Source organism: Pleurodeles waltl, chromosome 3_1 (assembly GCF_031143425.1).
Source record: "Pleurodeles waltl isolate 20211129_DDA chromosome 3_1, aPleWal1.hap1.20221129, whole genome shotgun sequence".
Classification (NCBI taxonomy): domain Eukaryota; kingdom Metazoa; phylum Chordata; class Amphibia; order Caudata; family Salamandridae; genus Pleurodeles; species Pleurodeles waltl.
Window position 1 is genome coordinate 195,638,055 of NC_090440.1, and position 144,179 is coordinate 195,782,233.

A 144,179-nucleotide genomic window follows, 5' to 3' on the forward strand; every position below is an offset into this window, starting at 1 on the left:
TCCTAAATTCGTTCTCCACCGCTGTGAGGCCTGCTCCTTTTACAGGCTAACATCCGGGATACCCTTATATACTGTTTGAGTGGTAGATTCTGGTCAGAAAGGGGTGAATGGGTCACATTTAGTATGGCCAGAATGGTAATACAAAATCCTGTTGACTGGTGAGCTTTGATTTTATATTACTATTTTAGAAATGCCACTTTTAGAAAGTAAGCATTTCTCTGCACTTAAAATACATCTATGCCTTACAGCCTGCCTCCAAACCACGTCTGGGCTGGTTGACAGCTCCCTTGTGCATTTCACCCAGACAACCACAAACACAGGATGCTCAGTCACACTTGCACACATATGCATAATGAATGGGTCTTCCTGGGCTGGAAGGGTGGAGGGGCTTGACACTTACATTTCAAAGGCCAGTGGCCTGCCCTCACACTACAGACTGCCACACTCCCCTACTGGGACCCTGGCAGACAGACCTGTACTGAAAGGGCACTTTCTGGTGGATACAAACTACCTGTGGATTCCTCACCTTATGAATTCGTCCTTGCGCCAGCTTCCGAAGGAAAGTCTTCTTCCCAGCTCTCCACGTCGACGAGGACGTCACAATTGCACGGCTCCAAGCGACTCCGTCTGACGTCACCCTGCCAGTAAGAGGTCCTCGCTGGCGTGCTGACATCAGTTTCCTTTTTTCCGTGCCTTTGACGCTAACCTTTTTTTCCTGGCTCGTTGGATAGAGTTGCTGCTTTAGTAGTTACAATGTCTCCCCCGAGAAAATTGGGTTTCAAGCCTTGTAATGAATGTGGAGGTCGGATGTCGGTCACTGATCTGCATGGGGCCTGCCTTTGGTGTCTTAGCTCTGAGCACGATGTCGAGGGGTGTGGATCGTGCCAGAGCATGACACCTAAGGCACTAAAAGAAAGAGAGGCCAAGCTTTTCTTAGCGAAGGCTAAGAAGAAGGGCCATAAGAGGGCTTCACGCTTCTTCCAAGAGGCACAAGAAGCGTCGTCGTCATGACTCACGGCACCGTCATGACTCACGGCACCGTTCGACACGGAGCCGATCGAGGTCTCCATCTGATAGACGTTGAAGCAATTGGGAGGTGAGCCCTACTGTGACTCCGCAGCCCCAGAGTCCAGAAATATCTCTGACGCCGTCAGTCTATGAGGTGGCTTCTCATAGCCCTCAGTTTTTACCGGCGCCGCAAGAGCCTGATGTGCAGCAGCAGGATCAAGACCAGAGATATCTGCCTTCCCGGCACCAGGAGCGGGTCCGGCGGCAGTTCTAAATGCTATGTATGCTGTTTTCCAGTCTATGGCCCTTGCTGGTGCACCGGCGGGTCCCACGGGGCCATTAGCATTTTCGTTGGACTCCCCGGCTCCATATAAGATGAGGCCGTTTATGCCGTTTTGCCCGGTTGAGGGTGGTGGGTCGACGCAGATGATGTCTCCACAAGTTATGGCGTCACCATCTAGATCCGTGGCGCCGTTGCCATCACCGCGTCAGCCGACGCCGATGCTATCCCCTGGCCAGCCGGCTCCATTACCTGAGTGCCAGCCGACTCCGAAGAAGGCGCCGTTGGAGTCCGTGTCGGCGCCGGGTCCGAGTGTTTCCCGGATCCATCCATCCTCTTCTGTGCCCGGTCGGGATTCGGAAGCGGTGTCTTCAGCGTCAGTGGATTAGATGTTGACACCGAGGCTAGAATCCCACTTGAGATCTCGAAGGAAGGCCTTGCGTCTCCTTGAAGAGGAAGAATATCGGCAGTTGGAAGAGGGTGAGCTTGTAGAGCCTTCGGATGAATACCAAGGATTGGGGTCAGCCAGTGGGCTGGATACTTCCCCGGAATGGGACATTTCATCTCCAGGGGAGTTTATGCAGGAGGCAGCAACATTTTATTCGGTCGTTAGAAAGGCAGCAGACTATTAAGACCAGCCTTTATCTGCAGCAGAGGTGAAGACAAATCTGCTAACTGAGGGGCTGCATCCCTCTACGTCCTCCGCTGATCCTTTGCTGCCCTTCAACGAGGCATTGTTGGAGCCTATTATGGACTTGTGGAGGAAACCAGTTTCGTCTCCGGCTGTGAATAGAGCTGTAGCAAGGAGGCATAGGGGAGCACCCGGGGATCCTGGGTTCCTTTCACGTCATCCAACCCCGGAGAGCTTAGTGGTTCAAGCGTCTTGCTCCACAAAGTCTGCTCCTGGTTCATTTCCTGTAGTCCCGTCTGATAGAGAGTTCAAACGAATGGAACAGTCTCCGAAAAAGATCTTTTTGTCCTGCAGCATGGCGCTCAATGCTGCAAATGCTACCTGTGTACTGGGCAGGTATGTCCACGCCCTTATGAACTCAGCCAAGGCTATGGTCGGGGATCTGCCACGGGATGCACAGAGGCCTTTTGGAACACTCTTTTCGGACGCACAGGCTGCGGCACAGCAGATTATACAATCTGGCCTTGATACAACGGGCTCAGTTGCCAGGGCAATGGGGACATCTGTTTCTACAAGGAGGCACACTTGGCTGAGGTCCTCCGGATTCTCCTCGGATTAACAGACCACCTTACTAGACTTGCCCTTAGATGGGGAAAGTCTGTTTGGGGAGAAAGCAGACTCTGCCCTTGAACGTTTTAAGGAGAGCCGGGCTACAGCAAAGTCATTAGGCTTACAGGCTACCCCTGCTGCCCCTTATAGGCCTTTTTGAGGGTTCAGAGGGTTTGGTCGTGGGGCAGTTTTTCGGAGGCCCCAGTATTAGGCCCAACAACCTGCCAATCCACCCTATCGATCCTTTAAAGGGCGAGGGAGGGTTAGAGCTAGAGAGGCAGCCCAGCAGCACCCTTCATCTTCATCCTCTTCCTCTGGTGGACAACAGCAGGGGAAGCAGCCCTAGTTTTCCCCACTTTATCGAACATGCCTCTCCTGTAGGGGGAAGGCGCGAGTGGAAGTTGATAACAACAGACTCCTGGGTGTTGAATATTGTGGAAAAAAGATATGCTCTCCCCTTTCAGGAGTTCCCTCCTCCCTTCCCCCTTGTTCCTCGTTTTGTTCAGAAGACCATCTCCTGTTGTTGCAACAGGAGGTTCTGGCCATGTTATCAAAGGGTGCGGTAGAGTTGGTTCCAGAGCAGGAAAGGGGTCAGGGTTGTTATTCATGATATTTCCTGATCCCCAAGAAGGACGGTCGCCTGAGACCGATCCTAGACCTGAGGATTTTGAATTGGTTCCTCCAGTAGGAGAGATTCAAAATGCTGACTCTAATGCAAGTACTTATGGCGTTGAACAAAGAGGATTGGATGGTGTCGGTCGACTTGCAGGATGCGTATTTTCATATCCCTATATTCAAGTTGCACAGGAAGTATCTCCAGTTTGTGGTGGGGTCGCAACACTACCAGTTTGCGGTCCTTCTGTTTGGGCTTACTTCAGCACCTCAAGTATTCACGAAGGTGATGGCAGTGGTTGCAGCACATCTCAGGTGGAAAGGAATAGCGGTATTCCCTTACCTGGACAATTGGTTGATCAACGCCAAGTCTCCAGAGCTGGTGCTACATCACCTGCAGGTGACAACCCAGTTGTTATTCGATCTGGGGTTTTCGGTAAACGTGCCCAAGTCTCACCTGGAGCCCTCTCAATGCCTCCTGTTCATAGGGGCAGTACTGGACACAACATTGTATCGTGCCTATCCCCCGCCTCAGCGGATTCGGGACATTCAGGTGCTGATTCCAATGTTTCGAAATGGAGCGGTTATTCCAGTCCCCAAGGTCATACGCCTGCTTGGTCTGTTTGCTTCTTGCATTCTGTTGGTCACTCATGCGTACTGGCATATGAAGGCTCTTCGGTGGTGCCTCCGCAGGCAGTGGTTTCAGCACAAAGGAGATCTCGAGGATTCAATAAGGATCTCCAGAGACACTGCAGTGGATCTCCAATGGTGAGCAGTGGACGGCAACCTTTCCCAAGGAAGGCTGTTCTCACTACCACCTCCAGTGGCCACAGTTGTAACGGATGCCTCCACTCTAGGGTGGGGTGCTCATCTGGGAGATCTGGAGATCAAGGGTCATTGGTCTCCGGTGGAACAGATGTTTCATATAAATCTGTTGGAACTGCGGGTGATACGCCTGGCTCTCAAGGCCTTCCTCCCTTCCCTTCATGGTCAGTCGGTTCAAGTCCTCACGGACAACACTACCGCGATGTGGTACATAAACAAGCAGGGACGAGTAGGGTCGTACCTTCTCTGTAGAAGAAGCTCTGCGGCTCTGGTCCTGGGCTCAGGACCATCAAATTTGCTTGATAGCAAATCCTTTGGCCGGGGTTCTGAACGTACGTGCGGCCAGTCTCAGTTGGCACTTCTCAGCCGATGACGAGTGGCGTCTCCATCCAGACCTGGTCCGGTACATCTTCGGGATGTGGGGATCTCTGCAGGTAGATCTATTCGCCACTCAGGAGAACGCGCACTGCCCGTCATTCTGCAGTCTCCAGTATCCGATGCAAGGAGCGTTGGGGGACGCATTTCAAATACCCTGGGACGGCCAGTAGCTTTACGCGTTCCCCCCCCATACCCTTGATTCCTCAGGTCCTGAGGAAGATTCGCCAAGACAGGGCCCAAGTCATCTTGGTGGCACCGGATTGGCCAAGAAGGGTGTGGTACACAGACCTTCTGCAACTCTCAAAGTGCCCTCCGCTCCGTCTCCTGCTCAGGGCAGACCCCCTCTCGCAGTCGGAGGGGCAGATTCTACACCCCCACCTCCAGAGCCTGCACCTTTCATGCCTGGAGATTGAACGGGGCAACCTGAGTTCCTTTTCTCTCCCACCGGATGTAGTGGATGTTATTCTATTGTCCGGGCGACATTTCACTAAATCCATTTATGCCGGTAGGTGGGCTAAATTTGTGATTTGGTGTGGAGAGAACCAGAAAGATCCCTTGAATGCCCACCTTTCAGATGTTTTGTTATTTGCTCTTGATTTAGCAAAGAAAGGCTGTGCAGTGGCTACAGTTAAAGGTTATTTGGCTGCTCTATCGGCTTTTATTTGCCTCCCGGACCAGCCCTCTTTATTTAAATCTACGATTGTAAATAGATTTATTAAGGGCTTGCTTAATAAGTTTCCTCCCACAGCCTTTCATATGCCTCAGTGGGATTTAAATCTTGTTTTAACATTTCTGATGGGTTCACCGTTCAAGCCCATGCATTCATGTCCTTTAAGGTATTTGGTCCTTAAGACTGTTTTCCTAATCGCTATAACCTCTGCTAGGAGGGTTGGGGAGCTTCAAGCCCTTTCTGTAAAGCCCCCCTTTACCTTATTTTTCCCTGATAAAGTGGTACTGAAAACCAGGGCGGCTTTCCTGCCAAAAGTTGTCACTCCTTTTCATATAGGGCAAACTATTACCCTTCCCTTTTTCTACCCTCCTCCCCACCCCTCTAAAGAGGAAGAGAGACTCCATCGATTGGACCCTAGAAGGGCTCTCAGTTTTTATATGGAGAGGACGAAAGACTTTTGCCTCGAAGATCAGCTGTTTGTGGGGTATGTCGGTTAACAGAAGGGCAGAGCAGTCCATAAAAGAACAATCTCCAGGTGGGTCATTCTTTGTATAAAAGTTTGCTACTTACTGGCAAAGAAAGTTCCTCCTGAGGGTATCAGGGCCCACTCCACCAGGACTAAGTCGGCCACTTCGGCCCTGGCAAGGGGGGGACCCGGTGGTGGACATTTACAAGGCGGAAACTTGGGCGTCCCTCCATACCTTTGCAAAGCATTACTGCTTGGATTCTGAGGTTCGGAGGGATGGCCATTTTACACGATCTGTCTTACAGGATTTCTTGGTGTAATCAGACGGGCACCCACCTCCGAGTGCGGTACTGCTTTGGGACTCTATTCATGAGGTGAGGAATCCACAGGTAGTTTGTATCCATCTGAAGAACAAGTTACTTACCTTCGGTAACGCTTTTTCTGGTGGATACAATAGCTATCTGTGGATTCCTCGCAGTCCCACCCGCCTCCCCGTTGCCTGTCTGATTGCACTAAGATAAGTGGTTGTATAGATATATGTATATATTGATATTTTTTCCTGTATATATAAATGATGGTTTTTGATTATGTTGCATCATGAAGGTTTTATGCAAATATGTATTTATTGGAGTTGTTGTGGAAGTTAGTTCTCACCTGTTTGCCTCAAAGGCACGTAAAAAATGGGTGAAACTGACGTCAGCACGCCGGCGAGGACCTCTTATTGGCACGGTGACGTCAGACTGAGTCGCGTGGAGCCGTGCAATTGTGACGTCCTCGTCGACGTGGAGAGCTGGGAAGAAGACTTTCCTTTGGAAGCTGGCGCAAGGACGAATTCATAAGGTTTGGAATCCACAGGTAGCTATTGTATCCACCAGAAAAAGCGTTACCGAAGGTAAGTAACTTGTTCTTGTGCACTTCAAAACCACTCTTTGAAGTCTCCCCCACTTCAAAGGCACTTTTGGGTATATAAATGGGGTCCCTGACCCTACCAACTCAGACACTTCCTGGGACATATACTCTGAACCAGATCCTGCAACTTGCCAAGAGGAGCTGCCTGGCTGCCCAAAGGACTCACCTGGACTGCTTTCCTGTGAAGGAGTGCTGCCTTGCTGTTGTCCTGCTGCCTTGCTGGCCTCTCGCTCTGCTGAGAAGTGCTCCCCAAGGTCTTTGATTGAGCTTGCCTCCCCTTTCCTGAAGTCTGAGGGCCAAAAAGACTTCTTCTCTTCAAAGGAACTCCTTCTTCAGCAAAAATCAACGCACAGCCTGCTGGAATCGACGCACAGCCTGCCTAGTGGTGAAAGAATCACTGCATCACCGCTCCGGAATGAAGGAGCCCAGCTCCCCGAGTGAAGATCGACGCAGCGCCAGCGTTGCGACCGGAACTTTGACGCACAGCCCACCGGATGGATACATCGGAGAGCCTTTCGACACAGCCCGACTTCTTGCAGGAGGAATTGAAGCAGTGCCGGCTGTGCAACAGAAACTCTGCCGTATCACCCACCAGACCGACGCAGCACCAGTGACTTCATCCAGCATGCCCAGGATATCCAAACATCGTCCTTGGGCGTCAAAGGACCCCACATCGCAAAGAGGATTCAATCCTGCGCACCGTAATTCGACGCATAGTCCTTGCCGCATGGAAGAGAATCAACGCATCGTCTGTGTGCACCCGGAAATCCGACGCACATCCTTGGTTTTTCACGCATCTCCTCCTCTGGGGTCCCGTGTGTGTAATTCGTACGCATACCAGGTACTTTGTGCACACAAAAGACAATTGTTGCATTTAAAGACTTTAGACTCTTCTTATCATTGCAAAAGTGATATTGCAACTTGTACTTATCAAATCTTGATTTTCTTGACCTTAATTCATTCAGATAAATATCTTATATTTTTCTAAACCTGTGTGGTGTATTTTTGTGGTGTTTTCACTGTGTTATTGCATGATTTATTGCACAAATACTTTACACATTTCCTTCTAAGTTAAGAGGATGAACACAGCATAGTTTGGATTGTGTGTGACTTACCCTGACTAGGATTGTGGTTCCTACTTGGAAAAGGGTGTATCCTCCACCAAATAGAGACCCCATTACTAACACAGCTCCAAAATCTAACGCCACCCCAAGGGTGGCATTAGCAGGGCCCAACAAGGAGAAATGCCTTCATTTCTCCTCGTTTTTTGCTCTTTCTATGTGTGCTGCATTTTGCAGCACACATAGAAGGAGCAAATCGTCATTTAAGATTGTTTTTGTGCAGGAAGGTGCTCCTTCCTGCACAAAAACAAACTCCCCCTCAACGCAGCCATCCTTGCACAATGGTGCAAGTGTTGCTGCATTTGCACACGGCTGCAAATTCAGTGCTGGTGAATTAAATACGGCGCACCTCTGCATTGTGAAAATGATGGTGCGTGATGCTGCCAAATTTGGCACAGCGACACGCTCTGTCATTTTCCCTTTTAATGTGGCCCTCAGTGTCACAAATTGTAAAATGCCTCCAGAAGCATCTAGCATAAAATTCCACGGAAGATACATATGGCAATGCTGCCCACTCTCGGTTTGATAAAGATTGAAAAACTTTAAAAATGGTTAAAGGTCAAGCCTCTACATTATTACCTAAGGGGAAAATAATGTTAATATAAAATCATATAAAAAACATACAGCAGTATCTTCTCTTACCAAAAAAACGTTTTGAAGAGATGCTAAGCATTATTCAGTAAGTAGAATCTCTCCTATTTTTGGCATAAAATAAACATTTGTATTCATATTTTTTATTGTTCTTTGGATGTAGAATTCCTGACTTTTTTTGGTCTGAATACCTTTTTTCTATGTATGTGACCATGGACCCGCCTTGTCAGATTACTCAATACAGTGTTGACAAGTTAATTCTGAAACAAATAATAGTAAAACCATTTTCTAATAGAATCAAGTCTATCAAGCTTTCTAGAGTGCCTGTTCCTGATTGTATTCCAACATGTATCTATGGGAGAAATCCTAAATTGTGGGCACAATATTTGTGGCCACTTTATAGATGGATTGTGCAGAATGGAGTGATCTCCGACTCATGGAAAGTTTCCATAAATAAACCTCTTTATAAACAAGCATTGGCAAAGACAATATGTCTTGCTCATGTGAGAACTATTGGCTTTGCCAATGTCTTTTTGCTACAATGTGCAGCAGTGTGGCTGCTGTTCAGCATGGCTAAAAGTTAGTGGCGTAGAGTGGAGCGGAATACAGTGGAGGGGCACATAGTGGAGTGGCATAGATGAGAGTGCCAAAGAGTGGAGTGGCATAGAGTTGAACGGCACAGAGTAGAGTGGAGTGGCCTAGAGTGCTGTAGAGTTGCAGTGTGTGGAGTGGTGCAGAGTGGCATAGGCTATAGTGGAGCAGAGTGAGGTGGAGTGGAGTGGCTGAGAATGGCATAGAGTGGCGTAGATCAGATTGGTATAGAGTGGAGTGGCACAGAGTAGATTAGCATAGAGTGGGGTGGAATAGAGTGGCCTGGAGTGGTGTAGAGTGGTGTGAAGTTGCATAGAGTGGGGTACAGTATAGTTTTGTAGAGTGGTGTAAAGTTGCATAGAGTGGGGTACAGTAGAGTTGCGTAGAGTGTAGTGTGTTAGAGTAGAGTGACATGGAGTAGAGTGGAGTAGAATGGACTGGAGTGAAGTAGAGTGGTGGAGTGGCTTAGAGTGGCATAGAGTAGAGAAGCATAGAATAGTGTAAAGTAGCATAGAGTAAGGTGGCACACAGTGAGGTGAAGTAGAGTTTCATGGTGTAAGTGGCGTAGAGTAGGGTGGTGTACAGTGGAGTGGTGTAGAGGAGAATGACATTGAATCAAGTGGTGTGGCATAGAGTACAGTGGCATATAGTGGAGTGGCATAGAGGGTAGAGCAGAGTGGTGTGGAGTAGAGTACAGTAGAGTTGTAGAGTAATGTAGAGTACAGTGAGATACAATAGAGTGGCATGTCACACAGTGGCATAGAATGGGGTGGAATACAGTGGTGTTAAGCAAAGTGGCATGGAGTATAGTAGAGCGGCATTGAGTGGGTGGCGTAGAGTAGAGTGGAGTGGCATAGAGTGCCATTTTGTGGAATGGAGTGGCATAGAATGGCATGGAACAGAGTAGAGTACAGTGCCAAAGAGTGGAGAAGAGTGGAGAAACTGGCACAGAGTGGCATAGAGTAGAGTGGCAAGAGTGGAGTGGAGTGGGGTAAAGTGGCATAGAAGGAAGCACCAGAGTGTAGAATGGCCTAGAGTAGAGTGGCCCAGAGCAGAGTATAGTGACATAGGGGCAAATACCCTGGTTGCCGTTGGAGAGATGAAATAGGCACTGCACCTAGAGGGTTGTGGACAGGGTATTTTTAGGTTGGAGACATAAAGCTGTGCAATTAAGCTGTAGATGGAGGTGAGGGTGTGGCAGCAGCAGAGGGAGGCAGTGTGGAAGAGGACAAGAGGCCAGCGAAGAATGAAGAAGATGGAAAATCAGATGGGGGAAACTAGAGTGGGGCAGAATAAAAATCTATGGGTGGGGGCTGTATCAGAGGCCTCAATGAGGACAGCTAGCAAGCAAAAAAGGAATATAAAGCGGAGGAACTAGAGTTAGCAAAAAGGCCACGGGTCCCAGTGCCCATCATGAAGTGGACATCTGCCTTTCTTATTATGCAAGTATACATTGTGAACTCTATCAATAAAGGCATGGTGCATTAAGTGTATTCATGTGATAAGAAATGCACAGGTTAACTTTAGTGACATGTCATGAGCCTAATATGAACTCAGGGCTTCAATGGATGAAGCCAACAGGAACGAAGTTGGCAACACATTCAGCAAAAAGTATGGAGTGCCCTTGGAAGGGAAGGTATGATGGCTATCACCCTAGGGCATCTTGGCGCTAGCACAAAGACAAAAAAAAAAAAATCAAAGAGCATAAAAAGGTTTCACAGAAAAACAAAATGTAAGAGAATACAAATGTGTCCAGCAGCTTGAAGAACCATGGGTGTGAGGTAGTTTGGTGAAGCTCCAATAGCTGGTTGTTCTAAAGAGTGGGGGCAAGAAATCTGAATGATGGGACACCCACATGAGCATGACGATGACTAGAAGGTTGAAGGAGCAGCAATGCTTCTGATTTCAGGGATCTGGTCGGGGAGTAGTAAGTGATGAAGAACATCTTCCTGGGACTGGGTTAGAGAAGGCCAGACATAAGGTGTTGTTGTACCTGTTAGGTGCTCAGTGTTGTGTTAGAGCGAGCCCGCGTTCTCAAGCTTGCTATTCTATTTGCCATTGCCTCTGCTTATGCAGTATTCTAATTGGGGAATGTTTATGTTTGTTTTATCCGTGCCTTTACTGAAGCATGAGACATTCCTCGTGCTCATTAACTTTTGATGTATTTGTTACTTATTGAACATGGGCCGTTCAGGCCCGCGCCGCATTGGGTGTTGGTAAGCTCAGTTGCCGCTGAGGGGTCGCTGGTTGTGGGCTCCATGTTCTTCACTACTCGGTCCAAATATACTTCAGCTTCAAAAACTTACCTGAGTGATTCCGAACATTCATCTAACGTTGCAACTGGTGTTTCAGTGATACAAATGTGAAAGCCTCGTTGACCTGATCCCTCTTCTGGTCGAATTGTTCCAAGGGCGTTGGAGAATCTTAACGTTTGACTTTACCAAAGGAGAAAAGGGTGGGTGGGTGGTACAGATTCTCTGTATATGCGCGCTAAGGAAGAAATTTGTTTCCAAAAACCCACATTTTTCACTTCCTTGGCAGGAGAAGGAAACGTACTCGTATTGATTGACAGAAAGCCGGAGTGTCGTCAGCATAGGGCATCGCGTGAAACCCAAAGCTCCCAGCCTGCTCACCTGGGGACTTGACGTGTACATTGAAGAGAACTCGAGACAATCTGAGTTCTTGAAAGATTTCACACTTCATTGGCAAGTGTTCTGAGCGAAAAGTGGCAATAAAACAGATCTGAGGGTTATGTTTCCAAAAGGGCAAGTTATGGTTATATGTGTATGAACTTTTTGGCTGAAGGAAAAGCATCTATAAATATGTGACCGTGACCTAGATAGCTATGGAAGATGCGCTGTGTTTCTGCCGCTAGGTGGCGGAGCGCGCCTTGCTGTGGATCATGGGGTGGTGAGCGGCGGGGAGGAGGGAAGAGTGTTTTGTTTCTCTTCTGCCTGGTGGTGCCTGAAGGCTTTTCAAACTTTCAGGCTGGCCCTTGCGTCATGGAAAGCTCCGGGTGCATTGTGTGACACCACGGGGGCAGGCCAGCTGTGCAGGCGAAGGCAGCGGGGGACACGGGGAGGTCCCGGCAGCAGGAAGAGATGGTGCAGTCTTCGTGCCATGCCGTGCAGGCGACTGACACCAGCTGAAGTCACGGGGTACCCAGGTACAAGGGGGTGCACTCTGCTCACCTCGCACTCTGGGAAAGGAATGCCATGACTGGCTCTGTGGCTTAACCACAACTTTGCCCGCAAGGATTGTGGGCGATACTAGAAGCGACTGTCGTGTCCTTTTGTGACTTTTTTCACGGAGGACTTTGGGGGACACTTGGAGACTTTTCCCCTAGTTTTGGAATGGGACATGATCTGAAGGTAGAGATCACAGCGAGTCCACGGGGAGGCAAGTTGCAGGTCCTCGTGAAAGTGGCAAAACCTGTCCAACCTAAGGGGATCTGAGCAACCGACAGGGATCTCTCCCTCCCCCGGGTCACAGAGGATCGCCGCTCGCCCTCCTCCCAGATCTCCTTCTCTATTCCCCAAAGGGAACTTTTGTTTGCAGTTGAATTCCTGAGGTTTTCCCAGCGTGCCCCTCCCCCACCTCCCTTTGGACAGAAGGTCTCTGGATTGCATATTTTACTGGAGCCCTTTAACCCCCGAGGGAACTCAGTTTCTGTTGTGGCTCCTGTTCTGCTTGTTTTTCAGGACACCAACCTGCGATCTACCAAGTAAAATATATTTATTCCGTTTTTTAGTACATTTTATCACATTTGGTGGACGTTGCGAAGAGTCTGTGGTAAAAACATCCCTGTGCTTTTTTTGTTGTCTTTACTTGGTCATTTTTTTCCGAGGCGTTTCAGTGTTTTTTTTTTTTTCCCCTTCGTGTTGTTGTCGGTTCCAAGTCCATGGAAACAAACCAGTTGCCCAAGCTGCCGGTGGAATGGCAGGTAACAGGTTAAATCCGGGAGCCATGTGATCGCTGTCAAACTTGTGGAAGCAATTTAAGAAGAGATTCGTGAACTAAATCAACCCGCTTTTCCCAGGCGGAATCTGTCTCTTCCTTGGTGAGTTGGCTATATCTCCTCTCCCTTGTTTTCCCAGCGCGTGAGGTGACTTCACTTTCGGGCTTCCTAGTCTGCATGTATTTTGAGGCGAACCTTTGCTCAGCTTTTTAAAATGTGGTCATATGTTGTATATGTATACAATACCTTTGCATCGTGCTCAGGCTCATGAACGATTACATTTTTAAAATTACTGTTGGCGTGTGATTACACGTCTCCAGGAGTGTGGGTACCGAGTTGGACTTTAACTTGCTGATGCATTCTGGGAGGTACAGTTTTTAATTGATTCTGTTGCAGTAAAATATTCGTTTGCGCTGGGCTGTAAAAAGAAAGTCGACGACTGCAAAGGTTATGTCCTAATACTATTTAGTAATTTGCACATTGCAAACAAGGAGCACAGGTTGTTCCATGTCGGTGAACGAAGCGTTATTTTGCTCATTGCATCCTGGCACGTGTACACAGTGCCTGGAATAGGAACGCAGTAGTACAGGTACTCACTATAAAAGTACAGGCATCCTACACGAAGTATCTGTGTCAATTCAATGCACTGCTTTGTAATAGGAAATTCACAGCTATGACTACCAGAATGCAAAAATGGAAACAGCCTTAAGCTGACATAAGAAAACTTAAATTCAACGCACGTAAATAGTACAATGTAGTTACAATGTGTACCCTAGTTGTAAAATCGGCTTTGTATTCGTTGCCCCCCCACACACACCGTGTAATATATATACATTCTGCTAGGAAATCGTCGAACTATTTATAGATAAATAACATTACAGTAAAGATCAGGGCCTAGGAGCTAGAGTTTCAACAGCGTCCCGTTTCTGTAACAACCTACCTTAAAACATAATGTAGCCATGGACACCAATTCACCAAAATGCCAGGGGTAGCGGAAGTGACATCACATGCCATTTCATCTGTACTTTCACTCACACGCATATGTGTACACAAATACACACTCATACACACACTTTCTTTTATGTACGCACACTCTCACCCGAAAGCATGCACACACTTAAAAGTGTTTTTTTTCTTACCTCGGCTACCAAGGAGAGGCAGTTTCCAGCTAACTGTACACTATTTTGTATGACACTAATAGCGAATAATATGCTATTCTCTATTAGTGTAATAAAAAAAACTGATTGAAAACAAGGAAGTGGAGCCCCAAGCAACGTCCATAAGGACGAGCTGACTGTGTTCCTGGCTCTGATTTTACCACCTCCGAGGACAGGGGTCGCAGAGGCTGTGCCAGGGATCGCAAAGGGGCAATGCTCGGGGTCGCAACTGACGTCCATAAATGTAGCACATAACAGCAGCCATTCCCGACAACGTGTGCAACGCACATCCAGCACATCTGCCAAATGGCTGCCCCCTTTTAACTCGCGACACATCAGCCACCTGGAGCACTCTCAACCCGGTTAATGGAAATGTAGAAGTGCAGACACGAACGACCCCATAATACGTTTGCTATCGAGAAGTCCCCGTACTGCGTCCCTGCTGAGAAGTGCTGCCCCCTCCCTTTTAAATGAAAGAAGTGCAGGTCATCCGTACTTGGCCCTTTAAAGCACCGGTCCCACCCAGATAATGGAATGAAAAACTCGAGCTGGAGTCTGTGCAGGGTGCACCTACTTGCAAAAGGCAGGGAGTGGGGTAGACGTGGTAAATAAAAGGGCATCGTTATAGATACTATCAATGTAATTATGTAAAATCATAAGGTATGAGAAGATACAGAACTGGAGAAAAACCAGAATCTCCTGTGTGAAATGAATGGACAGGTGGTCTGGTGCACCCAGTCTGAATGGCCATGCATCATTACGCGTAATCATGGTGAAAGAGCAAAGTCAAAGCTGGAGACTACATGGAACCGAAGGTGTTTCAGGTGTATGGGTAGACGAGATGGACCTTGCTAGCCTGATTTGGACAACATTTTAATCACAAATACTTGCTTCTATATGAAAGCAATGATATTTCAATTACCCATTTTATTGTACTAAGTGTACTGACCTCTGAGAGCTTAAACATTTCAAGCTCATAACCTTTAGAACATATTATTGTCACTGGTCAGCGTTCAGTTCTCTGAGCTAAACACTTTACCAGTATGGTTTGGGCCAAAATGGCAAGTGATAAGCTTTGGAGACCACACCATGTTCTATTTTTACATCTTATAAGACAATTGTAAGAAGTCCTCACAGATTTTGTAAGGTATGTATGTGTTTTAAGATATTTTCTTATTGTTAACTGAACTGTTACAGTTTTGACACTCCATCTTGATAGAACAAGTTGTGATTCTATCAAGCAAACCTCGCTTCTTGTTGCACTATATGTTCAAGATGGTATACTAGGCATAATACAATACAACCTTTGTGCATCATTTTGCTCCCTTTTCACAAGCAAATTATCTTTCCACGTTAGAATCGAAAGATGAATAGGTCTAAGTTTGTACATATTTACACATCTTCACTGAGCAATCTTTTTTCTTCATCGGTAATCTTAATCAGATTTTATTAATGGGGTGTATTGTGTCCAGTTCCACAGGCCTCTTAACTATAGTGTCCAATTCTGGAAACCGCTCTGGAGTCTAATAGCATGTTCTGGAGGCCCCATTCGGAGCACTGGGAGGTCGTACCCTGGAGTACTGTGTCCATTTTCCGAGGTCACACCAGGAGTATTGTGTCCAGTTCTGAATGCCTTGATTTTGCTTTCTGGAGTACTGTATCAGTTTATTGAAGCTGTATTCTAAAGAGAGCAGATGGTTGTCCTGCAGTTCCTACAGGCTTGGAGTTCTCTTCATCCCCACCATGGCTTGCAATTGTGCTCTTTACCCTGGATTGTGTGGCACTGGAGGAGATGTTAGCCACTGGTGAGAAGGATGAGTGCCTCGGGTAAATGGTGTACGCCGCATCCATTTGTGGCCCTTCCAAGTTCAGTGGACTCTGTGCTCTGAGGTCTGTTCGACAGAACTGGAACACTCCACAATCCATAACGACTGGCATCCTGTCTGCATACTTACGGTTCACATTCAACCTTCATAATAACATCAGTAAACGTGCTCAAGGGTTCATCAGGATGTGGAGCAACAGTGCAGTGGCCCTGTGGATCTGTAACCTGCAGTAAGAAGCTGGCACATCTGGAGTCTGCCTTAGTGGACAGGATCCTGTGGCTCCAGCTACTTGCGACCAGTTGCTGACCTCACTTTTTGGCGATTTACAGGTTTATTTGTGAACAGTCCAGGGCAAGCATTAGTCACCCCCACCAGCTGGAGATGGCTTCAGCTTAGTGAGGGACAGGAATCCTAGGGTGTGACAAGAGGATTAGGAAGCACGATGCCTCCGGAGGAGTTTGCTTTGGGCTCCCCACTATGGTGTTAGATGCCTGAAGACTGTCCCTACAAGAGAGATAGACTGGCTGGGGTCAAACCACGCTTGTGGTCCTTGTGCCTCACTATTGTAAAAGGAAAGCCGTCGAGAAATAGGTGCCAGTGGCCAGCAAGCATCTACAGAGAGACACCACGTAGCACAAGATACACTCTTAGCAAATTCATTACTCAGACACAATGCATACACCGTGTTTACTTCTCTTCGAAAGGGAAAGATCAATGGTTCAGCTCAAGATACAGACTCACAGGACCAGAAGCCCACCGCGTGCGCCTCATTGCTGTTGGGTTCCTCCTCTTCTTGCTGTGCAGGCATGCGTTAGTGCCCTCTGAGGATGTGTTGCAGTTAGTTGAGATGCTTAAGTGTGAAGGGTCAGGGGCAACTAATGTTGTCGATGAACTGATACGTGGGATACACAAAATGAGGAAACAGTCAAAAAGGGTGCATAAGCAAAACAATGTGTGAGGGGATCCACTCAGTCTTGCAGGTTAATTTATGCACAGCATACGGATGGTGAGTAACTCTCCCAGTGCCCTACCAGATGGCACAGGAGAGAGAAAAAGAAACTGTCTTACCTGATTCTAAATAAGTGGCAGGCAGGCATGCCCCCCTTCCCAGAAGCACAGTATCACTAAATAACGTATCCGAAATAGTTTAAGATGCAGACCTCACTTTAACTGAGGTCCGCAGATCGTCAGAATCCAGGAAGTGGTGATTCTCCCTTGTGAAAGATTTACGCAAGGTCTCTGGGTCATTTGACCACAGATGTGAATCCTGAGCAAGTAGCTAGTCCTTCTCTTTCCATGCACTGTTCCAGGTCGAGCAGAGCAATATCAGTGTCCTTCATAAAGCCAGGTCCTTTCCTAGAAATGTAGCTTATCTAGTGAGCTCTCCTGCAGTTAAGTGTACTCTGGTCTTTGGAAATTGTGTTTTGAATAATAGCAGAGTGCATCAGTCTTTCTCAGTCTCGCTTTGGCTTGGAGAAAAACAATTCTCTGTATTCATGATGTAAGCAGCAGTCTAATGATGTCTAGTCCTCGGAGAGAGGTGTATTCCTTAGATGGCACAGATACCAAACGTATGCACCCCCTTAGGGGACCACCCTTACGTATAACCGCAAATAATCTTAAAACCATGTCATAACAAGGGAGTTTTCAACCGCTTTGACCAAGACTCTGTGTTCACTAACACTTAACTGAATAGTAAGAATGTGGTGATCATTATTGGTCTCCTAAGTCTTCTATTCTTCTGTGTGCTGTTACTCTCTATCTCCCCAGTCTCCTGGACGTGATCGTCCCTCTTGTTAGTGCTCCTACCCTGGGCTGCTCCTCTCCTTATCTTGCACTGGATTTGGAAGAAGTACTATTGTTGAGTGAGGGTGGCGGCTCTTCTCTGCCCTTAAGAATGTGCAGTGTTCATCCAGGATTAACTGCCTGACACCATCCAAGAGATGAACAGCCAACTTGTGCATGGTTGTTGGAGAAGGCAGTGCAGGGAGTTGGTAAATAAAGATAACCAAGGCTTTGATTTCAGATGAAGTGGGTTCTTCATTCAAACTCCTCTTATGAAACATGCAACTGAAGGCTAGCTGGAGAGGTACTTCTATCAACTGATACAGACCCACCATCTTCGCCTTTTATCATACTCCATGGTCCAAGTGAACCTCCAGTGTGGTTCCTTCTGATGTTCATAATGCCGAGTCCACAGGAGAACCTCAAGAGGGAGGTGCAACTCTCTTCTCTCATAGTCAGGCTCCAAAAAATGTGTTCTTCCCAGACAGAGGGCACCACACCCTCTCCCAGTTTTTGGAGAAGTGATAGGATAGTGTGAGCCCAGAGGTATGGTGAAGAAGGAGTTTTCTTACTTTATGAAAGGGTCTCTACTGGAGCACCAATTAAGGTCCACCTTGAACAGGTTTTCACATCTTCCCATAGTTCAACAAAAAAGAGAACAAGGCCAATATACGTCCTTAAGGCATATCCCTCAGTTACCCCCTGATCGCGGACTACCTCTTTGGCCAGGGTTGTTGTTGAAGCCCCTGGAACTCCCACACATGTGCTGCTTAGAAACTTATGAGATGAAAAGCGAAGTCAGCACCTGGACATCGTCATGGTGGACAAAGACAATAGGAGCATCACTGTCATTATGGAAAGAAAGGGCTGTTGCTTTCCGAGGAAAACAGTAGGATGCGAAGGAGCAGACTTTGGTAGGATTCGAGAACAGACACCATTAGGGAGTGAGGTGCCATCTTGAAGCGGGACGCCTTACAGAGTAGAAAATGGGTGTTGCCAAAACTCAGGATGTCCATAAAGACGACTGGAAAATCTGGAGTGCTAAGGGGCTGATGGTAAACTGATGATGGAAGCAAGACTGTTTAGTACTATCTTGAAGTGGGACGCCTTAAGGAGTAGGAAATGGGTGTGGCCAAAACTTAGGATGTCCATAAGGATGACTGGAAAATGTGGAGTGCTAGGGGGCGAGTGGTAAATCGATGATGGAAGCAAAACTATTTGGATCACATAGAGGCGGGCCAAAAAGCAGCAGAACCTCATTGGTGAATGTGGAGAGCTGTCTAAGTGCTGCTGCAGGGGGCGGAGTTGGAGGCAACCGACCACAGGGAGGTCTAACCCCTTCCCCTTCAGGCATATTCGGAGGGTGGTGCATCCCATGACTGCCATTTTGTTTGGGCTACATTTATAGTCCATTGTAGCCCAGGATCCAATAGTGGGTCCCCTTGGGCTCCCTGCCACCATTTTAGGTTAAGGTGACCTGGTGGCAGTGGGGGCATTTTGGTAGCAATTGTTCCCACACCCCCTTCCCTCTTTTTCTTAAATTAGGGCTTGGCGTTTGCATTTAATGGGTGTTTTTAGGGCTTTGTTATTAAGACCGGTGCACAGGGGTTCCTTTGTGTAAGTTGTAGCTTGAGACGGGTGCTTGGCAGTGGCATGGAATGTTTTGCAGGATTTGACAGAAGTTTGGTTGACGTTGACGGTTAGTGAACCATGTGCAAAGGGAGGGTAAGCAGGAAATTCAAGGTTAATGTCATGAAGTTTGGTTGCTTAGAGGTTTATACATCCAGTCATTGGCAGTAGAAGAAAATGTAAGTTGGAAAAATGTTGAAATGTACTATAATTAAATGAGTTAGTTGCAGGGTGGGGCATTAGGGGTGGGGTGGTTTTTGGTTAGTTTATTTGATATATACTGAGGTTCTAATTTTGTGATGGAGTTGGCCAGGAAAACGTTTGTGATGGTTCAGCTGTTTAAATAAAGCAGCCCTTTTCACACAAGAAAGCTGTCACTCATGTGTGCGTTGCTCCTCTCTCCCAAACAATGGTGGAAAGGACAAGGGACTGCAGAATCTAAATTTGTGTGTCTCAGGTTGCAAATCTAAAGATAAGCGAGGGATCCAGAGATATGATGGAACTATTCAATGTCCTAGAAGGCTTAAACACAGGGGAGAATGTTTTTTTTCATCGGGGAGAGTACTTCTTCAACTTGCAATCAGCCAGAAATAAGGAAGGCCAAGAGCAGTATTAAACATATTACATCACAGAAAAGACCCTGACTGCATGGAATAGCTTTCCAGTAGAACTGGCGAGGCAAAGAAGTAAACTCACTTACCAGAGCCTGGGGCATAATGAGGCGGAACAGTATCGCTGTGCACGACAGAATAAAGCTAAAAATGAAAAGACATGGAAGAGGACAGACTGAAGTGGTCGGCACCACACTCCAAATCTGCTTCAGCAATTTGTGTTTTAATAAAGTAAGGCGATGCTGACAGTGACATAATGGCTGAAGCGGATGGACATCCTGCTCGGCCGAGAGCCTGCTTTCTGTGAATCCGCCCTGCTTGCTCAAGGACTTTTATTTGCTGTTTTTGGCTGCGACCTCTGAAGAGGTTTTGTTTCTTGGCAGAGAGGGATAATTGAATGCCGGACTGGAAGGCCATACCCTGGGCAGGGACGCTGCCACTCTTGCACTGGTAGTAGGGGAACTCCAAAGTGTCCTTCGCCTGCCGAGGAGTTGACAAATGCTTTGTCAACATTTAGTTCTACATTAGATCCACCGGGGAAGTTGGCAACACTTGTTACGTACTACAAACAGTGTGACATGGCCTTCACAGGACTACAAGTTCTGGGGATATAGTTGTGCTCCAGGCACCCCTACCCTCTATCGTAGTCTGAGTGGGCCCACCACTTGGCAGAGTTATCAGTTTCTGCGCTCACGTTGTCTTCAACCATGTTTCGTCCACCAGCCAAGCTAATCGGGCCCCAGAGAATATTCATTCCTGACCCTCCCCACTTCTGTGAGTTGATTGTTCTCTTGACGGTTCCGCCTCTATATTTGTTATCCCTTCCTAAACATTTTTTTTGCTGATTTTCACGAATTGGAACATAAGATGCCCTTTTCTTTGCCTTCACTTTGAAACAAGTCTGCTCCGTATATCCAGTGATAATTTTCAGTTGTCTTGGAATATTTGTCAGTAATCGACACTACACCGAGTCCCACTCTGCCTCCTATCATTCATTACTATTTGAGACAACCTGTCACCCACAAACTGGAGTTCAGGTTTCCCGTCTCGGTTCGGGTGATATTCAAACTGAATATGGGAACACACTACATACAGGCGCGGCCTGTCCTTTAGGGCAGAGGGGCCACCCCCACCTTTTGCCCCTCATGAAGAGTGCCGGTCAGGCTGAACAAAGGTCAGCCTGACAGACACTCTTCATGTTCAGGTCAGGCAGCCAGGAGTGAGACACGTGCGATTTGCATAGACTCCTGGCTGCCTGAGCTGAACTTTGCTGGGCTGAAGAGGTCACAGCTCCTGTGGGCGTGACATCCTCGGCTCAGCAAAGGTGCCTCAAAGCCCTCCCCCAGGTGATGAGGGAAGCGCCACCCATTGACTTCAACCTAGGCACTTCAGGTTTAAGCCCTTAAGCGCCCAAGGTGAGTGTCAATCAGTGACACCTCGTCACAGAGTGGGGTGGGATCAGCAGTCTCACTGACCTCCCACTCTGTGATGAAGTTGGGACTGCTGCCTTCCCTCATTGGCTGACCTAAGGTCAGCCAGCGAGGGAAGACAGAAGTCCAAACCCTCCTCGAACCTCCGAGGCTGAAGGTAAGTGTGTGTGTGAACTTTTTAAATGAATGTTTGGTGCGTGCATGTTTGAATGTTGATGAGTGTTGTTAATGGATGTGCGTGCGTGTGTGTGAAAGAATGAGTGTGAGTGTGCTTCCCGCCCACCCCCTCCCTACCTCCTAAATCTGCCGGCCACCACTGACTACATACCAGTCTAATTAAGTCACAACAAGAACTTTTGAAAGATATCCTTTATTTTGCAGGCTAGACGATTACAAACGCCATAAAATGAGACTGGGCCCCACTATCTCTCGGAATCCTCAAATTGCTTACTCCCACAGTTTGCTCTACCTATAACAGATCCTTGCTCACATCCAAGGCCATATACTTCATCAATCACGTACACAGGGCCATTGGAATTATGCAATAGTGCGGCCGTGCTGTTGTTCGCATAACTATAGATTTGCCGCATTTGCCACATAATCCATCATCTGCTGCATAATTTGCAGATTTTAAGATCAAACCGTTCATGTGTTACTAAGAGTTCAGGGACACGAGCTGCCGAGCAGTGGAAGGCGCTTTGCAAAGATTGACTGGTCACCTTTCTGCTGCTTATTACTATATTTGGGTATTACACTGGTATTAATGAGGTGCCAGGAATGCCCAGACAGTGTTAATAAGCCTTAGACGCCTTAGACGACTCCACTTGCTACCTGTTGAAAAACGGCATAGGTTTAAAACACTGTGCCGTAAGTATAAGGCTTATCACCAGGAGGGCTGCCCTTATCTGAGCTCGGTCTTACAGTCCTATCAGCCGTGCCGCCAGCTCAGATCGGCTAACCTGCAGCTGATCTCAGTACCCCGCTGCCCTCGGGCTCAGTGGGGGGACAAAGTTTTTTCAGCAGTGGCAGCAAGACTATGGAACACTCTTCCACCCCCTATTAGGCGGGAGGAGACATACCTCCGTTTTAGGAAACAACTCAAAACCTGGCTGTTTTCGCATTAGGCAGTAGGATTCCCCGTAGGTTCTCTGTGATCTTTCTTTCGGATCTCGACCCCCTTGGACTTACTGTTTTTCTCCCTAGCGCTTCAATGCTATGGCCTGAATGTGCCCTATAAATACTACAATACAATACAATAAGTGTTAAAATGACAAAATAATGAAGTAATATTATCACAAAATGTGTCTCATTACGCTGCATAATTTGCCTTTTCTTTCTTCATAATTTACTCAAACCTGCCGCATAATTTGGCCCTCGCTTGCCGCATAATTACAGTGGCCCTAGTCATACGTAAATTAGAATTAGCCAGCAAATCCAGAGCTCAAAGAAGCGATTCCACATTATTCCTAGGGACACCCCTCTTCAAAGCAAAAATGTAATTAAACATGAATCACAAAGTAATGACCTATAATTTGGAATGCTCTTTCCGCTTATATTAAAATTAAACTATCACTTCAAATCCTGGCTGAAAAATCAAATACCGAATGTGCCCCAGTCTGTTACACCCTGCAGGTTTATGAACCCTTCACAGTAATTACCTGCTGAATACGGTTTGTATTTTTTTTTTTACATGTATCTATTAATGCATATGATACAATACACTGTTGGGTTTGTAGTTAATGATGTACTTATTACAGGCTTGTCTTACTAATGTATACACGGAGTTGTCTCTATCGGCTCAATAAGCAAATATACATGTCCTACACTGTACTCAGTGTTGTAAAGTACTCTGTCAACCGAGAGGTTCTAGTGACACTATATAAAGAACGTAAACTAAAGATGAGCCTGTATCCGAAAGGCAACAGCTAAACCTGGCCATTTAAGAAGATAAACATTCAAACTATCTCCCCCAATCGAGATAGACCTACACACTTTGCCGTCCTACACGGAGTGCCAGACATCATTCTGGTTTGGTTGTCAATCCCAACTCTGCCTGGAGAAGCAGGAAATACAAGGATAGTGGGGAAGAAGAGTAGATTTCTGTTATTTGAGCCACCGCCACCCCACCCTTTTCCCCATCTTCACTAGTTGATGATATTCCATATCACCCTACAACCTTGGAGTCATAGAAGGCAATTGTGACACTTGTGAGTAATTGGCTTTAAAATATTGCCTGCAACTTTGATACGTAATCCAGCATTGTTATAATGCTCGCATCAGAATGTGTAACTCTATTAACAATTTATAATGTTGCACGTAAGATATATGGGGTAAGAAAAGCCGCCACAACACAGCTGTCCTTCTTAGATTTCTGCAGAAGAGGCTTCCATTCCCTGCTTTGAACACTGTGTACGTCACTATGGTGGATAACTCTGGGCTAGACCATGGTAGGCCAGAGAAATTTGAGTTCTTATCTACTGATTCAGAGTCTCTCTGGAATAATTATTTTCCTTTATTCAATGACTCAAACAAAGTGGACTCACAAAAATCTACTTGTGTGTCAAAGTATGTCAGCACGACCTGGTGTGCATCAAGTCAATGGAGTAGAACCTTCTCTGAAGGACAGTATCCTGCTGATCATGAGCCGCAGACAGAACATTAGGTCCAGGATGAAGAGTCTTGTTCACAGCCCAACCCTATCCCTATGCTCATCCATAAACTGTGTGCTATCTCTAACTGTGACACAGAGATCCTTACTATTACTCTAACCCCTCTCTTCCCCTAAAGACAAGCCTATTCCTAACCTTCCCCTTTCCACAACTGAAGATAATCGTACAGAGCATTAGAACTTTAAGTACCATTTATATTTTCACTCCGTTTTTGGACTTTATTTTTTAAAGCATTTAGTTTTTTCAAATGATTATTTTCTCTAATTTGAAGTTTCAAACCACGCTCTACAAATCCACATAACATAATATATAGTTCTAAAGTTTTTAGGACCAAGACCCACTTTTTAGTATGAAAAACTTGTGTGACTCACCTGGCTTTAAGGACATGAGGCAGGGATTTCATCGTGTGATAGCACATTGTTATTTGCAAACAGCACATTTTCCATTGAAATGGTCACTAAATTTGCACAAACATAGTTTTATAGATAAACCTACATTGTTCACAAATGGTAATGTGTAGAAATTAGGCTGCTACAAATATTTATTATCTGCGCATTACCAATTAAAGTATTCTGATTTGCTCTGATCCTATTAAAATCTTTCTTTCCGTCACACTTTAGAATTACAACTGCTCAATGTGTACAGTTTTATTGTGTGTTAGGAAAAAAATGACATCCTATAGCCTTTCATTTCCTTTCACGCTTCATGTCCCCAGCAAGAATGGCTCATAATTCACTTAGCATCACAGGTGACAGACATGGTGACGATCTGCCGGCAACAGAGCCAAGTGTACGCTCTCGTTGTAGCTTTTAACATTCCCTTACCCCGACTATGTTGTGAATTCCATATACTCGCATTCGCACTTCGCCCTACTAACTCTCACATCTTTTCTGACTCCAAGACCCAATTTCTCTATCTTGTTTCTGCTTAGGCCAGCTGCACCTCCCCCCCCCCCCCCACTCCAGAATTACTCGTCAAGGTTGAGAAAATTATGCGGTAAGAAATTGAAAATTACGTAACGTAATGTGGCAGATTCTGTGTTATGTTGTCATTTTAGCACACATTCTCAATGCCTGAGCATAAGTTTCACCTCATCAGTAAGAGTTTAATAAAAGAATACAGCAATCATCTACTGAACCGTTAATCTTTGCATATGGTATGTTATTAAGTATCTCTTCGTGCATGTACGCTACAAACTAATTTGTTTTGCTGAAATCTGTACATCATGCAGCAGCTGTTGAATTATGTGGAAAGTGTAGCAAATAATTATGGAGAAAACTCAGTAGCTGGTAATGTCGTAATTCTAGTGGCCCGCTCATAATGCACAAAATGCGACCCTATGGAAACTTGATGAGTAAACATGTTGTCTCATATTGATTGTTTTTCCTTGTTGCTTGTTGCATCTATCATCCTCAGACACTTCACATCTATACAAAACTACCTATATTGGTCGACTGTACTATGTATCAATGATTGGATGGTAGGAGCAGTGGTTAAGGATACTGCGAGCAGTGGTTACGTTTGAAACACATCTGTCCCTGATTTAAAAAAAAAAAAAAAAAAAAAATATATATATATATATATATATATATATAGCAGGGACAGATGTTTGCATAACCACTGCTCCTAGTATCCAGTCATTGATACACAGTACAGTTGAACAAGTTTCATTAGGGTCGGCACATTCTATCTATCTATCTATCTATCTATCTATCTATCTATATATTCACTGGAAAAAACAAAGGTTACAGTTAGGTCCTGAATTTACTCGTGCAAAACCATAGAAATTCAGCAGTTAGAGTTATTTTACATAACTATTACTTGCGCCCTAAGGTAACTATAACCTGCGCCCTCGCCATGCACAGTTTTCTCATCACTAATTTTATTGCAGATGTTGCAGTGATAATATCAAAGATTCCATAGAAGCTATCATCAATGATACAATATGTGTAGTAATTAGCTGTGCATGGAGGAGGTGCGAGTTATAGTTACCATAGGGTGCGAGTTATAGTTACTTGAAATAACTCTAACTATAACTGCTGAATTTCTATAGTTTTTTTATGAGTACGTTCAGAACTTAACTGTAATGTTCATGTAACCTTTCTTTTTTTCAGTGAATTTCTATAGTTTTTTAACATAAAGTAATTTTAATTACTATATGTTAATCTAACCACTGCTGTGCACAGCTTCTGGCCTTGCGCTGTGGGGGTTATAACCACCCAACCCCACGCCGAGTACAGCAGGGATTGGCCACAGGGCCTGTCTCTGTCAGGGGATCTGTGAGTGGGCGCATGAATGTCTGAGTGGGTGTGTGAGTGGGCTCATGAGTCTCTGAGTGCATGTATGAGTGAATGAATTCGTGTGTGAATGTTTTTGAAACCATTTTTTTTTTGCTTATTTACATTATTCCTTAATATTCTTGAAAGTTCTCAAATATTCGCTGATATCGCGCATGTTGAAGAAAAATCATTTTAAACCCATATTTTAACACTCAAACACCCCTATATCACACCTTTGGGGTCAAGGTACCTCCACTCTGACTCCTTATGCTACTTTTCGTTTTGTTTCAGGTCCTGGGGACCATGTCTCAGGACATTAAAATGGCAGTGGCAACTTTCTGTTCAGGTTGTGGCCAGCCAATTACAGCGTTTCTATTCGCATGCGCGTTCGCGAATTTTCGTGACCCTTGATATACAAATTTGAATTTTACTTAATTTCTCATAAACTACTGAATGGATTTACACCAAATAACAAAAAGGGCCTTTTGAACACTAAAAGCTACCTTTCTGCCAAATTTGGTCTAATTCAGTCCAGCGGCTCAGGCTGCAGGAGTGTCTAAAGAGTCTATTGGAAATTAACATGGGAAACACAACTTTTTTGAAACCCCTCCCCCTTTATTCTCATGCCCCGCTTGACAGATCACCTCAAAACTTTCCATGCGCAACAAGAATCACTTGTACACATTTTTTGGGGGACGTTTTCGTGAAGATTCGTCAAACAGTGCCAAAGATATAGGGAAGTCAAAAAACACTTTTTCTATGGAAACATGCTTCTAACTATAAATACCTACTGGCAACTGCCAGTAGGTAATATATATATATTTAGGGTCAGATGTGTTTCAGACATAACCACTGCTCGCAGTAACCATTTATTGATTCATAATACAGTTGAACAGTATGGGTGGTTAGGTACAGATGTTATTTATATATATATATATATATATATATATATATATATATATATATATATATATATATATATATATATATATATATGTGTGTGTGTGTAAATGAATGGAACCACTTTAAGGCCAATAAGGGACAAGTAGAATCAACTTTGTCCTCTTTATTTGATTTTAGGCCAACACATTGGGGTATGATTGGGAATCTAGACAACACATATAGCAACGTCCTTGAACAAAGAACCAATTGACCATCCATCACTCATGCCATTCAATACAGAACCCTGGAACAAAACATTTGAAGAAAGGTGTAACTATTGCCATCAGATTGATTATAGGCAGACTAGAATATATTTAGTGTGTTCAAAGATAGAGAACACTGTCTTCCCATGAAGGAAAGAACCACCAGACCTGATAAATGTATTTACTTCATTGATTTATGTTGTACCAGGAATATCCCAAAGAGTTCTTTTGAGGTGGTTGATAAACTGGAGATCGATTGGTTGAATTAAGACAATAGTTTGTGTTCTCTCGAACATCATCTGTACATGGGAGCATTATGAATTCTTGGGTGGTTGAACGAGCCTGGGCTCTCCAAAAAGGATAGTGTCCCAGAAGGGTAGCCCTCACATTCGTCCTCCTTGTAACATACACCACATATAACTATAAGAATGTATGGAGTAGTACTGGTTTGAAAAATATTGAGACAGTGCTGTCCTCGCCATTCAGTGTACTGTGGTGGCCTTGATATTCTTATGGATTAATACAACCCAAATCCTTAGCAATTTAGTGCATATTCTTGAAAGACAGATTTCAACTTTATCTTGTTGGTGCAGTGACCCACTGCCCCTCTGCCACTTAAGGGGCCAAGTTGCCCTCCATTCTGTGAGAGTGGATCTTCAGTATAAACGGTGTGTGGATAAAATGGATGGGGATCTAACACCAAAGTAGTCTCCATGTGAATTTGAACCAACCACCAACCCATGCCTACATCTATATCCTAGTTCACTGGAATTTTTGAGCGTCTTATTCCATGGTATATCTGGGTGAGGTGGAAGTGTTTCCATTCACAGTCAATCTTTAGAAGTGGCCTGTAACGTCTACATAACAATGTTTATATACTGCAGAAGCTTGTTCTATTGGGCTGTGGGACTGGGGAACAGCCGTCTGATTAGAGGGCAGAAGCAGACTCTAATGAAGTCCAAATGCTGGAATGGGGTCAGATGAGATTGCAACAAGTTGATCAAAACATATGGCTCCACTGTATGCCGTATTCATTCTTTGCCTGAATCAAAGAAACTTGAAAAAATCCAACTATCTAGATATGGGAATGCTTATGCCACCTGCCTGAGCAATAAAACGATCAATGGCACCAGTGCCTTATTAAGGCTTACAATGGCAGCAACAGGCTAATCAAGGACACCCTACATTGGAAATACTGATCTCCGCCCTAACATAAAAATGAAAATACTACTGCTGCTGGTGAATTCACCTATGCAGATAAGCATTTTCCAGGTGCTCCCGGGTAAGGAAAGTCCCTAAGTTGAATCAACTAAATTGATTCCCGGTAAGGAAAGACCCTAGGTTAAATCAACTGAATGATCTTCTCTAAAGTCAGTAGTCTTGAATAGGCGATGTATGAATTTGTTCACTGAACTGACGGAACTCTTTGGACAGTTGTTTCAGATCGGAATCCTTCCACTTACTCCTCCAAATACATCATGCTGAATGCTACAATGAGGTACAGAGGATGAATGCCTTCTAGAAGAGCTGAGCAATTGATCAATGTTTTAATGTGAAGTCACAAAGACCCTGGAAGCTGAAGGATTGCAGAGAATGTAAAAAACAATAACTATTTGGTAACACTAAGAATTAAAAGATTTGACACCAAAACAGATGTTCTGCCTTCAGAGATGGAATCACAGCTGGACCAACAGAACAGTGGCATAATCACAGGCATAGGCACATGCCTGTACAAGACAATTCCTTTTTGCAAAGAAACATTAGGACACTTGACTTGCTTTGTGTGCCTCGTGCCCAGGATGTACACATACAAATTAATAGTACTCGGGGTACATCTTCAAGTATTCTGTATATATACCCATTCAAAGATGTCCGCCTGTACGTGCACATATGATCATATGATGGAGAAAAAAGTAAGTAAAAAAAACGTAATAAAAATAAATGAAATAACATAAAATACAAGCAGAGGTGCAGGCAGAGACTGGCCTACCAACCCTGATATGGAGTGCACTTTAGGCAGATATGCACAAGTGCAAGAGAAAAGAGAAAAAATGGCATCACTCACAGTGAAGAGAGCCAATGGATGAAGTGGCCTAAACAATTGCCCTCTACTGTGGGCTGAGGTGGGTGGAGGTACATTGTGAATGACTCCTGAACCAACCAGTAGATGAAGACAGTTGACAGAAAGCCTTTCAATGCCTCTGTATACATCTTTAGTTTTATTATGAGGAGTTTGAGAAATAAGAGGCTGGCAAGACAGTTAATGCTGTCTCTAGGCTGAACCTTCCAACTTCAAGAAAAAAATCATAAATTAAAAAAGCAGACAAGTTCCAGGCAGTGAGTTGGGTGGGATTATTTTTCACATTCACATTGTGCACAAGCAAAATGCAGTCACTGACAATCAATACAGCCTAAAGCTGAAGTGGGCAGACCCCACTGCCCAATGCGGAATGCTGAGGTGAGCACAATTTGAGAGAGACAACAGCAGGCCCATGGATGAAAAGTGCAGACTGAAAGTCTGTATTTACGTATGTATTTTTTATAGTATGTAAAAAAAACACAAAACAAACAAAACGCGTCTGCTAAACCCAGACCGTAAACGGGTCAGAGTTTTGCTTGACCTGGAGCCTGGAATTCGCACCGGTTTCCTAGAGCTGTATTTTCCTGCCATCCAACTCTGCCCAGGTGCCAGCTCGAGTGAGATATTCTAAAACTGACCTCCCAGTCCACCTTCCATTTAACTAATCATAAGGGACCGATGATATGGCATGTTGAATAGTTCGTATCATATAACTTCTTCCTCATTCTTATCACCTGTGTAAATCCATGAAAAAAAAACTTTACAAAAAAAGTTAACAAAAAGGAGAAGAGTGTGTGTCCCAGTTCCCTGTGTAAAACAGGAAGTAGAGCTGATTGGGAGTTTATCTGTGCTGTTAATTTCGGGTAGTTTTTACAAAAGATAGTAAAAAGACTAGCATTGTGGTCTGTCTCCAACTGTATTAAGCTGGGACCGGCACACACGAGGCATTCATGAAGAGCGCGCACGTGCGGTTTTACGCACAACAGGCACATCTCAAGCGCCCGAGCCCCTGCTCCATACTGCACATCCAGTGCGGCCTCCTTTACCGCCCCCCCCCCCTTTTTTAAACTTTCTATAGTTCATATTTCTTTCTCTCCCCTGCTACAATAATGATGTGAATTGGTTCATGGGGGGCGGGGCAAGCTTCAATCACACAGAATTGAGCACTATAGGAAGCAGCGTCGTGACTTATTTACGGACAATGCAGAAGGTATTTTATTCACGTATGCCACTCGTTTACAGGTCGGGTATAAGGCTGGGGGCTGCGACCCCGGATTCCATCACAATTACATTTTGATTCACTGAAATTATACCAAATATACTTAGAGAGGCATTCAGCCAGCCCTCTTAATCCACAGTTTTTCTTTTTCCCACTACAGCACAGCACTGAGCAGTAGGTCTGCTATTCTCTAACTTCACTGTAGGTGATGGTTTTTCTACCCTTTCGCACGAACACACCCACACACAAGTAGTTCTGTTCAGTGCCAGGGACTGCCAGGGTGATATTTTGCATTTTCAGACCAAAAAATATTTTTTGGGTAGCAAGCAGTGACACTTTACCCAGTGCTGTATACTTTAGACAGGAGAAAAATGTAAATGACACAACACCAGACCAAAGAACGAAGATGGCCTGCGAAAAGCGCATGCACATAAGTATATTATATAAGTAATTCTAGTAAAACTAAAAGGTACTCGCTGACGCCAGACCTAAAAAGCATTTAATGGATCACATATAACTTTGGCCCACATGACGAATGTACATGAAATTCACAAAACTAAAATATTGCCATCAAAGTTGTGTGTAGATTACATAACGGTGGATAGGGTGAAATTGTAAGTGGGGTTCCAAAGTTGCACTTTCCATTCAATTTCGCAAATTCAATTTTTGAAGACGGGACTCTGAGCACTAAAACAGTGCCCACGGGGTGCTCTCTCGAGAGGCACTGGACAAAGAGCTTGGCAGGAGGCCGTATCCTGTGGCCCGCATCCTCTGGAAGGGTGTAATGGGCAGATTGTGTGTGTCCAAAGGACACGTCCTGTGCCCTGTGACCATGGGGTACACGGGCTCTTATGGCATGGGCTGGTGCACAGACATGACCAGAGACAATACCCTGTGTTTCTTATTTGCTGTTTTCTGCTTCAGAGCACTGCCCATTGGTGGCTAGGGGCACTGGGCACAAGAAGTGGCTGAAGGCTGACAGCAGAGGACCTGGGTGTACGGTGTGGCACACAGCCCCTTTTATAGCTCTGAGAAAGCTGAAGTTGAGACTTTGGACCAATCTAGAAGATCTAGCACTTGAGTTTTAGCTCCTCGTTTGAGCAGATTGTCCAGAGCCACCATTACCAAATTTTTATTTTGGCCAAGCATTGCATCCGAATTGAAGTTATGACCTGGGTATCATCGTTGACTGATTCCTAGAAGCAATCGCAGGCAGTTTGACCCATTTGGTGGTCAATATACTGCAGTTTTCTGAGGTTGAACTGACCGTTCTGTCCATTCATTACAATGCTCTAGGTGTGATGGTCAGTCCAGCCTAAACACTGCTGTATTGCAAAGGTCTGTCATGCACTAAAAGGCTCCCAGAGGCTGTTCCATACAGAAAGACATGGCAGCGCAACTCACCCTTTGTATGGACAGCATCAGGGGCTCTGACCTTTGCCGAGTGACCTGCCTACCTTGGAATGCTGGGTGATTCAGGCGTGCGAGCCACGCCAGTCCTCTGCCTTGAGGATGCCAGGGGCTGAAGAGCGAGCATTCTCAGCTCAGAGCTTCCCTCATTGTACCGCTGAGCAGTGCCCGTGGAACTCCCTAGAAACTCCCGTGTACTGGGCAGATGTGCAGTCTGTCGGACAGCCTGTGACCTCCTGCGGCTCCCAGAGGCGTTCCGGCAGGAACAAGAGGGACCTTGTTTTCATTACCTCTCTGCACGCCCCCGTCAAAGCCACTTCCCGCCTCCTTGGGCCTGTTTGCTTCTTCCAAGACGTCTGGGGGATATCCAGTTTCTCACACTCTTACGACCTCCTCAGAGTACAGAAATGCATCACCCTCTGCCCGTTGAAGTGCAGGTGAGCGTGGCGAGCGCAGCTGAGTGCACAGGGACGGACTGAAACTGACAAGGGGGGAGTGGACAGAGCAGGGTTAAAGGCGCGAACAGTGTGGCTTAGAGAGCTCAGGCACTCACACTTAACACGTCATGTGTGCAGACTGTAACGGAGCATAGCAAGGCCGCAAAGATCACGACTGAGCCTGTGGGAAGTGTTGCTAGTGGTGTACAGGGCATAGCTGCAGTTGTGTGGTGTGTTCTGAGGTGGGTCTGATTAAATATGGTTCAAGGTGTGTAGTCTGTGGACCGCCAAGAGTGACAGATTCAGGGCTCATTTTTCAGTACTATAATATTGCGAGCTGTTTACAAGGATCTTGATGGTCTATTAGCAAAAAATATATACAACTTGAATACTTTTTGTAGAAGCAAATGAAGATGGAGAGTACAGGTGCAACCGCCAGTGCTCTGTCCATTTCCTACTGGGGATGCCTGATAGAAAAAAAGCCGCTTTCCAGTTAATATTTGGATAAATGGAACAACCTTGTCCAGTGCCACTGAGGTATATCCTTGCTCCTCTGATCTTGCATGAAGCCCTCATGTGGGGGCTCTGAATTCGCCCGGGCTGGCTCATTCTAGGGCCTTCCTCCACCTCTTCTTACAGGACCTTTGCCTCTCCATCGGGAAGCCCTACTGCTCCCTATTTAAGATACACAACCCTTGCGCTTTTCATGAGTTTGGCATCACCACCATTTGAGGCGGCAGAGTTGATGAAGTTGCTGTGGGTGACTGGTTTGTTCTAAGCCGGATATGGCAGGTCTAACTAGACTGCATTCCTCCCCTTTTGATCCAGCAGCTTTAGAACCCTGGATTGTCTTCTCTTGGCAAATGCATTCCAAACTATTTATTGTAATCATTTTCCAACAAACATTTTACCATGGAAGATTGCACAGACGAAGACTAGTGTGTAAGTAGTAGCCACTAGTCTCGCATGAACTTTCACCTAAAAGGTTGACCTGAGCGACTGCATCCATCAGCATAGTTGAGTCCCGGAGCCTGGTTAAGTACCAACATGGAGGTGTTGGGCCTGCTTGGCGCTTGCAGGTAGTCTGACCTAGCACTGACTGGGACTCAGTGTACTGCATAACTGGCAAGGTTTTCAAAGGCCTACCAGTTGTGAATATATCACATATAGAAGTAGGGGCAATAAGTGTGTCATGATTACACAAAGCCATCCTGTAGTGAGGTGAGCAAGAGTTTACAAAAACTTTGCCTCTAACACGTAGAACAGGTATGATTCGGGGTGACCCTGGAGTCTGAGTGAGTGCACAGTTTAGCATTTGTCGTGAGCATTGGTAGCAGAGTTGGGTTATTCTGGAATCCTCAAAGGTGCCTACATAGGCCAAGGAGTGAGTGCATCAAGTAGAGACACTTTCTAACGGAGTAACTGACTGCACATTTATGTAGCACACTGCACTAATGTTTTATGTAATTCAAAGGAATAGCATCAATTGCAGCTGCATTTGGATGGGATGGAGTAAAGGTTTGGCAATATTTTGTTTTAGATGCGAGCTGCTTGGGGACTTAAATGCCTCCCACCCTTTAAGAAAAGGTTCATCCTTGTACCACCACAAATAAAGTTTTTGTGGAAAACTCTACAGGCACCTTTCCCAGTTCATATAGTACTGCCTTTTTGTGAAGAATTTATAATCTAAATCTAATTTTATTGGCCATTTAAGTGAGACTCTGACATAGGAATCACATTTATTAATCCAGAATTAAACCCATTTAGAACATGACCAACACGTTTTTGTTGCCTGGAGCGCAAGCCATCATCATAAGGCCTAGCCTTGAATTAATGGCTGCATCTATGAAATTTGCACAGTTGTCATGGTCCGTTGTAAATTACATGGCTACTAATGGTGTCGTCTTTGTGTGTTGCTGCTTGTCCAATAGAAGGTAGCCTAGAACTGGCAAGTATGGCTAGAAGGCACAAGGATGGGGTGAGTACTATACGGACCGAGTTGGACGTCAAGTTAAGGCCTAAAATGACCCCTGATCACGCTGCGGTGAACATGACGCAGCGACTATGCATGTGGGTGTCTCCAAAAGGGGTATTAGGTTGTAAAAGCCAGGTACATAAATAAATGCATAGCTTTGTGAGCCCTTGTGACACATATGAATTGTCACTTCTAAGATTTAGTGCTAATGGATAGCCATGTTTGAAACACATCCAGTTTATCTTGCAGATATTTCTGATAAGCAGAAGGATTTAGAAATAACCACGTTGTAATAGCCCTGCAAAAAAGGGATTTCTTCAAAGATGTGTTTTGTATGTATGAAGTTCTGCAATTTAGCAGTTGTTACTAAGAATGACTGCATAGCTGGCACGTTTACAGTATGCACATGTGTGACAATTCTGTCTGCAGTGTTTCTTTGTGTGACATTTGTATACCTCAAGTGTGACATTTTCAGTGACATTGTATCGCAAGCAGCTGAACATAAAACCTAGGGAATGCTCAGTGACTTTCCTGCTTTGAATGTTGTTACTCAGATTTTCTTAATGAAACCAGAAAAACTGTAAATAAGGGAATACAACCAAAATGCGCTTACTGGATGGAAAACTGAATTGCAAGTTTATGCTGCATATTAATAACATGTTCAGTTGTAATCCGACATACCTGAGACCCCGTGTTGGGGACTCTGCTAGATAATGAGTGCAAAATGAACCCCTCTTCCTTGCCACTATATAACAACACTCAGCCATCCCTTGGTGACTGGGGACCCCAGCACGTGCACACAATCTGCTAACAGAACTGAGACGAGACCAGCAAAGCCTTAATTTTTCTGACGTTGGGGTCGGACTGTCTCCATTTCATGGATCCTCACTACATATCCTGCTGTCAGCCTCGAAAACTAGACAGTACAAGCCGCAACCCTTTGTGGGAGGAAGACGTGAACCGCTCCCTACAGGTCTTCTGCTAACAGCTGCTCTGTCTGTTGACAGTGCAGATAGGTTCCATCCACAAAGAGGGTCGGGATGGAGGTTGTGATCTCACTCTGAGTGCATTAATGACATTTCCCTAAACTCTAGCCAGGTACTGCTACCTGGTCTCAAATCAAACTGAGGGCCGGGGACACAGAGGTTGTAAGCAAAAGGATAAAAACAAAATTGAAAGTGAGAATAAAAGTGAGCGGAGGGGCCACAGGGAATGAATGGTTAAGAGAAAGAAAGAGCAAAGGGAGGAAAGAAAAGGAAGTGTGTTTGGGGGAGGGGACACAGCCAATCAGATAGTGAGAGTGACAAACAGAGTGAGGGAAGGGTGGTGCCCAACACAGTGAGACTGCAGGGGTGTAGAAAGGTTACCATAGGCCCTAATGCCAGCAAGGAGAAATGACTCGTCCCCCTGCCTGTTGGGTAGTGAAGGACAACCAAAACAGCAGTGTAATGGCCCCCCTCACACCTCTGGGATCCGGTACCACTGCACCTGCTACACTAGTGATGCCTTTCTTGCTTGAGACGGGGAGCTACAGAGAGGGAAAGCCAGGCAGAGGGAAAGATACAGGGAGACATAAAATACCAAAGAAGGCAGACAGATAATTAAGTACAAGCGTGAGAGAAACAATATGGGAAATAAATTATTTTAAAAGTAAAAGACAGAGGCAGACAGCCAGAGAAAGAGGAGAACAAAATGAGGGAAGATGTGAATGGGAGAAAAGAAGGAAGAATGGGAAGAGAACAATACATATAGGCAGAAAGACGTGATAAAAATATGGGAGGTACCAAGTGAGTAATGGTGAACTAATGCACAGTACACACTGTCAGACACCCTCCGGCGTCACCAGACCAGGGTTGCCAATCATGATGGAGCCCTCGGAACTTCTTGTCTTCACTTGTAATGTGCTTAGCTGCGGCTGAAACAGATCTTATTGGTGTCGTAGCCAGCCTGACATTGGTGAGCAAACAGGCTCCTAGGGCCAGAAGTGCTCACTCGGTCAAATTTGAAGCACTTTCCCAATGCTGCACCCCTTACCCTGAGATCCCCAGACTGCAATGCATGTGGGGCTGGACCAACACACCTCCAGGAAGGGCATACACAGACAGCAGGTAATGAAAGCTATCGCCCGTCTTCTCCCAGCGTTAACACTCTCCTATGTGTTACTGACACTATTGCATTGCTGCTAAGAAATATAAGAAAGTAGGGAGATCATGCATGGACCCCCCAGTGCGAGCACACTGAGGATTAAAAAGCTGCTCAGAATAATTGCTTGGCAATCGCAAATGCTTGCGGGGATTCAGTGTGTTTTCCACAATGCACTAAACTGACTCATGAGGCGTGCCACTTGGCATAGCTGTGACTGGCATTCCACCCCTGGTTTGAAGAATTCATGTATCTCCATCTAGAGCTGGGTCTAGGGTAGGCTGTTAGCTGCACAACTTCTGCCGGATGAATGTTGGTCCTGTTCTGTTGATATCCTTGTGCAACGCAGAGGGCACTGAGTGGAATATGCCGAGAATCTGGCAGCCAATAGAGTGTTTGCAAGGCAGACCGGATACGATGCCAAGCATCGAAATGTATAAGAAGACTTACAGCCAAATTCTGAACACCCTGGAGGCTCTGCAGAAGGTATTCATTTGTGTCAAGATACAGTCCATTGTTGTTTTGATGGGAGTGCATGCAGTCCTATGGTGGCCTGAAAGAAAATGTGTCTAAGGAGCCAGAGGAGATAAATAAAATCCTTTTTTTATCTGGTGCATCTGTGGTGTAAACCGGAGGTAAATATCCTGGATGAACCCAAGCAATTCTAAGAACACACGATTATCAGTTTGTCTTGCACACTGTGAGAGTATTTCCATCCACGGGAAAGCACTTTTTTAGCCTGTCGAAGTATCACGTTTAAAAATGGACATCATTGCATACTGATGACATTGCACTCCATGCTTCTACGTGACATCTGTCAGTGGACTCAGATGGCTGTCTGGTGTTGATGCATGCTCATTTCTTTATTCATGAATTGTTGAGGTGTTTTTCAGATGTGTTTGTTTTGTCTGATAACTTGAGATTACATAACTTCAACCTGTTGTTTTCTATGGCAGGTGTCAACAAAGCGGCCAGAGTCGTGGACAACGCCCTCGAGGGTGACACCACCTTTCGAGTGTAAAAGGATTCGGGGCACCTCTGGGTAAGTGAGGGAACAATTGGGAGGCCCTTCTATGCCCAGTGCACTACGCTATTGAGCACAATCTGTACCCCGCAGGGTATCCTGTGTTCTGATGTAATGGTTTTGGCATTTGGTTTGTGCACATTCTGCCATTAGTATGGCCGTGCAGCGCTCTTGGCAGGACTCCTCATGCAATTCTGAGGTTCCTCAGACCTGGGTCCGACTCAGTCTGAAGTGTTAGGGGTACACTGTTCTTGGTCTGGGCTGAGAGAACACCGGCTCTTCCTGGTCCTTCTCGCCACTTAAACGTGACACACAAGCTTTATTTGTAACAATCTTACAAGATAGTATGGGAGTACTTTTCTTGATGAACCAGTCATAGCAATTCCTCCCAAAGACGGCCTCATAGTCAAAGAAAGACTCGTCACCGAACAAGCAGCTGAAGTACAGACAAATGCTTCATCTGTGCTGCATCACTATGTAAAGAGCCCCTGTCAGAACTGTTTCAGTTCATGAATACATCCATGTAAAAATACGGCGGCAACAGGCAACGCTTCAGTTGCATAATGTGGAGAGCGGCAGTAAAAACTTTCCTCAGAAATGCAGGATATGCACGGCAAAGGCTTTGGCCGTGGAAGGTTAGCTCACATGCAAATCAAGTTCAGCATTGGCAGCAACAGTATAGATTTTTCTTCCCCTACACCAACTTCCTTCCTAACCTACAACGTAGGCAAAGCGTGGACCGTAGTAATGCAAGCTTTCCTCAGAGGTCAAGTGGGGTTATTCTGTGCTCTGTGCCAAATGGAGCCACGTGCTTTAGCATTGGGCTTTTCATTTATAATAAAAAAAAAGTCACATTCGCTCCCTATCCGGCAGCATTTCGAGCCACACTATGTTTATACTATTGTTTTCAAATACAGCTTCATACCTAATCACAGTGCGGCTAAGTGGCCATATGAAGGGTCGTGAAACATGGAGCGATATTGTGTTCATGGTTAGCGCCTAGGCCCCGAAAAGCGCGCCTAAACTTTAAAAGCAGACCGAGTTGTAGTGAGGTTCAGGACCTGTGGTCTGCAGAAACTGTCTCAGGGAATGTGGGCCTGACGTCAGACCTGCCAACACTCATCTCAAAGGGCAGCGTTCTGTGCGGAAGGCGTGCGTCTCGCGCACAGCGCACGCCAGGCTGCACCCCAGGTGGGGAAGACACACCCCAGTCTGGGGGAGGCGCCGGACTCCCTGTTACCGAGACAACAGAGCAGAGACACCTGTGAAAAGAGGTAGCTCGGGTCCAATTCATGGCTTACGGTTTCTAGGGAGACCGGCTGCTACCTGGAAAGGCTCCCGGAACAGGTGCGCTCCAGGACGTCTTCCTGACTGCCACTCAGCGTTGGCTGATTGGTCGCTTGACTGGGCGCTGAGTACACACACGCCCTGACACACTGCCTGCTGTTTTGCAAGTGTACGTGGTGTAGAGCACGTTTATATCTCACATTAGTTACTGAGTTTCTCACATTTGCTGCTGTGCAATATGCAAGTCAGTAGGGGTGAGGTGGTCGTTATCCGTCTGTCCTTTGAGCATTAGAAGAAGTATGCCCAATTTTTTCAGAGATGTTTTTATTTAGGAACCTTTTTTTTTTAAGGGGGCGAACATGAAGGTCAGGTGAGACTCTTTACGTGCACTGAAAAAGACTATATAGTGAGGGCTGAACACTTTTACCTCCTCCCAGGACGGGTTTTCTACACTTCTAGTGTTTATGGCAAGCGACCCACTACGTTTGGCTTTATTTTTTTGCCAAGAAGACTAAGCAATGGATGGATTCCTTTAAAGGGAAAAAAGACTGAACTAGTTTCCCGGCCTATGTATTCCTTACTCTCACAGACACAAGCCAGTTGATTTAATGAGAGTGCTGAATCGGTGAGTTAGGTTTCATATGGGGCGTTCCTATCCCAAACTGGAAAACAGCGCCCAAGGAGCCCTTCCTACTGATGCTCACACTCGCTTCACGTACATGCACAGGGCACCACAAGTGAAGGGTCAGGATAAAACAAGTGGACCTGGTGATGGAAGGCTTGTAGCGCAATTCCAAATGCTGTTCAGCTACCACTGTTCGTGAAATATGCTTGTATTTGGTCTCAGTTGCACAAAGCGACACAGATAAGGTCCAGCTGCACCGCCTTACAGTATCTGCCCTCTTTTTGAATAAAGAGGGAATGGTGCAAGAAAAGAGAAGAGCACCAAAATGAAATAAAGAAGATGAAAAATAAACACTCAGGAAACTTTTTGGAGATTGGCTATGGAGGTCCAATGTATATATGTTGGGGACAAGAAAAGGGGCCCTTTGAACACATGATGAGGACAGGATGTTGAGGTTTTATGAATATGTAATGGGTGCAGGAAGTAAAGTCTCTATGAGCAGATGACAGGTGCTGAATGTGGGACCAATGAATGAGAGTAGATGTTGATGCTCTAAGAACACACTAAGAGGAATCTAAACGGTGCAATGGAAAGAGACATATAGCTGTTAACATTTGAAATCTTCAAAGTGGGAAATGTGCGCTGAAAAATAGAAAGGTTTCTCACTCTCCGAATGAGCCTTGAGTTTAGAGACTTTGGGATTTTTGAAACAAGAATGTCCCATGCATGAAGAATGGGTGTATACTCTGATGATGGGCGCCCACCTGAATATGAAATTGGTATCGTTTTTTAATTTAGCCCTGGTGACATGCTAATCTAGCATGTGCACAGAGGCCCAGGCCTGTCAATGTCAATGTGAGATCCTGTGACCTGGATAGGCACACCAAGCGTGTCCTCACAAAGACAGTGAACTACTTTCCCCATCCTGGCAGTATCAAGACAGTGGCAGCAGCATACTTTGTATTGTGATGTATAGTTTGACAGACCTCGTAAGGGCTCGCCGGATACAGCATGTGCAGCAACATACTTAACAGATTATGTTTACTTATGGGGGCTTAGAGCCCACCCATTGCTAACCATTGGTTGGTTTCTTCATCAATCTCCTATCCTTGCTTCTTGCATGTGCATGCTTAATTTCCTCTTCATGTGTTTGTCACTCCCCTGGAGCATGGTCTACGTATTGTATCCTTACCCAGTGCCTTCCACTGCTCGCCCTTCCGCAGGTACTTTTTTCCTGTAGTTGCAGCACTCCATAAGAGCGCATGTATTTGCAGTTCAAGGCCCCACCTTCAACCCTCCATTTTGCTCAGTGTTGGACTTTTCTTTATACAGTGTGAAACTGGAACACTTTTTGTCCCTTCCCCACTGTGTTGTTGCTTGCCCCCTACCACCCTGCATTGTTTTGCTTGCCCCCGTTGTTGCTTATCCCCTTCCACCATACATTGTTGCTTGCCCATGTTGGTGCTTTCCTGCCACCATCCCACTTTTTTTTTTCTTGCCCCATACCACCCCCTGTTATTGCTTGCAACCTCCCAAACTCCTGTCATTGGTCCTGACCTCTTGTCATTGCTCCCGCCCCCTCTATCCTTGCTTCCAACCCTCCCATCCCTCCAGAAAACAGAAAAAAAGCATTGGCAAATCCAATAAGTCTCTGCTATGTGACCTATCACCACTCTTAATGTTTTTAGCTATGTTGCACAGCAACATAGCTGCGGTGCACCATGGCTGGAAGTTTTTTTAATTTTTTTTGTTGTTAAAGCTCTATGATGTGGCTAGCATTTACTAAGTGTAGCATTTTTTTTTATTGCTGGCAGCAGGGCATAGCAGAAGGTTCTACATCCTTGTGTTGCACGCCCTGTCTCCATCTGAAATGCTTCCACCCCACTCTCCTGCAAATAAAGCAATAGGCCACGTACTAGCACATTTTTCTGACAGAGAAAATAGCGTACAAAGGCGAGACCTACTGCCTGTGCCAGTGCTTGTTATTTTACGTCAGTGTCAAGGTAATCCACTGATCCCTCTTGTGTAAAGTTCCGATGTTATGTGAAACCCAGAACCTTGAGCTGACATCCTGTGTGCATGTTGAATGCATATGTACAGTGAGCTTGTGATGCCTGTTTTGTCATTGGGCTCTCTGTCTGTGTGAGTCTGAGTACTGAAGTCAGCGGGACTCAACTTGGCCATAGATTTGGCATGATCCATGTTGGCATGGTCAGCTTTTCCAGACGGTGGAAGTGTATTGCCTGTATTCGTATGGCTGGACGGTGGATATCCAGACACTATAGTGACGTGAAGTGAGACAGGGCGTCTGCTAGAAATTTCATGAGGAATTTGCTAGGAAGTTTGCTAATAAGTTCTTCCTGAGCACTGCCATTTAGCTGGTGGTAGGGGTTAGAAGTGAGGGACTATAGTTTCTTTTCAAGTTTAGGGATATTTCTTTTCAGGCCTGCCTTTTTGTTTGTCCCTGATTACTGCCTCAAGAAGGCTGATGAGGTACAGAGAGCTCACACTTCATTGTGCCCCTGTTTTGGTACTCCTTTATTGGAGCCAAACCCATTACTGTCTGCTGTGAGAAGCATCATTTACACTAAGACTGCGTCTAGAGAGCAGATTGGAAATTACATTTGAAAAGATACCGACCTAAACTGGTTCTCAAGCATTAGACAATGGAACTGCATCCCTTGTCTAGATAAGGTGCACAAATGTGATATCCAAATCACCACCTTCTTTCAGTTCCCTGTTCTTCATGACCAAGGAAGAGAGTGCCACTGAGAGTATTTGAAGGACTCTGTGTGACCAGTGCTGTTGTCTGCCTGACAAACGGCACTGCATATCACCTGAAATCGGCCCCTCCTGCTGGAGGAGCTGAGGGTCTTTCTAGTACCTAGAAGTCTGCCTGCCTAAATAGGAATGGAGTCTACCTAGCCGTTCAGGAAGGGCGACTGTAAGGGGGAGAAGCCTAGTGTGTTCCTGGTTCGTGGAACACCCACCGATAGCAGACTACTTGAGAGTGCCAAGCCAGGAGTGAATCGTACTTTGAGTGTGTGTCCTATTCTTTCTCCATGTTTCAGCTGAGAAGTGCACCCAAAAGACTGCACAAATTCAACAACTATTGTCCAGCTGGTATTCACTGCAACACACGATCTAGTGCTGCCACTGCCGACAGAGGAAGAAGCAGTGTTGCTTTCCAGGTAGAGCCTGTCAGCTTGGAAGGCTGCAGCTGCCTGTGACGTCTCCTCATTCACGGATTGACATGGTGGGGCCTGCAGCAGCCTTGATCTGCATGCCTCAGTAGGACGATACATCTAATACTACATTATCAAAGATGAAAGTCATCCTGAAGCTATCATTGCATACCCAAAGCAAATAGGACATGTAACCTTATAAGCGTGGTATATCTTCACCTTTCATTTGTTTCTCTTCTCATTTTATATTTGTTCCATTTGATTGTTTGCAACTTAATGTTACAGTGCTATGCCATTATTTGCATTCTAGCCATCCGCAGGTAACTCTTGCATGCACTCACTTGACTACGTGGTATTGTAAGTGAACTCTAGCTGCATTGTCTAAAGTTGAATAAAAGTAAATTGAGGGGAAAAACAAAGTTTGGCTCAAAATAGGAAGTATCTCTCAGAAATATGGAAAGTTTGCCCAACTGAGTGACTGTCCACTGGACCCAAGAAGAAAACAGAAAGTTGAGGCACAGTGAATATAGGAAGGAAACAGGAACTTGATGTATTATGCATTGATAGGAGGGCAGGAAGCTGAGGCGTTATCATTATGGGGGAGGAAGGTAATTAATTAGAGGCCCTATGATCATATGAAAGGGACATAAAATAGAGGCCACAGGAATGAAATGCAAGAGATCCGAAACCCTATGCATGTATTTAATGGAAGTTATCAAGGCCATAGGAACATATTGAGGGGGCAGAAAGTGAGGGACATATAGCTATAGGAATCGGAGGAAAGGAGCAGGTAATGGAGATCTTGTAAACACGTGAAGAAGACAGGAGGTGGCGGTCCTATACATATATGAAGGAAAAAGTAATTGGAGGACACGTGCACGTATGAAGAGGATAAGAAGTAGAAGCCCCACGAGCATAAGAAAGAGACATGAAGCGGAGGTCCTTTGAAAAAATTATGTGGAAAGCAAGTAGAGATCTTAACTGTACAGCAATAGATAGAAGACAGGGGCCGTATGAAGATATGTAGGTAGCTGACTAGAATACACAATCTCATTGGTCCTTTTTTTTATCAGCGAGGATCTGCCTTAGATAACAAAGAGAAGCTAAATCAAGTTTAGTGATTCATACGACTCCATCACTTCTATATCCCTGTTTCAGTATATGATATGGAATTAGAATGTAAACAATGTTGACTGGACAGGAAGATCTGTAAAAACAGAATATTGTTGTCTGTGGAAAGTTTATTTCTTCCTCTGTTAGAGGGAAGTGCAAAGATATATGGTGAGTGATATTTTGTAGGGAAGTATATGTGGATCATTGCACCTATGCAGAGTCCTACACTCAATAAATAGATGGAAGTACCAAAAAATAAGTTAAATTTACAAGCATAAACTCAGTTGTAGTTCTCAAATCTATGTCAAATAGTGTGCTTGCGCTTACACAGAGGTCTGGGTCAGTGAATGGTGTGTTATGTAAGATTTCGAGATACTCATACTCTTTTCTTGATAATATCCTTTGTTAGCTTCCTGGAAATGAACATGGCATTGAAGGCGAGAGCACTTTACAGCTTCCAGAGTGAGAACAAGGAAGAGATCAACATCCAGGAGAACGAAGAGCTTCTCATTTTCAGCGAGAATACCCTGGATGGATGGCTTCAGGGCCAGAATAGCCGCGGTGAGACAGGTCTCTTCCCTGCCACCTATGTGGAGATTCTACGTTCCAGGGCCAGCTCTGGTCACCAAGACTATTCAAGGTCTAATTCCAGTCACCCAGATTATTCCAGGTCTAATTCTGGTCATGCAGAAAATTCCAGGGCTAGCTCTAGCCGCACAGATTATTCTAGAGCCAGTTCTAGTCATACAGACTATTCCAATAGCCCATCCAGCTCTCCAGCAACCGAAACCTCTTTCTACCAGCACACCTCCAATACTAGCTTTTCCCACCAGGGCAGCTTTGAAGACGACGATGATGATGACTGGGATGATTGGGATGATGCCACTGTGGTGGATGAACCCAGGAGCACACCAGGCACCAACGGGCACCCCACACATCACCAGCCTTATCTGCATCCCAATGTGAATTACCGAACCAAGCCACCTCTGGAGCGACAAGATAGCATTTCCAGCTCTAAGAGAGGCAGCGTGGTTGGGCGAAACCTTAACCGCTTCTCAAGTTTTGTGCGCTCAGGAGTGGAGGCTTTTATCCTGGGGGATGTGCCTATGATGTCTAAGAACACTGAGACCTACTGCATAGAGATGGGCCCCAAGGGCCCTCAGTGGAAGCCCAGTCCTCAACCATTTGTCTGCTCAGTCGAAGAACCAACCAAACAGACCAAGTTTAAAGGAATTAAGAGCTACATTTCTTATAGGCTGACTCCAGGCCACACCAACACACCTGTGTATCGGCGGTACAAACATTTTGACTGGCTCTATAACCGCCTGCTGCACAAGTTCACTGTGATCTCCATACCCCATCTGCCAGAAAAGCAAGCCACAGGCCGCTTTGAAGAGGACTTTATTGAAAAGCGGAAGCGAAGACTAGTACTCTGGATGGACCACATGACCAGCCACCCAGTGCTGTCCCAGTATGATGGCTTTCAGCACTTCTTGACCTGTTCCGATGACAAGCAGTGGAAGATGGGCAAGCGTCGTGCTGAGAAGGATGAGATGGTGGGAGCCAGCTTCCTGCTGACTTTTCAGATCCCCACTGAGCACCAGGATTTGCAAGATGTGGAGGACCGGGTAGATACTTTCAAAGCTTTTAGCAAGAAGATGGATGACAGTGTCCTGCAGCTCACTAATGTAGCGTCTGAACTGGTACGCAAGCATGTTGGTGGTTTCCGCAAGGAATTCCAGAAACTGGGCAATGCCTTCCAGGCCATTAGTAGCTCTTTTCAGCTGGACCCACCCTATAGCTCGGACACGCTCATTGGTGCCATCTCTCACACAGGCAAGACGTACGAAGTTGTTGGGGAGATGTTTGCAGAGCAGCCGAAAAATGACTTGTACCACATGCTTGACACACTCTCTCTGTACCAAGGACTCCTTTCCAACTTCCCAGATATCATTCACCTCCAGAAAGGTAAGTCTGATCCATCTCTATCGCATTCATACAGCCAAAGATGTGTCAAAATGTATATATAGTCCTGCAGGACACAATTTATAGAGCATAAGCTATATTTACCCATGTAAAGGTGTAGGTGGCCTGAGAGTCCTGGTATGTGTCATATTGCTGTCAGAATTGTAATATATGTAAGTGCATGGAAGGACTGCCAGCTGTAAATCATGAACCTGTAATACTGTTTTCTCTGTTTAGGTAAAACCTCAATCACCTTTCTCCCCCCAAACCTTTCTTTGTGGTGCATTTGTCAGTATAACTCGTTGGATGATGCCACACATGAACACACCCAAATGAATGGGCTTGATTTCCTCTATGGATGTAAACATTTGAGGTGTGGCAACTGCATTGTCTGGCAGACTGGGCTGCACCTGCACACTCTGAGTCGTGTACATAATGTTCCACTCCTGAATGTATTGTCTTCCACAGGCTTACTTGCCTTTGGAGCAGGTGCAAGTGGAGCTCACCTCGTGTCTGCCTTCAAAAACCGGCAATGTAGTACATCCTCAACTGTAGCCTGAGATCCAACACAACACATCTGATCATAAAAGTAAGATGTAACCATAAAACCAACACAGGGAAATCTTTTCAGGTCATAGGTGCCAAGCTCTGGAACTCCTTACCCCAGGGTCTGGGGAACCAGCCAATTCTGACAGCTTTCAAAAGAGGTTTGAGGCCATGCCTCCTATCAGAGGTTTCTCCTCCCCACAGACACTGCTGGGATTACTCCCACCCACGAAGGACAAACCCCTTAAAAAGGTTGCCTGACCTCCTTTGAAGTTTGGCTCCTACACACCGGTGCACTCATCCCGGTCCTGTTACAACCTTCAACTGACCAGAAGGGGACCATCAAGATGGATTGAGTTTCCATAGACTAGCTAATGCTTTGACAAGGACATGCTCATAGGTCAGTACTAAATAAATCAACTGAATGACAACGCAGAAAAATAAATGTTTACCTTAGAATGGCTGCAGGTGACCCACTCTCTATATGTGCATAGGCACATCCCTAAGTTAACTTCAACATCTTTCATTCCACGGTACATTCTGCAGGCAAGGGCTCCTGTGGGATGGGAGACAATTATTGAGTTGTTTTGGTAATAGTGAATGAATTATTTAAGTCTCAAAATCTTATGAGCTACTCAGAAACTGTTATGATGAAAAGAACATGCAGCTTTTTTCGAAGGCAGAGAACATGTTTTGGAATCGATTTTCAAATTTCCCTGAACCCCCACCCTACCAATTCTAAACTACCAAATGCTAGTCATACAAGTGGCGCTTACGGAAAACCTATGCTGTTTTTCTGATAAGTCAATGTGAGCGAAAAGAGAAAACTGATGGCAGCGGCGTAACGAAGCTTGAAGAGGCCCCTGCAATGTACATGGAGCCCCCCCTTTGATCTCACTCAGGAGCTCTCAGGTCAGGGTACTGTGCTGAGGATGCCTCCTGGAGCTCGGAGCCCCCACACTCCCCCCACGCACCACTGGCCTTTGTTACATCAGTGACTGATTGATGTAGATGGCCGCTATGTTGGTTTCAGTCCTCTTTCCGTCCTCCTACGGTTTCTGTGCTGTTTTCAGGCCCTCTACAGCTCGCTTTGACTGGTTTCTATTTTAAGACACTCCCTCTTTTTCTTAAGCTGTTTTCAGACCCTTCTTCAGCCTCCCCTGCCTGCCCCCACCCCACTAAGACTCTCTAGCTGTCTCCTGCTGTCTGGGCTGCTGTGGGGTCACTGCCAAGCCTCCTCTGGCTGCTGTCTTGTGTTCTTGCAGATTTCTTTAGATGCCGTCTTAGCCTTTCACTGTATGATTGTGGCATTCTGTGTATACCTCTGCTCTGCCTGCGATTGCACAATGTTGTAGCCTCCAGTTCTCATGGGTCAGGTGTCTGCTTAGCCTTTTAATACCGAGCTATCTGCTTTCTCAAAAGAATAGCTGATCACCTGACTCACAAGTATACAATATCTGCACGCGCACCTCAATTGATTTGTCTTTGAGCTACAGCAGAGCAGGTAAAATAATATGTCAATTTTTCTGAGACCTGGTCTTCAATGTACCAGGTGTTATTAGGCTATTCCCTGGCATGAGGAAAGACTCATGCCTCACCGATAAACAGGCAGTTAACAAACATTGACAAAGTCAACAATACAATAAGGTTTGTACCCACATTTGTTTGTTTATGAGTGTGACTTAGTCATGTGTCTTAATCACGTGTCTAGTGCAGCCAGACACACAGTTAACACTGTGCTGTTTGCATCATCTGCCAATCACCCATAGAGGACTAAGCTGTGTATCTCAGGACTACCTGCCAAGTGACATGTTTCTTCTAATTCCTTTAATAACTTGTCATGTGAGAGATGGTTCTTTCTGTAAGTACTGTAAGTTACTACGCAACCATGTCCATGGGTCCCCAGTGTAGGTACCAAGCCAGCATCTCAGTATATTCCCAAAATGAAGATACAAACAATAAATCTAAATATAAATCATTAATTTGGTCAGTTGTTATTGTGAAAATCTAGCGTGCCTTTGGGCATTTTGGACCAAAAGTTAGTGGTGTGTCCAGTATTTTTATTCCCCCTAGTTGATGTCCATTTTCTGGTTTCAACACCCGTGCACGACTGTGTTTTCTCTTTTGGGTTCTGTGTCTGTCTCCCTCTGCACTTATATTGAGATGAGGCATATAGAGCCTTCCGTTGCCACTGCTGGACGTTTGACAACAACGACAAATAGAAACATGCTTGGCATAGTTAAAAGTCAGCTTGTAAGCAGTGTGTCCAACAATCGTGAACTGAACAACAAACAAAATTTACCTCCTCCACAGGTCATTCACAATTTAAGCATTTGATGGAGATTGAGCTAAGCAGATTTGACATCTTTACCTGGGCGATATGGTAATCAACCTTTCACTGTGTCCTCTCAGCATACTGATATGTTGCCCATGTTGTACTTCAATGCATTTATAAACAAAAGTTTGAGGCACTTGTTAAGGGTAGCAAAAGGACTGGTAGATTAATTTTGAATTACATCTTTTGATTTCTATTATGAGCATAAAAGCCTCATCGCACATGATACTCTATGCCCACATATATTTGGTGATCAACAATCACTTCCCCAGGGCATTATATAGTTCAAATAATAAAAGAGCTTTACCCTAAATATTGGAATATGAGCTAATCCATCCGTCTGTTGATAGTTCACTGGAGGGAAACATATTTCTACTTGTTTACACATTGAAATTGAAAGTTTTCATGCACTTTTACAATGGAGTAATATTATGACACTAATAGGAATACATGTTTTGGAATACATGTATCAGGACAAGCAAACGAAGAAGGCAATTATCAATAGACAACATAATTATATTTCATTACTTTGTTACCCTTGAGAAGGGATTCTCAGTTCACTACCACTCTGTCATGTATCACAGAGGCCTCCAGAGGAGATTTGCATGCACTGTCTTTCCATCACACACTCTCTTTTGGCTGATAGGGACACTGTCCCGCGTGAGTATATGATGTAAGCTGAAAAATATTTTGTCTAGTGCTGGAATCACAGCAGCAACAACTGCAATGATGCCATGAGAATTTATCAATTACTATCCAAAAAGGTATTGCCCTGATCATAAAGGTCTAAAGCAGTCAGTAATTAATGGCTGCTTCCTCAGTTGAACTGTTTAGCAAGGGACTTCCCAGACATCAGTGCTTTGAGTGATGTGACATTATTGGAGACTTCATTATTAGATTGTCAAGAGAAGATTGTGGTACAAAAGATAACTTAATGGATTCTCAGTTTCAGTCTCATGGGCACTGAGATCTAAGTAAGCTCTTTGTGCATTATTTATTGACTTAAAAGCTGCATTTGATGGGGTAAAGAGAAAGCTTATTTGGTTAAAATGTAATGGTTAGGGCATCCCACATACCCTTCTCTGTGCAATTCAGAAAGTATACACAGATATGTGGCTGCTGATAAAAATAGCGAATAATACCAGGCTGCTCCCAAAAATCATACAAATCACAGACTTATGATGATGCATATTAGCATCCCTTCCCTTCAGTCTATATGAGGCTGGTCTGGATGATATGCCAAATGGGAAGGACCCCCCATCTCCAGAATATCCTCATAGTTCTAAGGAGAACAGTTCCTTTTTTTCCTTCTAGGACTCCCACCCACAATGTGGTATGTTTCATTGAGTCCACACCCAGTGTAGCTGTATACCACTGTATGGGCCCAACCCCACTTTTCGAGGGAGAACTTGAATGTAACTGAGAGGTATGAACTTGGCACTAGGAACTGTCAAAATGTCACAAGGAGTTTGTCAATGGTGCTTTATTTCAGGAATAGTTGGGCACCCTAGACAGATTAAAATCACCAACAGGGAACATGTAGGCAGGGTCAGTGCCTCCCTCATCCTCTTCTCAGCATGTTTCAGCTAATAATATTGCCAAAAAGGTCAATCTTGTTTTTCATCAGAATTGACCTGATTGTTTTCTTTGCCTCAGTACTTAGTGGAGCATCGATCTTTGTTGACAAGTCTAAATTTCCATTAAATCATTCATACCACATACTTTGTTTTTTACCTGATTCCAGGCACTGTTTTTCTACCCTAACTGGAGTCTTCCTGGCATCTTCATTATGATAGGGAATCCAGGTTACGGGCAGGTAGCCCTCATGTCACACCTGCATCAGCAGGCGCACCCGGTGGAGTACCCATTCAAGTCTCGTAACTCCTAAATGATTCAGAAACAGTTCAGATCATTCAGTACTGTACTGGGCACTCCCTCTGATGCAGGTGTGACATGAGACCTGCCTGCCCATAGAAATGACCTTTTGGCAATATTATAGGCTGAAATATGTTGACCAGAGTGAGCATTGACCCTCCCTTCACATCTCCCAGTTGTTGTTTTTAATCTGCCTAGGGTGCCAGACTGTTTCTGAAGTAAAGCACCGTTGACGGATTCTTTAGGGCATTTTAACAGTTCCTGGTCCTCAGCCCCTACCTCTCAGTTACATCAAAGTGACCTCTCCAAAACTACGCCAAGTGAGGGCTCGATGATGAAGCATGCCAAATAGACATATGTAGATGAGAGTCCTTTTAGAAAAAAATAAGAATGTTCCCCTCAGAACTATAACAATATGCTGGTGAAAAGGATCACTCCTTATTGCTATTTAATTATAGTATTAGGAGAATTGAGGGAATCTCCCCTGTATACTGATCATCTCTCCCACTGATTTGAATGGGTATCTGGATGATACCCTTGGTGTAGTCCACCAGAATTTGGTATGAAACAAGTGGGCTACCTACAGTATGCAGACAATACATTTCTGATTCACAAACTGGTTTGGTCTTGCCTAGTGTATTATCTTTCGGGCAATATTATCACTGCCGAGAAACGTGCCCCTGGGTCAAATAAGTTTAGAATTTAGCTACATGTGACAGCATAGTGCAGTGGAAGCATCACTTCCAAAGCTTCCGTGTACAATAGAAAAAGCAAACACATATACATTGAAGGCCCACATTTGGAAAGATGCTCCCCTTCATGGAGTCCCAAAAGACAATCTCTGGTTGTCCCTTTCAAATAAATCAATTTCCACAATCAAAGAAAACTATCTGTGGGACTGCTATATATCTGAAAGTGAATTTAAATAAAGTCTCGGTCATTCAAAAAAGATAAGTGTGCACTTGCTAAGAGGAAGCCGGGTCGCCGCATATTAGATAGTTACCTATCTGAGACTCCTTAGGGCTACTTCAGAGCCATTTCCTGTTGTCTACAAAAGCAGGTGTTTACAACTAAAGTTTGTCCTCTTTAACAACAAGGAGTTTGATCCTTCTTGGAAACTGGTAAGAATGCAGTTTGCGTGGAACTGAATCAGAATTACTTTAGCACATATTGTGTACGAGCCCCACCCTTTTGGCCCAAAAGAAGAATTAGATTGTGCAGGATTGATTCAGAATTAGTCCGGCACATACTTTGTATATGATGCGCACTGTTTAGCACAATGAAAACGAGAACCCCTATTCTTATTTAAAAAAAGGCGTTCCCCTATGTACGGAAGCAATCGGCCACATAATGACGGGTGGAAGATCAACTACATTTATTCAAATTGATGAAACATTAATATTGGACATGAATCCTAATGGACCCTATCTGGAAAGGCATCAATAGGCAGTGACAGCTCTGCAGACCACATAACTTGTGACTAATGATTTCCTAGCTTCTGTTATCAGGCCCAGGTTCATGTGTGTAAGTGATGTTGGGAGCCTGGTTATCGCCTCACAGGGATCTTGTTTTAAAATATATGATACATTTTGAGTTTATGTCTATAGACTGACTTGGACTATTATGAAATATAATACAAAGCTACTTGGGAATGTAGAGGTAAAAGAATGTTTACATATAACCAGTAATCCAGTTCTAATGCTAACTGTCGGACCAATGGATGGTGAACAATATTATAAAAGTGGAGGTTATTTTAATCTCCTTTTACAACTAACTTTTTAGAATCTGAGCTGGCCTTTATTATCTAAGCAATATACATTTAAATTAATCTAAATTTTGCTGAGAGAAAGGAACCACACCTTCCTCCCCCTCATCCTCTTTCATGGTTGTAACTACTGCCTTGTGACCTCTGTGCACCACCTCACACAATGACTGCTTCATGTCCACCGGTTACACAATACAGGTCCCATGCAGGATTATGCCATCGATACTCAAAGACACGTTACAGTTTACCTGCCAGGAAAACTTTATTTCAGTTCGGTTGTCAGCAAACACGGCATTGTTGAGATGTTGCCATCACTGCTTCTCGATCACCTTGTGAACTGCTCTGACAGTGTGCTGTTCTTGATTATTTATTTATTTTTGTAATTTAAATTATTTGTACAGCACAACACCCAACCCCACAGGGATATCCTGCCGCTAGATCACTTTAAACCTTGTAGCTAATTCACACTCATTTGTAAGGAAAATAGCCAGGTCTTTAAGCTCTTCCTGAACCTGGCATGGTCCGATGTCAGATGAAGATCAGCAGGTAGCATGTTCCCATTAGCGGCTGCTAGATGAGTAAAAGAGCGACTACCCATTCTGTTTTTTTTTTAATATGTTTGGCCTTGACCAGCACTAATTTGGCTGAGTGCAGAGCTCTTGAAGGTCTATAGAAAGCCACCCGGCTACGTCAAATGGCGGAGCCAGTATTGTGAAGTGCTTTGTTGATATGGCATAATAGCTTAAAAATTAGCTCTCTTGCAGACTGGCAGCCAGTCAAGAGAAGTTTAAACAGAGTGTTGCTGAGCTCTTTCGGGTGATATTACAGATGAGTCTAGCTGCCGCGTTTAGGACAGGTTGTAGCCTAGTGGGGAAAAGAATCTTCCATTTCCAGATATAGGGCATTGTCATAATCCAGTCTACTCGTGATGAATGCCTGGACTACTGTCCTTCACCTGTCCACTGGAATCCAGTGAAATAGTTTACATAGAAGTCTGATTAGGCCAAAACATTTGCCACAAGTCACTTTGACCTCATCCTGCATGGGGAGGAAATTGTCTATCTGTAATCCAAGATCCTTTGGTACTCTTCTTGGTTCTGGAGCGGTGCCCAAGGACGCTGGCCACCATGAAGCTTCCAAGATGGTGCAGTGCATCCAAAAAGTTAGAGCTCCATTTTTTCCTCATTATGCTTCAGATAATGTGCTTTTATCCAGGTGGCTACCTCCGACAGACAACCAGTGAGGTTCTACTTGGTCTCCCTATATCTCTCCCCTACGAAAATAATAAGCTGAGTGTTGTCCAAATAGGATCAGATCTCAAATCCCAAGGATCTGACGATACCAGCCAAGGAGGAGACATAAACTTGAAATTGTGTCAGGCTAAGCGAGGAACATTGCGGAACCCCACACTAAGATACATGGGGGTGGATCTAAAAGTGGACATCTGAACTGACTGAGTTCTTTTATTTAGAAATGAGCCAAACCATTGTAAGGCTTTTGAGTGCAACCCTGTCTCATGTAATATCTTTATCAGTAGACTATGCAAGACCGTGTCGAAGGCCGCGGACAGATTCAATAGGATCACGACCACAGCCTTTCTCCTATCCACTTCTAATCTAATGCAGTCCAGTATGGCCAGTAAAGTGGACTCCATGCTGTTTTTGGCTCTCAAACTAGTTTGTGACATATCAGGTAACTTATTGTTTTCTAATAAAAACGTCAGCTAGGCATTAACTAGTCTTTCAAATACTTTAGCCAAGAATGGCAGCAGAGATAATGGACTATAAGTAGATATAACATAGATATCAATCCCTGCTTCCTCACCAGGGGTAAAATCACAGTCTTCTTCCATGTAGCCGGGTACTCAGCATTGGTGAGGGAAATGTTACAAATCGGGGTAAAATGGGGGCTTAAAATGGATGCCAGGCGGGAATAAATAAAATGGAGACATGGGTCAAAATGAGAGCCAGATTTTAGCTCTGACATGATCTTTTCCACCTGATCTACTGAAAAACTTTCAAAATTGCCTAAATGAGCCACCACTTTCTCATGAGGATTGGTATTCCTATGAGACCTCTTGTAGAGGGAGTTGAGCTTCAAAAGTCGAGTCATTGTTTTCTATTTTGTCATAAAAAAATCTGTCCATCTCTTTCGCAGTACTCAGCCGAGGCATTGATAGTTTGATTTAAACTAGTATGGTGTGTCAGTTATTTTACAATTTTAAATAGTTATTTGGAGGAACGACTATTTTCTTCCAATTTTTTTTATAAAGTAGTCTTTTTTTACTTTTTTTAGCACTTTCTTGTAATTTTTCAGCTCTGCTGTCTCTGTGCAAGGCAGTCTTCGGCTCACTTTGATCACTTTGATCCTCAATTCTATGGAATTCCATTTCTCTAATGGGAAGTGTCTACATGAGCTATTTAACTTCCAAGGAGCACAGCCATCAAGAGCCCTTTTAAGGCTGGGTTGAAATCTTCTAAATAGGTTTCTAAAAGCACAGCTTCTTCTTGCTCGGGAGGACAGAAGTGACCTATAAAAGACTCGACATCAACGTTTCTTCAAGGTCTTTTTGGGCTCGGGGAAGGATCTGGGTTTTTTCATATCTTCTAGCAGCGTAAATAAGAAATTGATTAAGAAATGCTTTGACCTATGTAATGGGTGGATATTGTTTATCCTAATTGTGTCAGTATTGGAAAACAGCAGATCTAGGGTATGTCCTGCCTCATGGGTTGGGCCCTTAATCCATTGTTTTTGATGAAGAATCTGCATCTCATTCTCCAGCCTCTTACACAGGGAGTCCTCCGAGACATCATAATGCAAGTTAAAATCGCCAATTAACAAACAATAATCATATTTTAGAGCCAGAGGGGGCAACCAGGTAAAGAGATTAGATGCTAACTGAGAGTTATATCTGGTCGGTCGGTAGAGAATAGCACCCCCAAACAGCACCAGTGAGTTTCAGGAAAGCTGGAAGGCTGAAATGTTGCAGTCCTCCATCGGGGAACCACCTTCCACAGTGCAAAGATGTGAATCTGTAAAGATTATAGCAACACCTACCCTCGTCTGCCTTCTCTATCGCATTTCTATATATTATAACCAACTGGCATTGCTGCAGTAACCTCCAGCAGTGCACAGCTGCTAATCCATATGTCGTTGATAAAACTAGGGGCCACATATACAAATACCAGGTTGGCGACTCGCAATTTGCGAGCCACAAATCCTGATGTACAACATTGTCAATGACACTGTTTGCCATTCTCAATGGGGTCGCAAATTACCTACCTCATAAATATTCATAAGGTAGGTTGCAATTTGCGACTCCATTGGGAATGGCCACCCTCACAGGTATGGTGGCCTGCTGGGGACAGCAGACCACCATATCTGTGACTGCTTTTAAATAAAGTAGTGTTTTTTTTTTTTTTAACGCATCGCGTTTTTCTTAAAGGAAAACGGGATGTATTAAAAAACAAAAAATGAAAAGTTTTTTATTTTCATTTTTTCAGAGCGGGCAGTAGTCCGTGGGACCAGTGCCTGCTCTGAAAAAATATTTTCACAACCATTTACAAAGGGGAATGGGACCCCTTCCCATTTGCGAATGGCTTAGCACCAATTTGAAATTAGTGCTAACTGCGATTGTTTTGTGACCGCATTCACGGTCACAAAACAATCCTACATCGCACTGCGACTCGCAATTATGAAGGGAATGCCCCTTCCTAATTGTGACTCGCAAACCCTTTTTGCGATTTGGTAAATAGATTACCAAATTGCGCAATTTGGTCTGTGCATCGGAAAATGCTTTTTTCTTGTCGCAAACGCCAAGACAAAAACTTTGTACATCTGGCCCTAGTTCTGGGTTGACATTGTTAATTAAGTCCCGGATCTCCATGCAGTGCTTGAGAAGGGACCTATCATCAAAGTATAGACATTTAAAATTCAAAACTTCAGAATTAGTGTTGGTTACGGGATGGGCAACTATGTCAGGCTACTTATAAGGCCAGCCTCCCTGCTTGCAGTTGCGCAATCAAAAGGGCCCTCAGTATAACCGGTTCCCCAACAGCGCATTTATCTGTACTTGAGTTATAGTTCTGACCCAGTGTTAGTACAGTCTCACATGTTTACATAAGCCTTGCCTGCTTACCTGGAGTGAAACGGGCAGGGGACCTGGTGACTGGTGACAGCCGTGCACAGATGGCTTGCCTTTGGTGCTCCTTTGGTGCGCCGGTGGTGCAGCCACGCAACACCCAGGTTTATATGTATGCAGGCAGTGAATGACTAGACTGCTAACCTCTACCCGAAAATGGAGGCCAAAAATGCTCCCTACTTTAAGATTGCAGGGTTGACGTAGTTTGAACACACCAATGCCAACACGCTTTAGATAAAATAGTTCTAAAAGCAAATTTAAAAGATAGCCACCAAAACTAGCAACAATGATAAATTGTCCTCAAATTCAAAACTAGCAGTAATAAGGTAATAATAGCAACATAAAGTGTAAAGTGTAGATAGCAACAGAATGATGTTACGGTATGCTTCAGATTTGCAGATATTGGTGTGTCATTGGTTATTATATAATTGACGCATCTTTCTTTGATGAGACGTCCTATGTTGAGTTTGAAAAGAGGATGAGGGGAAAGGTAGTGCTCACGATTGATATCTATCTTAGGTTTGTGAATGACTCCAAATGTGTAGACTTGAAGCTGGAAGACCCATTACTTTTCTGAGGGACTGTTGTGACTTTCAGGTTGTCTTAAGGGGTCAGAAGAGCTAGATGAACTGCAACAATAGTGTATGGGGAAGGTAAAACGTTAGAAAAGTCCTGAAAGCAACCTGCAAGATCTCCTTCTCTCTTTGGAGTAATCTTTTTCTTTGTCACCCAATATACGTGACATGTGATGATTTTTGTGGGTGTGTCACGCTTTAGCACTTATTGAACCTGATGGGCATCAGAGCAGGTAGAGCCAACAGTGTTCCTCTGGCAGGGGAAAGGACGCAGAGGAGCATACAGCAACACAGTACTCCGATATGTTTCTCCTATGGAGACGTCGTTGGGTAGGAATGCATGTTAACATATGTGTCTACGCAAGGAAGGAATAGGTCCATCCCCACTACTGCAGGGCTCTTCTAACTTGGCATTGCAAAGCCAAAGAGGTAACTAGATAAAGGTATACACGTTGCTTCTTCCTTTTAATCAACCGTGATGTATTATCTGGGCAGTCCCTACACTATGCTGTAAAGGCTTCTGTGTCTTGGAACACTTTCCTGTCCCTTCCTTCTCCCAGCCTGGGTACTGCCTTAATAGTGACCAGACTACAGGTGCTGGCTCACTGGAATGAAAATGCTATCCTATATCAAGAAATATTTATTTTTCTTAAAGTATTTGTTATAGGAATGTTCATAGTTACATGGAAACACATTACTACATCAGATATTGTTATTAAACTCAATCATATTAAATAAAGACCGAAAATCCTGTCTTTCAGGGGCAAAACGCTAAGAATTGACAGGTGAGAGAGGTGCCGATCAAGAAAGACAAACAGTGACATTTGCGAAAACAGACAGTGATGATGGGGAAATTACAAGCAAGCTGAACCGGAAGGGAGGGAGAGTGACAGGCGGGGAGAGAAGGGACAGTGAGCACAGGTGCAGGTGGCAGTGCTTTGTAGAGAAGAACCTAAATTGTGTTTATTCGGATTACCGTTAGCGCTGTACTTTTTTTATAAGGGAAAGAACACTGCCTATTTGTTGACGAAATGAGTTTTTGAAAAGGCCTGCCCTGCTACATCAAGTTTTTGAAATAGCCATGCCATGGCTTCATAAATATAAAGCGGCGGAAATTTCTCTACTCACTTACGAGACTTCTCAATGTGTTTTCCTTTTGCAATTCCTATTTATTTTGTTGAACATGTAGAAAAGCAAAATGTTGCTGATGGTCCTATATGTTGTATTGCCAGACTTTAAAAGAGCTATCAAGTTTACAAAGTACCTGATAGGTGTCATCCCTACATCCACAGTGCAGATCTGAGCAATCTCTTCTTGGCCACGCTTACATGGCAACTGTTCAAATAAATCAGGAACTCATACTAGTGCATTCAATCTAATCTGTTCTGCTATGCCTCTATCTGGCAACCTTCTTGACCCATTTTATATCATCTGCCATTTATGGTCTGGGCAGATAGGTATCAGACCAGTATCGTGGGTTGGCTGAGGTCCATCTTATTCTGCAGAGGGACAGCGAATAGCATACACATCTGCTCATGCTCCACGTGACCCCCACAAACCCCCCCCCCCCCCCCCCCCCCCCCGACCCTATTGAAAATGTTGGATTGCAGCCAGACCTGCGGGGCATTCAGGCTTGATGCTGCGGTGTGGACGCCGTGCTCCTGGGTAATGCTTAATATACTGTTGAAGCTCGTAGAAAACAGGATATATGCTGGCGCGCATTCCAGTCTTAACATCTAAATGTGCGGAAGAAAGCAAGGGATACCTGAGATGGCTGTGTCATAAAGGCGGGGCTCAGAGACTCCTGATAGCACCTGGCTAGGAATGTCTGAGTCATACCTGGTAAGGGAGGAGGAGAGCTAGAGACAGGATGACGAATGTCAAAAATCAGGTTTTTTTAACAAATTGAAAAGTGAAGAACAAAATGCTACCACTAAAGAGATTTTAAAACTGCTTACATTCATAGGAAACAGCTTGCCTTACTGTGCAAATCCAAAGAGAAACACTGGATTACATAAATAAGCTCTTCTGTAATAGGAATTTGAAGATATTTTTGGGAAGAGCTGCAATCCATCTGTTCCACCAAGCAGCAGCGTACCAGAAGCTGGGCCTTCGGCTTGTGCCACCACAGACAATCTGACCCTGAATGATCAAGCTCAGAGCCAGATGTTACAGGATGCAAATGTGCATTTTCTTATACCACACTAGATCTTGTTAAGATGTTTTCTGAATGAATCGCAAAAATATGTCAAATAGGGACTCGTGATTAGTCAGGTCTCCTGGTACTGCTGCTGAGAATAAGGACATTAGACAAGGTATCTAGGCATGAAGAAGTAATTTTCCACAATTTGTCCCGCCGTTCGTCCTTGAAGGGTGAAGTTGATCACTCTGCATTCTGGTGCAACCCTTCAGAGTAGAAGGAGCATGGAACCCCTCCCGCAGGGCTTTAGGTGTTGACTGCCTGAAATTCCAGCAGAAGGGTGCCAGTTGCAAAGGGACTTTGTTTTGCATTTGCTACCCACAAGGGTCCGTCAAAGACTCCCTTCATGTTTCAATATATTGTTGAGTGTAAACAGATGTAGTTCCACCCTCTTAATCACTGTGGAAACTTCTAGCTAATGCCTGAAAGGGTTTGTTAAATCATGAATGAAGGAGTAAGTAGCTGAGTGCTTCAGCAGTTTGTGAGTTAATAAATGGTTGTAGAGGACCTGCACCTACATGTTTACAGGGAGAGGAGCACAGAGTCAAAGAGCTTCCAATCCTAAAAGGATTATCTTGAGGTCTTTCTATCTCTGTCCTGGGTGCTTCAGGTATCCTCTGTCATTGATGTTCCCTTGCACCTCAGAACAAGTTGTATACTTTATAAAACGGTGATATCTTTTAACATGAACGTACTTTTCCAAAATGAGTGTTCCATCAAATTTAAGTGGACTAGAGGTGTATATACAATGTCAAGTCTAGCAAACAAACTAATTCTGAAAACGAAACATTTTCTGTTGAAAAATTTAAATTAGGGGCGGAGCCTAAATTTATTAATCCTTTCTTAATTGAGCATAACAGAAAATGGACTCCCGTTGGCGTTGTGCTGGATGTATGTAGGAAAATTTGCAGAGTGTACATTTAGGTACAGAGCGATAGAGCAATGTACAGTAGTGGCTGGGATATAATGCATCAGGATAAGTCCATGGGGACTAGGGCGGAGAAGGAGGAAGAAAGGACAGTGTCATATTTGGAGAAAGCTAAAGGGAGGAGAATGAGTGATGAGGATTAGGCCCACAGAATAGGGGCACAGTGAGGGTTCTTGAAGGCATTCTTGTGCCCACCTACTTACATTTTACACTGCATTGTGGGATTGTGATGTAGCATAGTGCCTTAAAGTGACAGTAGCAAATTCTTCTTTATTGAGGCTGCTGCATTTCTAGGTCCATTTTTTTTATTTATTTATATTAAGATGAGCGATCCCTGTTAACTGCTCATTTTTTATTTTCTCAGTGTGCTTCTTAATTGTATTTGCTGATATTAAAAACGGGAAATCTGGAATTTAGGTTGGAAACATTATACTCCGTAGCTTTGAAATAGACTTTTCTCTTTAAATAAGCATTTTATTTGCTCCTGCAAGAGTTATTCAGTGTTTCTGAATTGAATTAAGAACCCTTGTTGGGAAACTACAATTATTATTATTATTATTATTATTATCATCATCATCATCATCATTATTAGTATTCAGGTGCATCGGACAACTTGTTATAAATGGCTACAGTTGAGTCATTTAAAGGTAATGTTACATATATTATGCTAAGAAAGTGTTTAGTTGTGTTGCTTTGTGAAATTGAATCAGGCCAGCAGGTTCTGAAAACATGCCTGCGAGTTGGACCTTTCTCACCCACCACTTGGTCTTTCCTCACTTTCCCTTAAACAACAGTCCTATCACGACACAGCCTATTATAGCGTCATAGTTTAGGTCAGTCATGACATCACTAAGCGGCTGTGCATGCCCTCACTGGTAGGTCACAGAGAAAAAAAGTGAGGTGAAAATCAAAGGATTCATTCTTAGGTTACCCTTAACCTCACTTAAAGTCAAACATGACAACACTGTTAGGCCGCACAAAATCTCAGCTTGTGACCATCTGTTTTTGCCATGTTGTTATCCTTTACTAGCTTCGATTAGCCGAGGTCACACAGTGATATCTCATGGTGACCCTCCCCGTTCTGTTAGCAAGTCTCTTGTTGCATTATTGATAGTCTTAATCTTACCACAAAAACTCCCAGGAGGAGCTGGATGACAGTCTGTAAATCAATTCATTTATGGTCTGTATATCCTAAATATGATGATAATTCCAATGTAGTTTCTAATTTAGAAATTCTTTACCTTATTGACCAAACTACAGTCCCTTGTACTTGCTTAGAAACTAAAGTCACATTGACGCATCACCCCTTATCTGGGTTCTCTCCCTGATATGTGCCTCTCATTTCACTGTATATTTTGGGTGCATGTTCTGCCTCTAATACCAACACCAAACCAAATCTAGTCTTTGTCACCCCCTAAATTCCCTAATATAAATTCCTAACATATCTAACTTGCAATTTGGCACCATTTCTCTTTTTGGCCCTCAAAGGTGCTGTTTTTCCTCACTAATTTGCTTAATAGTTTGCCAGCCCCTCCTATTCAGAAAGGGGGAATATCTTTCAACAACTGAGATCCTTGATCAAGTGCGGGAGAGTTGCATAAAGTTACTGGTGAAGCAAATTAGGCTTTAGTTTTTAGTGAGCGGATGTCTGAGAAATTGATAGAGGGCCTTAACGGAGATTCCTATCAGTCTCCACTGTTCCGCCCCAAATTCATCCAAACTTAATAGTTTGTTAGGAAGGCTGGCCACAGTTTAGGGATAATTTCAGGCGAGGGGGAGACTTCGGGAGGGATTGAAACATGAAATCTGCACTCTACCTGTCCCAATTATCCCTTCCTGCTACGAAGCACTCCCATTGTTCTATTAACATTGTATGCAATTTTTATTTTAACATTTTTAATACAGAAATATGGCACCAAGTTTAGGTGACAGCTTGCTTTCTGTTGTTTTTTTCGTTTTAATTTTGTGGCATATTCTTGCAATCAAAATGTAATAATTATCCACAGCACCAGTTTGCTGAGGCAAAACCTGTTGGCTTTGTCTGTGCTCGTTATTCGTGTTTTTCACTGTATGTGAAGTTTTATGGACTCACATTCTGAATATACGTGGAGCATAAAAACTGAATAAATAGTCCCAGCAACACAGCTTAGTTAAGTGTAGCATAGCATAGCTTAGCCTTTATTAATGAGGAAAAGAAAACATTTCTACACCAGCATTTTACATTCTCCATTACAGCACGTGTACCGTGCTCCTATATTGTCTCGACTAGCAAACCCCAAGGAAAATGGGTTACAATTGTAGTCTTACAATGCCCATATCCCTGTAGTCATGCAAAGACAGACCCATTAGTCCTTATTTAATTAACAACATAGCTGTCTTCTCACCGCCCAAGCTTGTGAAATCATACAATTCATCTGGTAAGTAAGCCAGTGATGTTCGCCCAAATAGGTCTCACTGCTGGGGTCGGTTATTTGAAGCAGAGGCAGGAGAACAGAGTTTCTCCTTGTGCCATAATTCATTTCTTTAATGACACTTTTCTGGATGTTAAGATCCGAAGGGGAACTGATACAAATGTGTCCAAGTAGAAGTAATTATAGGTAGCTGTTCATGTGGTGTAATACTTATGCATTCACGTTCTGTGTATAAATTCATGCTAAAAATAAACGTACAGGAATAATACACAAAGCTCCCAAGAATTTTTCAGCTTCCTTTCTCATCTGCATTTCTCTCCAAAGAAGTGAATGCATGTAGAGCGAAATGTAAATCTTTATCTGTTCAGTCTAGTTATATTATTTAGGTGGAATTCAATATTTCCATATGTAGAAATTATGCAACTGCTGCCCTCATCAAAGCTGGTAATATTCTGCAAAGAAGCAGAATTTACAGACCTCCTAAGTTTATGAAGTAATGGATCAGGAAAGGGAAGCATATTATTGAAATCTCATCAGTCTACTCTGTCCAGTCTCTTGTGTGAGATTTTCCATTACAAATAAATACCGGGCTCAGTTCAGCCAAGTCACTTTAGACTTGCCACAACCTTCCACAAGTCATCACAGAAAGTCTGACATCAGTCACAGGAATGTTTAGCAGAGCAGAATCACTCTGGCTAGGTTGGTTGATGATGGGGAGCTCGGAGGAATGCTGCTCCATCACAGTGCACATCGTTATCCGCCATTTCATCAGCTCCCACCGTACCTGGTATGGAATTCAGATATTTTCTCCTCTCCCTGCACTGGCTGTTTCCGACTCTGCTTTGGCTGTTCTCTTCCCAAGGAGTCCTGTCTTTTCAACCCCGACCTGTGTTTGAAGTCAGATCTTTATTTGAAGTTTCTGGAGATCAGCACTTTCCTTCTCCATAGGTCGACGTAATTTTTTTTTTAAATTAACTTTATTACATTTTCGTACACATCCCCAGGTTCCATCCACTCGTTGGAGGGAGTGGAAACATGTAATTCTACACCTGGGTGCAATTTTCACTCCGAAATGGTGACTACCACAAAAGTGGAGAGTTAACCATAGGCGTTGGAGTTAATATTCATGTCAGTATACATAGGCATGCATATTAACTATTGTGAATTTGGCCCACTGTCCTCGTGTTATGGAGGTCAGTCGACAGTTACTTTTTAAAGTTTTGACTTGCAAGAAAGTTGGAAATTCATTAAAGTCGAACCAAGTCAGCACATGGAATACTTTTGAAATGAAAGCCCACCAGTATGGCAGAACTTAAGTAGACCTGCAATTTCAATTTGCAGTTTCTATTTACATTTACAAGCCTTCACTAAGGCCAACAATACATTTAAATTAAAGCAAAGTAAAAACTGCAACAAGTTACAACAATGAACAGGTTAATGAAATATTTTAACATGCTGTTTTAACATTTGTAATATTACAACCTATTAGCTTGCTACACTTATATTTTTGTGAAACGCGTTCAATTAATGACAAAGAAGACAAGCCTAACATCGTTAACACTTATATCTCACATGTTGCACAACCTTTTGGAATATGGGACATTATTCCAGCTGCTGAAATGTGCTACCAGGGAAAAGGACATGAGGGCGAGGAAATGCCAAAAGACACACACTATTCAGGTCAACATTGTTGTAAGACAGCAAAAATGAATGACTATCTGTAATTTTACTTTAAAACATGAAAGATCTTTGCAAAACTGTAAAGATGTAGGAACACTGACTTGCAGAGCTTCAGAATCAGAGAACACTTCAACCATGGAAAGCATATCACTTGATGTATTGGAGGACAGGGTTATGTCAATGAAGTGTATCTAATTATTACAAAGTTTACTGTCTGGTATGTCTCGATGCCATGGCAGTAAGTGGTTCTTTTGAGATCCTCCACTGTTGAAAGGGACTATTCTCTGGCAGATGTAATATCTTAAAGATTAATTCTAGAAAGTGGCGGTCTCGTCAAGATAATACTCATTGTCTTGTCCTCAAGTTAGCTTTCCAGAGCCCTCTGTCTTGTTTATGTGGCAACTGACAAAACGCTTTTTATGATGCCTGTCAGAAGTGTTCCATAAGACTCTGCCTGGGATTGCTGAGGGAAACTTTCCTGTTCCATTGCCCTGAGTGAGTGAGCAATAGCTTTGTGATCATTGAGATCCATAGCCACAGTAACTAGACTTGGCTTTCCAAATGAAGAGCGAAGCCCGTACTCCACAAGTTGAGCATGTATGAACTAGTAGGTTCCATTTTCTCTCTCTGGCTCTCTGTTGCAACTGCAGTACTTTTGTGAAATTAGAGGGACCTCCTTGAAGAAATCTTCCCTAGCACCTTTCAGAATTTCTCAGGCATCCAGCCACTCAGTTCTCTGATACACAACTATCCGCATGCTTACTAAAGCAAGCACCGACCAGGCTGATATATCTGCCTTTGTTTAGCGTATAATTTTTTTAATTAATTTTTATAAACATACATAATTTGCAAAAAACATTTGCCATACATATAAAAATGAGTGTCCCAGCAGCCAAGAGACACAAGCCCTGTGACTGAAATGCACTCTATTTTTGATGAGGCAAAATGCTATCACCCAATTCAAGATAGCCAATGGATGAAATGGGCTGAGACATTACCCCATATTGTATGCTGTGGTTGATTAAAGAAAATGTGAATGACATGTGAACAGATCAGAGATGAAGGGCTGAATGAAAGTCATACTTTAATTATGAGTACTTTGGAAAACATGAGGCTGGCGAGATAGCTAAAGCTGTGTCTTGGCCAGACCTAAAACAGGTCACATCGGCTATGGAAGTGTTACGTAGGTACAGAAAGATAGGTAATTCAACATTGTAGAGCAGTGGTTCCCAACCTTTTGACTTCTGTGGACCCCCACTTTATCACTACTGGAACCCGGGACCCCCACTGGATCATTATTGGAATCCACGGACCTCTTGCTGAGTAATTACTGAAAGTTGGGGACCTAATCTGTTAATATTATTTAATTTTCTAAGCAGTCTCGGACCCTCTGAGGAGGCTTTGCGGACCCCCAGGGGTCCCCGGACCACAGGTTGGGAACCACTGTTGTAGAGAACCCTGGTATTTCTCTGTGTGGCAAGGGGTGGTATTTTTTGAACATGTTAATAAAGTAATCAGCCCAATGTTTTTTAGTCTCTGAAGACCGAACTAGTTAGCACCATGGACTTCATTTAGGGGTCACCAGGGGTAGCAGCTGCGACCCCCTGGCTTACCCTTTCCTACTCCTGGCTTCATAGGTGGCAGATTCAGTGCAGGGACACAGTGGCAGCTGTCCTTATGGACGTCAGTCAGGGCTCCGCTCCCTTTGCTTTTTGCACATCTTTTATTACAGTAATAGTGAATCATAATAAATAATTCACTATTAGTGTAATAAAAATGTGAATATGTCCTTCCATGGCAGCTGAGGTAAATGTATGCTGTGTGCGTGTTTGCGGGTGAGTGTTTATGTGCAAGAGAATGTGTCTAAGTGTGAAATTGTATGTGTCTGTGAGTGAAGGTGGAGGTCAAAGGGCGCGTGATATCACTTCCGCTCCCCCTGCCATTTTTGTGAATTGACGTCCATGGGTAGCACAACTGTGTATTCATGACTTTTTGGCATTCTGGCACCTCTTAGAAAGCCTTCTTTAAGCGCAGTTTAGGACAGCCATCGGAGAGCTCTGTGAGCGTCACCCAATCCTGAAGGTTTGTGGTGTGGGCGTAGGAGCAATGCTCTGCATCTAACAAAATTTCCTCAAGGTGCATTTGATTTTTTTTTTCTTCAGTAGATTCAACCTCTGTAAAGCTGCCGGAGGGTGTTTCAGTGAAATTACTTATGATTATGACATACATCGCAAGTACAGCATACTTAGTGGTGTTGGTTTGCATTTTTTGCCTCGCCTCGATCAGCCTAGGCAGTTCCCGCCACCTGCCATGGCGTCGGCTGCTGACTGACATCTCCCAGGGTGGGGCAGATGCAGACGTGTGCAGATATGTTCTAAAGATGCTGGGAACGGACTTATGACCCCTTGGTGGCCCGGGAAGGCTGGCTGGGGCTGGAGGTGAAACACATGATTTGCGCTTGTTGGCGGGGAGGACTGCCTTGCCTGTAAAATGACATTTCCGTGTACGCCTGCTTCAAATTACGTATGTTGAAACCCGTACACAAAGCAGACCAGCGCATGTGGGAAGTCGGAGGTTTCAAAAGGCTGGAATGTCTTCAACTCAGACGTAAGAGCAGAAAAAAACACAAACTTCTTCAAGGAGCTCAAAACATTTATCTTCTTTTTATGCCTTGAACTAATCTAGAATCCTTATCAGAAACCCGCCGCACCCCCCATGCGCTGGTTATTATCCTGTCCCTCCCCTAGTGTTCTTTACTTCCCCACCTCAAATATCCTCACTAAAGTCAGTTGCACAGAGTATTCCATTTTAGTGTGACCTCTATGTGTACTAACTATTAATAATATCATTATGATCACCTGTCATTCACTAATTAGTCCTCAGTGCCTGATGGGGTGAGTCAAAAAAGTAACCCCTGTTATTTGAGCTTTAATTTACTGTAAGCCCTCCATTTTTTTTTGCAAGGTCCGTATTTTTACAATTACTGCAAAAACATGTTTGCACAAGGATCGCAATTACTAGTTGTGCAAAGTTTAAGGCACCCGTTATTAGTGGTGTGATAAAACCAACAACCCTGGATTAATTCAACAGGTTAATTCTGCCTAAATTCTTCAGCAAAAAGGGCATGGTTAAAACGTGCGGACATGCAGATTTTGGTGCATTAAACACCAAAACCCAGAATACATACCCATTTTTTGGGCAAAACCCGGAATAGGTGGTATTTATTTCCACCAAACTTTAGAACCCCCCAAGAGTCTGATTGTATTTTATACATTTCGCATCACACTTGAAATCGAGGGCTAAGTCTGAGTGGATAATAAGATGTTTGCCTAAAGAAGCGGAACACCACAGAAGTTTAATCTGTTGGGTTGGAACAAGCGCATTCCGTGTGGTTTGGCCTTTGGGAACAAAGATGTCTGCTTAATGCGTTCTCTCCGCTCTTTTCCCCTTAAGCGATTTCCATCTGTGGGAATAAACTGTTTGCAATTTTGGATATATTTTCATACCCAGAGCCCAATTTCAGCATGGGCAGTTTTTGCTGGGAAAATCGATCAGATCTCCGCAATGGGGTGTCTTTTCCGCATAGATCAAGGTTGACTTAGATTAATAACTCCTTTTTTAGGACAAAGGACACGTGGCTGCCAAGATGCATAAGATTTTTGGTGAGTCTCAATTGGCTCTCACAGCTAAGCTCAAATCTACCTCAATAAGAGATGTGAGTCTTAATGTAGAATCTCCTTTCCCGTCAGAAATCCCCACCTTCAGAGTTATGCTAATTCATCGCATCCCTTGGACTCCAATAGAAAAAAATAAAATGGGCCTTGACACCTCGGCCTCCTCTTGGCATTTCAACTCTTCTAAAGGTACCTCACTACAAATGATCTTTCACTATTACATGATAATATCATTATGGTTGAATGATGGGAATGAAATTAAAAAGATTTTCAATGTAGGCCTAAAACACCATCCATTAGTGATCTTTCTAGGTTTTATTGTATGCCCACAAACCATTCTAAATGGTGTGCATGATTTAAGGCTCCTTGATCCTATCATTGCTGTTGCTTCAAAATCCGTTCTTTCTAATTGGAAAATGCAGACGGCCTTTCACGTTGTTCGTGGTGAACTTCGGTATGCTCTATAAGGCCACCTTCTTAAACTTCTCACACTTCAAAAAGTTTCCAGGTAAGAAGCTATGGTGCAAGGTGGCCTCCTGTCTGCAAAGGTAGTAGTAGCACCTTTTGCTGAAATTGTTCAACAGATGTAAACAATTCTCCGTAGTGTTGCATAACACCTCGCTACTCTCTCCACTTGTTACCTGTTGCTCTTCTGTAATTCCTTTGCTTTTTCTCTCTTCTCCGTTTCTTTTCTTCACTCCTATGCTTTTTCACTTTCTCTGACCTTTGTAGCTAGCCCTTTAGACTGTGGTGTCGCTGGTCGGTGACGTAACCGACCACCCGACACCTTTGAGCAAGAGGGGGGATACTCTAAGCGCGTTCGCTTGGAGGATCCCCCGAATGTAACAGAGTTAGCCTACCTCCTGTTGAGGTAGCTGTGGGTTGCTCCGAGGCCTCTGGCCCAGAGCTATATAATAAAGGAGGCGTGGCCAGGGCCGGCAGAGGGAGCGGCGCTGTGATCAGAGCACAGCCGCGCTGCCGTAATTGGAGCTGCCTAGGCCGGACCCGACCACGTGACTGTGAAACCTGTACAGCCTGTGTCGCGTGAGTTATTTAAACAACTGCACTGCCACAATCAGCTGTCGGGGCCATCAGCTGGTCCCGACACCACATAGACCAGGTATTTAGGCCATTCCATTTTTTGTTACATGTTCTAGGGTTTTTGCTTAATAATAGAAGTGCATACAAATATTGCAGTGTTTGTGCATTCAGTCATTGCACTCATCTCATAAATACTTTAAATTAAAACGTCTGAAATAAAACACGAATGTTATACTTAGAGCTAGGGCTATATCTCATCTCCAGTTGCCAAGAGCCATCAAAGTCAGAAAGTCAACAATAGTTTTGGAAGCAGTTTCACACTGTGTAGTGTTTACAGGGAATGATGATGAACTGCTATTCCACTAAAATCCAGGGATATTTTCCAAAGCAAAACAGTGTTCCTGCACAAACTGATGGTGTAAGCCTGAATTCCTGTGGATGTTCTTTCTATTCATAAAGCTTCCCCCTCATTCCCTGACCTTTTGTAGTGCTTTGAGGAGGTCTCACTAATGAATTACGATCCAACAGATAAAATAGATTTTGAAGAAAGGGTGGCATATGACTGCTAGGAATTTCTTAGGGAGTGGACAGACTTAAAAAAATATCCTGTCACTGAACTTCAATTGCATCTTGCTCAAGAAAACCTCAAATGAGATTTATCTAGCCGTGAGTGGCCAAGAACATATGAAATTATCAAAAACAAAGCAACAAAAAAATTGAGATGCTACTTCAAAAAAAGCTTCAAAATTCCCTGCAATTCAAAAGCTCATCACCAGTACCTTAGAACATCCCTAGAGCGCAGCAAGGAACTGTGAGGAAACATTGAACCTGCCATGGGGCTCACGTCCTCAGACAGTAGGCAGAGACAGTGCCATTGCCTCCTGCTGGCCTTGGAAGGTTCCTTGCTTGTCTAGTCAGCAAATGAGTATCCTAGCGCTATGAGAGCTACTGACATTGGTGTTTCCTAGCTGCTGTGTGCTGTCCACCAAAAGCCTTGAGTAAGTGGACCCTTAAGGGTGAGAACCCAGCAGTTTCATGCTGTGGGATCTGAGCAAGAGAAGGCAGTGCCCCACTAGATGTGAGAAGAGACCAGATAGTCTGCCTTGCAAGGTAAATCACTCTCTGAAACTCAACCACAAAGCAACCATGAATAGTGATATGTGCCTGACGTGCGCCCTCTACAATCTCACTACATCTATTTTTCCACATTGCGGGGAAAGCAAAAAACTGTGCACACTGTGTGAGCTGGTCCATATTGTTGTTTGAGAACAGCACACTGGCGTAATGCCTGCTACCCATCTGTGCTTCTGATGTTATTGGTTGCAGCCCGTGGTAGAAATGGGTTGTAGTCCTGGTGTGGCCTGGAGCAATGCTGTGGTGCCTACAGCCCTTCTCTCCTGCCCGGCTATGGAGTGTGCTGTCTTTTTGTCCTTGTCTTGCCGACTGACTGTACAATGTGGGGTGACAGACCTTTGCGATTGCCACCTTAGTAGAGATCTTGACAGTGTACAGTCTTTTATTGTCCACGGCTCCCTTGTCCTGTCTTCAGTCTCTCCTTGCACTAGAAGTAGCAGAATGAATCCCATTGCTCCTTTTCAACCATTAAAGGGCTGCTGATGTCATAAACTCTCAACGCAGTGATACAGACCTACAACAGCACCACTACAACCTGAAAATATCCATTCACCTAACCAGTAGTCTCCCCGGTGGTATAACACAGAGGAAGAGCTTCAGTACCAAAGACAGATGTGCACTCTCCATGCCACTGAACCTCCTGTAGGATAACAATACTCCACTGACTTGCACAAAGCTCATAGGATGACATTCACCCCATGCTGCTTTTGTTCTTGAAACTACCAGCCTGTGTTACAAACCTGGTGGAATTGTAACTTTGGAAGGTGTAAGACTAGAGGCTTTTGATTTCTTACCTACCTAATTTTCCCCAAATATTGTATTATGCATTCTACTTTTTTGACGCATTATTCACCATATTTTATTTTTAAAGTAAATACGTCTGACTAGACGTTCTTATTTTCTTACATCGGTGATATCTATGTTATACTCTGTCTGTTTGTCACCCTGAAAGCCTTTCTTATATTGCATAGTCCTTGACTGCTCGACCACCGCTATTGTATGTAGGCAAAATAACAGAGTGCGTCATAAAAAGTTCATATCTCTAGGCATAGTTGCTAATACCCAAACAGAATATTAACTTCCCTGTCACAGCCTCTCATAACCAGACACTCTCTACTACAAATAGTTACATGGCCTAGCAAAACTTGAATTGCCTACGTCCTCCCATTATATACTTTGGGGTAGTTTCAAATCTTCAGTTATGGCATCAAATGCCCCGGTAGACCACAAAATGCCATGCACAGCATTGGAGGCTCTATTTTAGCATCCAATGCCAAGGTACAGCTGTAGATACCCATTTATAACTATGAAATGCACCCACGTATATGCCCATATATAGTTTTGAATTTTCAGGTACAATCTGCAATAGCCAGACACAGCCTCAAATTACAATGCACTGTCGCAGATACCGAGATACAATCATTATATTCACAGGCAGAGTCATCATATGACCAGACTCAGGCTCACATGCCCCAAAACAATCTCAAATACCTAGGCACAATCATTCTGTGCCAATTTATAGTCTCATATGTCCAGGCAAAGTTATTGTGGACATTTATTTGGGAATGGGTTAAAAAACATCTCGGTATATAAAAATGTTAATTTAAGAAACTCAGTAGAATAAAAACATAGATGAAGAAATTTAGGAAGGGTGGAGTAGAGCTAACCATAAGATTAAGGGGGTGATTCTAACCCCGGCGGTCTTAGACCGCCGGGGCCAGGGTCGGCGGGAGCACCGCCGACAGACCGGCGGTGCCCCGCAGGGCATTCTGACCGCGGCGCTTTGGCCGCGGTCAGTGCAGGAAAACCGGCGGTCTCCCGCCGGTTTTCCGCTGCCCCTTGGAATCCTCCAAGGCGGCGCAGCTTGCTGCGCCGCCGAGGGGATTCCGACCCCCCGTACCGCCATCCAGTTCCCGGCGGTCCGCCCGCCGGGAACCGGATGGCGGTAGGGGGGGTCGCGGGGCCCCTGGGGGCCCCTGCAGTGCCCATGCCACTGGCATGGGCACTGCAGGGGCCCCCGTAAGAGGGCCCCTAAATGTATTTCACTGTCTGCTGCGCAGACAGTGAAATACGCGACGGATGCAACTGCACCCGTCGTACAGCTTCCACTCCGCCGGCTCGCTTCCGAGCCGGCTTCATCGTGGAAGCCTCTTTCCCGCTGGGCTGGCGGGCGGCCTGAAGGCGGCCGCCCGCCAGCCCAGCGGGAATGTCAGAATTACCGCCGCGGTCTTTCGACCGCGGAACGGTAACCTGACGGCGGGACTTTGGCGGGCGGCCTCCGCCGCCCGCCAAGGTCAGGATGAGGGCCTAAGTGTCTGACCTTGCAAGAATTGCCCTTGGGGTTAGCTTCTTAGAGCACCTTGCTCATTTTATCTAACAGTTGGTTTTTACAACCCCATTCAGGAAGGAATTAAGAATAACGTGTGGTTATGATTTTACAACACCAGGAATCCACGTTTTCCCCATTACTTACTCGTTTTCTCCTTGCAAATGAATTCTGGTAATACCGGGAAAATCGTTCAGGGAAATTTCGGTAATTTTGCACAACTCGTAATCTCTTGCAAACGCTGTTTCAGCCCGACTCTCCGGCGCTTGGAATACGGTTCTAAGGGTTAACTTGAAGGTACCAAGTGTGATGAAGGAAGGGTACCCAAAAGGATTAATGATGGGACCAGGGTGAGGGGAGTTTGATGTATGGTTAGAATGGGTGTTAAGTATAGCTTAATGATTAAGCAGGCGGAAACGAAAAGGGAAGAGTGGGGTTGGATATAGCGATTCGGCCGTCTCCTAATGTAAATCTTAAAGAGGAGCAGAGTAGCATGAATATCCGGAAGGGCCAACTAGTAAAATAAATAAAAAAGCCAATCAGCGATAACTCTCATATTTTAAGAACGCAAATCTCAATTAAAATAACACCTATAAACAGCATCATGAGAATTAATCGCCCATGAGGATTAATACTTCCCAAAAAAACACATCATATATTTAGATATAGCTTCGGATCCCTGGGCGCCAGTTAAAATATCTAGGCACAGGTTCACATGCCCAGACTTACCAACATATGCCCTGGCACAAAGTTCCCAGTCCAGCTTCATAAAATCAGTTCTGCCTCTTAAAAGTTTGCACCTCATATGTTCAGAGCACAGTGGTATACACAGCAAAAGCCTTATATGTCCAGGGCAGCCTCACAATGTCCAGCCCAGCATGGACAGCATTGTGGGCAGTGAGCCAGTGCCCAAGGAAAAGGGTGGGATTTCTATACTCTTCATAAGCAATACACAACACCTTCATGTTGATGCAACACAGTGACCCGCAGCGTCACTGTGTAGTGACACAGTGGACCACTTCACAGTGGCATGACTTACGAATCAATTGTCATCGCCTAAACCCCTTTCGCTCCACCACAAAATTTCAACCAAGTGCCTAAAAATGAAAGGTAGGTCTTCAGCGCCAGAGCCGAACCTGATCACCCCCCACCAAAGGCAGGATTTTGCGTATTTTATAGGAGAAAAAGCACTGTAGCAGCAAATAAGTCGAGATGAAATGCAAATCGAGGCAGGGACAAGGGGTCAGAGTTCCAACTGTTTGCTCTACATCGGCCTTAGTTCCTAAACAGCCTCCTATTTGCTTCTGAATGGCGGGTGTAGGGACAGGAAGTTACATAGGAAGTAAACATGGCTCCTAGAGAGCTGTTCGCTTTCCATCACTGGCGTGGCCCTTGTAATCACTGAACCAGAGTGGCAAGGGTTGCACAAGCCAAAAGGAAGCCTACCCATGGCATTTGGACAGGAACATCAAAACCAAAGATCTGGTTTGTATGTTTTATCAGTCGTAGGCCAAGCTATCTGAAATCCACCTTACAAGCAGAAAGAGATGGGAAAGAGTCCAGGTACCATTGAGACTGAACCTCTGTCTGTGTCTTTTGATTTAACTCAGAAGAAAGTCCACTCCGGACAAGGGTTTCTAGACATGTTAGTCACGTGTAAGCACAACTAGAGATGGCCTAATCGGCTATCAGTTGTACAGTAATAAACTATGGGGCACCAGCCTTTGCTTTTGCAACGCCCCAAGCTGTGTCTTTGACTCGTATCCCAGGGACCTTTGTACCTCCTTGTGGGACAGCGACTAAGGAGAAAATCACCATCGTTACTTTACCAACCACCAGCACTTTCTTATTTCTGTTTGCTAGCTGATATCCTTAAAATTACTGCACTGGCTCTAAAGTCAGACAAATTAAAACTATGTATCGCTAATTACAGGTAGGTGTGATGTTGGTTATTCATTTATTCTCGTTGATGCTTAGTTACTGTGGGCAAACAGTGTTGCAACATCATATAGGCTCTCGCTAAACAAATCCATATGGGACACTGATTTTTTTGTTGTTTGTACCAGAATGCCCCGTGTCTGTATACATGTATGGTTAAACCGGCCCATAGAGATCTTTGTCTGCCCCATTTATTAGTATGGTGTATTGAAGAAAGATGAAGATGCAGAACTGGGCAGGGAAATTGCTCTCGCCATATAAAAGGCATATCTCCGGTGGTACCCATGGAAAGCGATTGGCTCTCTAAGGGTCATGTTTACTTCCTGTCCCTCGACCACGCATTCAGCAGAAGAGATTAAAATCCTTTTTTCTCTCTTGTTTCAAAGCCACCGTCTTCCTCCTTCTTCTCCTTCTTTCTGTTTCTATTTAGTTCCTTTCTTATTCACTTTCTTTTCACATTTGTTCTCAATTACTTTTCCACTGCATCTTAAAATGATGCACAGAAGATTTTGGAAATTCGCTGAAGTTCTGTGAGCACAACGCATAGATACGTTTCAGTATATTTAAAGAATGTTTAAATATTCACAACCATTGTATGCACATTTATGAATAGTTATTTGAGAAATATGTAATACTAGACCACAATTAGCCGTGGATTACCATCGGTGCACCCCATGCATTTGGATGTTGTTGTCCACAGCCTTAGCCTGCTTTACACCTGAACAACATGTATCCTAGTATATCCTCTAGTCAGTCTAAGCAGCTATCCCCAATTTACACTTATTCAGACTTCAGTCTCCATATCTGCCTGAGTCTCATTCAAATCCCATCTTGCTTATCACCAGCATATCAAGAATACCTGCTGCAGCTGGTGGCATTCTGAAACAAGCATTGGCAAAGCCAATAGGTCTGGTTCTAATGCTCTAACAAAGGTAGTATTAGCCTGTTAGAGTGAGACACACAGGAGAGAGCCAGCAGGAGCAGACAGATGGCATTGTAGTTCTAAAGTAGTACCTCATGCAGTTTAATGCAGGTACTTGATCGGCGGCAAAAAGATATACACAAATAGCCAGTGGCATTTTATGAGGGATAAATACTGTAGATGGCTGAGCCAAACCATGATGGACAAAGTCTTATGCCAATAAACAAAAGCCAATAATTGAAAAGAGACAACACGAAGCCCAGTCTAGGTATATTGGTATAATAGGACTGTTTGAAAGCTATGCTGTCAAAACCCAGATCTACAAAGGCCAGTTCTCAAGCTGAATCGCGTTAGAACGGCTCCCACTGGCGCTCATGTTATCCCATCTTGACTAATGCGACTTCTGTTTGCTTTCTCACCTGAGCTGTGGTTCCTGGCCTGGCGGACCATTCCTCAGTCCATACTAGAGCTAGAGGGCAGTGCTGGTGGAAAGCTGATCTGTGCTGGCCAGCTGGGATTCTGGAGGTGCAAAGGGGGCATTTCAAGTTTACCTTTTTGCAGTGATTGAAGCATTTGAGTTTCTGCACAGGGAGGTATTTTTCTGTGCTTTAAATCTGAAGCAGCATTAGTAGATCAAACCAACAACTTAATTAAAACTTTGATAAAAAAAGTGGACGAGTGAAAAATATACGTCATGGTCGAATTGTACTTGATTATTGAAAAATTATGTGGTATCATGGAACTCCAAATACAGGATGCATTTGGGCCACTGTCATCGTGGACACCTCCAAGAAGTTGTTGCAGAGTGCCTATGAGGTCACGAGATCTGATATGTGCCTCATTCCCATTTACAGTGATTGAACAGTTGGGCTTCCAGAGCCTTACAGGCAAATGTTTGAATATGAAATCACCATCAGTGGCACGACCTCTGATGAACTGTCAAAAAGTAAAATGTATATTTCTGGTTATCACGCATAAAGTGTAGCGCCAACTCAACATGTCAGAAGTGCAGTGGTGAGACATTACTATTGTGTGATTTGGCCTGTGGCCCAGACATGCTGCCGGTCCAAAATCCGCCTCGCTAAGATGAAATAAACACAGCGGCTGATTCCAGCAAAATGACTACTTGCAGGAATGGAGACACCTCTTTGGACGACCTCAAAATCCTGTCCCAGTGGAAGGGTGTTGCAGAATCCTTTTTTTTATAGGAAGTATTATGATCAGCTGCAAATTTCTGGACCTTGAACTTCTTAGGTGTATGAGGCATTCACACAATCTAACCCGTCCAAGTTCAGCTTGCATGATCCTGGTTGGTAGTGAGATCTAAAATGGTGGGAACCCATCATCGCTAAGCTTCAACCGGTCGACTGGTTCTCTTTTGCTGCTCCAGAAAGGGGAGAAAGAATGAGGAAGAGAATGATGTGAACTGCGACAAAGGGAGTAACAAAGGGCGAAAAAGAAATAGCAAGAGTGAGTTTAGAAGCATGAAGTGTACGATGCTAGAAGAAAGAGGCATGAGGTGAAACCGAGAGTAGTTAGCCTGGACGGAGAGCGCAATATAGGGTCAAAGGCAAGGATACAGCTTTCTTTGGAAAACTTCTTGTGGGATGCACCATTCCCTATCTAGGCTGCCTAGGCTCCAGTGAGTAGGAAAGTGAGGAGGTGGATGGGCCTTTTGTTTAAAATGGTACTTGTACTAGTGCTTTACGCAATAATGAAAATTGATTACTGGCATCAGCATGGCACTTTACAAAACCTCATAATGTGGATTCTGCCATGAGAATGTTGCTGTACATTATTGGGCAATGTGGATTTTGGAATGATAACGGTGTTGTACTAACCATGGCAACGGGGATAACTGCATTGCAATGGTGCTTTACATACTGGGACAGTTTGGTTGCTGGTATGAAAATAGTGCTGTACATACATAAATAACGTGTCTTGAAAATTGTGTTTTCAATCTAGTACAATGTAGTTTTTGACATGGTAGTAGTAGTTTACAGACCCCTCCACAATGTGGTTTATGGCACAGCAGTTGCTTTTTCTTTACAGGCATCAGAACTTCTGCCACAGTACTCTATGGTGTTCTTTGAGGCAATGATGATACTGGCACCCTAGCACTATTTGCAACCTAATGGACAACTCTTCAGGGGCATGAGCTTGTAGAATAATAGTCTATCCCAGCACTGCCACCCTGAATGGGAGACCTCGCACCTTTATCAGCCCTCTACAAAGTGGGCTATCTCCTGTCACAATGAACAACACTGCCTTTGATTATTAGTGGCCGCCTGTAATCTACTAAAGTTTTCAGAAGTACTCTGGTACACTTGAATTGTACTCTTGAAAGACTGATTTATTTAGCACAAATTATTAGCAGCACATAAAGTTCTGGCGGATTTTAAACTTGAACCAGCAAAGGGACATTGATGGGCCTCATGTGCTGACACAATCTGACAGCAGGACCTTTAATCAGCATTTACTGAGTGCAGCACACTAAATCAGGTAACCACTATACCTGTTGCGGCATAAATATTTTCCACAGTGCATCCTGGTTTTATGTACCTGACACAATATCTTTTTTGATTCATATATGATTTTTTATCTGGAAAAAACACTGCTCGTAGTACTCGGACAGGCCAGGAAATATTGGAATATTTACTAAGCCCCTCTTGTACCATGTCTGTGTAGCCGACCTATTTAAAATTCTGTGCTGAAAAATGCAGTTAAGCCTGTGTTTTGTCAGACGGAGACTCTAGTCAGCTGTCCTACAAGGAGCACTGTGGGCTGGTTTTAACATTTTTGCCAGGGCTGATTTTGGCCCCCGCTCTGGCCCTGCGCATCCAACATCATCTCTATAGACCACTTCGCCATCCTACACGTGTTTGTAAATTCCTCCACCTACCCATCACTTTACTTCAAACTTAAGTCAGTGCAGGGTTGTAGCTATCGATAGTGCACCTGGTGCAGCGCCACTGGGATCCAAGAGTGTGAGCTGCCCACTGAATTCTGCATACAGCTGGAAAGTGGGTGGTGCATTTTCCAGGTTTTTATGAGGGTTAATAGCACATTTTCTATGCTTCTATGTCAGTTTATTCCACCTCTTCCCCAACAAGAGAGCACATGACAGGTTACTAGTGAGGATGACAGTGCAATGATTGAAGTAGGCTGACAAGGCAGTCTAAGGGGGCAAGCAGGAGGCCATAAGAGAGTACAAATTGAGGGACCAGGAATGTTGCGATCAAATTTAAAACCCAAGCTGCTCACCACCTGAAGTACACTTCGAGGCATTAGAGCCAACGAAAACACACAAAAGGGCACAGGAGGATACTTGCAAGAAGTCTAACCACTGGCAATTGCTCAGGTAGCATTCTCACCCATCGTTCTTTTGTCCACCATGCCATCTCAGATTACGCTGAGCCACAAGGAAATCAGTCTTTATCCTGCTCCAATAGAAACAGTCCAGTCTGACTTGCCAAGCCAGGTCCTCTCTGAACCGGAATACAAGCAACCCAAGACCGGTTTCGCACTGTCTTCAGTAGGGTGTTGCTTGATTCCAGTAACACAGTGTGCAAGGGAGCCAGTGGCTAGATTTATTGCAAGCATCCGCCCATCAATGTTTGTGTGTTTGATTGTAGCCAGATCACTGGTATCACTTTTATCTTGTTAGAATTGAGTTTGGGCCAGTTATACTACATCCACCTGCTTATGTCCTACTGCAATTCTGAAAACATCTTGGCAATCTCCCTACGGTTTCCCTCCACCAGGAGGAATAGCTGAGTATCATCAGCATACATTGAAGGTGGAAGAGTAAACCATAAGGTTGTATTATTCAGTTGCTAATTGTTTCATATAGATATCAAATAAACTCGGGGTGAGGTGTCAGGAACTGGCACCGCATGCTATTTACTCTTGAAGAATAAGGGGGCAGTCTATTCTCTTCAGTATGTCTCTTAGTGAGTGGAACCCTTCCACGACTACCTTATGAGAGCCCAAGTCATGGAATCTGTGCAGTAAGATGTATCTGTTGACCATGTCAAATGCAGTTAAGAGATCCAATGAGACCAAGACGCTGTCTCCATTTTCAATCAGCTGCCATATGCGTATCACCCTAGACTATTGTAAAGACTGAGTTTGTCCCTGGTAGAGATTAAATCTTAACTGGCGATCATGCTTCACATCAGTATATTCTAGGTATGCTCTTAATTGAAAGCAAAAAAGTGACTGAGTGATTTTTATAAGTGCAGGCAGTTGATAGTTGAAAAGCATTCTCCAAGAGTTGGGTCACAAAAACATGTTTTAAATCATCTAATACTGGGCCAGACTCCAGTGATGGGTTGAGAGTTTTGTTGATACGAAAGAGCAATAAATTAGCCATTATGTTAGATGACTTTGGCCAGACAGGGTCAAGCAAGATTACAGTGTCATTAGTCAGTGGGGGCTCTTGGGAGGGAAAAGTGGTGGCGCAGGGGAGGGGCCGACCAAAACAAAATATATATTATAATTTTAGAAAACAACTTACCTTTCTTGCTGCACTGCTCCGATCTGCTCTTTGGTCCTCCACTGCAGGCACAGGCTCCCAACCTGCCCTGTGTTCAATCCTAGCGCTGCATGAAGGCAGCGTTAGGATTGGACGGAGCGCCCAGCCAGGGCACTCCGAGGCAAGTGAGAGTCTCTGCCTGCTCTCTCCAACATGGCAACGCCGGGTTGGAGAGAACCTGGTGCACTCCCCCTCCGTCCCTCTCAGTGCCTGTGGCCTGCCCCTTTTACAAGAAAACAATAATAAACATAGTTTCTTATGGTTTTCTTGTTAAAGTTTTGCAGCTGTCTCTGCTGGTGGGGGGCGATACTCCTCCGCCATAGCAGAGAAGCCACCCCTGTCATTAGTCATGAATTTACCAGTGACTCAGAGCGCAGTTGTATTATCGCCCAATTGGTATTCTCCTCCACGACTGCATCCCTGATATAAATTTTTTTTAGCAAAAATTGCCAGCATTGTCCCATAAATTGTGTTAGATGCATTAGAAAGAGAGGGAGCGTTAGAGCTAGCAATCTCGAATACCTTCTTTTGGATGTTTGTGGTTATAAAATTAGTAAAGTGCCTCTATTGAGCATTCTGGAGGGTAGATGTATAGTATGGAGTAAAATTATATATTTCCTATGTACAGTATCTACATAATTCGTGTGCAAGGAACAGCTTCTTTAAGGATACCTCCTGTGACAACTTTTGAGCAGATTTTCTTCTTTCAAGTTTGTTCTGCATTCTCAATGCGGTCGGGTAAAGACCCGTTATCAACCAACTGGTGACGTTGGTATAGGCATACAAGCAAATAGTGGTGAGAGATGGCATACGGCTCATCATTGACTGAAATATGAAAAGATCAAATTTATACTAAGCCTTTCTCCTGGATTATCTCATAACATCAGTACATTAATCAACTGTGTAAATAGGGAAGAAAAGAAGAAGCCCTTTTCAATTTGACCGAAGCAAAAGAGAAGCCCTACTCACCATAGTACAAAGTAGTGTGTCAGAGCAATGCAGATGCCAGGAGAGCCAAACAGTTGGTCAAATTTAGGTCCTTCAGAATGTGTAAAGGCCACTAACATACTGAGTTGGTATTAGGAGGGGCATAAACTCCAGGAATTCATGAGCATGTCCCACAAAGGAATTCTCCGTCCATTAAAACTCCCCCATGAGGACCACCTGATTGGACAATAGCAATAGAGGTGCCATTAGGTCCCTGAATTCCTCAGTACATTTGTCATTGTGTGGAGTCGGTCAGTAAAGGATGACAAAATTAGTGGAGCACTGAGCAGAGACCACCAATTCAGCTTCCAAAATTTCAACATTTGTGGGAAATACTAAAAACTATGACTCAAAAATGACCGTGCTCATTCTCTTTTTCCAATTTGATGATCTTGCCTCCTTATCATCTACTGTTGGGGAACAACAATAATTCCACGAGGGAATTGGCCTTCAATGACTTCAAGTACACCAGAAAGTCGAGGTCCAGATGCAGATAAGGTTTGAAATTTCTACCACGTTTTGGTGTTCAGAGACATACAATTAGCATTTTGAGAATGGATTGTGCCCTGGATAGAACACTGACTCAAAAATAGACCGATCTCAGAGAGGCAGTCTCTTACCTCAAAGGATATTTGTGGTTGAGTCTACCTTGTGGTGGAGAGGTCTTCATGAATGTACCTGAAGTGTAAGACTGTGTTTGAATTGTACTCTGTGAGGAATGTGAGAGTCCTGGTAGTGTGTGACTGCAAGCCTGTAAAAGGTGTGAGAGTGCTATTGGTATTTAGGGTGTTTTATGTTTTCACAACTGAGGTAATGCTTTTAAACACCTGTGCAGTAATCGTTCCTAAGCAGATTCCTTTATCTCACCTTCTCTTTTTTGTTGGTCTGCTTTAACCTAATGAAGCCAAAAGAGTGTGTTGGAGTGGCTTTATTTACTTCTGAGAATCCTCGCCCAGTGTTAGCTGGTAGCCTTCTCCTGCCTACCAAACCCTCACACCGATCACTGACCCCACACCATGTGCCCTGCTTGTGGTTAGGGGTGCCACCAAGCACCACCCGCTCCAGTGACTAATCTCAGTCCCTTCATATTGAGATGCTTAATGATCACTCACCCTCTACAGATTAATCTGAAGCCACTTCTCCCCTACATGCACACACACCCAGTGCATGTGCAGGAAAGTCTCACTAGGCACCGGATGTGTATGCTTTATAGTGAGCTTGATGGGAAACGCTGACTCACCACCAGGCAAGATCACTATCCTACGCAGGTGTCGAACAGCACATACTCACACATGCACCAAAGAACACCATACATATGCATTACATAAACCAGCATAGTGCAGCATAGACTTCACATTCTGCTATCTTTGCCCATTGCGATGGAACGGCAAAGGATTTGGGGTAGCCCAAGCAACGCTCAAAGCAATACATAAAGCGATCACTACCTTGGGTGAGACATGGAGCACACCAGAGCAGGCTGTGGTTACTGCAACACGTGAGCGAGCCCATTGCATTCTGTACCGGGTCATTGCATTTGAGCGCATCGGCTATATTAGGAGCAGAGAATCAACAGCGCACCATGCTGCCTTGTACATGTCCTGCTGCTGCTGACACGTTGCATATTGTGCTATTGCTGATTTGTCAGCAGTGACTGCTCCTGCTGCTGTTAGAACTTGCAGTGCAACACCAAGGGCGTTTCGAAAATTGGACAGTAGGAGTGCTGGTTTCTCATGAGGCAGCTGGCAATAATAATGCACTTCTGTTGCAATTTATGTGGGAACTGGTTCCCTAGGGGGGTCTCAGCAGTCATGGGTCCAATTATGGCTGTTGGGATCTTTTATCTGTGGTGTCATAAGACCACAATAATACTGGACCCAAACTAAGCAGCAAGTACACCCCTTTAACACTTGACATATAATCAGTGGGGGCTGGTAATTTTAGCAGGTAGTGGGCAGGGGGACCATACAGGCACACTTACACACTCAATCACACCCATGCATGCACACCCACACACATACACCCATTCACAACACTCACTCACAAATACATATATACATTCATACATACATGCATCCTGTTAGACTTTTCATCCTTGGCGTGGCCTCCCTTAACTTTTTGCCTCTTCCCCATGTTGTTGATGTGTGCTGGACTCTGATTTTACTGTTTTTGTTACTCTGGGCTGCTAACCAGTGCTAGAGTGCAAGAGCTCCTTTACAAAATGTGTATGTAATTGGCTTATCTATGATATGATTGGCATATTTGGTTTATTAGTAAGTCCCTAGTACAGTGCACTGGAGGTGCCCAGGGCCTGTAAATCAAATGCTACTAGTGGGCCTGCAGCACTGGTTGTGCCACCCACATAAGTAGCTCTGTAATCATGTCTCAGACCTGCCACTGCAGTGTCTGTGTGTGCAGTTTTAACTGTAAATTCGACTTGGCAAGTGTGCCCACTTGCCAGGCCTAAACCTTCCCTTTTCTTACATGTCAGACACCCCTAAGGTAGGACCTAGGTAGCCCCAAGGGCAGGGTGCAGTGTATGGTTAAGGTAGGACATATAGTAATGTGTTTTATATGTCCTGACAGTGACATATTGTTAAATTCGTTTTTCACTGTTGCAAGGCCTGTCCCTCTCATAGGTTAACATAGGGGCTACCTTTAAATCTGATTAAAGTGTAGATTCCCTTTGGGAGCGGATGTACATGTGGAGTTTGGGGTCTCTGAGCTCACAATTTAAAAATACATCTTTTAGTAAAGTTGATTTTAAGATTGTGTGTTTGAAAATGCCACTTTTAGAAAGTGGGCATTTTCTTGCCTATACCATTTCTGGTACTCTGCCTGTTTGTGGATTCCCTGTCTGGGTCAGTTTGACAGTTGGGCTGGTTGCACCTCACACTAGACAGTGACACAAAGGGAGCTGGGGTGTAGCCTGCATATCCTGATGAGCCATCTGTGCTAGGAGGGAGGAGTGGTCACTCACACCTGAAAGGGCTGTGCCTGCCCTCACACAATGCAGTCTCCAACCCCCTGGTGAGTGTCTGGGGCCTGGCCTGGGCAAGGCAGGATTTCACATTCAAAGGAGACTTTACTTTGAAGTAGGCCTACTTCAAAGGAGAAATTGGGTATAAGAAGGGCACCCAAAACCACAGACTTTAGAAACACTTCTGGAACCAAGAGGAAACTCTGCCTGGAGAAGAGCTGAATAGCTGAGGAAGAAGAGCAGCCCTGTCTGGGACTGTGCTTTGTGGAGCTATCCTGCAGTTGCTGCTTCTGCCAGAGTAAGAGGGCAAAGACTGGAATTTGTGTGCCTTCCATCTTGAGAAGAAATCTCCAAGGGCTTGATCTAGAGCTTGCCTCCTGTTGTTTGAAGTCTCAGGGACAGCAAAGACTTCTCTCTGCCAGCACCTGGAGTCTCTGGAGAGACTCCTACTCTGCCCTGTGGTGCCCATCCAGTTCCTGGGACCCTGAAAGGAGAAGCTGGCAGCCTAAAAAGACAAGAAAATCCACGCACAGAGCGCCGTGCGGGGAAAAGATTGACGCGACTCCGATCTGCGGCTGAAACAACTACGTGCCGCCGGCTCCGCAGCTGAGAAAACGATGCTCGCAGGAAACGCGACCGAAGAATCGACGCACGGAGCAGGAGAAACGACGCGCAGCTTCGCTGACGGAGGCTGGGAGATCACAACCTGCTCTGCGGGGATTTCGGATCATCGTTTGGCTGGATTTCTGACTCGCGTACCGCCGTGCGGAGTTATTTTTGACGCACACCCGCCCGTCCGGGGTTATTTTTGATGCACACCGGGTACATTTTCACGGTAGCAGCGCTAGTGTGTGTTTAAAACTACTTAAAGACTCTTTTTGCATTTTTATTGATAACTTGACTTGTGTATTGTGGATTTTTGTCGTTTTGGTCTTGTTTTGTTTAGATAAATATTTCCTATTTTTCTAGACTGGTGTTGTGTCATTTTGTAGTGTTTTTATTAAATTACTGTGTGTGTTGGTACAAATACTTTACACCTAGCACTCGGAAGTTAAGCCTACTGCTCTGCAGAGCTACCAAGGGGGTAAGCAGGGGTTAGCTGAGGGTGATTCTCTTTTACCCTGACTAGAGTGAGGGTCCTTGCTTGAACAGGGGGTAAGCTGAGTGTCAACCAAAAACCCCATTTCTAACACATGCATGCAAAAAACATTTAAAAAACCCATAAAATTTACCTTCACTACAGCTCTCAGAGGAAAGTCTCAAAGGTTCGAGGATTGTTAAGACTGCTGCCTTCTCTCATCAGCTGACCTTAGGTCACCAGTGCTCTCATTGGCTGACCATAGGCCAGCCAAAAGAGGGAGGGCAGAAGTCCCTCACTCGTGGGATGGGTTAGTGCGACTGCTGATCCCACCCTACTCTGTGACAAGGCATCACTGAGTGACACTCAGCCCTGGGCACTTCAGGGCTTAAAACTGAAGTACCCAGGTCCAAGGCTGACGCTCCCTGTCATCATGAGAGGGAGGGCCTCAGACACTTTTGCCAGACTGATCAGGTCACGCCCATACGTCTGTGAAATCTTCACCCTGGCAAGTACAATTCGGACAGCCAGGGGCCTACGTATTTAGCTTGAGTTCTTGGCTGCCTGACCTCAACAAAAAGAGTGCCTGTCAGGCTGTTCTTCGTGTAACCGGAAAGACACCCTTCTTGCTGGGAAAAAGATGGTGGACGTGGCCCCTCCGCCCTTACGGATGTGGCACTACTACATATATTAAAGCAATATTCGGATGTTCAAGTCTTACTCAGGCAGGGGCTCAGAACTCTGAAAAACACACATTAACACTTCATAAACTATATACAGCGTTTTTCCTTTAAAATATAGTTTAATTCAGATACTACTAAGTACTAAACACAAAATTTTATGATAAAAACTGGACTCTCTCGCCTCTTTGGAACCCATGGCTGGTGGAAGAAGGTCTCTTTGCGTTAAACAATGTAAATACCTCTCCTATTGTATTTGTCATCCAGTTCACAATGTAAAGCCTCTTTTTATTGTATTTGTTTGAGTTGAAAATGCAAAATCCCTTCCTATTACATTTGTCAGTGAGTTCAGAGTGTAAAACACCTTCCTGTTGTATCTGTCAGGAGCATTCACAATGTAAAATGCTTTCATACTACATTTGTCATGTGGTTACAGCATGCAAAGCCCTTCCTACTGTATTCAACAAGGGATTCATACTAATAACGTCTCTATCACGTAAGAGTAATGGAAATACTTCATTGGTGGGTTAAACCCGCAGTCAATAAAAATGGCTGTAAAGAAGATGATCAAGAAATTGGTGGGGGGGGGAGGGCTGGGGCTACTTTACTTTTGGGCTCACATTGAGCATCAAGAACACACTTTCAGCACCTGACCCTCAGTGCAGTATGGCAAAGCATTCCAATTCTCACTCACATTTTTTGTGTGGGTCAAAAACCTTAAACTCCACAAATCACACAATAACACCTAATCTACGTCAGGCCAGTCATTTAACTTTTAAAAGTTACTTACATTTCCACACAACTATATACTAAACATAAATGTACTAATGCACTTTATGAAGAGCACACTTACTTGGTCCCTCCTAAGTTGTAAACCTGTGTAAGGTCTCCATGTGTTAAAGTAAAGCCCCCTTTCATGGTGTTTGTTACAGAGTTTATATTGTAAAATAGCTTCTATTGTATCTGTGACTAAGTTCACAACATAAAACATTTGACAGAGAGTTTAACATGTAAAACCCCTTCCTACTGTACGTGTCATAGGCCTACACCTTGCAAATCCCCTTCCGACAGTATTTGACATGAGGTCCATGTTAACAACGTCTATCACTTATAACCATGGAACTTCTTTACGGGCAGGCTAACACAATTGATATCCAATCAAATGCACATAAAGAAGATCGACAAAGGGATGGATTCAAAGCCCCTCAGTCTATTCTGCTTCTTTCCTTATTTTGTGATTGCATGAGGTCTGGCCCAGTCAAAGCTATCTCTAAACAGACCTACAATACTCTAATGGGTGATCAGTTCAAACATGGAGCAACTTGAGATGTCTGGTAGGGTGTAGGTTTCAGAGAAGGTGATCTCTGCATTGTGTAATAGATAAACATTCCCCTCCTACCGGGATTAACCTGAGCATAGTAAACAATCCAAATAAAACTTGCAGCCCGCCTAGAGAAGACACCTCACCTGTCTGCTTTATTTATATAATGCATGGTAAGTTTCAGTTGCCAAGCATATATTGTTTTTACTCTTTGTATTTTTTTGCGATGGTCGTGGCACAGTGATGTACAGGTGCAACCCGCAGTTACAGGGTGAGAAAGCATTCATGAAGTGCTAAACTTCAAGCTGTGCTATATCAATTTCTAAGCCTGAAGGCCTCCTCTAACTGCTGAAGGGGAAAAGGAGTGCTGGCAATGAGGAACGAGTAGAAAGGGGAAAGAGGGAACAAGGCAGAGGGTGTGAAGTGGATGCTTTTGCATAGTTAGCTAACTCTTGACTGAAAAATGAGAGTTTTTAAGAGGGTGATTTCATTAAGGTGAATGGAGAATGAGCACTTTTTGGGTCTGAGTTTAGCTAAAACCTTTTTAATTTTAGGAGAACAGTATGTATTATGTACTCATAGGGACTTTAAGCCAGCCCTCTTCATCCATTGGTCTGTTATTGTATCACTCACATTTTTCATCTGCCCACTACAGCTTCCAGCATAGAGCAGTGTGTCAGGCCACTTCCGCCACAGGCTGTTTTTACTGTGTGTGAATGTATTCTGTTGTTTCAAAAGGAGGACATCCATACGCAACATAGTTCCCAACATAGTTCCCTTCAGTGCCAGGGACTACTATAGCAGTGTGTTCTTTTTTTAAACCAAAAAATATTTTTGCTTTTAGCCAATTATATTTTTAGGGGCGACCTCAAAGTGCTCCGTCCCTCTTCTAATCTCTCTTTAGGCGGATTTTAACCACACCCATTTTACATCACTCATTGGTTTGTGGGCTTGCCTTTTAAAATCCGCTTGTTTTCATTCGTGAAAGGCATGCATACGTCATGCCTTTTCCGGTGTTTAGCCCTCCTCGAGAGCACCGGTAAACTACTGGAAACATATGAGGCTCCATGTTTTCCGTATGGTTTCTGGACTATTTTTTATTTCGCAGCGCAATTGTGCTGTGTTTTACACAGCGTGATTGCGTTCGTTTTTTTTTTTTCTTCATTTAATGTGGCAAGAAAAGTCCGGTTAGAAGTTTACAACGCTAATGCGCGACCCATTGCATTGCAAATGCTTGTTTAGATTGACGAGGGCTCCACAGCTTCCCCAACAACCGAGTTTTGCAAAAACGATGAAAAAAAAACAACAGTCCATAGAGGTACTTTGCTTATCATGCCATTGAATGGCATTAAAAAGAGGGGGACACCCACCAAATGTGGATGAGTTGACAGGTATGTTTTGAATGAAGGCATCCTCCACAAAATGCCTCTGGCTCACCAAATAGATCTAAGGTGCATTTTGGTAAATTTACCATAGACACTTCATTCCCTGCTTTGAAAGGTGCGAGCAGGAACTGCAGTGCGGGAGCTAGAGAGCGACAATAGTAAAAAAAGAGTGAAATAAATAGGTGGATAGCTAGATATTCACTACTGCAAGCCAGAGGGTGATCTAGAAGCTTATGCCTGCATCCTGCAAACTGTCTCGTTGCAGCTCGCAAACTGACAAATTTACCTGTAGATTTATAGTCTTAGAGTGGGTCAGAATGGAGACAGCTGACGAGCTACTGGGTACATTTTTTCCATTCCACTGGGTTCTCGCAAGGCAGAAGATCCAGGGTTCGCATAGCAGCCTGGTACGCGGTGCTGAAGGCCTTCCCTGGCTCTTACCTGCTCCTGTGTGACCTGGACTAGGCTTTCACTGATCAAGAACTCAGTATGGTTTACCTTGTGCTCCTGGATCAATTAGGACATATTATGAGATGTGTGAAGTATCCTGAGCACAGACCGATTTCCGGCTTGCACATCTCTGTAGCATAAAAGTGATAGATTTGCAGAGCCTGGGTCATGTGGCTTGGGTCCTGTGGCACAACTGTGGGAGAGCCTTGATTTGAGACACAGGTCGCCACACATACATGTTCCAGCAGCCCCAGTTTCTTAATGACATGCCCCCCTTCACCATCACCACCTATGGCTGTGGTATTTCCCTTCGCTTGCTCTTTTTCGAGAAACAGTCTCACTGACCTGCCTTCAGTAACTTGCAGCTTGATCCTTGGGTCCTTGAAAACAGAGAAATAAAGATGCAGGCCCACCCAAAGCCCGGATGTCATAGGTTGCAACGGACATAAGGGGTATGATGGGAGACTGGTCTGTGCTGGTGAATTTTCCTTCAACTGAGTTGTTAACTTTCCTGGTGAACACGTAGTATGGCAGGGCTAAATAGGAGGGCCTGTTTTTTGTATTTGAAAGGTAGTACTGTAAGTGTAGTTTATAGACGTGAGAAAGGCACCTAGCACCTATATGCTATTCTTAGCAGGCATACACAAAGGGTCCATTGGAGAGGGCTTATAATTAGACAGGGCAAGCTTGGAGCACATGCTAAGAGAAACAAACCTAACAACCCCATTACTTAAGGGCTGCTCTACAGAAACCCCTACTGAGCTTGTTTATTTGGATATGCTCTAAGTACCATATAGAAGAGGCAGTCTTGGAACCGAGGACTCAAGCGCCAGTATTTCTATTAAACGCATAAGGCACATTATGTGTTCAGCAGAGAAGGCACAGGGACTACATTAAGGTCATGTGGCGTGTTTCACAGTGTTTGTACTAAGGATAAACCACATCCTGTATTAATGATAGATCACATATTCTTTGTATTGAGAACAGCCACCACCTGTGTACTAAGGACAGGTGGAACAGTATAATAATATGGACGTTACAGTGTCAAAAAAGCTCTGTTTGAGGGTTAGAAGGCGACCTTTGTAGACACTGACAAATAGTTAAAAGGCAAAGATTAAGGGATTTAGACTGAGACGAATGGCTTTAAGGCACCAATTGTCTGTCTAACCTCTTTCTCCTTCAGTCTGTTTTAAGCACCTCTCTCTTTGCCTTCTTTTTCAGCTTCCATATTCTGCCTTTATCTTGTTCCCTCTGATATATTTCCAGTGCCTTCGTTGTCACTCCAGTTTTTTTTCGGTTTTCAAAGGGCAGTGAGGGAGGAGCCCTGCTAGCTACCTTGCCCCCCTCCTCTTTGTTTTCAATGTTATATATCGGGCAGGTACCATTCAGTAAAGCTAGTCAGAGCTCTCTCTCTCCTAAGACAATTTAAATGCCATTTTTAATGCCTGCAGTATACATGATTACACCTATCAAAAGACAGGCCCACCTTGCACTAATGTGGTGCTGGTGAAGGAGGCCTTATGATGAAGCATGCTGTCCAGGGTGAGTGAGGGGTACCGTCCTGGCACTAATGAAACTGTTCAGGACGGCAAATGTAACTTCCTTGGATTGACTGCATAGGATTGAAAAGGAATAAGTTGTGCATAATCATTACAGTGCTTCGCAATTTAGAGCCCCAACATTGTTTTTTTCTTCTAAATTTAGGCTTACAAAACCCCCATGCAGAGTTAGAGGTCACTCATACGGGGTTAAAAGAACCCCGATGCAGGCTTAGAAAGCCCTAATTCAAGGTTGAAAGGCAAATAGAGATTTGGTGGTCCCTGATGCAGAGTTAAAAGCATCAATGAAGGTCTAGTAGTTGCTGATTACAAGCGATGCAAGGTTAGAAAACACCAGCCCATGTTGGGCTGAAAGGCATCAGTGCACAGTCAGAAGCACAGGTGAAGGGCTAATAGGTGCTCATTGACTGATATGCTGAGTTAGAAGACACTGAGTGCATGCTGAGAAGGTACCACTGTGGAGGTAAATGGCACAGATGCAGTGTTACAAGACACTGATCTAGGCTTAAAAGGTACTGAGGCGGGGTAACTCTATTAATACAGGGTCACAAGGTGTCTATTCAGGGTTTAAATGTCCGTGGGAAGAGGCAGAGGTAGAAGGCACAGATGCAAGTTTTACAGTCACCGATGCAGGGTTAGAAAGTCCCAAAGACCGATTAAGAGACCACTGATGTAGGGGTGGATGGTACAGATGCCGGGTTAAAAACCATCTAGCGAAAAGCGCTTTGACGCCTCGTCAGGGGTAGTATTGCTCAGATGGAAGGCTAGCAAGCACTGAAGCATACTAGAAATAACAAATTCGAGTGTAGAAGTCACCAGAGCAAGGGAGTTGTCGATAGTATAATGTACACTGCAATAGATCAACCATGGGTCCACCGGTGGCAGTCCTTGCAGAAGCTGTTATTTGCAGGCAGAAAATCCGATCACGGCTCCATGGCCAGAGTACAAGAAAGTAACAGAGCAACGCAAGCTCCTCTCGCAGGTACATGGTAATAATGTCTTCTAAGTGAACAGAGCTGCTTATCCGCAGGTTTCTGTTTGCGTTTGGTGGCTCCCTGCCAGGTGTGGTCACGGGCTTTGTGCAGGTGAGGTAAACACGGCTGGGCCCAGGGGAGCAGTCATTAAGGTGCATCCAGGAACACGTATGGCGTCCGCCGGAGCCTCTCACCCCGTGTCTTAATATTTCACTGCTGTTCTTGGCGACTCCATTCATAACCTGGAGGCCGAGAATGTTTGGTGAGCGAACGGTAACATGTTTTAGTAACCCTGAAAAAATGTAGGATTTTCGTCCAAAACAGGGAGTTCCACCCTTGTAGACAGGGGAAGTTGCAATGCATGCCTCAGTAGTGACGTTGCACTAGGTGAAGCTGTTCCTGGTTGTCAGGTTGCATCATTGGGCTGCTTGCGATGATGGTGGTATTGAACCAGTTTAAGTAACTGTCGACTGCTACATAACGTGTGGTTTCAAGTAGTCACGGGGGGTTGCCCCAGTCATAGTTGCTGAGATCTGGCTCAAGACCAGGGTTCAAGTCCCGCTTTGGCAGGTCTTGGGCTCAATTCCCCTAGACCAGATAATTCTCGCCTCGGTGCCTAATCTAATTCATGGGTCCCACTCTGCAACTCTGGGCAATAGCTTGCTTAATCTCCACAACGGCCCCAACAGCGCTTGGATGCCTGGCTTCACCCTGGGGGTGCTCAGGAGTGGGCGCCTCACAGGGAAAAGCCAGGAGGGGTTCCATAGCGGTATGAGTACAGCGCCTTGAGACCCTAACGGGTGAGTAGTGCGCTATACAAGTGCTAATTTACATTTTACATTTACATACTGTGCCAGTTTCAGCTGTGTTGATATTGCGTCAGTTGTAGGTGTGGGTGAACAGTGGTGATGCTGCATAACATGCAAATGCTGATGATCTTGTAGTTGCCAGTGATGGGTGATATTGCACAAGTCGTAGCTTCTGGTGATCAGTGGCGCTGCTGCATATTTTGTTTGTCGAGTTAATCCATTGGAACCATTGTTTTCTCAAATACTTTCAACCAACATAGAGATCACAGCACAAGTGTGCCTGTATCCAACAAGAGTCAGATACGGTTGGCAATACACAATCAATGCTTATAAAAGCATGCCAAAAATCTAACTGAATTCGCATCCTCAGATCAAATTTCAACTTGTAGCTTCCGGTGAGCAGCTGTGTTGTTCTGGAACTTGTAACTGCTGGCGAATCGTGATATTATTATATATTTGTAGTGATGCTACATAATGTCTAGCAGTCGGTGATCAGTGGTGTTGTTTCACGACTTGTTGCTCCTGGTTACAATGATACTAAATGTTACAACCGTGGGTGGACATTGATGCTGCAGGGTCGTGGTAAAGTTGAACCCGTTTTAGCTAGAAGTGCAGGTCACTCTTCATGCAACCAGCCAATGTACTTCAGATTACGCTAGACACCAATAAAGATTTCACTGGAATCTCTCCTAGAGAGCCTTTATTTGCTATTCCGAACACCCCCCCCCCCCCCCACCCCTTGCCCCACACTTGACTGGCTTCCCAGTCGTCGAACCATTAAAAGGAAGGTTACAACCCCCCCCCCCCCCCCCCCCCCCCCCCCGCTTCATTCGTCCTCACGCTCAAGCGAAGATTAAAGAGCGAGAAATTTAGGGTGTGTGACTTAAAAGGCATCAAAGTTGGAGCACGGTTTAACATAAGAGATGCCGCTAGGGACAAACGTGTCTTTTTTTAAAATCAAATTAAAGTTAAACTAAACAGTAGAAATAACATAGTAAAATTACATCGCTTTCAAATAACGGAACAGCACTGCACTTGAGTTAAAATAACAATTTAGCAACATAAGACTGCAAATAGATCCAAGGCTCCCCTCTTACAAATAAACAAAACGGGGCCAAAGTAAAGATAAAAGCACCTTAGTGTGACTGGCAGTGGACCCATTCAAGGGAGGCAGAAGTGAGAATAGAGCCAAGAGGACGAGAGATGCAGTGCTGTGTGTTTGTGTGAAACTTGGGAACTTTCCAAAATGTATAACCTTAGGGAAGGCTTTAGAAGTAAAATTAGCGGGCAACAAATCCAGCAAATATAGATGCTGCAGGAACGTTAACACACTACTGAAGTTATATACATTTTTCAACATTTCGTCTTTGTGATGTTGTGGAGCTTAGCTGTGGTGGCATTTTAAGGATGTGCACCCTCAATTTATGAATTTATTTGAAAAGGGAATGTAGAAGATCTAGGTCTTCTCAAGATCACATGTTAGGCAAGGAAATGCCTAATAGGGGAATGTCATAAGAATACTCATATTCTCATATTTTCATATTGGTAAGTAATTAGTGGTTTGGTTTAACAACATTGATTGTCTGCGTCAATATTTAAAACACTACAGGGAGTTTCTGTATTAGACATTTTTCTCTACTTATCGTCTTTTCTTCTTTTGATCAGCAGAAAGCTAGGGTGATGTTATGCTGGTCTGGAAGAGGGTAACCAGAATGGCAATGTTGTTCACTGAATCCAGCTATCAGTCCTGGTTAAAAATAATTTGAGGAGTGGAAGAAGCACAGAGGTCTGTGGTGAAGGTTGTCTTTTTTCAGATAGACCTTGTAAGTGTTGGGGAGAGTCAGCAGACTGGTATATTTTGAGGTGATGAAAGCTGCAAATGTGGGGAAATATTGGACAGTTTTAGAAGGTTATTTTATATATTTATGTTTAAGGGAGGGTGACAAAAAGTGAGACAAGAGAAAAGAGAGCTACGAAGAAGATGCTGAATTGGTAGAGCATGGTGGTGTGGTGGGCCCAACATCCTGTTGCGAGGTAAAGTGACATCCAGAACAGGTGGTGATAGGCTGGTCTGGGAGGGAACTATTAATTACAATGCGGCAAATGCAACGCAATGCATTTACCACAATGCCTTTACCACGCGTTGCTTTACCACACATGCCTTTACCACCAATATACCTTTACCACGCATGCCTTTACAATTAATTTTGTTATAAAGGCATGAATGGTAAAGGTGTATGCGTGGGAAAGGTTTTAAAGGTAAGTACAGGTAAGTAGTAAATGGGTTGAGTGAGATATATATATATATATATATATATTGTTATTGTGTTTAGGGTGGATAATGGTTATTGGTGGTAAAAGCATTTTTAGGTTTTAGGGTGGGTATGTTATTTGGGGTGGTAAGGGCATTTTTAGGTTTTAGGGTGGGTATGAGTTTCGGGGTGGTAAGGGCATTTTTATTGTTTAGGGTGAGCATGTGTTTTGGGATGGTAAGGGGTGTTTAGGTTTTAGGGTGAGTATGGAATTTGGGGTGGTAAGGTCATTTTTAGGGTTTAGGGCAGGTAGGGTTTTTGGGTGGAAAGGTGTGTGTGTGTATGTATATGTGTGTGTGTGTGTGTATGTATATGTGTGTGTGTGTGTATATATATATATATATATATATATAATGTATGTTATACGTACCTCATATGCCTTTACCAACCATGTCTTTACTACGTAATTTTTGTGGTAAAGACATGCGTAGTAAAAGCTTATTCATGGTAAAAACATTTTGTGGTAAGTGCATGCATGGTAATGACCATGTGTTGTACTTACCGCACAGTAAAGGTATGTGTGGAAAGTGCATGTGTTGTACAGTCATGCATCGCTCTGGGATGGAGAGGGCTGTTGCCTGGTATGGGTCATAAGAAAGGACTTCTTATTCTGCAGTGGTAAGGTGTCCGTGTGGGTGATGTTACATGGTTTGAGAGAAGAGGTATTGTATAAATGTGGGGCAGGGCCCTGAAGGCGTGGTCACCACTACTCCCTGTGATAATGGACAGATCAGGATGCACTGGTGATTGAGCACAGCCTCTGCCCTCTCACTCTTGGCTGCAGTCCCATGCTGTGGGCAGCAGTATAGAAGCAGTCAGTCTGCTGTGGTACTCCAGGGGCTTATTTAGAGCCAGCGCCACGTGGCGTCAGGGAACCATGGCCCAACATTGCGCCCTGGGTAGACCACAGGGAGAATGCTATGTGGCCACTTTGCGGCGCCACCGTGGCACAATCGCAGGTCAACTATTCATCCTATGAACCTTTAAAATTGTAATGTGGAATATTCGGACAAAAACACGTGAATGGAAGATACTATTAGTAACACCAGAAATGGAGTGCGGCCGGAAAAGTAAACTAATAAAAATTAATCCGGAGCCTCCTATGGTCTTTGCCATTTCCCCTTTGTTAGCGCGTCCCTGTCTGTTGAACAAAGCCCGGCACGTCGCTGCAGTGAACTTTATCAAATGTTTTCTCTCTCCACCGGCTGCCGCACTGCCAGGGCGTTCCTCCCACGCCACTGACGTGAACAGTCGGCACACACCAACGTGCCCCGAGCAGGAATGCGCGCGGCTCTTGGGAGGGACAAGGCTGTCTTTTGTTTACCTCGCAAAATGAAGCAATCATGGACTCGGCCTGTCGTGTTAGAGCCCCAACGCCTGGATTGGGTCGAACAAGAAACAAAAACAAAGAATCCTCGAGGGCGTCCTCGCCTTGACTTCCAGCTTGTGCCTGTCAAGGAGCACGCGCTAGGAGCTTTTTTTGTGTGTTCACTGATGCCGCAAAGCCCTCGCGGCTGCCAAGGGCCCTCCTTACACTGTAACACCTGCAGCGAATTCCGACTTTTTAGCCAACAGCACTTTGAATTTAGGGCCATTTAGCCTTGGCTGTTATGTGGTTGGCCCTCTGCTAACATCCAGGAGTTCCCAAGGCCGCTCAAACTAAGGGACCATAAAGCAGCGACTTAAGCCCAGTCTGTTTTGCCACTGTAGAAATGCCATCATTTTGGCATCTGGATCTTTTTTAAGAAAGAACAAGCAGCGCGGTTTTCTCTGATCATTTAAGAATAAAACTTTGATTTCCAAGCATGAGTTTCATACCACTGAACCCCCGAAGGCTTTGATAAAAGGATTTCACCCTGGAATCCAGGCATGGGCAGAAGCCAGGAGCCCAGGAAACCCTATTGTAGATATTTGTTGCACTTTATAAATGTTCTATTCATTCAACTCGTATTTTATATTTTTATTGAGGAATGGCCACTAAGATCTCTCCATAAATGGATGTTGCACTGGGAGTGTAGGCGGCTCTGTGTGATGTGTTTATTTCCATGGGAGGGGATCTGTGTGTGATGTGTTTATTTCCATGGGAGGGGAGCTGTGTGCGATGTGGTTATTTCCATGGGAGGGGAGCTGCATGTGATGTGTTTATTTCTGTGGGAGGGGAGCTGCATGTGATGTCTGTTTCCATGGGTCACGTATCTATTACTTTGTCGATGAAAGAGGATCTAGGTGCACATTTAGTGTTTGGCGCGCTGTACTCTGCTCTGCTGTGCTGGAGGAGTGCCTTATTAGATCTTCACTGTGCAGATGGAGATCTCTGTGCCTCCAGCACAGCTCCTGCCACAGTGCCTCTTAAAGGCACTGAGGCTTTGCTGTGGGGTATTGTGATCACGGGGCATGCACAGAAATTATTTGCTTTTCAAAAACAAACTCCCAAGGCTTGAGTTTATTGTTGAAAAAAAAAAAAAATGCTATTGGAGGTTTTTCCACATTGCGTGGGGGTCTTTAATCGTATTGCTTGTTTGGAACCTCTAGGCTTTTCCTGGCAGTCTCGCAAAGGAGAAAATTCCGTAGGGATATGGGTAGAGGATAGTCTGATGTCCACTGACTTACAGCCCACTGTCGCTCATAGGTTTTAGTGGGCAGATCAAGAATAGGTTTCGCCGTCAGAAACATGGCGGTTCACTGAATGTTCCTAGAGTTTGGGCATGCAAGTTTTGTAGAATAGATATTCTGCCATGATTTGCGTGAATTAGCCCATCTACTAGACTTGAAATACACTCCATAGTCTTTATGTCATGCCTGTCCACTGCATTAGGCCTCGAAACGCAGGAGTGAAACATATCTGTGATTGTTAGCTTTTTTGTGAGCTTACCACTTTTGGCAGTCAGAGTCATGTTTAAAGTATAACTGCCTTAATCTGGGGCTTTTCTTGGGCTAGTGACTAAGTAAAAGAAACATTGGCACAGCCAATCAGCTTTTTATCTTTGTCAGTGGTTGTTTTCTTGTGTTTTTAAAAAAAAATGATTGTTGGGGAAGTTCCTGTGCCTTCATCAATCTAAAACAAAACTGGCTTATATCATTTTGGTCTTGAAAAGCACATATTTTCATAGAGGTCCCTGGCACTGAAGGGAACTACTTTCTGAATGCATGTCATCCTTGTGAAAGAACTGAATGCTATCACTCACAGTGTAGTGAGTCCACGGCTGAAGACGGCTGACATACTGGCCCGTTCTGTACGGGCCAGAAAAAAATGTGAAAGACACAGTAGCAGCCCAGTGGTTGAAGAGGGCTGGATGAAAGACTCTAAGAGTAGATAATACATATAATTTCAGTAAAATCAAGAGGTCTTGGCTAACTCCTGACCTAAACAAGCATTTGCAATGTAATTGTTCTCGCATTTGCTGAGTTAGAGCTATTGGCGTTGTAAATTAATAACTGGACTTTTCTTGCCACATCAATTGGTCAACCGTGCCTCATAATCTGGTCTTTTCCTGCCACATAATTCCAGTGGCCCTGCATATAAATAAAGCACTTCCATTTACCTTCTTCTATCTACATCCAAACATGAAAATGTTGCAAGTGAGGAAGGTGCACTGTGCCAAACAATAATGTAGTTACTTGGAATTAAGTATCATAAATAAAGAGCTGACAGCCTATATTCCAATCATGCATGGGGACCGATCGTAGAGCTAAAGAAAAGTAATGTATTTATTTACCTGTCAATTTGATTACAATGTAGTGTAGGGTGGCACTAGTCACAACAAGGAAGTGCATTGTGCTTAACAATATTATTTTAAGCCTTTGGCTAGTAAATGACTTGGGTCATAAGTCGAATGTGCATTCCTTTTTTTCAGTAAACAGTGGTATGCCTCTATCCTGTTAATACCACCATGAGCTGAAAAAACGCAAGGAACACATGAAGCAAAATTCCGTGCACTATATCTGAGTAAAAAGACCATCGCCAGGAAGCCCCGCTTATACAGAAGCGCTATCAATCCACCTCTATGTGCATATTGCAAGGCGGACAGCATGTAGCAGAAAGTCTAAATGCGTCACAAAAACAGGAGAATGGCAATCTTTTTAGGTGTGGCCTTTATGTCCAATAACAATAGCCTAACACGTAAAATGAAGACTAGGTTAAGTGAAACGCATCTCTGAAGTCAGAGAGACATTTCAAGTATGTACCAAGAACTCGCAAACAAGTCAGAGGAAAGATTACCAGAGGCTGCATCACTGGTACGTTCCTGCTCACTAGTTGTCTCATGTGGGGCATGAGGGAGGGGACAACGGCTCGCACAACACTGCTTAAAACTGCAAGTAAATGGCAACAATCTGCTATTTGGAGAGCAGAAGTTTTTTAAATCAACGCTGCCTTAGAGATGGTAATGCGTTTCCTTTGTTGCAAGAGATGTATGTGTCTTCACAGTCTCCACTGCTGTTCAAAGGCGGAGTGGAGGCGAAAAACCAAAGGTGCAAGTGGGTAGGAGCTAGAGGGGGGCAGTAGAAAGGGAGTGAGAATGGCCACTTGTGGAGTGAAGCAGGGAAATTGCCCCCTAATTTATCGATGCACTTCAACAATTGTTTGGGCTTACTTGAGCAGGCCAACGGCTGGGTGTGAATGGCCACAGCAGGGGCCCCTGACTAAGGCACTGACAACCTCTGTAATGAACTGCCCGCAACCACCCACTTAACCCCAGAGTTTAGGAAGCTGGGTCCATGAGGTGCCCAGGAAGTGTCACCAGGGGCACGCGCTGCATTTCTCTTGAGTCCTGGTTGCTGATGTGCCTGGGAATGGGGTGGGTGGAGTGATAAATCAGCGCGCCCTTTAAGTACCCCAAGTTTTCATTATAAGGCAAGGATCTACACCTTCAGACTGGCAGAGGAGTGGAGTTGGAGAGGGATGTGTGGTGAAACAGGTTCATATACAACAAAAAATAAGTAAAGTGAAAAAATAAACAATGTGACGTACCTAGTAGTCAGGCAAAGCACTTCAATACCGCCGATTGAGTTAGCGATGTATGAAGCTTCTAAGCGCCATGAGCATGAGCGAGAAGGAGAGAGACAAAGTAAACAAGTAGTTCACCCACAGTAAAACATATTGGCAATTGTGTAATTATCCATGTAACAGGGTCGGTCCCCAAGATGGTAACAAAACCTCCCCAAGGTGGGACAAACGTAAAGCATTCACCAACAACATCCAGGGATTATTGAAAGGCAACCCACAAACGAATGAAAGTGATGGGTGTAAGGTGGGTGTGGTTAAAGCTCACTGATAGATAGCAACACGTCGGAAAGCTGCGCTTGCGTGCCCATACTCATCACCTAAAAAGAGGTCACTCGTTGAAAAATGTTGAGGGGGAGAGAAGCCTTTTTGGAGAGAGACACAAATTTGGAGGACGCAAAAAGAGAAATTCCATTTTTTTCTATTGCCTATGGAATGCATGTTTTCTGCTGCAAATTACAATGGATGTTTTCCATAGCAGCCTGCAAGTATGTAACAGGCTTCATACCTTAGCAGCAGGAGTCCAAAACATTCTCAAACGTTTCACGTTAGAAATACCTCGCCCAACAAAATAGCCCTTCAGAGACCTGCATGTGCCATGTGTAGAGTTGGAACTTAGTTCTATAAGCCCAGTACCCATCTCTCTAAATGTAAAAGTTTGTTCTGTGATCATTAATTTGCTAATGGGGAGAGTATTTGTTGACAGATTCTGAGGCTGACAGAGTCATTGGAACTCAGCTCTCTCAAAGGATGTGGGAGACAATACAGTTCAGTGAACGACCCATGAGTAACGTGGTAGATTCGCCCCAGCCCCATGCCTTGATGTACCCTACGAATTCAACATTCCAGAAAGTACCACACTATCTTGAATACCACTCTGTGTAAATCACACTAATACCTTTTGGTGCAGTAGTGCGGTATTAAAACAAATAAGTACATTCTGAGTTGCAAGGCATTTCCGGATATGGTTCCTGCTTTCTCCACTCGCCTGCTTCGTAAGGTCCATGCCTCCCACATCTGACACGCCTCAAACATACCCCATTCCCTTTTTGGGCTGTACGTGTTTCAAAGCCTGCCATATGTGGTGCAGGGCACTGCAGGAGAAAAGTAAAGTGCAAGAGGTCACATGGCGGCACTTGTTAGGTGACCGTGTCAGTCACGGGTGACACATGCAGGGCGAACTATTTCCCATTCTATATTCCGGTGGTCTGGTGGGACTCATTGCCTTTCACAGGTGGGTTTCAGATGCCTGCCAGGAACAGAGTCCATTTCTGCCTAGAGAGCACACCGCCTATGCAGTAAGGGGCAGTAAAGTGTGAAGCCACACAATGTACATTGTCTCCTCAGCACTCCTGCCTCTGCCGCTTGCCTTCCTTCTGCAACAAAAAAGCTGCTGCCTTAGTGTGTAAATTTCACTGTCAAATCAACATTCCAAGGAAAGTCAAAATCCTTACATTTCCCTGGAATAACTTCCCAGGTGATTCATGGGCGGGCTTTCCACTTCCTGGTGCTATTCAGCTTTAATCTCTTCCACCTCTTATTGCACTTTTAATGAGTGAAATGGAGATTCGTTTTACACTAAATCATTAGAATATTCTACTCTCTACCATGCTATGTAGGGGCCATCCCAACTTTGATACTTTCTAAACCTAAAACTTCTAAAAACACAAGTGATTCATTTTTCACTAATTCTCTGCTGACTTCGAGGAAAGTGGGTCTTTAATCTGAGACCCAACAAAAATAGGGGGTTTTGTAAAGCTATTTTCAGACTCAAATTACCTTTGTATTCACCACAACTAGAGGATCATGACTAAACCTCACGACTAGAACTGTTTAAACATATCCCAAAATATCTCATTCATCTTCCAGCCACTTATCTCAGGCTGAGTCTACAGAGACTGCTACAGCAACGGAGTATTGACGTCAGAGTAAATATATTCATTTCTGTCCAGGCTCACATAACGCTTGAGGCTGCCTCCATCAGCGTCTAGTTTGTTTTCCATTCTTGATTCGATATTGTCCTTGGTGAAGTGCCGGATGCAATCCTTTCACTGGGATCCTAACTCTCTTCCTTCGCCCACACAAGACTATTAAAAGTGATCTAGATTACTGACTCCTTAACTAGACATCTAAATGGGGTTTAATCGTGCTATGTATGCGTACTGAGTCAATCAGTCAATAGTTTCTATTATGAGCCCTTGTAACTAATCAGACTCCCCAACGTGCCATCAACATAGCATTCCAGTGCTCTGCGTTTGCACCATGTAGCTGCCTTCAAGGAGCATAGAATGCTAGATCCAAACACATGGCAGCATAACAGAAGCCCTTTCGTATGCAAAAGGAAGGCACCATGTTGATTTACCACTGGCTCTTATGACTAAGAGAAGTTAATCTGTTTCTCGTCTACATTTCTCAGTCAAAGCTACTGAGAAAGTGGTAACGCACAACTGCATCTTGATGGAGAAAATTGTTTGCTCCTGGTATGGAACTGTTATGTGTGGTTGGTTATGTTGCAACCATTAAACACAGGGTAGCCTGCAGCCGTCGTACTATTGGACCTGGTGGCCCTTTCAGCACTGAATCATGCTGGAGTCTGTATTCATGATTCTGCAGCACCGATTCAGCGCTATCTAGACTACACGCATTTCTGCTAAAGAGTAACATTCACAGAACAATTTGAAATACAAACTCTATATATTCATATTTACCTTGTGCATCCTACTGACCTCAACATTTGAGCCGGATCAGTGTAATCAAGAGGTGCCTTGTCACATATTTTTAACCAAGACAATCACAGCTACAGGGCAAAGAAGAACATAAGCTCTGAGGTGTTCACTAAAAAATAAATAAGCACAGATACATAGCAAATACAGTTAACAGGCTACAAAAAGCATACAGTACAGATAGGGCTATTACCAGAAAGGTTTCCAGCAGCAGAAAGGGTCTCAACTACTTCTTGAATTGTACTTGTTCATCTTTTCTTATCTTATAGCGCTTACTACTCCCACTCCTGTGTGTGCTACAGCATCTAGGTTGTGTAGTTTGAAGGATGTTGTTTTTGTTTTGATCCTATGTTGGAAGTGTTTCCATGTTGTGCGTGATGACCATCGAGGTGCGGGTATCATGTTATGGGATGTAGTATGTAGCAGTGTGTTGGATGATGAAGTGTGAGAGACAGGCACACAGTTTTCTGGTATTGAGTGTGCTGGTCGCTTTGGACAGCTCTGCAGGCCCCTTTTATGGTATTTCATATGATACAGTCTGCTTAGCTGCTTACTGCACTGGGTTGTCCAATCTGAGATTTTGTATATAGTTGTGGTCCTGAGCTTGCATGGTTGGAGGGAGAGAGAAGTGGAGAGATCTGATGGGATGGGCATTTTTTATTATCATCCCATTTCTGACTGTCTGTGTGATGTAAAGAAGTGGTGAGATTATATTAGATAGATATTTGGGACCTGTAGTGATGAACTATTTTAAAGTCCTCCAAATTGTCCAGTATTGTGTGACAGATCTCTTCGGGTTATTTTATGCCTGTTCATTGGTGATGGCTGAATTTTTGTCTGTATAGTGCAGGTGATGGACAACCCTCATAGCAGATGTGTGTAATGTGAATTTAAGAGGTATAAGCTACAATTTGATGCGGACAGCTGCATTTTATGATTTGAGTATTATTGTGGAAAATAACTGCTTCATATGGAAGTACATGCAAAAGAGATTTAGATTTAATTGGACGGGATTTCCCTCACCATTGTGACGGAGTAACCCATCCGCCAATTTCTAAATCAGGCCCTTAGTGTCCTTCCACCTGCATAATTTTCTGCTGCATTCAGGTCATTCCACATATACCCAAAAAGAGGTTGGGTGTCACTAAGCAATCTACCACCTCAATGTTTTAGTGAAAAGTTCCCTGCGTTTTATGAAAGACAGAAGAACAGATATGTATTATGATTTGGAAGCCCTATGAAAAATTGTATTTTCCTCTAGGAACGACCATTTTTATGCCATTTCGCAGAATCTATTAAGCATTTGTGCCTATTTCTGGTGGTGTTAGGCAGCTGGCTACAATATCCTAAATACGACACAAGGGGCACTCAGTCATGGTTTGGAATTCTGCAAAACGTTTTTCACAACCAGTGCCCTGCAAATTGTTACAGCAGGTGCAGAACTGTTGCAGAAAAATCCACCATAAAAACACAATGGAAATACATTACGCCAAATGGAAGTAGTTATATTTGCCAGGTTATCAGCAGAAGGCAGGGCAGGTGGGACTGAGGGGAGACCAAAGCCAGGAGGTTTGGATTTGAGGTTGTGTTCAAATCAATTCTGATCTGGGCTATTGAGAAGAAGACTATGCTATGATGAAATCTTTAAATTTCTGAACAAGCAAGTGAACACTTGTCCATTGTGTAGCACAACTTCTGTTCTCGTGTCTTGCATCTACATAGCGCCGTGCTCACAGTCAGTGCAGTCAATATTCCGAGCTGTACACACTTCCTCAGTACATTTTAAAGGGTGTGCTTGTGTGTGGATTATATTGATGGAAAGCTCCTCATAAGTTTCAAACAGCTTCAGAGACCTGGACTTTTGACCAACGTAGCAGGAGTAGCAGAAGGAGGGTAAATTGTCTGCACTACATGCAACAACTTTCTGTCTATATAGTTGTCAAATGGCCGCCTGTCATGATAGATTCTTGGCTTTGTAGTCAAAAGTGTTTTTCATTCTGCGACTTGCAGGATTTTTTTTTTACCATTGTCGATGCTGTCTTATCAGATAATCAATATAAAGCGCCTACACTGGATCGGGGATGGTGTTGAACCTCAAGCATGTATGAGGCAATATGCCCCTAAACGGCACCCAACCACAAAATGAAATAACTAACGTTTGAAGGAAATAAGCACTAACGAGTCTGTGGCAAATTGAAACCGACAGGGATACAATCTCTAGAGTCAGGAAGTCAAAAGTATGGGTCACCTCTAAAATGTGCCATCTTTTATTGAAAAAAATCACACTAAAGGTTAATGCAAAGCGTACAGTCAGCATAAGGCGAGCAAAGCTTAACAAATCACAGTACAGAATTATACAACGTCATCTGTTGCCACCAGCCCCTAAATAAATATTAATTTGCTCTATTTTTCCCTAATGTGATTGGATAGGCTAGTGCCTATCTAGCTGCACTAAACAATTGAAGCCTCATAAATTAATAGACCTACAGTGATGCAAACAGAAAGATCCTTGAATGTTGCGAAATGCTACCTCTGTAGTTCTTTGAGACCAGCACGTCAATGAAGAACATTTCATAGTGCACATTTCTGTGATGTGCAGTGAACAGAGATATTAAAACGTACATCATGGCTGCGAGTGGAACCAAAATGAAGTTCATAATGTTAAGGACACACTTTTATTAAATGAAAATCATCTTTTACACCATTAGAAGTAGAGCAACATTGTTTCCACATTAATATGGGTTTAGCGAATTTGTCACATAATCCACCACATGCTGCATAATTTCCAGACTTTAATAAAATTATTGCTTCTATCTCAAAAGGATAACTGTTACAAAAAATGGTACACATGTAGGGCAACCTAGTACCAATTCTTTTCCGAAAGTGAACTAGTCTTTTTTTCAGTTGACTACTGATTTCAGGCAGCAAAGAAGAAAGGATGCTTTCCAGATGATATTAACGGCACACACTGATGGACTGCAATATGAACCTTTGTCTGTAGCAGGAAATAAAACGCTTATATATTTATATGTAATTCAGTCAGGAGGAAAGCATGTTCCTCTCTGTCATGAAAATATTTTGTTTAACTATTCATCCAAATTTAAGTTTACATCACACATACTATGTTTTTGAAACAGCAGTAATTTCAAGGAGACTCGCAGTTTATGAAGGATGTAAAACATGTTGCACCTCTATTTAAGATGTACTATTATCAATCTTACTTTTTCTACTTGAGAGATGCTTAAATCATAAATAGGTAACATACATTTCCGTCCTGTAGGCTGTTTTTCATTAGAAAGAATTGCTCCAGAGGCATGATAGAAAAACAATAAGTAAACCGAAACTAAAGTCAAATAATTTTAAGACGTAACTAAAAAGCACAGAATAAAAAATGCCCCTTTTCTTACACTAATTATGTTCCTGTAGACTTGTTTTCTGTTGACAATGCATGTTTTCTACAAACTATTTTACTCTGAGATGTAGAAAGGATGGTGTTAAAAACGTAAGCATTTGTGCTTCCAAGTAAGACAGAATCATGAATTATTGAGGAATGTTATATTCAGTATGACCTGCTCAATGTATGTCGTTTCAACCCCCCAGAAGAAATACACGTATTTTCTACAGCATTGGATCCCTTTTGTATCCATGTGTAATGAAATATCAAAACAGCCCTTTAATTGTATAATATGATTCAGACTTTCCTTTCCCATGGCACACAAATTGATTGTATGAAGGTAGCTGAATAGAAGTGTAGTTCTGTATATTAATTAGGGATTTAAACAGTTCACTGTGGCATCAAATTTCCTATAATCATACGTGTATAACATTTCACACACACAGTTACAGTTTTAGACGAGGGAGATTAAGTACTTTGCTTAGAATCACAGTATTTGCAGCCATCTGCTGAATCCAGGAATAGACTTGAGAACCAGGTTCTACAGTCTGCAGCTTAGGCACCTGACCATATCTCTTCCTACTTTTGCTTGCTGCTTTTCCAACCCTGACAGATAATTTAGTCCTTCCTTGCCGCTCAATTCAATTACCCTATTTATAAGCAAAGCATTAAAAATCACACTGTGCAAATTTCTGTTGGATAAAAAAGCTAGGAGAGATTACTGGTGTCACACATTACACAGGGCCACTTTGTAGCTTTGCTGTCACAATGTGTCTGTCACATGAAAGAGAACATCCCTAGTGATGTTGGCTGAACATAAAGCACATGATGTACCAGTTGCTTGCTAGGCTCATTTACTGGCATACCTCATACTCTGCTGGGACCATGGGTTTTTTAAGAATCACAGGGTCTGTGATTACTCTCTGACTTATACTTTAATGGGGACCAGGGTTACCTGTGAGACTTTGAGGTTAATTTATGGCCTAGTGTATGAGTGGATTATTTGGTTTAAATCATACGGTGGTTGTATGTTTTACTTGAATACTAGATGATAGCATTTTGAGGTCAGAAGTTCTAAATTGACCTGCTTCGGTTGGAGTTAGAAAGACACTGCAACTGGTGGTTTGATTAAATGAGTTAGCAGGCTCAGTGCCTTGGACAAGGGTCCAGGATTTTCATTAGCGTATTGAAAAAAGCTAACGCTAGCCACTGCAACCACATAGAAGAACAATTATAAACAAATTTGTATTGGTCCAAGATGCACACTTTCTATCACAACCCCTTTTACTTTAAGTATAAGAGTAAAAATGACTGTCCTCTAGAGACTGAGGCAGGAACTGACAGCAACTGAGTTACTCTACTTTTCATCTTCCTGTTAAATAGTTTACCTACTTCTTACCGGCTTTTTACACCTGATTTCATTTTTAAGGGTTTAAAGGACGCCTATTTCTGCTCCCATTCATATTTATACTTCATATCCTTTAAGAAGCTGATTGTCTCACGTGTTCTCCTGATGAGCTTGCAGGCATCAAAACTGTTAACTGTTTCACTCAAGAAGAACAAAATAAAAACAATCTGGAGGACCCACTTTGCTCTTAACATCCTCACTTAATTGGCAGTCTGCCTGCTTCCCAGATCAAAACCAGCTGACCTCCTTTCCTCTATTTTTGCTACATGTTGGTTTCAACCACCAACAATGATCCACTGATTTCCTATTGGTATTCATAGACCATTGATCGATCCAACTGGCTGCATCACTGAAATCTCATGGTGCAGTAGTTCACAAATGAGTCTTGAGTCATAAACCAGGAGATAATTATTTAATGGGAAAATATTCTCAAGTGAAAAACTTTGTTAAAGTGTCCACGTTTGGACATGTGTACTAAGGCATAAGGTTTGCCCCACTAAATTAGCCATGTCTGTAAACCTGCTAGGTGAAGGGAGGGTTTGCCAGTGCCCGATTCATTGCTGGGGGAGCGAGATGTCAATGCTGACATTCCCCACAAATAACACAACTGCCCCACACAGCGTGCATTATTCTCGTCTCCAGCTGCAGCTGGAGGCTCTTTGGTGTGTTGGATAAAAGGATACTCATAAGGAACTATTTCATGCCTACATTGTATTGATTAATCGTTACATTTGTATAGCTCCTAATATACTCAGCAAGTCCATTTCCATGGACAGATATGGCGCTACCCCATTTGTCATAATTGGCTGCAAGATATGGGTTTATAGTATGATCCATATAGGGAAGTGTTTTGGTGTTGTGTTTGTGTGTCTGTGTGATAACCAGAACGATTCTTTTATCACGTTAGTTGCAGCTGCACTTAAATATAGGGTACTGCAAATAGGAGTGCGGGATAGAGTTGTTTACATTTAAGCTTTTTATCATTTTGGTGTGCATTTTATTTTTAGAGCTTGTGACCAAAGTGGAAAATGTTTAGTGTCTTGGGTGATGACGGAAGTGGTGCTCTTACTGTGTTGTGGCAAACTGGTGGATATTCTTAAAAGAGGAGTGGAGTATGTGAGAGATTCATTTACATATCCACGTCTGTACCGTCTTACTGTATTGTACTGTACATGCACTGGAATAAACACCGAGCAGACATCTGTACAACCAACATCGAGAGGACAGTCTAATACCTCACCCAAAATGAACAATATGGCCTAGAAATCCGTTCTTCAGGAAGCTCTCAGATTGGCACAGCAGATGACGAAAGCCCCCCCCCAAAACATATCAGCATCATCAACCAACTGTGGAATGACCCTTTAGAGTAACCACTTGAACCACCACTAGGACAGCCTTACCTTAGTCTGCGCTCACCTGTGCTTGACTCGTGGTCACCCAACAACTCAAAGTACCCAGTCTATATAACATGCTCCCTCCTACTATGCGTCCCTCAACAAAACCAAAGAATGCGGAAACCACAACCTTCCAGACATCCTTGTGAACATTTGTCTTCCATCTTAATCAACACTATACACTTTAGGAAAATGGAATCTACCTATGCGATCAACTAAGTGACTCCAGGCACAATCTCATTTGTATTATAGAGACTTGGATGGAAGGTGATGCATCAGACTATACGTGATGCCATCCCAAATGGAAACCTAAGCCTCTACTGAAACTGACCTAACAAGAAAGGGAATAGCTGTAGTTAACAAAACCACTTTATCAAATACCATGATCGCAGGCAATCAACAATCAGAGATCATCCACTCATTCCTTCCAATCTACTAACCATCTTCACGAAAAGCAATCTTTGAGGTTATCCTTCTGGACTCAGTATTTGATATCACAGTTGGCCACCAGGATGTACATATTCTATGAACCTTGCTGCCAAATGCAAGCTGATCTGTAACATTGAAGCAATCAACTACCACCAAAGGTGGTCACACAGGATGAATTGGAATCATGCTATGAGTCGTTGATGATGGCTATGTGGGCCAAAGATGACTTGACCTGGCAGTTTGGCCGGACTTTTCCTACTGAAGCAGGACCAAGGTTGATTAGCGAATGACCAGTCTCTTTTTAGAGCAGCATAGCAGCCAAAACAACTGTTTAATTGCATAGTAATTACAAGTAGTTGACAATAATGCAAGCTTTCCAACCATGGCCTTTTTCCTTTCCTCACTGCAACATTTTAAATGTGATGGTATGCTCAGGCGTGGGTCCCATGCTCAGTGTGCAATATGCCTTACTGATGAGGACTAAATAGGCTGAAACCGGTCTGTGGTTGTTTGTGTCCCCATTTGGAGGTGGGCAGGGTTGGCAACTCAGACTGGACTGTACCTATTGGAGCAGGACTAAGGCTAATTGAAGTACTAAATAATAAATCTATAAAGATGATCTTGGTCACAAGGGTTATTAAATTAATTAAAAAACACAAGATATGCAAATTCTCCTCTTATGATATGTTAATATATTTTTGAATCTTTTCTACTAGACTACGTGAAAAGCTTCTTAATGTTTGTATATTTATGTAAATATGGTTATGTACTTCGTATTAATCAATCTGATTGTTGTTATACACATACCCTGTCTTATTGTGATTTATAAGGATTATACCTTTATCCAGGTTCTTCCTAGGAATGTGCTCTGTTGTCAAGACTGATATGGTTTACTCTACGAAATACAAAAAGATTTTAAAATAGAATACAGAAATATATCATTGCCTCTTTAGAAGTTGAAGTCGGATGTGTTTTAAAGTTAGTTGGTTTTGTGCTCTTCTTCACATGACAGCTTCCATATTCTAAAAGTGCTCGTAATCCAGCATTTTTTAACAGCCATAACATCCTAGGAACTGGTCTACGCTACTGTTTGTGCAATGGTATGCTGGGTGAATTTTTCCAAAAGTGTCTTGAAAAGCTGCGTGTTCTACAGGCCACATTGCTGAATGTATGGAAGATGAATTCCCCAAGGCACACTAAACTAGGGTGACCAGGCGTCCCGGATTTTCATCAGCTGTCCTGACATTTTTCAGCAAATTTGGCTCATGTCCCGGTATTTAGACTGGGTCGACTGAAACCAGTTGGAGGCACATTTTTATGTGTTCCAAAGCACTACTGGTAAGAAAATGCTACAAAAAAGCAATTTAATTAATAGGTATGATACCGGGCTTAAAAATCGCATTTTATGTATTTTCTTTGTGCTTGTTCTGTGTTTCTGTGTTGATGAGCGCTGTCATTCTGTGGCGATCGGAAAAATGTAAAATTGTAGTCCTTCTCCTATTTTTGACAAATGTCCTGGAATTTGTTTTTTAAAATCTAGTCACCTTACACTAAATGCCTGTTGAATTGTTGAATATTTGCAATGAAATGAGTGGTAAAGGGCGACAAAAAGCCCAAAGGTTGGCAAAGCGATTCTGCATTAAGATATCAGTGTACAAAATACCACAATATTTTCACAACATTCTAAGATCTGAGCATAGCAATCGCCCATCGCTAATGTGCTCTACAGGAGATCGCTCAAGAAGTTTTGGCAGTGGCAATCTTCCAGGAGGCCTGCAACAAACACTGGTTTATTATTATCTCCTACCCAAACATCCTTTTCATGCCCAAATGTCCTAGCTGGGGCATCCTAACTCCTTCCTGCTAGCAGTAGGCCAGAGATAACCGTCACCAAATGGCACAGGCTGTACCTGCTATGCAAAAAAGAAACTCCACAGTTCGGCCACATGTGAGCTGGGGTGAGGCTGAGAGGCTATTTCCTCCTTCTGGCCATGCAGGGTAACGCAAGGAGAAGGATCCTAAACGTGTAGAAATCGGAATTCATTCCCATTGCCTGCCCTTCACACGTCCACCTTTTAACAGCTGGGCAGAGTTATGTTAAGCTGAATCATTAACTTGGGGTTGTAAAATAATCCTCTGCTGGTTTCATTGTGGAAGCAGTAACTCATGACAGAATATGCCATCCTCCTTCTTCAACCGCACCCAGGAGGTGCACTGTTGACACACCACTGCGGAAGCATCTGAGACCATGCAGCTCTTCCAGTGCAAACTAATTCCGACCTGCGGCGCCTGCACATTTTCATCATATGTTTGTTGTCAACTTACACCATTTTCAGTGCACCTCAATCCTAACTGAAAGCCTTCTCTGCTCTTCCAAACCTCTGGTATCCACGCTAGGGTCGGACTGGCCTATAGGGCAATCAGGAGGTTCGGTGGGTGTTTTTTGATTTGCTGTTTTTTTTTTTTTTTTGTACAGTTGATTTCTCTAATAATAAAACAAACCTTGCCAGCAGCAAGCTGAAATCCACTCAATCTTTCATAACTTGCAAAGCATTTATACAGCATTTCTTTACAAATTCATAACTGCATCAATTTGCACATATGGGACAGTGTTTTTTAGCTTTCGAAATCCCTAATGGGGGCCACTTGTGTTTTGATGTCCGGACCTATTTTCTGTCCCAGTCTGACCCTAATCTAGGATAACTGTGGCTAGTAAACTCAGGAAGAGGTGGGACATAAATAATTGCCTCAAATAGCATGTAATGAGCAATCCCCTTTACTTCGAGTGGAACTTAGGAGTTAAACTTGTGGACATTTTAGAGATCAAATTTATAGGCAATAAAGTCATAATTTTTGAAGAGGCACTTATTTAAGTATTCAAGGCCTTTTACTGGATGTCAAGCAACAATGACCCTCCCCAGGGACTTGAGAGTTCAGCCTCCTTTGAACACACGGTGGGACACTGTTGCAGTTTCAGCACAAATTTGCTACAAATTGCAGGCATTACAGTCATTTGAAGAAATATAGTTATCGAACTTCATGTGATGTATCCGTTTTCCAATTGCATGCAACACCTTTCTTCACTTCACCACAGAAGCGTGTGCGCCCCTTCTGTAATACACAGATAGCGCTGGTGCACATGTAGTGCCAGGGCTATCTCAGAAGAGTGCTTCCCTCATCTGTGTGGCGACATGCAAATGAGGGAACCTCTGAGCCCGATTTGTATTTTATACACGGGTGCAGAGGCAACGAAGCTGACAGGCACAAAAAGGTGCTGCATTTTCAGTGCACCCTCTGATGGCAGCCCTCATGAGGGGGGGTATGGTGGGTTCTATGGACTCCCCAGACATCCTCTTGCAGGCGGGTGCAGTCACTCACTGCACCTGCCTGCAAGGAGATCTCTAGTCCCTCTTAAAAGTGCAGGCGGGTTGCCGACTGCACATGAAACATGGAGTGGCTTTGAAGCAGCTGCTTTGTATTTGACTTGAGTGCACTGCCCCCAGGGCAGCACGAGTTCACGGCGGCCCTGAGTGCAGCACATTCTGCATACTGGGGTGCACTCTCCCTGTTTACACACAAATTACCTATTTAAGGGGTGCCGTGGCACAAACAGGAAAAGTGTGCCCTATCTGTAATAGGCCCCCAGGACAGACAGTCTGATTTTTCAAACAGCAAACACGTCACACCAATGTGACAGGAGAATCAGGCCTCAGTCAGCAGCAACCATAATGAGAAAACAATATTATTGATCCTTTCACTGTCAGGGACAAAATGCATTTCTATGCATTTTAGGACATATTTATACATCAACAGGGCAGTGGTGGGGCTAATGTAGATAAGAATGTCCCCCACCCAAGCTATAGCCATAGCAACAAGTGTCCTCTTGCACCATGAAATCAGCAACAGAAAACTCATCATGAATTATCACTCAAGCATCAGTTAACATTTATTTTGGCAATGCAGTCATTTTGGGCTAAAAAAATCACTGCATCAGTTTCCAACAATGCACACATTTTGCTATCAAGTAAAAATGTTCATTTTGTTAAAATACTTCCGTTCCTCTAACCGAAAGCTTCTCATTTCCATATCAAAGCAGTACTTATATTTTGTAAGATAACTTTTTCATTTTTCATAAATATTTGCTTGTCTGCCGAATATGAAGTTATTGTTTTAGTAAAATAATTGCATGGTGCACATTAGTAGATTCTTCCTCAGCTGCCTCTGGTGCGATTTGGTGGATGCAGATTTATCTCATAGGGTCTAGGGATGCCCAGTAATTGCTCGCTACTTGATGCGGGTCACGGCAGACCTGGAACACACACTAGTCGGCAGGCCCTGTACAATGTGGAGATAATGACCCTGGGTCTATATAAAAGACAAGCTGCCAAGAAACCTGGCAAAAGATTAATGGACTCAATGCTAGGCATAGCATGTAGGGACAGTGCCCAACAGTGGAAGCCAGCAGACGACCCACCACATAGTTGATGGAAGGCAGTTGTCAAAAGCTGGTCGGAGGGAACTGCCCAAAGCTTACAGGATTACAAAAGGATACACAGTTAACCCCTGGCAGAGCAATGGCAAGAAGTAGTAGCCAGCTCCACTGACACAGAGGAACAAAGATGATCACAGAGGAATGTGATGAGCACTCACAGTCACTACAGGTATGGCAATGCCACACACAATCTGAGCTCACAGAAGATGATCTATCACTAAGGCCCTAATTATGAGTTTGGTGGACACTTGTCTGCCAAACTCCTAATAGGGTGGCTGCCACTGTAGTGGTCACCTCTCCGCCGGCCCCCTTATGACTTTCCCACTGGGCTGATGGGCAGAGAGCAAGGTTTCCATCGCTCAGCACAGTGGGAAAGTAGTGCCAGCATTGTCGCCGGCTCGTAATCAAGCCGGCAGAGATGCTGCTGCCCTCAGGGGGTGCCAGCACCCTTGCAGTGCTCACTGTCTGCGTGTTGTCTACGGGGGTTCTGGGCAGTGGGACCCCAGCACCTGTTCTCTGCCAGCCTTTTCATGGCAGTCAAACCGCCATGAAAAGGCTGGCGGAGAACCAGGTTGTAAACAGCAGGACGGCATTGCGTGCAGTGCCGCCCTGACTGATTGCAACCTCTGCCTGCCATCAGTCTGTCAGGATCATCGATCCCAGTGGAGACGGTGGTACCCTGGCGGTCAGACCGCCACAACAGCAGCGGTCCAGACCGCCACTGCAAGCCTGGTGGTCTAGTGACCACCAGAATCGTAATTAGGCCTTAAGGGTTTAGGCTCCTAGTCCCTCACACCTCACTCCCCACCTCCACAAAAACACTTCAATCACCCCTTGACAAACACAAAGAGAAACAGAGAGCGTCACCCCAATGTTGAGCTCGCTTGGGTTCAATGTTTGGTTTGCTTGTTTCAGACACACCTAATGCTGTATTAGCTGAATGATACTGATACTGTCAGCCACTTTCTGGCCTGTATTAGAATTATACCTCTGTAAGGAGTTATGGTGATCAGCAGCAGATTACAGTTGTACGTTTAAGAAAATGCTGAATAAAAATAATGTCAAAAAACTGGTAGATTCTGCCTTTCATGACTCTGTATAGTCATACTCTGTCCACGACAAACACAGACAGTTCAGGTCCATCATTATACCATAATTACAAGGATGGTCATAATATGTTAAGTATTATAGTAGGATCAGCAGTATGCCAGAAGGGACCCATCTCATAGTTGCTCACATAATGGCAAGAATTTTACCATTTCACCAGGGTTTGACCTATAATGGCTTAAATAGCCCGCCCAGAGGCAAAGGGAGCGGAACCTAATGCCATGGATGCAGAGAGTAACACTTCTGTAGCTCTCTTTCTCCATGTCTCTCTCTGTTCAGAGAAAGCTTGTGACTAATGGTAAAGTTTTAATACATTTATTCAGGTAGAGCCCTTTACAGTGTTCAAGTTATAACACCGTACTCATGAATAGTATTTACATATGAAGAATAGCTCCTTGATCCTATTTTTCCCCACAAGGATTTACTATTAGGAGGAGAATGAAGACAAAAGGAAGCCTCCCACGTTTCCACACTATTTAGCTATTAGAGTGTTACAGGAATCCTACATCTCCCCATCTCCCCTTGCATGCCTTTTTGTTTTACCTGTGATAAAAAAAAAAACACACCTCCTCTCTTTTACCCCTGTTTGCTTGAAAAGAAGAGAGTACAAACCATAAGAACATACCCCAGGCACCCTGCATTTTCCTGAGGTTTACCCTGTCCAGCTGCCGTGTATACTGGGGTCTGAGTCTGGTTTCCACCTCACACCACCCAACACCCCTCCCCATGGGGAAATATTTGTGATAGGCTTTTTGGGACTAAGGTTGACCACTCTCCCCTGTTTCCTGCCTCCTCACTGGTTATTGTAACATGGAATGTGGACGAGTTTTGCCACCTTTAAAGCATTGCCCTTTCCTTCTACCTAGAATCATACGTATTGTGGTGCTTGTTGCACGCCTTGAACATGTCATGTCCCCATGGGCTCGGAAAACTCTTGAGTTTCTGAAGTTGGGTCACTCTACAGTGGTGGTTCCTCACACCTACTGGTTTTGGCAGACGTGATTTGTTCTGCCAGGTCTGAAAAAAAGAGACACATTCAAAACTTATCATCTTTGAGGCTACATCACTATGCACTGTTGGACCTTCATGTCCAAAGTTGGGTAAGTCTGGGCAGTCAGGGATGCTAGGGCCATCAGGCAAATTGGGGCAGTCGGGCAAGCTGGTAGTCTGCTAAGATGGTGTTGTCTGGGAAGACATGTTCCTATCCACAGATTTATACACACTTGCCGGTTTCTTCAGCAGCCTTATCCCTGTGGCAATTAAAAGTGGGTGCCACTTCCACAGCACCTCTTTTTGGCACCCATTTCTGCACCTCGTTCTAGCTCACGTAAAGAGGAGAACCACAGCTCCCGAGCTCTAGCTTCCATTTGGTAGGTTCCCACACTCTGTGCCTCCAACTAGAAAATCTATCATGCGGCTGTAGCTGCATGGTGATTAGCTATTCTTGCAGGCCTGGTGTAGCCAATCAAATTTGATTTTCCTGTCACTATGAGAGTCTGATCCCTTGTAGTGTTACGCCCTATTGGACACCTTAAGAGCTTCAGAGTGCTATCCTGAAAGACTGGTGGAGTTATGGTCCTAGGCACTGGAACACAGTATTACAATAATATCTCATCCACCGTCAGTTAGTCCCACAGTGTTCTATGTACCTCCATTATCTGATGTACTGTAATGCTTATTGTGCACCTCTTTATAAGAAGTGATTCGTGTACAAATGGAGAGATACCAAAATGACCTGTGATACACCCCTTTCTTTTAGTGAGCTGGGTCTGCCACAGAGAATTCTCCTATGCAGCCCGTGCATTACACCTCAGGTTTTTGTCCAGCAATCTTGGCCAAAGCTGTCACTCTGCATATGCTTCCTATATACTAGGAAACTTGCAAACGTACGTCTGCCATTACACCCTAATCTTAATATGCAGTGCCCCTGATATAGTCCAGTGCATGCACAAACATGCATGCCCCTTCCTTATATCCATCCGTTCATCCACATGCTGGTCTCTGTAAGCAAGTACTGTAAAATGTTTACATACATTTTGATGTAATTAGTTTTGCTAAACTTTTGTTTGAGACATGTTACCAACCAAATGCAAAGGTCTTCGTGAAGTGTATAGAATGAGGATCGACTTCAGATTACAGCATTGATCTAAATCCTTGTTTGTTTTTTCTCTCTTCTCATCTCTCTAGGAGCATTCGCAAAGGTGAAAGAGAGCCAGCGGATGAGTGATGAGGGTCGGATGGATCAAAATGAGGCAGACGGTATCCGCAAACGATGCCGAGTAGTGGGCTTCGCGTTACAAGCTGAGATGAACTATTTCCATGAGCGGCGTATTGAGGACTTCAAGCTGATGATGCAAGCATACCTGAAGGAGCAGATACTCTTCTACCAACGGGTCAGCCAGCAGCTAGAGAAGACCTTACGCATGTATGACAATCTTTAATGTTGCAAGTGCTAAGGTATCTTTTTTAGTTTACTTTGAACCTACTTGTGGCCTACTCATTACCAGGACACAGATGGGTGGCTGTTACGTCAAAAGACTCAACTGCGGTTTTAGGACGATTTTCAGTTTTGTCTCCGAGATTGGCTCTTGGAGCCAAATAGTCAACCCAGAAAACTAAAGAAACTTGGGGGCTTGTCCTCCAGCAAATAACACAATAGCTCCTAATCCCAACCCTGCTCTTCCACTCTTATCAACATGTGGCACCAAAAATACCTTTACTTTACAAATGCGATTATTTGCCATCTAGGAACATTGCTGCGATAAGATGGGATACTTTTATCTTGTGATAATACAAATGGCTACATCGGAAGGAGAGGTCACAAGAGGATCTCACTTAAAACACAATTTGCTTCAATAGGAAGGGATGTGCTTGCCTTGCATAAAGGTCCGAAAGCTTGTCCGATGTGGCTCTTCATTCATAAAATCCACAAATACTGATGCTTTTGGACTTGGAGACTAGCTCTCATATAGTTCTCCTGATTGTTCTTCTTGCTCCTAAAAGCCATACTGAAGAATTACATTGTTTATCATCTTTTTTCGGACAAGATAAGGGATCAGACCCATCATAGCTGCAACAATCATAAGGTTCGATGCTTATGGGGAAAGTTCTGTTCCTGTAGAAGCTCCCTCTCTTCATTCTCTGCCCGACTTAGGAGGTGATCTGCACCGTTTGGGAAAAGGATGCCTCCATAACTTTCCAAATCTCAGACTTCTGAGGGTCAGGCTGAATTTTTTTTTTTTAAAGATGCATCCAGGGTACTTGTGGACTACATTCCTTGGGGAACATGGTGTTTTTGTGATGAACATTCCCCTCCTTACATTTTTATTGCACCCGCACTTTGCTGAATCATGCATGCAGGAAGCCTTGGTTGGGAGAATACAACTCAAGCATCCCAAGCCACAAAAAGAGAAGGAATACCCACCATTTTCAGCAATCTTCCACTCTTAGTTACTGCAGCTTGGTAAGATGATTTCTGCCTTTTAGCACCCCTTGAGTAAATGACTCTAGCTTCCAAATGCCACTGGACTTCCACAGAATCTGTGGTGTTTCCTGTTTCACTGCTGCGCCTCATCCTGCCCACCCCAAAGCAGAAAAGTACAGACGGTGTATTAGATACTACATAGGGGCACTGGCGTAGAAATTAGGAACTATGACAATGGCCAGTGGAGACCAAGACAGAGGTAGTAAAGAAGGCACTGGAGACCAGCGCAAAATACTTCAGGAGGATCATCATGGAACAAAAGAGGAGACCAAGTAGGACAATACGTCACACAGAGCCAGCTACAAATGGCAGAGCATCCTGGAATCCACTAAAGACAACATAAGCACCTCTCCCAAAATGAAATACACAGCGAAGCTGCGATGGACCAGAAGCCGAGCCTAGTATGCAGTACAGCCCATCTTGGACTCTAGCACAGGGACAACAGGGGCGGTATGGAGTACAGTATACAGAACTTCCTTAAAAGTTTGCCTTTTCCTGCCACACACCCAGAAGTTATGTAGAACCCGTTCTCCCAGGAGGCTAAACAGTTCAGGATTCCAGGTGCCTTCCACTCAAAGATGCAGTATCTGTGGATATGAGTGGACTTTTTATTTTTGTATTCTTGTTCTACAGAAGGCTGTCTTCATGGTGAACGCTTCTTGGAACAGGGCAGGAAAAGAATTTATTTTGATGAGGTGCTGCTAAATAAAATCTATGGAGTTTGTATTTTAGGAGGATTCTCGGGTACCAATAAAAAGATGTAAAGCAATTCCATTTCAATGATCACTGGGCCAAGGTGTGTGTTTTTTCTATTATTTGCCAGAATGAAGAAAGTAAGTCTGGTGACGATGATTTGTGAAGGAGCTACACTTAGACATTTTTACATTCAGACATTTTCGCACTGCCACAATTTTAATGTTTGGACGGCGCTATAAGATGCCTAAGTCTTCTTTGTGTTTGGAATAATTCACTCTCCAAGCAGTGGTGTACACTCATCAGTGCAGCACAATCTATTGATTCTGATCCCAGCTCTGTCAAACATGATACCAAGGGCCCTAACTCTGAGAACAAGCTGAGCACTCAGTAGGGTACACGGCTCTGTCTGAACACTGCACCGTTGTCGGCTGCCAATAACTGTAGCGCCTACCAGCGCAGAGCAGAGCGTCCTGATGCTATGAAATCCCACTGATGCCACCTAAAGACAATTGTCAGTGTACGGGGCGCTGTCCTGATATTACAGTCCCCTGCTAATGCCTGCAACCTGAGTACCCCTGGTATGCAAGCCAGTATGCTAATGCTACAACATATTGCCTGTCCCTGTAATCTGAACACCTACCACACAACACACTGCACTTATACTGTAACAATATCTTTCCCTATAATTTGAGCGCTCAGAAGTGTGCAGGCCAGTCAAACAAAAATCTTAGCACCGACGCTGTGCAGAGCTGGGTGTTGACACAGCATAGTCATATATCTGACTATAATCTGATCACTGCAGAACGCAGGGTGTATCTGAAAACTACACGTTTTACCTTCTGCAAACACTGGTAACACTCTGTGTAAAGGGATGCCTATGGGTACAAGCTCCTTACTCAGCCATCAGTCCAAGCAGCAACCAAAGTACCCGCAGCTTGTGGCGTAACACAATACCAACTGCACTGCCAATCTGCACTCACAAATGTACGGAGCAATCTCTGACAACCAGAGGCTTGCAATATGCCAACATGATCAGTCAGCGTACACAGGAGTGTGTGGATACTGCAAGGCCATGCGTCTGCCCATGATCGCCGCGCAGTGTGGAGGGTAATGACTAAACACTACAAGGCATTACCCTCTGCCAAGATTATGAACACTAAATGTACAGAGAATTGTTTACAACAAGGGACACACCTGCACACTTATGAATATTTAGGGCGTTGTCTGAACAAAAGCTGCAACCTCTGGCAAAAACCTGAGCGATTATCAGTGCACAGGGCACTGCCTGATCAGTACAACGTCCTGTCTCTGGTAACAGTGTGAACACTCAGCGGAGTACAGAGCTTGGTGAGAACACTACTAGATCCTTCTCCATCAACACTACAGCCGCTTTGTATGGTAGATGTAGACTACAAGGTCTAACCTCTACCACCACTCAAAGCACTCATGCATTTTTATGTTAGAACTTCACCATAAGTATTGACATCTGATCTCTTGTTCTGTGGCTCTTTCTGGATAGATCTGGATAGCATATGTACACGTTTTATGGACACGGAGGCAACCTTTCTCCGTTCTGCAACAGAGCCGACACATGATAACCTAAAAGAGGGACACATTGTAAGATTACATGAGAAATATTTTTTATTCAAAGAGAAACAATGCGTCTCACATAAAACATGATTACCATGCACGCCTGTGGTATGAGTGCGGACCAGTTTCCTTTATAAAATAGATTTTTTTATTTTGTTGACCAATACGTCCTTGAAACACCCCCTCCTTTCTTTGTTGTACTGGTATCGCAGTTACATACAGAACTGAAAGTCTATTATCATTGAGATCAAAGGATTTGGGTAAATGTAATTGTTTAGCATGACAGCATGAACCTTATTAAAATTTCATAAGCTGTGTCTAATCCTACCATTTAGTGATTGGGCTATTATCTTATTTTCTAACAAGAAAAAAAGTGGGTTTCCGCCATAGATGTGTTGTGTTGGAGGGTAATGCTTGCTGAAGAGGTGTGTCGTCCATTTCTCTGTGCATTGCAGGAGGAATGGAGCAGTTCAGATGTAAGAGAGAATCTTGTTCTAAATCCAAGGTACGTGTGTGAAGAAGGTCTGTTTTCATTTTTTTCCATCCTGCACCTCTTCCGTGATTGGTGACTTCGAATTTTTCAACTGATGAAGGATGTAAGAAATTGGGTTATTGGTTGAGGGGAATGGAATCCCCTCCTCGGTCAACAACCAGTATCCTTGTCAGGATGAACCACATAAAGTAACTAAATAAAGCCTGTGTTTAACCCTCTAGAGGCTTGGCACAAAGCAGTCAGGCTTAACTTAGAAGCACTGTGTAAAGTATTTTTGCAGCACTCAAACAGTAATAAAGTGAAAACACAGCACAAGAAAAATCCCAAATCAATTTAGAAAAATTGAGTAAATCTTATTAAATAAAATGATACCAGAACAAAAATCCAGTAAGTAGAACCTGAGATTTTGAATTTTCAAAGTTTTTGGTAAGTTTAGCGCCTAAAAGCACAAAACACCACTTGATGTCATCTGGTCGTGCTAGAGTGAGGAAAAGTCACAAGTCCAGGCCAACCACTATGGAGATCAGACGAGGTACAGGAATCAGGTTAATTCTGCTGAAAAAATTACCATCTCAAAGTCAGGCACGGAGAGTCTGGTTTACGGTGGAGGAGGTCGTGAGGAGTAGTGAGAGCGTCACAAATATTTTTCGCTGTAGTGCAAAGAGGCCTGGCATCGTGAACGGTCGTGGCGGTAGTGAGAAGATTTGGTTCAGTGGGAAGTCGTTGCTGGAGCTTTGCGCTGGTGGTCACTGTTGTTTTTGTAGTGCAGATCTCACGTTGCAGGTTGTCGCTGAAAGCGGTCTTGGTGCGCATGTGCAAAACGTTTTAGAAAATAAGACAATAGCTCAAAACTTCAGTATTTCCCCTTTTTCTTGAAGAGAAGAACTCTCTGCCGCCAGCCAAATGCACAGGACCAAGGGAGGCATCCCTCGGGGATCAGGGACTCACTCTAGCAGAGATCAGCAGGGTTCATGCAGGTCCAATTGCAGGTCAAGGCAGGTTCAGTACAGCATGTCAGCTAGACAGTTCCAGGAAGGACTTTGAGCATGTTGTGTCCCTGTAGTTCAGAACAGGAGATCAGCCAACTGACCCTTGCAGTCACTCAAGGTAGCTGGGATCAAGGGAGCAGATCGAGTTTCCTTCTCAGAGATCAGAACAGTCCTCTGGGGAACAAGTAGGCCACAAGCAGCAGAGCAATTCTCTGGGGAACAAGGCAGGTCATAAGCAGCAGGTCAGTCCTCCAAGGCACAAGGCAGCCCTTCCTCTTGTAAACTCCACAGGTCTAGGAGGGTACTGAAAGGTGGCTCTGGAGGTCCAATATTTATACCTGGTACCAGCTTCTAAAATGGATGGATTCCCTGTAGAACCCCCACATCTGGTTCTGGAAAGTTCTTCCCTATCTGTGTCAAGGATCCAAGAAATGTAAGTGGGACTGGGAACAGTTTCGCACCCAACCATCCTGGCAGGATTATGCATCTTGCCCACACCTGGCCCCATTTGTCTCACCTTCTGGCAGGAATACACAAACCCCAACAGCAGAGCCATTCACAGTCATGCGACCTAGGATACTGGCAGTAGCCACAAATGGTTAGGACAGGAAAATGCCAGCTTTCTAAAAGTGTCATTTTCAGAATTGTGACTTAAAATTCAACTTTACAATTAAAGTGAATTTACAATTACAATACGCTTGAGTCTAAACAGCATATCTCTTTGCACCAAATCCGCGAGGCGCGCTGACGTTACAATGTTGATTTCACCATCAGAGCAGGAAGCAGGCTTGCGGCCGCTTCTGGCTCCAATGGGGAAAACGGCCACAAACGGCCTTCCCCACGTTCAGGAAGGCCTCGTAAGAAAGGGGAGAGTCTCCCCTTTCTTACGAGGCCTTCTGAAAGTGTTTCCTGGCCCCCGATCGCAGCCCCCTCGGAAAACAGGACGCCCCCCCCTGGGCATTTTTTTTTTAAATAAAAAAGGTAGGTGCCCCCTGGAGGGGGGGGGGGGTGCAATCGCGCTAATTTGTTTTTTTAAATGGGGGCAATATATTTTTTTGTTGTTGTAGGGTTTTCCTGCGGGCCATTTTGGCCCCCAAGGAAACCATACAACAACAACAAAAAAATAGATCTATATATATATATATATATATATATATGTTCGATGGCATGTGTAGCTGCAGATACACATGCTGTGCACATCCCGCCATCTAGTGTTGGGCTCGGAGTGTTACAAGTTGTTTTTCTTCGAAGAAGTCTTTTTCGAGTCACAAGATCGAGGGACCCCTCCCCTTTCGGCTCCATTACGCATGGGCGTCGACTCCATCTTAGATTGTTTTCTTTCTGCCATCGGGTTCGGACGTGTTCCTTTTCGCTCCGCGTCTCGGTTCGGAAAGTTAGTTAAAATCTCAGAAAATTCGACGGTATTGTTTATGTTCGGTATCGGGCTAGTTACAACAGATCGACACCGATTTCGGAAGAGCTCCAGTGGCCCTTCGGGGTTTTTGATTCCCCGGCGGGGCCTGGTCGGCCCGACCACGTGCGTCTTCAAGGCAAATGGAACGGACCCCATTCCGCTTCTGCCCCGAATGTCACAACAAGTATCCTTATACAGATCAGCATCTGGTCTGTAATTTGTGTTTGTCTCCAGAACACAAAGAGGATACTTGTGAGGCCTGTCGAGCGTTTCGGTCGAGGAAGACGTTAAGAGACCGAAGAGCAAGAAGACTACAAATGGCGTCGGCGCCGACAGGACAACAACACTTGCTGATCTATATATATAGATATATCTATGTAGATATATCTATGTACATGGATATATCTATAGATAGATCTATAGATATATGTATATATATATAGATCTATCTGTAGATATATCTATGTAGATAGATATATATATAGAGATAGATCTATATATATATATATATATATATATCACTTTTGTCAATATGTGTGTGGTTTCCCTGGGGGCTGCGATCGGCTCCCAGGAAAACCAGACCCACATATAAAAGTTATATATATATATATATATATATATATATATATATATATATATATTTATATATAGATTTGCCACCAGTTGTCTTGCAGTTGCAGCTTGCGTCTTCAAAGCAATGCACATACTTCAACTGACGCTTTTCAACTGTAGCTTTTAGGCAGCAATAAAAAAGTCAAGTAAGTATTGTGATTATGTTTCTGCTACAAAAGGGTCAGACTTGTCTAGTGGGAGTTTTAGTGCCATAAAGAAGCGCAGAAGGTTTATATGCCTACTGCAAAGAGCAAATCTGTATTTTATGTAAATAGCTGAGTACATTAGTAAAGTCAGCCATTACCTGCGCTATAATACAAATGAAATGTATGTGCGGGGTGGAGGGCGGCTATAGAGAGATGAAGGGCACTTTTGCTGGGTGGTAATGAGGGAATCCGAGGAGGAGGGAGTGGGAGCACCAATAATGATTGTTGGACTGGGCGCAGGAGGTGCTGAAGACTGTGACGAATGGTATGTGACAAGGTGTTTTTTGAGTGTCTTGAAAGAACGTGCTGATTGAGGGAAGAAGCACAGGTAAGGTGGCCTCTACTGTTGCACGTATCTCACACACACCATCGATTTTGTGACTGTCTACGTAGGCTAGTGTTTTAGAGCAACAGTTTAGCCAATAGCAGAGATGGCATCTTGATGGATGACTGCTGCCGTCACTCGGGTTATAGAGGACAGCTCTGACATTGGATCAGAGACTGAGACATCAGATACTGAGACAGCATCTGAGGGATAGGACAATGGCGCAGACTCTGGGATGGATTTTTCAGTCGGAGGAGTCCCATTCGATAACTCCTCTTCCAGTACATTATGAGGGAGGTGATGAGGACAGTCCTGCTGTCCCTTCGCAAGCAGTCTGTGCAACTGGGTAATAGTGGGTTAGCCCAACCCAGAGAGCAGGTGAATGCGGCGGCAAGCAGAGAGAGAGAGAGAGTGCTCTCTTGGGAGCTCCCCAATTTAGTTCAGCCCCAAATTCCACCACCCAAATTGTATTGTGGAGACATCAAAATTATCTATTGCACAACAAACTGGTTTTGTAAGGCAGGCACCTGTGTTTTTGGTCCTGGGTTCGGCGGCCATATAGAGAAACACACTAAACCCAAACATTTCTGGAAACTAGACATTCGGGGGAGTCCACAGAGGTGTGACTTGTGTGGATTCCCCAAAGTTTTCTTACCCAGAATACCCTGCAAAGCTGAAATGTTGAATAAAAACTCTATTTTTCTCGCATTTCTGTCACACAAACTACAGGAATATGCTGGGATCCACAAAATCCCTACCACCCAGTGATTCCTCACCTGTCCTGATAAAAACACTACCCCACTTGAGTTCCTGCGCCTAGTGCCTGCGTCAGGAATGGATCACCCCAGGGTCAACAGCTGCCTCATGTAAGGACCAACATTGACCGTTGTGTGATCTATTCCTGTCGCGGGCACCAGGCCTACCCACACAAGTGAGGTACCATTTTTATCGGGAGACTTGGGGGAATGCTGGGTGGAAGGAAATTTGTGGCTCCTCTCAGATTCCAGAACGTTCTGTCACCGAAATAAGAGGAAAAAGTGTTTTTTTGGCCACATTTTGATGTTTGCAAAGGATTCTGGGTAACAGAACCTGGTCAGAGCCCCACAAGTCACCCTATCTTGGATTCCCCTGGGTTTCTAGTTTTCAAAAATGCGCTGGTCTGCTAGGTTTCCCCAGGTGCCGGCTGAACTAGAGGCCAAAATCCACAGGTACCATTTTTATCGGGAGACTTGGGGGAACGCTGGGTGGAAGGAAATTTGTGGCTCCTCTCAGATTCCAGAACTTTCTGTCACCGAAATGTGAGGAAAACGTGTTTTTTTAGCCACATTGTGAGGTTTGCAAAGGATTCTGGGTAACAGAACCTGGTCAGAGCCCCACAAGTCACCCCATCTTGGATTCCCCAAGGTCTCTAGTTTTCAAAAATGCAGTGGTAAAGTGCACTGAGTCCTAAAGCCAGCAAAAACGAATTCAACAAACAGGAGGGGTGATGTTTGGGGGAATAGCACACCAAAGATGTCAGATCTAACAGAGGAGCTGAAGGGTATGGGGGTGTACTGATTCAGTTCTTGACAGCATTAAAAAAGGACTTGCTTCACTTAGTTGCTTCATTGATTCTTGTCATTGAAATGAAATACTGCAATAGTGCCAAATCACTATGTGAAGGTTTATTAACCAAAATCAATTGTTGCAAGAGAGACAAACCAGACATGTCCTCATTGCTCCTCTTATTTAGCATTGCTCTTAAACCATTATTAGCTATATTCGTTTTTGTTTGGAAGGAAAAGGTTCCCTGTGCACTTCTTTAGAGCATGCACCCTACCTCTAGTACCACATACCTAGTTCCTGTCAGTTTTTGATTTGTGCCTGAGCACACGTGAAAGTCATCCATGTGTATTATGGGCTGTCCGTGACAAGAAATAAGAACCAAAGCTGGGCTCTGTGGTGTGGAAAGACAGACAATCTGGACGCTCTTTACTTAGTCGAACTACTACCAGGGCACCAGGCAGAAAAGATCTGACAGTGGTAGTAGTCATGCAGTTTTTGGCAGGACGGGCCTTTTTACCTGTCGCCTGCTAGGAAGAGTTACTTACTCAACGCTGTTGTGTTTAAGTTAGTCTGTCAGTCCTCTGCAGCCAGACCTTTCACTCCATCCTTCTGAGACATGGACAACATGCAACAAGTGTGCTACTTATGACTGGGGCAACCCTGGATTCAATTTCTAGTTCCTGGAAACAGAGTTAGATAGGATGTAGGAGAGAGCCCCAGACATTGTGAGCTACAGGGCTTCTGCAAAGCATTCATGGTCCTTTCTAGTGGATCACACTATAGGGTGTGGTGACAGAAGGTTTCTTTGTAGTGTAGTCGTGCGTCATTCTTCCCCAGAAGCATTGTCCTTAACAAGTTAAGAGGTGGTTAAATGAGGTAGTCCCTCCCTCTTTTGTGAGCTCCAACCTGCCTTTACACTGTGAGCCAGACTATGACTCGACCATGCATGTACATGAGGAACCACCTAAAATCGGTCCAAGATCTGGACTTGTGGAATACATAAACACTATCTGATAAAATGATATAAGTATGTGTGTCACAATTTCAATAGCGCCAAAATCGTAGGTCCCACAACATTGGAGGAAACAAGGAACTCTTTTGTGCTACAAGGTTGTTGTTTCTGCCTGCCATATACCCCTACCCAGGTTTGGGAGCAGAAACCTGGGACTTTGAATCTAGTAGGCAGCTGCAACATGTTCAGAAACAGAAGCACCGGTAATAGCAAAGTGCTCTTGAAAATTGCAACATACCTTGGTTCTCCCGCAAAAAAGACACAGTGCTTAACGGCTTGGCACTTAGAAACTCATGACTGCACTCAACAGTCTTCCCAGGTGTAACCAAAGTTTTAAAAGAGTGTTGGGGCCAGGTAAAGATTGATTACCGTAGTACATGGTGACTTCAGTAGTGATTTGTTTGGATCACTACTAGAACCAAGGTGACCTTTTAACTCTCGGTGGGGAGTTCTATTTTCTCCCAACAGAGAGCTCAAAGTGAGGATTCACCAAACCATGACCAGATCCATTGGAGCATTGGAGGGCTGGACTGGAATCTTGAACAGAACCCGCCTTTCCTTGTTCCCCAGAATAGCAACATGTTTGTGCTGCAGTGCTAATAGGGACACCTCTCAACAGAAGCAGTCTCAATAAGATACTGGCTGTTCCATGTTGCTGTAAAAAGTGATCTTTTTAACTGTATACCATATTCTTGCCTTTGGAGTTTTAAGTACAGTACTACAGTGTATGATTAAAGTATAAAGTAAAGTACTTTCTCTTCTGAAGTAAAATCACTGGCTGGGCAATGAATTAATGATTTCATATGATGTTTTGAGTTATGATTGCCTGTCACACACCACCTCACTGAGTAAGCCTTGGACTGCTCGACTTTGCTACACTGAGGGTCAAACGCTATAGTATTGGAGGTGGTGCTCAGTTTTGGGTTCGGTATCAAGGTAAACCTCCAAGACACCAATGATAAAAGGTGCGGAGTGTTAAAAAGCCGTGTTCAGTAACCCCTGTCTGCTTTGGGACTACTGAAAAGGGCACCACAGATCCCATTTAACATTCAAGCCATCAAGAGAATTCAAAGGTATTCAGAAGTAATTTATTACCGGTTAGCTGCTGCGTGCACTAAATTAGCACATTATTCTTCTGTTACTTGATTTGGTTGAAAAATATGTTACCTTCTCAGGCAATTAAGTAAATTGATCTAAATCTGCTGTAATGCCTATTTCCAGATTGGATAGGAAATACTCCTATCTTCATTTCCATTTAAATGGAAACCTAAACAGCTACCATACCCGGGGATCATCATCACAGAATATGAAAACTATCATTAGTAGCAAGTTAGAGAAAGCTTATCCAACCATCAGACAAAGCCTATCACAAATGCAAGACTTGCGTTTCAAAGTCCGCTCAACTAAAATTAATATATTTTCTGAACAACTATAAATCTTCAAAAACTAAATATCCCACGTAAAGTCATAATAAACTACCTTTTTGGGCCCTACCAATTAAGGCTCCACTAAGTGCAGACACACTCAAAGTTCCGGTTTTGAATGAACACTGGAAAAGACAATAGGTCCTGCCAATGCGATTGTGTTTTAGCCATGTTGTACACCAGTGTGGCTGCTGTTCAGTATGGCTAAAAGTTAGTGGTGGGGAGTGTAGAATAGGGTAGAGAGGAATAAGGTTGATTGGGGTAGAGTGGAGTGGGGTAGATTGGCATAGAGTGGAGTGAGGTTAGAGTGTGGTAGAATGTAGTGGGATGCACTGGGGTTGATTGGAGTGCTGGAGTTGGGTAGATTAGCATGATAGATTGGTGTGGGGTAGATTGAGTTGGGATAGATGGGGATGGAATGGGGCAGATTGGGGTGGAGTGGGGTAGATTGGAGTGGAATGGGGTGGATTGGACACAGATATATCTGGGTAGATAGGAGTGGAGTAGGGTAGATTCAGAAGAGTGGAGCACAGTGGACTGGGGTAAATTGAGTGGGGCAGATTGGAGTGGGGTAGATCAGAGTGGTGTAGTTTAGAGTGGGGTGGGGTAGATTAGAGTGGCGGGTGTAGATTGGAGTGGAGTGGGGCAGATTGGAGTGAGATAGAAGTGGAGTAGATTGTGGTAGATTGAGTGGAGTTGGATAGAGTGGTGTGGAGTAGATTAGAATGGGGTGGGTAGACGAGTGGGGTAGATTGGATGGAGTAGATTGGAGTAGGGTAGTTTAAGATCGAGTGGGCTAAGGTAGACTGCGTGAAGTGGGTTAAATTAGACTGGAGTGGGGTCGTTTTTAGTGCCATGTGGTAGTTTGAAGTGAAGTGGAGTGTGGTAGATTGTGGCAGAATGGAGGGTAGCTTGGAATGGGGTAGATTGGAGTGGAGTGGAGTGGGGTGGAGTGGAGTTGGATAGATTGGAGTGGAGAGAGATAGATTGGGGAAGAGTGGAGTGTAGTCGGGTAGAATAGGATGGAGTGGGGTAGATTGGTTGAATTAGAGTAAGTAGGACAGATTGTAATGGAGTGGGGTGTACTAAAGAGAGATGTCTTGAGTGGAGTAGATTGAAATGGAGTGGGGTAGAGTGGGTGGGTTAGATTTCAGCAGGGTGGGTGTAGTGGGGTGAATGGGGTAGAGTATATTAGAGTGGGGGTATACTGGGGTGGGGTAGATTGGATTAGTGTACATTGGGGTGGAGTGGAGTCGGGTGGAGTAGGCAGGATTGGATTGGGGTGTGGTAGATTGGAGTGAAATGCAGTGGGTTAGATTTTGGTAGAGTGGAGTGTTATAAAGTGAAGCAAGATAGACTAGGGGAGTGGGGTAGATTGGAGTGGTGTGGGCTAGCTAGCAGTGGGGTAGATTGGAGTGCTGAGTGGGGTAGATTGAATTTGGGTAGATTGGGGTGGAGTGGGGTACTTTGGAGTGGGGTGGATTGGGTAGAGTGGAGTGAGATATAGTGGGGTAGATTGGAGTGTGGTAATTGGGGAAGAGTGCAGTGGAGTGGGGTAGAGTGGCATAGATTGGTGTGGAGTAGTGAGTAGTGTGTGGTCGAGTGGAGTGGAGTAGGTTGGAGAGGAGTAGATGGGAGGGGAATTGGTAGATTAGGGTGGAGTGGGGCTGTTCAGGTAGAGTGGACTGGAGTGGGTGGATTGAAGTGGGTTAGATTAAGGCAGAGTGGGGTAGATTGAAGTGGAGTGAGGCAGAGTTGAGCTGGATAGAATGTAGTGGCGAGAGATAGATTGGGGAAGAATGGATTGTAGTGGAGTAGATTGGAGTCTAGTGGGGTAGATGAGGGTGGGGCACAGTGGGTTAGATTAGGTGGATTAGAGGAGGATACATTGGAATGTAATGGGGTAGATTGGAGTGGGGTAGATTGAAGAGGTATGATTGGAGTATGTAGTTTGGAGTGGGGTGGAGTGGAGTAGATGGGGTAGATTGGAGTAGGGTTGATTAGGGTAGGTAGATTAGAGTGGGGTGGATTGAGGCGAAGTGGGTTACATTGGAGTGGAGTGGGGTAGATTTGAGTGGAGTGTGGTTGATTGGAGTGTGTTAGATTAGAGTGAAGAGGAGTGGGGTATATTTGGGTAGAGTGCAGTAGAGTGTGATAGAGTGGAGTGGGGTAGATTGTGGTAGATTGGACTTGGGTATATTGTGGGGGAGTGGGGTAGCTTGGAGTGGAGTGGGGTAAAATAGAGTGGAGAGGAGTTGGATAGATTGCAGTGAAGTTTGCAGTGCAGTGTGGAAAATAGAGTGGGGTGGAGTAGATTGGAGTAGATTGGAGTGAGACAGATTGAAGTGGATTGGGGTAGATTGGAGTGGGGTAGATTGAAGAGTGGGGTACACTGGGGTAGGTAGGAGCAGAGTGGGGTAGATTTGAGTGTAGTGCAGGAGATTGGGATGGAGTAGGGTAGACTGGAGTGGGGTGGGCTTAATTGGGTTAGGTTGAGTGGAGTGGCGTAGTGTGGACTATGCATGATACGGTAGTGCACTGTCATTAAAGATGCACATTTCAGTTAAAATGACCATTACATTTGCAGCGAAATACGGTTTTACTGCAGGTAAATGATGTGTGCAAATACCAGTGAACAGATGTATTTTGATTGTATATTTGTTTCCTCCACAATTCAGCATTCCAAAGAAAATGCGCTTCATTTGTATTAATTCTGATGTACTCTGAAACAGCAGCACTATTCCTTTTTTTTGTTGTGTGCTACAAAAAAAAGCATCCCTTCTCGTCTTACATGGCTACTCAACAGAATTGTCACATAAGTTCTCTCACTTTGAAGTCAGAGAAAAAAAATAAACACCAAGCTCCCTGGAAGAGAGGGACTGACATTTGATCTCTGTCTTTGAATCTACAGCAAGATAGAAAAAAAATTTAAAGGCCTGGTTACAGAAAGTGAGATTGTGGAAGAATACAGTAAACACGTTTTAGGCAACGGGTGAGGGGGCGAATTGAACTTGGACAGCCTAAAGCAAATAAGGCCAGCAAAGAGAAAACCAGCTAGTGTGAGTTACAAACCACAAAGCCAATGGTAATCAAAGAGCAGAAGGCTATCCAAGGTCAACTTTCTTAAAAGGCCCCAAGATGTCTGGTAGGCTGCGACCTAAAAAGGTGGTTTTGTTTATTCACAACTGGAAAAGTACTACTTTGCACCTTAATTCAAGCTAGCACTGAATATTAAAACTTTTAGCTGGACCCTCAAGATTGGTACTCGTCTAAAAAAAGAGGATGTCAAAGACAAATGTCCTGAATTTTACGTCAGTTAACATGAAATCAAAAAATCATAAACTAGACTCTTCACTTTCTGCAAACATTTTCATTAAGTGTTGAAAAGGAACACTCAAACCCGCTCTTCCAGAGAACTTATATGGGAGAAACCAAACTCATATTGGGTGGAAGAAACTCTTTTGGTTAGAATGGATTCGACTGGGTATGACCTTGATCATTCAAACCACAGATGATTACATGTATTTTATTTAAGTCTTTGCCACTAAGTGAAGTAATATGTTATAATTTTCTAAGTTAATGTCTTTCTACAGTTCTACCAACTATGGAAAATTCATACTTCCTCACACGTATTTTGGTGAGCTTCTGCAGTACACAATATAATTACAAACGACTGGAGAAAGCTGGACTAGAGTTAGAGATTGACATTAGAACTGTCATCCCTCCAAACATTTGGCACAAGTACTTAATGTAACTACAGAACTCAAGCATCAGTATGCAATGATACATGGCCAACAATGAATTTTCATGAGAATCTACTGATCACCAGGTAAGTGTGTCAACCTACATAACCTTGAAGCCCATGTGAATGGTGGGGGAGATGCAAACACTCTAATACAAAAAGACAGCACGTTTGTAGATTGTACAAAATCTGCATTCTGGTGCTGTGAAAAGTAATATTGAATAGCTGGAAGTCCTAAGCTTCACAGAGAATAGTATCTGAGTTGCTGAAGGGGTGATTTATTCACTCTGGGTCATTTCTACTTGAGAAACAGTGTAACACTTGGATCAAAACATTGGTGGGTGTGCCAGATACATCCTCCAGGTGACTAACCATAAGGTGATGCTTAGAAGCTACTCATGGGTATGTATATCAATTTCTTTTCAATGGTACTCAATGATTCGACCAAACAGCAGATGTGGCAATCGATTGAATCATGAAAGAAACAAACTTTAATGTTGATGGGAGCTCTGCAACAGCGATAGAATGCAGACTAAGCAAGCGAATACTGCACTGATATCACATCCTAAGGCTACTCCCAATAATGTTTGTCCATGTCCTCAAACTTTAACATGGCAACAGTTACTGGCACTGTAGTTTGGCTCAAGTTAGAACATGATCATGTTTAGATGGTGGGGTTATTCTGCCAAAAGGCAAACATACTACATTCTCCCCAAAGTCAAAGCTTCAACAGGGGCAATACGGATTTATTTCTGACATCAGTGGCACATAATAACCTCAGATATGTGAGTGGTGTCTTGAATTTTTACACTACACCAGAGATCATTCCCAGGACACAAAACTAGAACGACAAATCACGAGTATTTACTACTAAATGGCATCGGACAAAAGACCAAAACAGGAAGTACCACTTGAGGAAAGAGGACAAGGGGTATATCTTATGACCCAGATTCAGACACAGTAAACATATATGGGAAAATGACAGTAAGGAAGACATTACATGATGTCATACAGCTCTTGCACGTAAGCAACATTATGGCATTCAGTAACTTAAAGGACGTACATGTCCTTTTCTCTATATACAACTAGAAGAGATGGTGCTATTTTTGGAAGTTTTACTACCAATCTGCATACAATCTGATCCTCAAGTAACAAAATGCCATGAAGTAACTAAAGCTAATTTGTGCAGGGAATCAACCAATATGTATCCTTACTTAGCATACCTGTGGATTGACTCACAGTTATCCGGTTTCACCGAAAGCAGAATGACAACATTAGGACAATCCACCTACTAGTGCAGTTGTGATTTATGGTGAACATGAACTAATCAAGCCCAACTCTCAGTAAGCACCTAGAGTTCTTGGTAGTCCAGCTCCAGGATATTGATGTTTAAGTTGAGGACTGTAACTGGAAAGACAGCACTAAACCTTATTGAAAGTCACCTACACAACAGGTCTTTAATGATCCAGATGGACAGTGCAACAAGGATAGTCAATATCTTCTTCTGCAGTCTTGGACTAGACACACCATTTTGTACAAGCTGCAAAATAATGCGGCCACAGTGGAACTATAGATTAATTTGCTACCCAGCCAGCTGCCCTATTGTACTGAAGGATGTAAAAACATTCCAAGGTGATATATATGTTTATTTACAACAAAATATTGTATATTGAGTATTGTTATCCTAAAAAAACATTAAAAAATAGTTGAAGAAACATTGTGGTTGAGACCCATCACCTGAATAACAGTGATATGTGTCAGTTCTTGTGAGCTATGTAACAATAGATCTCTCCTACGGCCAGAATATGACTTTGATCATGTCATCAGAAATTAAATTATACTAAAAGGCTTTTGGCCTGGTCGGGTTGGATTGTCTCTTAACCATCTTGGAAAGGATGGGTATTTTACCCATCCTCACTAGGTCCCTCTAGATAGCTCTTCTTTTTCAGTTATAATAAAATGGGAGTGTGCAGGGTCTTTGTCCATTACTAGGGGTAGATGACAAGGTTGCTATTTTCACCCACTCTGTTTGATATGTCTGAACCATTAGCACTTTAGTTACCCATTTGGATGTTCACATAAATGAAAAACTTTATTTTTTTACATAGACATTTAATCAGGAATTATTGTATTGTACCTATTTGTTATATATGAATGTTGTTTGTTAATATGATTACTTTTTGTAATGACTACTGGAAATCAATTTAAAAAAAAACATATACAAAAAATAAATTAAACTGAGGTCACCATTAGTTATATCGCATATGATATGACTAATAACATAATTGCCACAGTTTCATTACTTTTAAAACCCTGCAGTCCAAAACAGATGTCTTTGCATAACAAGCACTGGCAAAGCCAATAGGTCTCATAAATGCAAGAGCTATTGGCTTTTTCAAAGTGTTTTGGTCATGTTGTACACCAGCTTTTCAGCTGTTCAGCATGGCTCAAAGTTAGTGGTGTAGAAGAGAGTTGCATGGAGTGCCATGGAGTGGAATGGCAAAGACTTGAGTAGAGTGCCGTGTATTGGAGTGGCATAGTGTGGCGTCCTGTAGAGTGGCATACACTGGAGTGGAATAGAGTAGAGTGGATTGGTTTGGAGTGCAGTGGTGTAGCGAGTTGCAGAGTACAGTGGCATAGAGTGCAGTTGCATTGAGTGAAATGGCATTGAATTCAGCTTCATACAATGCAGCACTGTAGAATGCAGTGGCATAGATTACAGTAGTGCATACTGGAGTGCAGTGGTGCAGAGTGGAGTGGTATAGAGAGGTGCCCAGTGGAGTGGCATAGAGCTGAGTGATGCAGAGGGCAGTGGCGCAGAGTGGAGTAGCATAGAGATGAGAGATGCAGAGGGCAATGGCGCAGAGTAGACTGGTGTAGAGTGCATTGGTGTAGGTTATTGTGGTGAGTAGTAGAATGCAGTGATGCAGAGTGGAGTGGCTCAGAGTGGAGTGGCTCAGAGTGGAGTGGCGCAGAGTAGAGTGGCACAGAGTAGAGTGGTGTAGCGTTCAATGGAGTAGAGTAGAGTGGCATAGAGTGGTGCAGAGTGGAGTGGCGTAAAGTTGAGTGATGCAGAGGGCAGTAGCAGAGAATAGAGTTGAGTGGCATTGAGTGCAGTGGTGTAGCGTGCAGAGTAGAGTTGAGTTGCACAGAGTACAGTGCTGCAGAGTAGAGTAGCATAGAGTGGTGCAGAGTAGAGTACAGTGCTGTAGAGTTCAGTGGCGAAGAGTGGAGTATAATGGCATAGATTTCAGTGGCAGAGAGTGCAGTGATGGAGAGAGCTGTGGCAAAGAGAGCAGTGACAGTGCAGTTGTGTAGAGTGCATTGGTGTAGATTGCAGTGATTAAGAGTAGAGTGGCGTAGAATGCAGTAACGTTGAATAGAGTGGTTCATAGTGGAGTAGAGTGCAGTGGTGTAGAGTAGATTGTTTCAGAGTAGAGTGATGTGGTGTAGATGGGATTGGTACAGGGTAGAGCTCCGTTGCGTACAGTTGGATAGTGTATATTGGCGTAGAACTAAGTGGTGTAGAGTACAGTGGCATAGAGTGCAACAGTGCAGAGTGATGTACAGTGATACAGGGTAAAGTGCATATGCTTAGGGTGTATTGGCATAGAGTGCAGTGTTGCAGAGTGGCGTAAAGTACAGCGGCGCAGAGTGGAGCTGTGCAGAGTAGACTGGTGTGACCCAAACTGGAGTGGTGTAGAGTGCAGTGTAGAGTAGAGTGGCAAAGAGTGCATTGAAGTAGAGTGGTACAGGATCGAGTTTAGGGCGTAGTGTGAAGTGGCATAGAGTGGAGTAGTGCAGAGTGCAGTGGCATAGAGTGGTGGAGAGTAGAGTGGAGTGGCGTAGAGTGGAGAATGCATGGAATGATAGTGTACTGCCATTACTGACAACATGCAATGATTTGTTTCAATCATATTAAAGTATTTGTTTCTAGCACTCTTTAGAAATGATGAAAATGTGCTTCATTTGTGGTGTTACTAATTGTGATATATTCTGAAATACTTACACAGTTCATTTAAATGTTGGTGCTGGAAAAAATCTCTTTTCTACCCCCAGTAGCTAGTCAGATTGTAACATAAATCCTCTCACTTTAAAGTCAGAGAAAGATAAATAAACAAGTTCCCTTGGATGACAGTTCCTGACATTTGACCTTGGCATTTGAATGCACAGCTAATGTCACAAGATAAGAAGAAGATTTAAAGACGTTAACAGAAAGAGAGTTAGTAGAAGGATACAGTAAACACGGTTTAGACTACGGGAGGGACAAGCTGGACCTGGAGAGCCTAAATTAAATGAAGTCGGCAAATAGAAAGCCCACAACTGTGTGTTACAAACCACAAAGCCAAAGGTAATCAACAGGCAGAATGCATTCCTAGATCAACTTTCTGAAAGTCTCCAAGATGTCTTTAGCAAACCAGACAGGCTGCGACCTAAAAGGCTTCAGGAACGTCTATCAGCAAGTGGCCTGACTAAAAGTGACCATGAAATGCCCGTGATCACATGTCTTCAAAAGAGATCATATAAAGCCACATTGTTGCAGTCCCATGCAGTTTTTTAAATATTTAAAAAAATCTCAAGTACGGATGACCGTTTCTAGAAGTCCAAACTGTTTTTTTTAAATATGCAAGTTTAAAGGATCACAGACTGTTACTAGATGTCAATGTATTTTTATACACAGAAGCACGGCCCCAGTACAACTGAACACTACAGATGTCCCAGACAGAGGTATGCTGTCCCATTGAGTTCACCATTTCTCTGAAGCTAGCCAGTGGGAAGAGTTGCACTTTGCAATCCGTCGAATGAATATTCTTTAAGCAGGTCATTCTGCGATCCCTTCTGAACTGTTATTTTACAGACCAGCCTATTAGTACACATCACTATGAAAAATAATTTTTGGTGAGAAAATTATACCCACTTTTATGACCAGTACATTTATACATCAGGACCAACATCTTTTAATTGTGCAGTTTTATGACTGATAATGATGAGTGGTACTCATCATCCTTTCTTACTTGTAGAGCTTTCATTCACTGCCTCTATAAGGAGCCAGCTAGTCACAAGCAAAGGAAAATTAACAACAACAGAATTAGAAGTGTAAATGTGTCTTAGGTGTTTCGGGCCCTCCTCAATACAAGCTATTTCTATGCAAAACTGATGGAATAGAAGCTAATTTTAGCAGGAAGGGTCAATTTAACGGAGGTGGCACCATCCAGCACGGGACATTTTAATTTGAGAGACTTGAAACAAAAAGTAAGACTTAAACCAAAGAGCAGTTGTTAGTAATTCTGTTTTAGGACCTGGTAATAAGAGAACAAAAAAGTCCCTGAGCATCGTGCATAGAACTTTAGGAAACAACACACCAAGCAATTGAGGCGGAGCAAATACTTTAAACAGTTGGGGGCAGAGTTATCCTCAGAACCAATACAACAAAATAGTTACAAACTGTGTATTTTAAACATATTGGGCAAACCCAATACTATTAAAACAAACATGTTTTGTGGATACTTCAATATTTATAGGCAACTTACAGAGAAGTTTAAAGGAAGGTTTGAGAGAAACGAATTAACAAGCAGTTTGATCAGATTTCAGTGCAAAGCATACTACATAGTTTTTGTACAGTTATTTCAGAATGTTGGCCCTTTTTTCACAACTCTCAGTCAATTCTTTCTTGGCAGGATAACACACTCATTAACTATTTATAGCTGCCTTATTCTTGACCACAGCTATGATTTCCATCTGCTCATCCGGCTGCTGCAACATATGCACTCATACATACAACTGAGATGAGTGGGTGAACACACCTGGTAGGGGTGTACGGCTGGCCAAGTGACAGGTTTGATTCCAGATTCTTTTTACATTCCTCCTGGGGTAGGCTGAATGCCACTCAATTATCAATATTATAACTTATTAATCACTTTGCCATGAATCTCAAAAGCAACATAATTGATGTGAGCACCCCACGTTGAGCAGTTTTCTTATGTAATGCATGATTAAGCTACATCCGTGAAAGAAGCCACCAATCTGCTGCTTTGTCCTGTCAGGACGTCACTAGGAAAGAAACAGTAACAGTACTGCGTATTAAGATGCATTATAACAACCAGCTTTCAGTTCTCTTCTACGACCCACAGCACATACAGTGTCAAAACCACTAAAATAATTAGGTTTAAATGTTGGATGGGCAATGTGCATTATAAAATGCATATTTTGGTGCTAATTTCTTCAGATCATTTTCTGGAAGAATGTCCACATGCACACTTATTTTTTGAAACTGTACATGTTGTGCAAAAAGAAGTGTGTTTTCCTTGTGTAATGCTTCTGTATTGGTACCGGTTATGCATGGAGTTAAACTGCATTGACAGGCCTTGGTTTCATTTCACAACAGAGTAAGGGTTCCCAAGTATTGTGCTGCTAAACTACACTGGGTTGAAAAGGCAAGACCTATACCAGGGATGTGCTAATGTTACGGTGTACTGCCTCTCCATAAACACCAATTCTAGACATTTCTGCATCTCTTTTCAATATGAGAAAGTGATCATTGAGGTTCTTGCTTTAGGCAGCAGAGTTTATGCTCCAAGTTACACATACATTTTACGTACAGTTTTCACATAGCCAAGCTATCGCTCAGGCTACCCAGAGATCAGGCTGCGGGCACTGAAGATTACCCTAAAAAAACAATGCTTTTTTACCAAGAGACAAGAACGCAACCCACTATTGCTGCTTGATGCATTCCACAATTGCCATCAGCCCTGCACTTAACATCTATAGGCAACCAATGACCAATGAAAACCTATGCATGCCACGTATCATCACATCACAGAGAAAACTCTTATCTCCACCACAGACGACTTATGTATGATCCTGTACAGAGAAAACACAGCAACCCTCATCCTCCTGGACCTCTCTGCAGCATTTGACACCGCTTCCCACCTCCTTATCTGATGTCTGAGGGATATTAGCATCCAAGGACCTGTTCTCAAGTGAATCTGTTCCTTCCTGACAGGCAGAACACAAAATGTCAGCCTGGCTCCGTACTCATCAGAAGCCCACAAACGTATCAGTGGTGTGCCACAAAGCTCATCCCTCAGCTACACCCTCTTCAAAGCTTACATTAGCACTCTAATGAGGGTTGTCCACTCCCACATCTACTTCTCCTACACTGACAACATACAAATCATACTCATTGAGACAAGACCCCCAATACACTAAACAAGTTCACAACCTGCATGACTGAAGTCATCAACTGGATGAAGTTCAGCTATCTGAAGCTAAACACTGAGAAGACAGAATAGTGATTTTTGTCAAGAACCCCTCACTATGATACTCCATCTGATGGCCAGTTGACCTTGGGCCCACACCCACTCCCAGCACCCACTCCAGGAACCACCTTCATTGACAGCAAACGGGACTGGACCATGCGAGTCAATGCCATCCCAACATCCTGCTCCCCCCCTCAAGATCTTCTTGGGTTCTGCAACAAGCTAAAGACCTGGCTCGTCGAATAGCCCTGCCCGCCCTAGACAAGGCTAGTTTCTCACCTGTTTAGTGTCCCTCCTGGGTGATAGGGCAATCTTCAAATCCATATAACATAAAACAACAAAACAACAAAAAAGAAAATGGGAACACAGATATTTGTAGACCCTTAATGCACTTATGCTCCAGGGTGGGGGGGGCTATAGGGAAGTGTCACCATTACAACAATTCTCAAATTAGCCATTTCTGCATGTCTTCATGTCAATAAATCAGGGCTGGTAGTGCCTATTGCTTTTCAATCAATTTCTCACAGTTTGCAAAATATAGACATTTATGGCATGGTGACATTTCCTCTGACTCCAGGGACTCCAGTATTCTGCTGTCAACCTATACTAGCCCATTTGCCAGAGATATCATCAGCAAGAGATGAACTTCAAGACTGTACGTCTGCTCAAATTTCTTCTGAAATGATCCACCTGTGCTGCAGCCAGCGGGTATCAATGGGCAACATAAAACCTGTAAAAAATAATTTGCCAATTAGGAGGTATAAGACAACAACCACCTCCACTGACTTGCTCTCTTGTGAGAGGCCTAGAATATACTTCCTTAATCAACATTTTATAGTTTTACTATGACAATTACATCAACTAGCACACTAGATCCCCCTAGGCACACCTCGTTCCAGTAATATGTTCACACAAAGTTGCAATGTAGAGAATGAACTAGATTAACACCCCTGCCTCCATTTTCTTCAACAACCTACACTATACACAGTCATGGCACCTTCCATGTATATCATACATGAAGTAACAGTCTGTTCCTCTCCAACATACAATGTTCAATGCAATAATAGCCTATGCCCTTTCTTCAAACAAATACAGGAATTGCTCTATGATCGTGGGGATAAAGTGCTTCGTCTCAGATACGTATTGAACCAAAGGATTTAAAATCTTAAAACCTTACCTATTTGTCTATGCCAAAGTGTGTCATTTTCTTTAGAACAAGCTTCTGCCATAAATTGTGAATCTAGTGCATGTTTACATCTTTATTTGTGTTAAAAAAAATAATTACCTAAAACCAGGGGTTACATGTGTGCTGTAAAGTAAAAGCATATTGAAGATGCCTCTTGACAATAAGAGAGTTGTTTCTAAGTGTAAAGCTTTTGTAATATGAAATCTGCTGCATCTCTCATAAGTCTTTACACCTTAAAAAGAAAAATCCTTATTCATTGAGGTTTGGCATAGCAAGTTTTATGCTGATCTAAAATAGTGATGCTTCCCATTTTAATTCTCACTGGAAGCTGTTGAGAGAGATAAAAAAAATAGATGAACTTAATTACACCAAACTTGGCATGACAGTAGAACTTTACTCAAGAAATAACTTTCCTTGGTTTAGTGTAAATTCATTCAGATGTTTTTGAGAAATGATTGTTAGAAAAGTGGTTTTGTAGGCCTCATATTGAGCAGATTTCTCAAGTCAAGTTTTGGAGGATAGACTTATCTGGGCTGTTAGTTGGCTTATGAACCTGAGTTTGTGAAATATCTGAAAGATCAAAATTAAAAAAAAATCTAATCCAATTGGACAAGGAGCTTTTTGTCCCATTGTTCATTTTGGCCCTGTAATCCCAAAGCTCTCTGACTACAATTTGAACAAAATATTGCAGCTGTCATCACAGGGACTTAGTCCTGGCCTCCTGAAAAAAACCATGAATGCTTATAAGGGGTAGGGACAGCATCCTCTGACCCTTTGGTTCAGGTAGAAGGTTCCAAAGTTACATTTTTTGCCAGCAGGTTTGCAGACCATGAGGATTGGTTGGCAGTCATCCTCAGAACATCCTCTGTGGTCCACAAACCATCAACAAGAGCTCCTGGAGCCTTGTTGGATGTTTGGTGCACGAGTTATTGTTTTTATAGCTGTTGCACGAGGTATGGATTGTGGTCCTAACCAAAACCTAAGAATTCATGGTGTTCCAGTATCTATCTATCTATCTATCTATCTATCTATCTATCTATCTATCTATCTATCTATCTATCTATCTATCTATCTATCTATCTATTCATTCATCTATCCATCCATCCATCTTTCTTTGAGTTGTGCAGAATTTGTTTAATAATTACAGCAACTGCTTCCCTGGTGTGGCTTCTTTACCGGCTGACGTAATTGTCTGTGTTCCCTACCTCAGAACGAGGCATTACATGTGGAATCAGTGTTTACTGCACCGAGTACTGCATGGTTAGCATTTAGTTATGAGTATTTTCCCCTAATACATTTCTTCATGTCTTTTCTTGGTGAAATCTGTCAAGGGAAGACGGTGGTGAGAAGTGATGTATACAGCATTCAGAATCTGATGGGTGCACAGACTTCCATATGAGCTGTGATCAAAATGAAAAACACAACTTGGAATCGGGGCCTGAGTATAAAGTATGTAAAAGTATAGAAAGCAGGGCTAGTTTATGATTTGTCTATCTCCGTGTTGCAATCATTATGCCCCTATAGTGCTGCATGGTTCAAGTGTATTGTACTGCATTTTAATTGTATTACTTTAAGGCTTAATTCACTTTACGAGGCACCAGTGCTTAATTTGTGCTTGTGGTTTCCGGTGCTGAGCACAGTCACTTATTTTTGAGGGCCGGCGCTTATATTTTTTGCTTCAAGCATTTACTGCGAGCAAAAGACACATAGGAAAGACGGGTGAAGAGAAAAACGGAAAAGCGCCAGAAAAGGGAAAAGCAGGACACTGCAAGAGTGAGCTGAAGGGGCAGGGAATAGCTGTAAATGAATTAATGAGACCTGAGAAGGCTTCAGGATTACGCTGCCTCAGTTTTACGTGCTCGCACATTTTATTGCAGCAGCCGCGTGTTTAAGAAGAGAGCTGTGAGCACCCGCACGTTTTTAATTACAAATTAAGCACTGCGAGGCACTGAAGCTCACTGCTCTGTGAGTGCGCTATGGATTGAGTGTGTTTGTTACGGGCCTACACAGATTGTGTACATGTTGTACATGATGATCAGAGTTGTGCTTTTGCCATGTTGCTGTTGTTATGCATGAATTTAAAGTGAAAAGTAATGATAGGTGCTCTTGACTGATTCTGATGTATGTATAGATAGGTAGATGTGTGTGAGTGCATTGAGGCCTACGTTTGGAATGTTTTAGTATGAGATGAAGGGTTCTATCCTTCAAAGGTGCAAATACCCTGATTCAAATAGTGAAAGGGCACATAAGTTCAACCAATTGCCCACAAAGCAGCTTCCAAGGAAGGAAAATGCCAGATACACTTCACAGTTCCCCCAGACCTGCTGCACGGATGAACATGGAGGGCTGGGACATTAATTAAAATCAATGATAGAACCCCATGACAGAATGCAATGTTTTTATTCAAATTTCTATTTAAATAGTGCCTTATGTTAGCAACAGTTTCAAGTCACCAAGAAAAAGAGAAAGGTTCAATGACATTTATCTTTTAACGTGCTAAACATTTATTTTACGTTTAATTGGAATGCAAAATCCTTCTTAAATTGTTTCTGATTTGAAAGCTCCTCGGGCCTTATAAGCATTAGGAAAGTGCTGTAGGATGGACAATAGAGCTGTGTTGCTCAATTACATTTTAAAGGAAAGATACTTATCTCCCCTTTTTAAAAGTTAATCTGTTACAAGATCCCACTGCAGTGTATTTGGGGAGAGATATGCTAATGTATCTTTTCATCCCCGTTTACATGTCCCAAGCCTTTGACCTTTTGAAAGAGAGCGACTGCATGGGGCGCAACAAGAAATTAGAAAAACAAAGCCTCCTCCACCTTTCAAAGATGCACAATGCTGAAGCCCTTTTAGCCCAATGGGCGTTGCGCACGTGCCTGTTACCCCCACCTCCTACTTCTGAGGGTAATCCAGGGTTGTGATATATGCAGGCCCTAGAGCCTTACAGCACCAAATTCCTCAGTTGACTTGGGACTTATTAAAAAGTCTCTTATTCTTTCTGTATGGAATACTCCACAGCGTAAAATGTATCCCTCTGTACAAAAGCATTTTTTTCCTCTCCTAGGAAATATTTTTCACAGGGAAAAAGTCCTTCCCCTAAATCTAAATTCCTCTAAATCCTAGGGTGATCCATTTCCTTTCCCATCATGAAAGGGAATTGCTTTAGCTCTGTGGTGGAGTAAATCTCCATCAATTTCTAGTAAGGAAAGGGGACAGAGTGGACTTTTGGAATGCACAAAACATACATGTCTGTTTTTGTTTCTAAGCTTTCATAGCAGACCACGCATTTGAATGCCTTCTTTCACCCCTCAAGTTGGATTTATGATTGCAGATTTCTCTGCACTTGTGGTTGAGAAATACATATTAATAATGCATATACAGTATGGCTACCAGGAATTCCTTTGTGAATTCCTGGATGATATAAAAAAAGATAAATTAGATTATAAAATTACATTACAACTAAATTTACGTTGGTAAATAGACCCCCATGTGTTTAATATTAGGAACGATTCAAGACAGAGTTGGTAAGGACTAGGGAGTAAATAGAAGTAGATTACAAGCATTTGCAATGCAATGGGTCTCACATTTGCTTGAGTTAGAGCTATATGTGTTGTAAATTCATAACTGGAATTTTCTTGCCACATAAATTGGTCAACCCTGCCTCATAATTTGGTATTCTCCTGCCACATAATTCCAGTGGCCCTGCATATAGCTAAAGTACTTCCATTTACCTTCTTCCTCTACCTGCAGCCAAGAATGAAAATGTTGCCATTTAGCATCCTAATTTAAATCTACCATGCTAAATCCATTAGAATACCACTTCCATCACCCCACCATCAGCGTTGCTGGCTGGCTAACACAGTTCCCAAAATAAAACAGCCACGGAGGAGCAATGAGAGAAATAAACTAGAAGAGTCACCCAAACATATCAAGAGTGTTCAAACAGTCATAGTGTAATAAAGATGTTAAGTTGGCTTGAATGATGGCCATAATTGCAATAAGGAGAGACTAATAAAGCATATACAATTGTCATATCAATCCAATAAAA

General features: G+C 43.7%; 1 protein-coding gene across 2 annotated transcripts; it reads left to right on the forward strand.

Moving 5' to 3' along the window:
• Positions 1 to 11,615: 11,615 nt before the first annotated feature.
• Positions 11,616 to 118,418, forward strand: SNX33 (sorting nexin 33). Of its 2 annotated transcripts, none has more exons than XM_069222175.1 (4): positions 11,616 to 12,751; positions 37,400 to 37,485; positions 44,087 to 45,645; positions 116,339 to 118,418. In XM_069222175.1, exons 3-4 carry the CDS (start codon positions 44,097 to 44,099, stop codon positions 116,590 to 116,592), a joined length of 1,803 nt encoding a protein of 600 aa, XP_069078276.1. In that variant the 5' UTR covers positions 11,616 to 12,751; positions 37,400 to 37,485; positions 44,087 to 44,096; the 3' UTR covers positions 116,593 to 118,418. The 2 variants fall into 2 exon arrangements, with proteins under 2 accessions (XP_069078276.1, XP_069078277.1); XM_069222176.1 differs by lacking the exon at positions 11,616 to 12,751 and adding an exon at positions 24,696 to 24,752.
• The last annotated feature ends 25,761 nt before the right edge of the window (positions 118,419 to 144,179 follow it).

Bases quoted from the DNA above. Each gene is read 5' to 3' on its own strand.
- SNX33 (XM_069222175.1), top strand. From the start codon at position 44,097: ATGAACATGGCATTGAAGGCGAGAGCACTTTACAGCTTCCAGAGTGAG. The intron at 45,646-116,338 runs GTAAGTCTGATC...TCATCTCTCTAG, and splicing joins TATCATTCACCTCCAGAAAG to GAGCATTCGCAAAGGTGAAA.